The sequence below is a fragment of the Silurus meridionalis genome, chromosome 15, assembly GCF_014805685.1.
Source record: "Silurus meridionalis isolate SWU-2019-XX chromosome 15, ASM1480568v1, whole genome shotgun sequence".
NCBI lineage: Eukaryota > Metazoa > Chordata > Actinopteri > Siluriformes > Siluridae > Silurus > Silurus meridionalis.
Window position 1 is genome coordinate 19,862,636 of NC_060898.1, and position 144,179 is coordinate 20,006,814.

General features: G+C 38.2%; 2 protein-coding genes and 1 non-coding gene across 3 annotated transcripts; 2 read left to right on the forward strand and 1 right to left on the reverse strand.

Moving 5' to 3' along the window:
- The first annotated feature begins 27,817 nt into the window (after positions 1-27,817).
- gria1b (glutamate receptor, ionotropic, AMPA 1b) lies at positions 27,818-117,959 on the forward strand. The gene is given in 17 exon segments (XM_046867577.1): positions 27,818-28,285; positions 28,418-28,552; positions 47,164-47,403; positions 64,084-64,236; positions 64,239-64,267; positions 66,008-66,061; positions 70,790-70,948; positions 71,723-71,890; positions 73,156-73,260; positions 73,667-73,777; positions 78,809-79,015; positions 82,184-82,647; positions 98,840-99,038; positions 99,907-100,148; positions 102,173-102,287; positions 108,275-108,409; positions 115,884-117,959. Coding segments are annotated over 17 exon segments (2,757 nt in total). The 5' UTR covers positions 27,818-28,203; the 3' UTR covers positions 116,043-117,959.
- trnak-cuu lies at positions 106,065-106,136 on the reverse strand. The gene has a single exon. It is a non-coding gene; the product is annotated as a tRNA-Lys (tRNA).
- A 16,800-nt stretch (positions 117,960-134,759) lies between the features above and the next one.
- nipal4 (NIPA like domain containing 4) lies at positions 134,760-142,874 on the forward strand. The gene is made up of 6 exons (XM_046867081.1): positions 134,760-135,045; positions 137,639-137,896; positions 138,532-138,588; positions 138,693-138,783; positions 139,006-139,166; positions 141,258-142,874. Exons 1-6 carry the CDS (start codon positions 135,012-135,014, stop codon positions 141,869-141,871), a joined length of 1,215 nt encoding a protein of 404 aa, XP_046723037.1. The 5' UTR covers positions 134,760-135,011; the 3' UTR covers positions 141,872-142,874.
- The last annotated feature ends 1,305 nt before the right edge of the window (positions 142,875-144,179 follow it).

Here is a 144,179-nt window from a genome sequence, read left to right on the forward strand (position 1 = left end):
CCCAGAGAAACGCTAGAAATAAAGAAAACTTTTGGGAATAAATTGATACAATTTAATGAAACAAATATTAGAATTTATGTTGTAAATGTAGGTCAGTGCTTCTGATAGTGTTTAGGCCAGCAGAGAAGGCTTTGCTGGCCTTGAACGCCCACCACTGGTATATGTTTTGTACTGGAATCAATGCTAGCCTAACCTGAATTTAGCAAAAAAAAATTAGCTAGCTTACGTAAATATAGCCAGTTATTGTTCACAATTATCTAAGTTTACCTCAATGTGCTTTTTCTTAAATTAGATCAGGGAAGGCAAATGAGATGCAAAGAGAGATTTTATTTACTCCAGCATACTAAAATATATTATATTATACTGAGGTTGGTCCACGTGCAAATCCTCGCTGCACTGCCAGAGACTTATCCATACAGTATTTCAGACACACATCCACAATTTACAGGATTAACTACACTCTGTATCATGAAAATAATTAATTTTGGATTATTCTTAACATTCGTTCTGCACTGATGAACTTAATTAGATTCCTAACTTATATAACTGGATGCTAAAACCCTTTGACTGATAAATATCGTATGGTTAATGGATGAACGTGAGAAGAAAAGACCTTCAAGATTTGCACTTCGAGTTGTCTAAAGTCACTTTGATTCTTTTGAAGACTATTATTACTCGAGCGTTTTTCACCCCTAAAGTAGGTCATCACATCAGTATAAACCTCTCGCCTCTGTTAAGCTGAAGCGTGTGCTTTTGCGTGTGCAGATTTTTTTTTCTTTAGCCCTCCTTGTCTACCTTTGATTGCTCACCACCTTTCCAAACAAACATTTGCTTTGTCCGTCACCCCCGGTAATAAATAACACCTGACAGCTGACACAAAGAGACAAAATTAACAGGAAAGGAATGTAGGTCTTTTTCGTTGTCAGTCCACACAGCTTTGTGCTATAATGACAGTAATAGCCACGTTGCATCCTGTTCTGAGACCTTCTGGCTCTCTTTCAAAGGTGAACAGCTTTTAAGGTGTAATGGGAATGCAAATGGTCCATCCTTGCAGTGGAGAAAAGACATGCCTTTGGTCACCTTTAACCATCAGCTAGACCAAAGAAAAAAAAAAAAACCCCAAAGCCTGAAATGTATACAGTAAGTAAATATAATATTGTTTATATATACTGAACATTTTGATATATGTTAGGGATGTGCATTTCCATAACTGAGGCTGATGACATTCGTATCTCGAATTCATAGCCAAAGATAAGATACATTAATGAAACATATAAAACACACGCATTGCGATACATTTCACTCCTATTACGATGCAGTGCGATCCGATTTCGAGTTGATTCAACATAATGCAAATGAAAAAATATGATGCTATGCAATTCAGTATGTTACACTTAGTTCACTTTTATTTCTTTTGTCCAGACAGACAGCAAATCATCAATATACTTAAGTTCCTTCTGACTTCTAATACATGGCCCTTTCACAAACAAGCATTTGTAGTAAAAAAAAAAAAAAAAAAGCAAAAAAAAAAGAATTAAATAAAACCAGATGTTCTTTTCCTGTATTGTCTCCATGACGATGCAGCTCTACCTCTGCCATGATCATCTTTTTTCTATGTGACTCTCAGGACATGCCTTGCCTCCGTAGTGTTGTGAGATGTCATATTCACGTAGCAGCAGTGGTGCGGAGAGAACACACTTGAGAAACAGTTTAGCGAGGAGAAATCAATCTACATAAAAATATTGGTCACAAATTATTGGTCACCTTCTAAATAATAAAAGAATAGTGCATCTAATAATAATTATTAAATATGTAAATAATGTATAATATGTGTGTGTGTGTGTGTGTGTGTGTGTGTGTGTATATATATATATATATATATATTATTTTATAGTGTTACATCTATTTCATAATAAATTTTGACTTATTTGAGTTTGTGTTGTATAATGAATCTATGTAAGTTCTTTAGATCTACCTGTCTGTACTTTCACAGGTATTGACAGAAACTGCTCAAACGCCAGGATGTGCAGATGTATATGAACTTACTGTGTGTTCCTGAAGCTATTTATACTCACAATTGCTGCTTTGCTGTTTGTAGACAGACCAGGAAGCTCATCTTTGATGGCTGTGTAGCTGCTTTGCAGGTATTTGCATTAACCCAAGAGTAAACCCCAAGTTGTGGATAAATGCAAGAAGGTTGTCATTATTAATGATACACTTTGGATTCGGAGGTTATGATTTTAAATCCCTGTACCTCCAATCTGCCACTGCTGGGCCCTTGAACAAGGCCCTTAACCCATAGCTGCTCAGTTAATTGTAAGCTGCTCACCATAAGGGCGTCTGCCAAATGCCATAAATGTAAATTCAAAATGATTATCGTTAATGACGCTATGTTAAATGGGAATTACAGAGACAAACAGAGTCACACTGCATGCAATACTTTAGAAATATACAGTACATGTTGTATCTTGAGAGAAAAAATCAGAGGCTCACTTGACCAGTTTTACAACCCTAATGCTTATAGACTAGGATCCTGTTTCTGTACATAAAGACATAAAAAATAATTGAAATCATACCACTATAATGCCATCATGGGCCACTTTATAAATTTAATTAGTATGTGGCACCAGTGGAACATACACATTAATGCAGATACAGGTCAAAGGCTTCAGTTAATGTTCACATTGAACACAAGAATGAGGAAAATATGCGACCTCAGATGTTCCTGTCAAGCTCTAGTGGGTTTTTTTTCTTTTTAGAAACTATTCAGCTACAAGTCCAAGATCTATTCAGCCAGTAATTAGTCCCATTGTTGTATTCTAATAGAATTAGCCTCTGTTAGTTCTATCTAGATTAAAATTAACACATTGGTTCTTGTTTTCTTTCAAGATGTCCAGAAGTGTAACCTTATTAATATTTTAAATATTACAAACATCAGATACCTTAAATTATCATTAAACCATCAAATCTCTGGCCCCCATTAGTAAGAAAAACATTAAATAAATCTGGAAAAAGCTACATCCCTCTTTTTTTTACCTTTTACTCTATATCATAATGTAAAAGGTAAAAAAAAGAGGGATGTAGCTTTTTCCAGATTTATTTAATGTTTAATGTTTTTTCAAAAATTCTCTTAAAATCTAGGTTTAAGAAATTCTCCAGGTCAACAGGTCTAACACATCACTCCAAACATTCTACTACAAAAATATCCATTAATGTTGATTTGTCATGGTTTTTTCAAACTTTGTAATAACCATGACAAATCAACATTAATGGATATTTTTGTAGTAGAATGTTTGGAGTGATGTGTTAGACCTGTTGACCTGGAGAATTTCTTAAACCTAGATTTTAAGAGAATTTTTGTTCTGATGTTTTAGCCAAGCCTCTGAAAATAACATGGTGTTAACCTTATTTTTTAATCTGGATTCGATATTTGATACATCAGATGTTTATCCCAATCACAGTATGCTTGACATACACAGAAAAAGCTAACATCCTCAATCAGGTTTGCCAGGTTTAGCTACATTTCTGGCCAAAAAAGTAAAAAAAAAAAATAAATAAATAAATAAGACGTAAAATAAAAAAATAGTCCTTGGAAGGGGAAGGCAAATCTTTCGTTTAAGCTCAGTCTTCATGTGGGAAACATGTTCTTGGTGGCCACTGAGCATTTTTAAGACTATTTCAATTTAGACTAATTTCTCTGACAATGGCAAGATTTATATTTACTGTACAGTTAAGGTTCATAGAGCAAACATGGGGCAGTATGACTCTGGCCCCTAATGGACCTCTTAGTGCTTGTTGCTGTTTGACCAGTAGGTGCATTAATAACCTAATAACATTGGCTTATTTTATTCAAATGCCAACATTTTATAATAATTGTTGGTCATTTAAAGAAGATAATTAGTATTCAAGTAGAATTTAAAATGTATATGAAGTTGTAAAAAAAAATACTATAATACAATTAACATTTGTTAAATCTGATTTGACTCTATAGACAACTTCACCTCTAGATATATAAAGCATTGAAAAGTTAACAACATTAAATGAATCCGAAACCATGACTGAATAATCTGCTGTTTTTGCACCACACTTTCCAATGACAGCTGGATCATTTATGCAGAACTCAATTATTTAGCACTTTCATGCATTATTTATTATCTGATTTATTAATTACGTTTTATCTTACAATGCGTATATCCACTTTGCATAACATATTGTTTTGCACCGGGGAAGTAAAAGTGCCAAACAAGATTTCTTGCATCAGATACGACACAAGGGACGTCAGATGGCCATCAAAATATAACTAGCTATTGTCATGGATGTTAATTTGATGGCACTAATCGCTTACAGAGCTGTTTGTTTTCCCTTAAAATGGCTCATATAATCTAATCCCAGTGCATTATGAGCATGTTTATAGCTACGTGGTAAATGAGTCTGCAGCATTTTTTTAGGTATGTTCATTAGAGACAATTTTAGGACTGCTAGGATAATGAAGTATAAATAGTGTAGCCAGAGGTGTTAATTCATTGCATTGAACAACAAAGAAACATTCTACCAGCATGCACATTTGAAACTAGTAATAGTGTGTAACGAATTCATAATTTACAAATTGCTCAGCGTTTCATTAGGTTTCTATAAAATGTAGTGAAAATGGAAAGGCTTCAGGAATTTATTTATTTGCACAAAGTTTTTAAAACCCAATGTGTAACGATGTACTTGCTATTTACTGTGTGAAATGCCCAATAATTATGAATTGTAAATAAATGTGTATAATACAGTATGTAATAGAATCAACTGTATACATATAACCCAGAGTCCTTCTCTAACTGCACCCGAGGGACTCTCTCTTTACAAGCAAATCCAAAATACATTTAATAAAAAGATGATACTCAGAGTATATTTTGCGTAATTTATTCAGGAACCGACTGATGGTATTTAGCTTTCTGTATAGCCAAAGGTAATAGCTGTAAGTATTTCTTCACGCCCCCATTTTAAAGCAATATAAAGAAAAAAATCAATAGCTTTTATGTTGGAAAAAAAAAGCAATACGTTTTAGCATTCTTTTTCTTTGTTGACACTATAATTGGTAAAATAATACCATCAGATACACCTCATAATTTCTTCTCAGCCCAGTATAATTACCGCAACCCTCTTTGTTCCATGTATACAATACAGATCTCAGAAAAAAGAAAGAAAGAAAGTAAGAAAGAAAGAAAGAAAGAAAGAAAGAAAGAAAGAAAGAAAGAATAAAAGAAAGACAGAAATGCAATGAGCTTTCCAACAAATTTTCTTCATAACGAGTCAAACTTGGTAAAATACACACTGTGGACACCTGACCATCACACTCATATAGGGTTGCTCCCCAAACTGCTGTCACAAGCACTCTTCCAGCATGACAATGCACAAAACAAGCTCCATACGCACATGCTTTGTCAAGGCTGGAGTAGAAGAGCTTGACCCCGATCAGATCTCCTCTGAACACCTTTGGGAAGAACTGGAACTGGCACCTTCTTACCCAACATCAGTTCCTGACTTTACTAATGCTCTTGTAGGTGAATGAACACAAATTTCCATAGCCATGCTCCAAAATTTATTGCAAAGCCTTCCCAGAAGAATAGAGTTTATTATAAAGGAAAAAAAACAAAGGTCAATTTCAATCAGTGTTAATGGATCAAATAGAACCAAAATGGCAAAATATATATTTCAAATTTAAAGAAATCAATATTGTGGTTGTTCTGGCTTTCCCTGAAGCACTGCTATCAGGAACAAAAACTATATACCTCCCCAGTAGACCAGAATATATTTGACAACACCATTTTCCCAGAGTTATGTACTGCCAGGAGCGTTTACTTCACACAGGAATATTACACTCCTTATTTATTTTCACAAAGAAGAAGGAAAAGAAATTATTAGCAACTTCTCGGTTTGAGATACTTACATAAAACTGGCATGATGTGTTAAAATAACATTCAGCTACTTTAATGCTATAAGCTGTATATATATATATATATATATATATATATATATGTATTACTGGAATGTTGGATATCATTTATGGATGGAAGCCTTGGAGTTGAGGAAAATCATTAATCCTTAATTTGGCAAACTGTAATAACTCATAATTTCTAGATATCATTAGATATCATATCATTGTTTTGACAATAAATCATTGTTTTCAGAAAATAACTCATTATTTTGGCTTAAGAACTAAGTAATGCAAATGATGCATCCACATGACATAAAGGCATTCTGACCATTCTGCAGCCCTGGTGCCAATACACAGCAAACTATGATGCCCTGTGTGTTCTGGCACCTTTCTATCACAACCAGCATTAACATTTTGTGACCAGACAGACTAGCCTTAACTCCCCAATAATGTCTCTAGGTTACGTTTGTAAACCTGGGTTCCCTGAAAGAATGAGACACTGCATCAACAATGCTTTGTGAATGCTTCAGGACCACACTCTGGTCTTTTTAGGAACATGATCTGTAATTTGCATTTCCATTTCCATTTGCGGCATTTAGCAGACGCCCTTATCCTGAGCGACGTACAAAAGTGCTTTGAGTCTCTAGCAATGAATAAATCTACACTGGTACGCAAGATTACAAACTTAATATAAATATAACTCTTGAATTCTAAACTTGGAAAGTGCTAATTTAAGTATTTCAGGAAGAGGTAGGTCTTCAACCGTCGCTGGAAGATAGCTGTACGGACATCTAGGGGAAGTTCATTCCACCACCTTGGTGCCACAACAGGAAAGAGCCTTGACGTATACTTACCTTACATTCTGAGAGAAGGTGGTACCAATCGAGCAGTGCTGGAGGATCTCAGACAGCAAGGTGCAGTGTGAGATGTGATGATGGTGTCTGAGGTAAGATGGTCCTGGTCCATTTTTGGCCTTGTAGGCAAGCATCAGTGTTTTGAATCTGATACGTGCAGCTACTGGAAGCCAGTGAAGGGAGCGCAGCAGTGGGGTGGGGTGGGAGAACTTGGGCAGATTGAATGGGGATTTTGGGGTGTGCTTGTAAAGATTTGTGTTCATTCAGCCACAAAGATATAGTAAAGTCAAGCACTGATGTAGGTGAGATGAGGAGGCCTGAGGTGCAGTCAGCGTTCACATTCATCCCAAAAGGTGTTCAAAAGTGTTGAGGTCAGAGCTCTATAGCAAGAGATCTCTCTCTCCAACCCATGCAAACTATATCTTTATTGTGTTTACTTTATGCACAGGGATCTCATCATGCTGGAACAGGTTTGCATCTCCTAGTTCAACTGAAGGGAACATCAAATGCAACATACAAAGATATTCTATTCTATCTTTAAAGTGTATTTTAATCATCTATAAAATATTTGCAAAGTTTTGTAACATTCCTGTTGTGAATTGGAACTTTAGTATGAATTGCATTATTTGTTCTTATTTCTTGTGTCATACAATACAAGGACAGGTGGATGCAAATGTAGCAACAGCTTTAATAAGAGGGCAGACAAAACCAAAAACGAGTTCAGTCTAGACTTGGGCAAATGAGATCAAAACAAGAACAGAAATAGTTCAGGCTTGGTAAACGTCAAAGAACCAAGCCGAGAGTGTAGTGTGCATGCCTAGTGTGTGAGGGTGTATGTCTAACTGAGCACACCTGTGCACAATCAACAGCAGGGGAACTGAGAGTAGGAATGTGTAGTTGTGAGCTGAGAGATGGAGTCTGTGGCAGCCATGTGTGGTTACTGGTAAGTGCAGAATCTTCCTGGCTGAGATCTGACATCTTACACTTCACAAATTCAAGCAGTGCTGGGCCATGCATTTTACACCCAGGCCTTCCCCTGAATCAATCCGCCTCTTAATATCCTCATTATGACACCATGGAAATAGTATCTATATCCATATACAGTACAGACTAAAAGTTTGGACACACCTTCTCATTCAAAGAGTTTTCTTTATTTTCATGACTATGAAAATTGTAGATTCACACTGAAGGCATCAAAACTATGAATTAACACATGTGGAATTATATATGGAATTATATACATAACAAAAAAGTGTGAAACAACTGAAAAATGTCATATTCTAGGTTCTTCAAAGTAGCCACCTTTTGCTTTGATTACTGCTTTGCACACTCTTGGCATTCTCTTGATGAGCTTCAAGAGGTAGTCACCTGAAATGGTCTTCCAACAGTCTTGAAGGAGTTCCCTGAGAGATGCTTGGCACTTGTTGGCCCTTTTGCCTTCACTCTGCGGTCCAGCTCACCCCTAAACCATCTCGATTGGGTTCAGGTCCGGTGACTGTGGAGGCCAGGTCATCTGGCGCAGCACCCCATCACTCTCCTTCTTGGTCAAATAGCCCTTGATGCCTTCAGTGTGACTCTACAATTTTCATAGTCATGAAAATAAAGAAAACTCTTTGAATGAGAAGGTGTGTCCAAACTTTTGCTCTGTACTGTATATATATTTCACTGCAGTCACAGCTGTGCTACCCGCATACATCTTCTCTAACAGAAGACCCTTTAAAATGTGCAAATTCTACAGGAAAGCAAAAAAGAGTGATATTTTTTATGTCCTTGTAGGAAAACCTGTTATTAGATTCATTTCTTCTCCTCTGTCAACCAGTGGAATTGTGGAATAAAAAAGATGCTGACTGGCTCTATGACAGAATACTGCCACTGTATTTAAGTATGTTGATTTTAATTTAGTTTGTTTTAGACTGGATTGTTACAAATAAAATCAAAATTAAAACTCTGAGCCTGCAGTAAGCTGAAATACTTTGCTGTGCCTCTTGTAAAACTGACCAAGGGGTTCTTCACTAGTTGAAGATTTTTTTCTGACCAGTTTATCCTGGAGCAGTTCAATAGGATTTAGGTGCAGTTACTGGGCAGACCAATTCTATCATAGATAACACTACAATCGACTGTTTGCTCTCTACATATCACTTACAGAGCTTTAATGTACACTTTGGGTTCATTCTCTTGCTGTGTGGTGACATCGGTTCCAATGAGCTGCTGTCCAGATGGAATTGTTTAGCGGTGAAGTATGGAATGGTGGCCATGTTGATTTAGTATTCCTTTCACTCAGAATAAGTCTCCAACCTTCCCTGCTCCAAAACAACCCCAAACCATGAAGCTTCCACCTCATTGCCAGAAATGCCACAAAACTTTCTTCCAGTCATTCACTGTCCAATTCCTCTGTGTTTTTGATTTTTACCTCGTTTGATGCATATAAACAAAAGGAGCATGTATCTACCTCAAAAACCTTAAAAACCACTGACAGCCACTGTATCATTCTTAATGTTAACTTTAAGTAATGAAATCCTGATGAACAGATTGGCCTGCAAAAAAACACAAGAACCAGATATAAAATCTTATGCATGTATTTTTGCCATGCCAAGAATCCTCACATGCGTGCCAACTTTCTGTATTTTCACTATTTTTTAGTAAAACTATAATGAAATACCGCAATATTTTTCCAGCCGCATTTGCATAATTTTCATAAAGAAATTTGCATTAATCGTCATGCTACATCATGTTCTATATAAATTATGATAAAAACAGCAGGATAATGGCTGTAATAAAGCATAGTGGAGGAAATCAAATTAGGAAGTTGGTGACACTTGTTTAGAGACAGGTTTAAATTAGCATTTTCATGCAGACCTCAGTTTTTATCACACTAGCAGTTTACTAAAGATGGTGTTCCTAAATATCTTAATTACTTCCTTTTTGTCTATTGCAGTGTCCTTCACTAGCTATTAAATCAGACAGCCTGTGCTGTCCACAGAGACTCCTTAGTCTGGATGTAACCAGTTTTAGCTTTGAGAGTGACCTTTCCATGCTGCCCATTGCAATTTTTTCACCTCAAATTTAAATATTATCAGGCAAAAAACTCTATTTCTTAGAATACTAGGCACTCTTGGCAGGGAATGTATGTGCTTAGTGATTTTTTTCTGAACTCCCAGGGCAGCTGTAACATGACTTTCATAAAAACTCAAAAGAGGAAGCAGAGACATGGCAGAACCTCTCCATCTGGATGGAGCTGCTCTTAAAATTAGTTTCTCTCTCTCTCTCTCTCTCTCTCTCTCTCTCTCTCTCTCTCTCTCTCTCTCTCTCTCTCTCTCTCTCTCTCTCTCTCTCTCAAAATCCCCCATGAAGCTTTTTGGAATCTCAAAAAGGTTATGTATAGCTTCCAAAGAAGGTGACTCAGAATCTCCAGCTGCTAATGTAGGGCAGAGCAGGAACATTCCAGGAATTTTTCTTTCTTATTTATTTTCATGATTTATAAGACTTTGTATTGTAGGACCACCAAATTTCACTCTAAATAAAAGCATGATTGTTTTTTTTTAAACAACAATTTCACCATGAATATTACAAAACACACATCTAAATTAACACTTTATAGCAATCTCTGCTCTCTAGACTCATCATGGCTAATAAAAATAGCAAGGAAAATCTTGGAAAGATTATCAGGTAAAAGACACAAGGTCATCTTGAGGACAAACCCACAATGTTCTGTATCTGTTTATTGACCCAAACATCTATATATGCATCTGGGTTTAATCTAGATGTGGCTGCAGTCTGTTATATTGTGCAAGCACTGACTCTTCAAGACCTCTAAAGGTGTTCTGTGATATTCTGTGCTAAAACAGCAGCAGATACTTGAAGTCCCATAAGTGGCATATGTGTTTGTCCAGGACATCCCACGGGTGCTTGAGAGTTTTCCAATGTTCCTTATACCTTCCTGAACTATTTTTTCAATGTGGATGTGCAGGATGCATTAACTTGCTGAAAGAGGCCACTAGCATTAGAGAATATCTTTGCATTGAAGGGGTGTATTACGGCCGTAACAGTGTAGAAAGTAGTACAGTAGGTGGTAGGTAATACATGTCATTGTTATATCCACATGAAACCCTGCCAGGACCCAGGGTTTCCCAGCTGAATATTGCCCAGAGCATCACACTGCCTGCTCTGATTAGTCTTCTTCTATAGCCATCTCTTCCTCAGGTACACACACACACACACACACACACACACACACACACACACACACACACAGCCATCCACATGATTCTACCACTCTGACTGGTCTTTGGGTACTCAGCTCTGTGCATTTTAACACTTTTAACCTTTTCTACAGTTTTAGTTAAAGTAGCTTTTTTTGTGGGAATGAACCTGAATCTGTTCTTTTTTTCCCCCTGTGACTGTTACTGCACTGAACAGCTGATCATATAAAGTTAACAAATACACTACTGCAATTTCACTTTGTCTGTATTGCACTGCCTCATCCACTATGCATCTTTGCACCATCCATAACTTATGTTTATCATTGCACTTCCGTATATTTCACCCATATGTATTCTGTATATACAGTATCAAATCCAATTTATAATTTATTTGTCACATACACATACATACAGAGTACGACATGCATTGAAATGTTTTTTTAATGACTGTCCAGTATGACTGTTTTACATTTAAACATGAAAAAGAAATAGAATGTAAGGATAAAAATAAAGTAGATAAATAAAAAAGTATAAAGTATAGAAAAATATGTATATACGTGAATTCTAGAAAGGATGGGTGAAATATTGCAGATACTGACTGTACAATTTAAAGTAATTAAAGTACTTTTAGTGTGATCATACAAACCTTTATATATGTTGTAACGACGGGCCTCCACCTCTGGTGCCAAAAGGGGGCAAGCACTTCGAACTCAACCATCAGCATTGTGCAGAAGGACGGCGCTGAGGCGGCGCAGCCCAACGCAGCAATGAGAAGGCGTGGCGTCCTAACAAGGCACGGCAGGAGCTCAATTGGAGTGGCAGCTCCTTGCTGTCTTCAAGCCCAAAGAGGCTTATAAAAGGCAGCCGGGAGGACAGTGAGTTGGAGAACCTTGGGCTCTCGATTATTGGCTTCTCTCGGCCCCCTCTTTCTTTCACTACAGGCTGCAGACGGAAAATGAGGAAGAGGAATTCCCTCCGGAGCCGCACAATGCCTCGTCAGTGAGGGATGACTCCTCGGCCATGCGGCAGGAAGGCCCTGACTCCTACAAGCCGATAGTGATGGCGGCAAAGTCAGCCGCCCGACGGAACCTGAGGCATCGGAGCACTGCGAGAACGCTTTGCTTCTTCTCCGGCTTCAGCCACTCCTCACCTCCTTTCCCGGGCACTAGAACATTATTCCTTTTCCTTTTTACCCTCACTTCTGGTCCAGAATTAAGACCCTTTAACCTAAATTTAAGGATATCATGTTATTTGAGCATGTAATCTTCTTGACACATCTTATCCTCTGCACAGTATTTGAACAGTTATACTGTATATTACTATATATACCATATCTTATTATCTATTGCATTTTCTATAAATGAATCACTCTCACTCCTGTACATATAAACCCATACTCTTTTTTTAACATATTGCTATTTGTTGTGAATAGGCCACTTATGCACTTCTGGTTTGATGCTGACTGCATTTCATTGGCTCTGGACATCTAACTTTGCACAATGACAAAGTTTAATCGAATCTAAAGAGATCGCCACTACAACGCAAGACTAGGTATTTTGGAGTTGGTCTGACACAGTCGTCTATCCATCACAATCTGGCACTTGTTAAAGTCACTCAGATCCTAATGCTTTTCAATTTTTCCTGCTTCGAATACATTAACTTCGCCTGACTGCTCATTTGATGCTTTTTAAACCCCACCCTTTGACTGGTGCCACATTAACGATATAACTGATGCTAAACAACATGTATCATTAAATCAATATTAACACAGCAAATATATTACACATGTCAAGAAATGTGGCTTTTGATTTTCCTGCAAGACTCATATAATTGAATACATTGTTTTTATTTTGTCTATAAAAGAACAGTGTCCTGGACATTTTTGTTGTGTCTTTTGGGACCCTGGTCCTCAATGCTTCTGTTCATAACCATTAAAAAAAATGAAAACAAACAAAAAAGTTCTAGTCGTCTAGTTCTTTATGATCCGTGCAGGAAATATTGCAACGTTCCTCTTTTCTTACCTATATCAGCTATTCTACACTTACTTACATTCATTTAGTTAGTACTATTTCTGATTTAGAATAAATTATACAGCTAAAGCAATGCATGCTGTCATTTTATGCCCCTGAAGGAGTCTCAATTTATCACTGTTCCTAGAATGAGTAACCAATAGAAGTTGGCGCAGGACAACATTGTTGCATGTTCTGGCAATTAATAATATTTTTCTTCACATTCATGATATTCATGATATTCTGCTTCCAAACCTTTCCCTAGAATAATAAATAGCTTGTTATGGCATTTTTTAGGATGCCATTAAACATAAAGAAAAAGGCTGACCGGCTCCTGACTGCAATGATTATGAAAACCCTGCGAGATTTGCATATTGTAACGTGATAGGCTGTTCTATGTTATGATGCAATAACATGCAATAACACATGCAGTAAAAGAAAAGATTTTAACTTTAATGGCTTTAGTGTTTGATGTCTTGAATAGAAGAGTACGATAATGAAATAAATGAATGTTAAATTATTTTGCATGTTTTAAAAAGTAAAAAACAAAACAGAAAATCCCACTAGCTTTCGAATATCTTTCTTTTTCAGTCCAGCTTCCTTTGTTTTTTTTTCCTTTCAATTTCTATTTTTTTTTCTAAGCCAGTTTCCAGTTCTATGACTTATTATTTTTCTTTTGCACTCTCCACGTTTTGTTTTCTTTTTATCACCCCAATTACGCATTCATTTTAATAAGCTTGAATTATAGAAAGGCAAGTTGAATAGCTAGTCGTTTAATACCTATCATGTGAAGTGCGTTACTGATCCTAAGCATGTCATTTGATCTGTAAGTTTGTAGTCGATTAGTTTTTATGATCGAAACTTGTTCTGAACTGCACTCCCTGTCTCAGTCTGTCTCTCACCCCTTTTCTTCCACCCAGCTAGCTGCTTCCTTTGTTACCTTTTTTCTTTCTCTTCTCATTATTTTGGGCATCCTGCTGTCATACTCTTTGTCAAATTAAAATTAGAGAGTGGCTGCTATTCTGCTTTTTGTTGACTTGTTTGTGTGGAAGCATCACATCAAGCGATTTCATATTCAATAGAGAAAAAGTTGCTAGTAACAACCGCACTTTGTAAAAACTAGCAAACCTTGCTAACAACTCAATCTTGGGGTTAGGCTAGTTTCACAGAATGGGAGCATTTTATAGCAACACATTTTGGTAAGGAGTTTGTGTGTGTGTGTGTGTGTGTGTGTGTGTGTGTGTGTGTGTGTGTGTGTGTGTGTGTGTTTGTTTTTTTACTATTACTATTATTATTATTTTACCTCAGTCTACAGTATCTTTAGCATTGGTTAGTTGATAAACTAGATAAAACAGTTTTCCAATATGATAACGACTCCAAACACACTGCCAAGATGACAACTGCCTTGCTGAGGAAGCTGAAGGTGAAGGTGTGACCAAATATGTCTCCAGATCTGAACCCTATTGAGCACCTGTGGGGAATCCTCAAGCTGAAGGTGGAGTAGCGCAATGTGTCAAACATCCAGCAGCTCAGTGATGTCATTATAGAGGAGTGGAAGAGGATCCCAGCAACAACCTGTACAGCTCTGGTAAAGTCCATGCCCAGGAGGATTAATGCAGTGCTGGATAACAGTGGTGCTCACACAAAATATTTACACTTTAGACGCAGTTTTGACATGTTCACTTAGGGTGTACTCACCTTTGTTGATAGATATTTTGACAATAATGGCTGTATTTTTAGTTATTTTCAGAGGACAGTAAATATGTACTACTATACAAGCTGCACATTGACTTCTCTAAAATATATCCAAGTTTCATTTCTACAGTATTGTCCATTTAGAAAATATACTAAAATAGTTGCTGAAATTTGTGGGGTGTACTCACTTTTGTAAGATACTGTATATACAGTGGAACCTCGGAGCTCGCGAGGGTTAGGGACCAAGACCGGTCGCGAGTTCCGAATTTTCGCAACCTTTTGATACGCCCCTTCCAACCCAGTAAAAACCCAAAGAACACTATACGAAATCGATTCAAATGAGTAAATAACACTATTTCACTCCATAACACTTAATTATTAGACTATTTTAACAATACTTTATGTAAATTAACAGCAATTACAATGCTTAATTAAAAAAAATAAAGTACAGGTACAGTAAAGTATGCAGTAGAGAAGTACAGAAAATACAGTAATGGGTACTCACTTTATATAGTATGCTGAAGTGTGTTTTAATGAGATAAACCTTGATTAGAAATGTTAAAACTAGCATTTTGAGCAGCTCGCGGTTGCTAACGAGCCGATCTGAATGAGAGTCGCCGGTCGGAATGAAAGTCGCGAGCATGCAAGGTCGCGAGCGCTGAGGCCGCGAGCTCCGAGGTTCCACTGTACTATATTTGCCTTGTTGATGAGAGCGGTCAGTGGACATTGCATAGACTGCTTTCAGGTGACCGAAAGGCAGTGAGAAGATAAATTAATCACTTTTTCATCCATGGTGAGCCTGATAGCGTCTCAGGATGTGCAAGCCAAGTGTATGGGCTACAAGGCCAGGCGAGGTTCAAGGCAGGACAGGAAACAACCCAGGTTAATGAAACAAAATAAAACTAAATGAAAAACTAAACTAAACTAAAAAACTTAAACCCCAACTGTTTATGAAATACTGAAACCAACCTATCTGGCACCAACAACCAAGTCAGATTGCATTTTCCCACATTCTGATATTTAATATGAATATCTTGAAATAACTAAAACTTTTCCACTGCTGCCACTTGAATCACTGAATAATTTTGTGAATGTACAGGGCTATGTTTCCTGCCTTGCTCTTTCTGCACTACAGGAAAAAGCTTGCGGCCATTCGCCTTTTATATACACCTAATCATAGACCTACAGCAAGTCATTTCTGCTTCCCGCTTCATCTTTCCTGTCTTTCGCAATGTACAGGTGAGTTCATTTCACATGGCAATTATCTTGTTTTTTTTTCTTTCCCCGACATCAGTCCATTTTTCCAACATGACCAGTTTTCTACATTCACTAACCATGTTATATGTGCTATTGGAAGAGAAGAAATAAAAAAGCTCTGCTGTGCTCCAGACCGAAGTCGAACCATACTAGATAACTGGTCTTTCCAGGATTGTGTGAAATTATAGGCGCATCAAATACTATGTAGTTTCTCTTTCTGTTACAGATCATATACTATACCATGGTTTACAGCCTGGAGAAAGAAAATAACAGCATTCCAATCTATATTTCATATTTCTTTATATCATTTCAAAGTTGTGTTCGAGGAGGCGGTTAAAATACACATTTTTTTGTCCATATGGATGAACAGAAGTCCATTGCACATCACAACCTGAATGCACATGCCTCATTTTTCTGTCTCACACTCTGAACTCTCCATCTGACTATTCTTTCTCCTCTCTCTCTCTCTCTCTCTCTCTCTCTCTCTCGCTCTCTCTCTCTCTCTCCTGGTTCATTTGCTCTCTCTCCACCTGAATCACCCAGCTCTTTATGATTTTCTGTATGATTTTGTTTGAAAGATGTTCTCTCATTTTTTTTCTTTTTCTTTTAATACTACTATAAATCAACAATAGGACAAGTATCAAGTAACAGTCACAGTGCGTTTTTTAACGAGTTACACAATGCTATACACACATTGTTATGCAACGTTACTTTTCTATTGTCAATCATGCTTCATTTAACATGCCTCCAACGTACCTAAGTGGGAATAAATCACCTCAATCTCCTCAATCAAATGTTTTAAGAGGTCCCAGTAAAAATGTACCTTTTATTTTGCTTTTAGTGCCACTTTATTACCATACGATCATAAAATGTAGTCAAATACATCCAATATCTTTATTTTTAATAAGGCCACCCAAATACCCCCTGACCACCCCCTGACCAAACACCCCTCCCCACACCCCAACCCCCTCCTCTGCCCACAACCGCATATGTTTGAACCCATATTTGACAAAACCAGAAATGTCTCATTTGGCTTGTTTCACTCGTTTTCAACAAATGCAAAGAGCTCATGTTGAGAAAATAAAGATATTTTATATCCGCAATTCAATTTACTTTACAATTCTAGGGAGCTGAACATGGGTAAGTGTTATAAAATATGCAATATTATACTTTTTTTAAATTTTTATGAAAGGCATCAAGAAACAGGTAAAATGAAAAACACATTTTAAGATGTTGGCTCTGTAATAGTGGTGTAATGAAACAGCATTATATTGGACTCCAGAGTGAACAGTGTGTCATTAAAACACCCTTGTAAGGCTTGGGGTTTTACAGGGATTAAAATAAATAATTTTACATTTACATTAAAAAGAAATACTAACACTATCACAACATCTCAAAACCTTCACTCTTCTCCAACTTCTTTTACTCAGTCAGGAAAGAAAAGACAGAGGGGAAAAAAAGATGAAATAATAAATTTGATGACAGTTCAATGATTCAATTTATTGTTTTGCAAATCGTTTTTAACTTCTGTATCCAAGCACTCATCTTTTCAAAATGGTTAATGCTAATCAATAGCTGAAAGAGACATGCTCGTGTCATTCATAAAGCTTTTTTGTCGGAAATTTTTTTTATTCTTTTTCTAAAATGTAAAGAGTAAAGTCTTAGGTTTGTGTTGCTTCATTATGCAATTAATGCAAAGAATAGCCTGGAGTCGTCATAGACAATCAGCACCTCCATTTTAACCTCCTGCTATGCTATGATTTGTAATTAGCTACACATTAGCATTAACAAACTGTTGTTTCTGATAGTTTTCTATTACCAGATTTCCTACTAATGTTTTAGGGAGATTCTTCCTGGCAATGTAACCTCCAGATGGTGATTAGTGCTGCTATGAGACAATGATTTTGAACTATTCTCTGAGTCTGATGTTATGTCTTAGTGTGAGTCTTAAAAATATTATGTGAATTGTATTGGTTTTAGCGGAAACTGTAATGGTGCAACCCTATGGGTCTATGGTAACTGGCTGCCTTCTACCCATGTCATTATATATCTAGTAAATACCATTTTAGAATCAGCAGGACACTGGACAACATCGGTATCTACTGTGATTCCATTAGGACACCATTAAGCATCCAGATTGTACAGTTGTTTTCTTTTTTTAATGATTTACTGCTGATTGGTTTTTATACTATATTTGTAGTGAAAACCATTAGAATCTATGTGATAGTTACTGAAATGCTAGACACTAACTAAGTGACTAACATGACCTGTAGAATTTCTTCTTTCGAAATGTGTATCTAACTCAACTATCAACCAATAGAAAGATGGCATAGGGTTACGCAAAACGCACAATACAGCTACAAATATAATGCCTCAAGCTGAGCTGCTGTGTGACCCCATTTTTCCATGTTGGCCCGGATCGCCTCGAATGATGACGCAACCGGAATGTTGTTTTTCTCTCTCATCGTTTTCATTATTATTATTTTCTTCATGTTCTTCGATTGCAGTTCTATTGTTAGGGAAACATAACTGCTTGTGCAATCTGACACTGAGATCCCACGTTATCACACATTCTGTTATAGCATTCAGCCAAGATTTTATTCATCTTGTACATTGTGAAAAGTATTACTATTTAAAATCTAATTAAAGAATAAAATCTGCAGTCTAAACCTTTTTTTGTTTAATGCATGGAATTTTTTCATGATTTACTTTGGTTTTCCTCCAGGTTCATCCTAAACCGTAAGAAAATGTTTCGTGTGTGGATAATGAGAAGAGAATTGGTTAAATGTGTGAAAGTTTGTTAGAGTGTGTCTGTGAGTGTGTTCATGGTCTTTTAAGATCAACACAATGAATGAATGAATAAATGAATGAATGAAAAAAAGATTGTTCAAGACTAGTAGGGGTTAATAGATCTGCTTACCGGGGTCCAATGGTTCTACTTGAGTAAGGAAGATCCAATTAAAGACATTGACTTTTGTATATATCGTGCACAAACACTTTCACACACTCACACACAAAAACTGATTGTTTTTTTGATGATTAGTCGAAAATATTGTATAAAGGTTCCCTGGTGGTCTAGTGGTTAGGATGCGACGCTCTCACTGCTGCGGCCCGGGTTCGATCCCTGGTCAGGGGACCAACCCCAGCCACTCTTAGTGCCGGTCCCAAACCCAGAGAAATGGGGAGGGTTGCGTTAGGAAGGGCATCCAGCATAAAAACATGTGCCAAATCAAACATGCTGATGGTCCGCTGTGGTGACCCCTAATGGGAGAAGCCAAAAGAAAGTTGAAAATATTGTATATTTTTATTTTGTATAATACACATTGCACTACTGATCACTTTTGTTGTTTGTGTCTCCTTTTACACACACCCAAGATTTAGGATTGATTGTAGCCGGTGCTTCTCTGAGGTGAACATTACAAACTAGTGAATAAATATAATTTTCCCGCATGCAATCTGAGTTACTCTCAGGTCTGTACATGAGAATTTGGTGGGTGACTTTATAAGAAACAAATTGAAATTGAAATAATATGTTGCATAATGTCAATCCTGATTCTGAAATGTCAGCCATTTGCAACTCTGTGCTTTATTAGTAACATATACAAATCATTTTGGGGCTTTTTATTTTTTTAAATAAAGAACATCACATGGCTTACACTGTGTTCTAGAGTAAATGTATTAGTTCTACGTTTTTGCCGAGTGTATTTTATTATATATATCGATTTACAGTCTCTGATTTGGTCTTGCAAAAGTGTTATGAGTTACATTACAATTATATTAAATGAGTAATATTGTGGTATTATTGTAATGTGCAACTCATAACAACTCATAACACACAGTACTGGTGAAATCTGTTGGCTTGGGATAGTGATTTTGTTGGAAAAGTTATTGCTAGAAGGTTGCTATATCTCAGTCGTAATGTTCAGACGGGACGTACACTGCCATACAGTGTAGTGCAAAAACACTTTTCTTTTTTAAATGAAAAGAATAACTATTTTGCATTTCGGATGTTGAATAACTGGGAGCCAAAAATCAGGATGTGATTGCAGAGTCTCTTTACTGAGGCTTATCTCGGAAACCTGCAGAGGTGAGGTCAAAGACATCCAGGCATGGTTATCAAGGGGAGCTCCAGAGTCATAAATCTAAAAACGAAAGGCAGGATATTTTAAAATCAGAGGAGAGCAAAACATGATTGGGGAATTAGAAGTAAAAAAGAAAGAGACTTGGAAACTAGGGTTATGGGTAATGAAGAAATTGACATGAAGGAAAACACTTGGAAGCTGTAGCTCAGACTCAGACAGAGAAATAAGTGCAGGACTTCAGAGAGAGCACATCCAAGCTGAGGGCTATGCAAACACAGACTAAGAAGCAAATCCAGGCTGACTAATGAGACCAAACAAGATAAACAATGGCCTTTTGGAACACTGACCACAGGGTGTTATTGAGCACAATGTTGGAGAAGGATGAAAACAGGAAACTCTAAGTCAAACAGAAAGCAAAATACTGAAAGTAAATATGTACTGGACCAATCATGGAGGAAAAAGGTTGTAATCTAAAGTTTTCTGGATTAACATATCAAATGTATAATAATCACGTCATCTTACATGGTAACATTCGCACATTTGTTAATTAATTTGTTCATTAATTCATTCAATCGTCTTTATTATCATCCATTCATTCATGGTGGCTGTGGATTTAAATCTTATTTTGTAAAACTTGAAGAGGTACATTGCATGTACACACAATTTTTCTTTTAAACTATATGGCTAAGAATTTTTGGTCAATTCACCATCCTATTTGTGCTTGTTGAACATTGTTAAACGGATTTATTCTGACTTAGAATAAGCGTCACTCTTATGGTCGGTGTTCCAATTCATCCCAGAGATTCTGTAACAAATGCTCCAGCATTTCAACCTACATTTAGAAGGATGTACTATAACTACTAGTTCAACAGTAAAAGACCTGGGAGTTATTTTAGACACGAACTTGTCTTTTAAAAATCACATCAACCATGTTACAAAAACAGGCTTCTTTCACCTTAGAAATATTGCTAAGCTAAGAAACATGTTGTCTATATCTGATGCAGAGAAGCTCGTCCATGTGTTCATGACCTTCAGACTGGACTATTGTAATGCATTACTAGGTGGTTGTCCTGCATCATTAATAAACAAGCTACAGTTAGTCCAGAATGCAGCAGCCAGAGTTCTCACAAGATTGAGAAAATATGACCATATAACCCCAATCTTATCATCCCTACACTGGCTACCTGTTAAGTTTCGAATCGACTACAAACTACTGCTACTTACTTACAAAACACTAAATGGTTTGGCTCCCATGTATCTCTTCAGTCTTCTAACACGATACAGTCCGTTACGCTCTCTGAGATCTCAAAACTCGGGACTTCTAGTAGTTCCTAGAATAGCAAAGTCCAGTAAAGGTGGTAGAGCATTTTCACATTCAGCTCCTAAACTCTGGAATAGTCTTCCTGACAGTTCGCGTGACTCAGACACACTCTCCCAGTTTAAGTGCAGATTTAAAACTTATCTTTTTAGCAAAGCCCACACATAACATACATCAAATATCATAACCTTGTGCTCCAGAACATCTGATCAAATGCACATTAGCAAATGTTGAGCTATTTTATGAGTTGCTTAGTAGCTCCTAGTTTTATAACCACAAATGATGAGCATTCCAGTGCTCATGTTAGTTCTCACTCTCCAGTGTTCTGTATTGTTTAAAGATTTATAATCACACTCTTGATGTCACCCAAATGAGGATGGGTTCCCCTTTTGAGTCTGGTTCCTCTTAAGGTTTCTTCCTCATAACATCTAAGGGAGTTTCTCCTTGCCACGGTCGCCATGGCTTGCTCACCAGGGATTAATGCACACCATTCACCTTAACTCTTAACGTTCTGTAAAGCTGGTTTGAGACAATGTCTGTTGTGAAAAGCGCTATAGAAATAAACTTGACTTGACTTGACTTGACTTGACTTGACTTGACTTGACACTTCAGCCCTGACCAGTGATCGACAAAGTACACAAACCGTGTTGAGTTGAAGTAGAGACACAGTAGCTACAATACTGCTCCAGTAAAAGTGCTTATTTTAAGCTTTCAATTGAATAAAAGTACAAAAGTATTTGCCATCAAATATATTGAAGTATATGATTTATTATGACTTCAATGTTCCTATTATGATTACATTTTTCAGTTTATGTTTCAGTTTATGTGAAAAGACTCTAATGTTATCATAATTTTAATCTATACTATATAATGTTAATGTTAATCATGAGCCCAAAACCTTCTTTTTAACTACTTAATGCAATCAAATAAAAAAAATCATTTAAATAAGGCCAGGGATGTTGTGGCAAGTTAGAGTCAGGAGTTTCAAGGCAATAAAAACAAGTGTAAAACAGAGTGCACGCTCTGCCCTGATTGGTGGATTGCTGAGTGCTTGAACAGATTTTATCCACTCATAAATAAAAAAGGAACAACTAATTTGGCAAAATGTAATTGACTAAAAAGTAAGATATTTGACTTTGAAATGTAGTGAAGTTAAACTAAATCTCTCCCCAACTGTAAATACTTCAGTAAAGTACAGATACATGAAAATGCTACTAAAGTACAGTAACGGATTACATTTACTTCATTACTGTCCATGACTGGTCCTGGCAATCCATATCTTCCTGGTTTGGGCCTCTTAGTTCCAGTAAATGTAAACTGTGATGCTACAACATACATTCAATACACTTTTATGACTACAAATTTGTTGCAACAGCTTGGGGAAGTACCACACATTGGTGTGCTGGTCAGATCTATATTTTACTGTTGATGTTGTGTACTTATCTACCAATCCACCTACCAGCATATCTTTAGAATGTGGAAGGAAACCAGAAAACCAGAGATAGATGTCTAAGCACTCCTTAGACATTTATCCAAGTCCAGGATGCAGCTCAAGAGCCCAGAGGTGCTGGGTGGCAATGCTTCCCACTGCACCATCCATTCTATACGGTTAGTATGTTTGTTGTAAAGTTTTCTGGTAATATCATCTCGCTAATAACTCACTTTTGCTAAATGTTGCTAGAAGAAAACAGATGAAAACAAATTAATACAATTTTCTCTGTATTTGTGAACAAAACCTAAACCAGTCAATAGGAAGGTTTTCTCTACTGGTACTGTTGTTTTGAGAAACTCACTTTCAGCATGCTTGTGGAATAGTTCTTTCCCCATCAAAATAGACAAGAAGGGTCTGTGACAGAAAAAAAGACATTGAAAAGTCTGATGTGGTGCAATACTTTAAAATTCAAGTCACCTGTCTGGACTTTAACCCCAGTGGACTAGAATTCTCTATTGGAATACAGAACAAAAATGGAAGAAAAACTGCAGAATTTGTAACTTTTTTTTATTTAAAACCCAGTTATAAACCCTGCTCAGAAGATATCTCTAGTAGGTACAATGAATGGAATAAGTCTTTATATACCACAGTCAAAAATGTGAGGTTTTTGTGTTGTAAAAAAAAGGAAGAGCAAGATAAACCATATCAGAACTTTTTTCACACCTTAATGTGAAATTATTTTATAAAAACCTTGCAGAAACATACAATTTTAACAAGGTGGCTAGAATTTTATATCTGTTGTATCTAGTGTGATCCAACCATGAGTAATGAAATAACGCTTTTGGGTTTGTCTTGTTACAGACCAACCACTGACCTGAGCAATGTGACCAGTGGGAGATGGGTTACATCATACTTGTCCTCACCAATAGAAATAAATGTACTTTTTTTGGGCTTCTGCACACTTTGAACTAAACCCTACATATTTCCCATTTAGCGTATAAAAGTTGCATCTTGTTTCGAGTCAAAGCCGTGCACAATTAAACTGCAGGTTTGTCATCAACATAGGAATTATTTCGTTTTCATTAAAAGTGTCTAGAAAACTGCACAGAGTGTTTTAAAGTTATGAACTGATGACTTTTGTGCAATCCCTGAAGAGTTTGAAAAAATTAATTGCATATAATTACAGCAGAGACAATGCCACTATAGCAGGTTCCAGTTAATGACTACATCTATTAATTGGAAGTTTATGAATTGTATTCCCAGCACATCCATTGCCCTACATACAGTAGCATGAATGCAGTGGCTGATTAAGTGATTTGGTGGCCAAAGGCAAAATATATGTACAGTATATATACAATGAGGCCTTATTTCACATCGATATTTACATTTTTATAACGGATTGGTGATAATCCAGCCCCAGAACACCAATAAACTCAGCAATTAACCAGTGAGTTGAGTCATGTGCCTCACTTCCTCTGGAGCAATAGTGGAAAGAGGAATAATGGACTGTAGGGTCACAAGCTGGATGTAGCCTTTAAAGGGCATTGCTTGAAACATTTGCATTTTCAGGAGATAACAGGAAGCCTGCAGATAATGTATTTGCACAGGGCCAAAAAATGTGTGGAAAGTACTTGAGAATTAGAATTGATGACCTTGCTTTAAACCTAAGTTACAGAGTGTGTCTTAGGAAAAACTTAGAGTAGAAAAGAAACAAAAACTATAGAAAAAGGGGGCATAGTATTGGAAAGCAGCTGCCTATTTGAAATAAGCGACCCCATCTCCAACCTCAAATAAAAACCCCAAAGGTCTGTTTTTAATGTGCAATTCAGGGTAGACTTTCACAAATCATATCATACTTGGGTTGATTAAAATGATAGGGCTGTAGATATTGTCGCCAAAAACATCTTAACAAATCGAACGCGTTGCAAAATATGCTAGTGACAAAAATTATATTTCGTTTGGCTCTTTCTTGGAACTTAAATTTAGGAAGTCTTTTCTGAGGGAATTTAGGTTCCCTGGTGGTCTAGTGGTTAGGATGCGGCGCTCTCACCGCTGCGGGCCGGGTTTGATCCCTGGTCAGGGAACCAACCCCAGCCACTCTTAATGGGGAGAGTTGGGTTAGGAAGCGTAAAGACGTGCCAAATCAAACATGCGGATGATCCGCTGTAGCGACCCCTAATGGGAGAAGCCGAAAGAACGTTTTTTTCTGAGGGAATTTACTCAGCATGTGTGAGCTACTAAGTGAGACAAAACATGACAGTATATTTTTCTAGAAACAAGCTGACTGGCTAACAGTCATGAGTATAAATGTAACCAAAGAGTACAGTAGGTGTAGGATTCATTGACACGGCCTTTTTCTTTTTACATAATGTCATATACTATATTCATGTTTCTGAGGACATCTGCCCATATTTCCATATACAAGTTCCAAGCTGAGAGAGTGTTTCCTTTGTTTAGTTTTTTTCATAATTGGAGATTACAAACAATTACTTTTAGTCAAACTGAGAATAAACTACCCCACACATTCATACCCTCCATTCTTGTCACACTATCAACAAACACTTAATGCCAATGATTATATAGTGTAATTGCCATCTGATCCAAGATTTCCAGTTTGGGATTGTAAATGGTGAGAATTCACACCTAGGGTAATCTCATTCACACCTAGCACAACAGCCAATCCAGGAAGGAAACTGGAATGAAGAGGAAACTCACAAGGACACAAAAAAACATGCAAACTCCACACAGTAACCTGAGCTCAGAATCAGAAAGCTCTTTATTATAAGGCAGTCCTAATAAAAGTAATAATAAAGTACTAATGGCCCACTGGGGTCCCACAGTACATTTGCAAACCCATGCTGCCCACAGAAAACCCACATTAGGCCATTTTGGGAAATGCATGAATTATACCACAATGGCTGTAACTTGCCCTTGAAGGGCCAATGTGGGTATTTTCTTTTTAAATATTACCTAATAATCATAAATATAATGAAAATAATGACAACAACGACAACAGCAGGACCACTTACAATATTACCACCACCACTACTACTGCTATTACTACTACTGCAAATAATAATAAAAATAAGCATAAATAATTATGATAATACCATTACGATATTTGGTTTTGCTTTGTTTCATTTATTTAAGGTTTGTGGTTTATTTGCAAGAGATTTAGCTTGTTGAGTAAATTTTTTAAATGTGGATTAGCCACGTAGCCCAAAACTTTCCCCTGAAAGACCAATGTTTTCAAATTATCCCTAATAATAATAAATCAAATGAAAATAATATTGAAAATAATGACAATAGCAGCACCACCACCTACATCACTACTACTACTCCTATTATTACTTATAATGCTACTACTACTACTACTACTACTAATAATAATAATAATAATTTGATTCTAATATTTGATTTAAATTTAAATTTAGATTTATTAATGGTTTTCATTTTATTTAGATTATCATTGTTTGATTAACTAAAATGTGATTAGCCTTTCCCACAACTTAACCCTGAAGGACAAATGTGGCCATTTTTTCAAACAATCCCTAATAATAGTAAACATGATCAAAATTAATGACAACAATAATGACAACAGCACCATCATCTATAATATAACGACTACTACTACTAATAATAATAATGATAATTCCATTCCAGTATATGATTTAGATTTTTTTTTTTTTTTGCATTTTATTAATGGGTTATGTTTTATTTAAATTAACATTGATGAACTAAAATGTTTGAAGGTGGATCATACTTGTCCCACATGGTTTACAACTTACCCCTAAAGGGCCGATATGAGCATGTTTTTAAATAATATCTAATAATAATAAATACGCAAAAAATAATGATGGTGATAAGGACAACAGCAGCACCGCTCTACAATATCACCTCTACGACTACTACTTCTTCTTCTAATAATAATAATAATAATAATAATAATAATAATAATAATGTATGATGATGTGGTAATGATGGTGATAATTATAATAATGATGATGATGATGAGGACGATGATGACGATGAGGATGATAGTGCTGCTGATGATGATAACATTCATATGTTTGGTGATGGATGTGTATGATGATGATGGTGGTGCTGCTGCTGCTGCTAATAACATTAATTTGTTTGGTGATGGATGTGTATGATGATAGTGGTGATGATGGTGATAATTATGATAATGATGATGATGAGGATGATGATGAGGATGAGGATGATGGTGCTGCTGATGATGATAACATTCATATGTTTGGTGATGGATGTGTATGATGATGATGATTATGATGATGATAATGGTGCTACTGATAATAACATTAATATGTTTGGTGATGGATGTGTATGATGATAGTGGTGATGATGGTGATGATGATGATGATGGTGCTGCTGCTGATAATAACATTCATATGTTTGGTGATGGATGTGTATGATAGTGGTGATGATGGTGATAATTATGATAATGATGATGATGAAGATGATGATGATGATGATGATGATGATTAGGATGATGGTGCTGCTGATGATGGTAACATTCATATGTTTGGTGATGGATGTGTATGATGATGATGATGATGATGATGATGATGATGATAGTGCTGCTGCTGATTATAACATTCATATGTTTGGTGATGGATGTGTATGATGATGATGATGATGATGATGGTGCTGCTGCTGCTGCTGCTGATGATGATGATAACATTCATATGTTTGGTGATGGATGTGTTTGATGATAGTGGTGATGATGGTGATAATTATGATAATCAAATATTTGGTGATGGATGTGAATGATGATGATGATGATGATGATGATGATGATGATAGTGACAACATTCATATATTTTGTGTTGGCTGTAAAAGATGACGGTGATGATCATATAGTTGCTGTTGTCTGTGTTGTATTCAGTTTGTGCTTTATTTATGACATCAGTGCTTCTTTATTGAATCAAATCAAATTTATTTATACGTAGACACGCAGATGTGCACGCGCTCCGCATTCATCATCCAAACAGCGCACTAACGCCTGAGTTGTGATGTGTAGGTTTGCAGAGAGCAGTGGGGACAGAGCCGGGAGGGGAATTGTCCGCCAGAGCGCACTCATCCTGTTGGGTGAAGGAAGAAAAAAAAAACGCAATGGTGTGTGTTCATGTTGAGGTCTCTGCTGACGTGTTTAAATCTCCGTAGCCGTGCGTAGTGCTGCCATTCTCGCTCACACGTCTCGGTGTGCAGGCAGTGGACGCGGTGTGGTGCGGTGTGCGGTGTTGTGCGGTGCGGTGCGGTGCGGTGTTGTGCGGTACGGAGCGCGCGCGTTCGCGCCTGCGTTCCCAGCGTGCGTTTTGACGCGCTTACGGCCGCGTTGTTAAAGTGAAGCCGCGGATGCTCAGTGGGATATATATTCGGAATTCGGCTCGTTTTCGCAAATGCAAAAGGAAACATGGAGCCAAGCCTGGCTTTACTGCTCACCAGCTTGCTCGGCTGGTGCTCGTGCTCGAGTTTTCCAAGTAACATTAATATAGGTGAGTGGAGTCGCGCGCGTCCGTATAGCGCACTTATGCATGTGGGGTTAAAAACAATCTCCAGAACCTTATGAATTCAAGGTTTATTATTTTTCTCAACAAAATGTTAACATGTTGTTTTTTTTTTTGCAGGCGGTTTGTTCCCAACCGACTCGCATGAGTACGAGGTGTTTCGGTTCGCGCTGTCTCAGCAGCACGAGCTCCCCAAACTGGTGCCACAAGTGGACATGGTGGACGTTGGCAGCAGTTTCGCCATGACATACGCATGTAAGTTCTGGCTCTGTTATGCCTCTTAGGTTCTATCAGACATGTTTTTCCACCTGGCAGCAGACACAAAGCGAACGAATGGCACGTTTTTCTCGAGCACCTGTTCGCTCGCGCATCGTCGTGCACGCCTTCTAACTACTTGCTTTGAATGATGAGGAATGAAGCATATCCGCAATGTCTCTCTCTCTCTCTCTCTCTCTCTCTCTCTCTCTCTCTCTCTCATTCTCTTTTCTGGAAAGGGGAGCATGCAAAGAGGACAGATGAGCGCATGCAGGCAGCCAAAAAAAAAGAAAAAATGCCCATGACTTTGGAATCTGTTGCAGCACTAAAACTTGTGCAATGAGTAAAGAGTGCACCACTTCTTCATCAATTAAACTATGGCCTCATATCCATCAATACATAGTTTTTTTTCAAAGTGCATCATTTGATACATCAAATATGTATGTGCAATAATGGATTTCGTTCACGGATGGCAGAAGAACAATGCTGTTTGATTTGAAAGAACGGTTAGATCCTGGTTTCACAACACCAGATTTTATTATTATTATTTTCCCTACAATACTAGTATGCCCTTTGTAATCAGGCATGCTGTGTGCAAGTCTCTGTTGCTAAGTTATGCATCACATCACAGTCTGTGTTCATGTGCAGGATCTGTGTCACATCCGGCAGCATTACGCGTCACAATTTTTTTTGAAGCTCAGGTCTTCAAAGGCAGTCAACGTAACCATAAATGTGGATTTCAAAAGAAATCTTGGAGAAGTACAGCAGAAAGCTTGCATCGAGCATGTTGTTTCTACGAGAACAAAGTGACAGTCTTCTTCTGAAGCTTCGATATCATTCTGCATCATTAGAAGATTACTCTGTGATTTACTTTAACATCCATGAGCGAAGGTGAGATGTGAGTTCAGGATGTGGTGCGTTTCTAAATCCCGCTGATATTACGAGCTCTCGACAGCCACGACGATGAGAAAATCCTCACCTCGGCTCACTTGCTAGCAAGCGCGACTTCGTCTTGTTTGAAGTCTGAGGTTAACTCAGGGGAACTGCCATTATTTATGTCAGCTCCAGACAGAGTGCCTGAATGGTATACGATCCTCATCGTCACACCGCAGAAAGTCCCTAGGAGGATTTTTGGATGTGATATATACTATTTTATGATTTTTTGGTATTTGGTATACAGTATGAAACCTTCAGGATGAAACATCAATCTCAGGTACAAGCACCTCTGCTAAACATTAGCAGTTACAATTGCTTCTAAAAAGCTCTCTGCGCTTTTTCATTGCGTGTTGATGAGACCCTGTGAAGCTATTGGAAACGTGGCGTAATTGGCCATCAGTACTGTGAAAATATCTGTGATTGATCCCTGAGGATGATTGCATTAGTGAATGCAGAGCATCTTGGGAGAGTGCGCACTTCAAAATGGGCTTCTGCATCTACTGTATATGAGTCTACAGCATGTTATCTTCTGACATCTATGCACAATCTTTGCACAGTATATTGTATATTACTATATATACATATATTATTACCTACTGCACCTTCTGTACATTATTCACATACTGTACATATGAACCCATACCCTTATTTTCTGGTAAGATGCTAACTGCATTTCATTGGCTCTGTATCTAGCACAAAGACAATAAAGTTGAATCGAATCTAATCTAATCTAATATGTGTGGAAATTAAAAGCAATTATACCAAGCTAATTACCTACACGGCCAGAGAGTCTTCTCATCAGGGTGTGTTTTCCCACTACCTGTTTTGAGTCTCATCCGCTCTCTCTGGCCCAAATCATCATCCTGGACATGATGAAAGAGTCTGCTCCAAACACCATCAAAATGAATCCTTTGCTTCAGTAATAAGATCCCGAATAGGATGTCAATCTTGTTTACTTCATTTGGTCTTGTCTGAAAATTGGTATGAAGGCAGCATGTGTGTGTGCGTGTGTGTGTGTGTGTGTGTGTGTGTGTGTGTGTGTGTGAGAGGGACTCTTGAGGGATTTGAAGCCTGATTAGAAGGCTTGCTGGTATAATGCCATGAATTTATCAGCGATGTCCACAAATATTTCTCTGTTTGTTGTGATGAGAAACAAGTATGAGGTCTTGATAAATACAACGTTGTCATCTATGCCACTTTTCAGTGCGATCCGGCCAAAGATGTAGATTCTTCCTTGCTCTTTGCGCTTATTTGCTTTGAAGCGACTCGTTCTGTCCAAAACCAAAAGATTAAAAACAGAATATCAAACACAAAGTTCTATTAAATCGTTATTTCTTGTCTTATTAAAATTCACAGGAAGCTCCAAACAATTTTAAAATGCCATTTCATGTCCTCAAAATGTCAGCCAAGCAGAACAGAGTGTATTACGGTAATATGCATGATGTGTTCGTCATTTGCTGTCCTCCCTGAACTCTCGAGCCCCGGCAGAAAATTTAATGGACATGCAGATGCAAATGAAGGGTATTAGTCCCAGTGCCATGTAGTGCAGATAGGCATTATCATAATCTGTCATTGAAAGTGATTAAAAGAAAAGCAGCATTAGCCATAGATCATTGATGATCTGCCCAGCACATTATTTATTACAAAGGTGTTTATATTAGAGCAGCACCTGAGCAGACTGCAAGGCTCATAACGGGGATAGGACTTATTATGAAAGCATTATTTATAATGAACACACAGTGTGTTTTAAATCAGCAATCTTATCCACGAAAAATGGCCAGTCTGGGTGCAGGTTTTCTTTTTGACCAAGCAGGAACAACACATGATTCCACCTGGTTAAATCAATAGATTTTTATAATTTTTATAGACTCTCAGGTGTGGAGTGAAACCCTGCTCCCAAACTGTGCTTTTGTGAGTAAGATAGACACGAATAACAGTGGTCTATTCTTTTCAAACTTGCCATGAATGCATAAACTTGCAGAAAAAATACAATCTGTTGATTCATAATGCTTTTTTTTATATCCTTCGTCCCTGCCTGGTCAGGGTCACATTGGTTGAAATTCAGCTGCAATCCAAATACATTCATTGGAAAGTTGTATTGTCTATTATGTTCTTGGTTGATTTAGCTGAGGTTGAAAAACTTTCAGGTTTCAAATATTTAGTAAAGTCTGTTGTGAAAGTATTTAATTATTGTAGAGGTGTGTAGAAAATGTATTTTAAAGCAAGAATGAACAGATCTAATACTTCATTATCTCAGAAAAGTCAACAGGTTTTCAGTAGTAATGAGCTAATCACTTCAAATGTGCTAGCCTTACACTTCTTAGGCGCTAGCTAGCTTTTACAGTTGATACAGTCCGTGGTGATAGTTTCTTATTCTTCTAATGGTGTGTAAAAATTATTTTGAACGCAAGAAGGAAAAGATCTAATACTTCATTATCTCAGAAAAGTCAACAGGCTTCTAGTAGTAATTAGCTAACAAATTAAAATGTGCTAGCTTTACACTTCTTAGGTGCTAGCTAGCTTTTACAGTTGATACAGTCCGTGGTGATAGTTTCTAATTCTTCTAATAGTGTGTAAAAATTATTTTGAAAACAAAAAGGAAAAGATGTAATACTTCATTATCTCGGATGAGTCAACAGGCTTCTAGTAGTAATTAGCTAACAACTTAAAATGTGCTAGCTCTACACTTCTTAGGTGCTAGCTAGCTTTTAGAATCAATTCCAAGTTCTTACCAGTGCTTTAGCTTGTTTCTCTACACTATATGGCCAACAAAAATCGTTAAGGACATCCAAATATCACAGCCTTATGTGCCTTTTTAAAAAAAACACATTCCGGATTTGGTCTCCATTTTCTGTCATAATAATCTTCACTCCTCTGGAAAGGCTGTTTTCTAGATTTTCAGATTTTTCAGATGTGGCTATTGCGAATTTGTGTATCCATAAAAGCATTAAAATGAGATAAGGTGTTAATATTACGTGTTAATATTAAGTATTAAGTGTTCCAGATCATCCCAAAGGTGTTCAGTTGGGTTGAGGTCAGGGCAGTCAAGTTTTCTTGGCACATTATGTTATCATCATGGGCGTCATTTTGTGCCCATTTTGTCATATGCTGGAACAGGTTTTTCATTGGAGCAAAGACATTCTTTATAATTGTTTGGCAGCAGTTTGGGGAATAGCCAAATATGGGTTTCATGGTCAGGTATCCACAATCCTTTGGCAAAAATCTCTTCCTCTTTTGAGAAGTGGGCGCTTAGTGGTTAAGATTTCTGATCAAAAGGTTGTGAGTTTAAATCCCAGCACCATTAGGCTGCTTCTCCTGGGCTTTTCAGCAAGGCCAAATAATCCTTAACCCTTAAGATGCTCTGAATAAATGTATCTTTAATTTTGGTATAGATGTAAATCTTAAAGAAGAGATTGTAAGACAGATGTTGTTCTTGTATTAAACCTGAAGTTTTATAACCAGTTTGGACCAGCCTAATATTCTTTTTTATTTATTTATTTACAACCGGTCTTGTGTCAACTGTTAAATGCTAAACATCGCACGTTTCTCTCAGCTGGCAGTGCACTGATAAAAAAGAAAATGACTTGTACACCATCTGAAGGCCAACAGGGTGTAGGAATGTGAGAGAGACCACTTATACTAACTCTTCATAGTGCAATGCAACTTTGCTCCTACAGCAGCTTTAAAGGCTCGTCTAAGTGGCTGCGTCTCGGAGGAGCTGCGTTAATCGCTCGGCACAGCCTGTGTCTGCCACGTTCATTTAATCTATTATTCATCGCCTCATAACCAAAAGGATAATTTTTTTTCTTCCTCTTAAAGTTTATTCTCTGATTGTGCATGAGTAGCACCACCCCTATGCTCGCTGTCTTAGAACGACAGTTGTTAAAAATCGATTAATACACAAAAGGCGATATTGTGCTAGAATAGGACATTGCTCTGTGGAGAAGTGTGTAAAAATGGCGCTTCAAAAAGATTTTTGGCACTAAAAAGACAGTCGAACGTTTTAAGTAAAGAGCATTACAGGGGCTGAACTGAATTTTTACTAGTGTAAAGAGATATTTCTTCACCTTGTAGGAGGAATGACAGGGATAAGGGTGTTTACAAGCTTTCGACGAGAGTCATAGTGTGTGTACTACGCAAAAAAAGAAGTGCCTTACATAATAAGTGTATTTCAAAGTGATTATTGTCACATACCACAGTGTTCACAGTAACAGAACTCCTGGGGACCATCTGGAATTGGAAAATGGAACAGTATACAGAATGATTGGCAGGCCTGGGATGTTATTAATTTGAGCAGTACATGCTGTAATATGCAATGCAATAGTGAATATTTTCACGCTACACTTTTCATTAAATTGACTTCCATTCATGCGAACCACGGAGCCCGGAAACACAAGCTCAGCGCGAAGATCAATCTGGTGAACTCTGACCTGCGACTGATTAAAGAAGTCTTCAGAAAATACACAAAGAAAAGCACTGATTGTAAAAAATTTTCCTGGTTTGTGGCATTGCTGTTGTTAACGTAAACAGTTTGTGTATTTTAACATTGTCGCATCCAGTCACTGGCCGTCTTTGCATCAGGTATTCAAAGCAGGTATCCAAAGAAATTTGAAGAAACTACAGCCTTAGTGCAGCATGTCTGGATTTGTGCTACTTTTTACTCATTATGTAACATTAAAAGTGCGAAGGAAAAGCTGAAAGCTTTTTTTCCCCCTACCAAACACTAAAATTGTATTTCCTGTAAGCGTGTGAGCGACGCAGCTCCAGGCTTATAGCACATATAATAAGTGTGTACGTGCTGAACTGATGTGCAATCTGCATACATTCAAAATGAATATTGCTTGGATTCCAGTTTCCAGTCCAGTTCACGTCTGTATGCTTTACCCAATAATAAGCTGTCAACTGTAAGTGTTGCGTATCAGAACGTGGAGAAAATGCACGTGATTATTACTGACATAAAATAAGGAATACTATTTTAGTTGTTATTTTCCATAACACCACAGCTCTGACAATTTATGACAATAAAATAAATTTTATGTATAATATTAATGCGCTGCTACTAAGACGTAATCATTTCTATGGTAACATATCATATGTTTGAATTTGTACACCAGTTGTACATTTCAATGAATCTTATAATAATAATAATGAACTTTACAGTCCATGTTGTTGCTTATCGAATAAAAGTATGCCATTGTTATTACTGTAAGTGATGAAGTAAAGGTTTGTGTTAGTAGACATTTCTGTTATATTAATGGACGGAGTCTCAAGTGTCAGCACTTTGTGTTTTCCACCACATAAACACTCAGGATAATAAAAGGAGAGGATGATAAATGGAAACTTCTTTTATGAAGTCATTAAGCCATTCAAAACATTTACAACCATTTAAAATTGTGATGATTTCTTCTTTAATAAGTAAAACATTGTAATCAATGATGAATCAAAAGACAATTTATATATTTTGTGGAAAATGGGGCGCTAATGTTCCCCCAGGTGGACTTAAAAATAGTATTATAGTAATATTAATATTATATTACCATGGAAATATAATATATATATATATTAAATGGACTCATGGCTCATGGACATAAGGACAAAAAAGGATTAAGTATTCACAGGTCAAAATCCAGTGACTAGCAGAAATAAACATGTCTGTCATGTCCTTTGTCTTTTTGTCAGGCAGTAGAGGCTCAGAATTTGACTCAGGTAAAGCACAACTAGAGAATCAGTTAAAACCACAAACCAGAACAGTGAGCTTGAGTCAAAACCAGATGACCATGAATAGAGCGAAAGGTTTGGCATGTCACATAAGAACACACTGCGTGATAGTTCAGTTTTGGTAAATTTCCAGAATCTGTAATTATAGAGTGTGTGTGTGTGAATGGGTGGTTAATTGAATGAGTAGTTGTCTGAATGGGAATGTGACAATGAGTCTGTGTGCTGGAAATCATGTTTTTGGGTTCTGAAGACTCGAGTTTGTCTCTGATTCTGCCAATTCAAGTCAAGTCAAGTGGCTTTATTGTCCTTTCGACCAGTACACAATAAAAACTAAGCAACATTTTTCTACAACCAGGAAGCTACATAAGACAACATAAATTAACACTTAATAACACAAAACTAACTAGAACAAACAGACCTCTACCCAGGACTACATGAAATAAACATGCAAACAACATTCAGTGGATTATCACAACACGATATCAACATAACAACACAATGGTGACTGGTAACAAGGCTAAATGTGAAAAAGTTCAAATGAATTGTCCATATAATAATAAAAACATTTGGTGATGATTGAGCAACAGTTGTGTGCAAAAGAAATTGCAGTTAAAGTGTTTGTGTGTGCATGAGTGTGTGTTTGTGTGTATGAATTTAGTCTCCTAATGAGAAGTCTTTTTTTTTTTCAGGTCTTTTTTCCATTTTTTTTTTTTATTTGCTAAAATGTATTACGTTGAGTCAGACCACACATGTAGTTCAGAAAGCCAGGAAGCTTAATCATCAGGCATTTCCTGTATCGTAGTTGTATCTCTGCTGCTAAAGCATATATGTTAATATTTACAGCTTTATGCAATCAAAGCCAAACAGATTAGACCTTGGCTTTAATTGTGTTTCAGCCTCTGAGTGGAAATAGTCATTATTAATTCAGATAATAATTCAGATGCCATACTAATTAATGTGATAAATGTGAGCGCGCGTGCGTTAAAACAACGCATCTGACGTAGCATCATCTTTTTTCCCGGAACCGATTACCAACACTTTAATTATAACTCATAGACTTTCACCGCTTACCGTAATTCAGCTTTTATCTTAAGATAGATAGGGCTGCAACGGTCTGTTTTGTCTGAATTGTCTCCCCCCTCTATCTAAAGAGTCAATAAGGTTAAGAAAAGCCTAAGACTTAATTTCAATTAATCATTTAATTACAGGAAATCAGCAGTAGAATACAAAATCATATAAACGACTTTTTTCTTGATTTTACATCAACAAATAAAGAGCTTAAATATAGATGATTATATATAGATGATTTTATATATATATATATATATATATATATATATATATATATATATATATATATATATATATATATATAAAATATAATATAATATATATATAAAATATAGATTTTATATATATATATATATATATATATATATATATATATATATATATATATATATATATATATATATAAAAACATTTTAAGGAGTTTTAACGTGCACATTTTTAGGTTCATTCAATGCTTATGTCCCTACCCTGCATGTTAATTGTAGTTTATGTGGCACAAATGACAAATGATAAACGGACTGACAGAACATGGCGATAAATGATAAACGAGGCTCCGATGTGTCTCCCAGTATGCGCTAAACTCTGCGGTCTCAGTAAACAACACCACCGTCTTTCCTACTGCTCCGGAATGGAATGCTGCTAACTAGTTTAATGGAGCTTTACAGAAAATGGTTTATATATATATATATATACATACAGAGAGAGAGAAATATGTGGGAGCAATTATTTTAGTGTTCCACAAGTATGAAATCAATTGGGACACATCCACAAATATGTTTAGAAAGACAATGTATGCTGGATGTATGAAAATGCACTATATGGACAACCGTATTGGGACACCGGACTCTTTCCAGTCATATGTGGTTCTTTTCCAAACTGTGCGCACAAAGTTGGAGCCACCGTTTGTATAGGATGTCTTTGAATAAATGAGCTTTATATTTTTGCCTTCACTTGAATCAGGAGGCCCAAATTTGAATGATGATGCCTCTGTGCACAAAGCCAGTTCCAGGTAGACATGTTTTACATGGTTTGGAGTGGAAGATCTCCTGCTATAGAGTTCCGACCTCTACCCTGTTAAAGACGTATGGGATGAATTGGAACGCTGACTGCACCCCAGGCATCCTCACCTCACCTACATCAGTACCTGACTTTACTAATACCCTTGTGGCTGAATTAGCACAAATCTCCATACGCACACTCCAACACCTTGTAAAACTTCTTCCCAGGTTATTATAATAGTAAATGGTGACTGAATGTGGAATGGGACTTTTGTACATATAGTGTACTGATGTGAGCATAGCAGTAAATACGCTTTTGACATTTGTACATTGTATAGTATCACACAAAAGTGAGTGTACCTCTCACATTTGAGCAACTATTTTAGTAGATCTTTTTAAGAGCCAATACCATAGAAATGAAACTTGGATATATTTTAGAGTAGTCAATGTGCAGCTTGTATAGAATTATAGATATACCGTCCTCTAAAAAGAACTCAATATACAGCCATTGATGTCTAAATAGCTGGCAACAAAAGCAAGAACACAAGCGATAAAAGCTGTATGTTGTTTGACAATTTAAAGCCACAGGTCCTATTCATCATGTTTATGTTTTTGTTGAGTGTCTTGTATTATAGCAGTTAAAATCTGGTGCTTTGAGTACAATTTTCTAATACTGACCACCAGATTTTCAACATGTTCTCATGGCAAAGAAGTCTCTGAAGATTTGAGAATTAGTATTGTTGCTCTCCACAAAGACGGCCTAAGCTATAAGAAGATCAGTAACACCCTTAAACTGAGTTACAGTACAGTGGCCAGGGTCATACAGATGGTTTTCCGAAACGGGTTCCACTCAGAACAGGTCTCGAAAGGGTCAGTCAAAGAATGTGAGTCCTCGTACTGTGAGTCAGGTGCAGAAGTTGCTTCAATAATACAAATGCATGAGTGTTCCCAGCATTGCTCAAGAGGTTGCAGACCAAAAGCTGCACACTGCAACAAGTCGTTCCAGAAGAAAGCCTCTTCTGAAGCTCGCTCACAAAAAAGCATGCCAAGGATTTGTTAAAAACAGCCTGTCCAAGATCAGGAATTACTGAAACCATGTCCTGTGGTCTAATAAAACTAAGATAAAGTTGTTTGGCTCACATGGTGTCCAGCATGTGTGGTGACGCCCTGGTGAAGAGTACCAAGAAAATTGTGTCTTGCCTACAATCAAGCATGGTGGTGGTGGTGGTAGCATCATGGTCTGCGGCTGCATGAGTGTTGCTGGTACTACGGAGCTCCGGTTCCGGTCAGTGCTAGATAACAAGGGTTATAGTTTTGACATGTTCACTTAGTGTGTACTCACTTTTATTGCCAGCTATTTTGACTGTATGGTGAGTTAATGGCTGTATGAGTTGTTTTCAGAGGACAGTAAAGCTGTACGGCTATACAAGCTGCACATTGACTACTCTAAAGTATATTAAGTTTCATTTTTATAGTATTGTCCCTTGAGAAGATCTACTACAATGGTACTGGTTTGTGAGATACTGTATATCATTAATGGTACATTTTTCTTATTAGCTTTGCTATTTAAACTAGTGTCAAATTTCCACTATGGGCACTAGGTTTGTGCACTATAACAATTTAACAGTATAATGCTTGTACACCGCCATCCCTGGTGGTCTAGTGGTTAGGATATTTACCCAGCCATTAGGGTTGCACAAGCCAGTGCACTCTTAGTGCCGGTCCCAAGCCCGGATAAATGGGGAGGGTTGCGTTAGGAAGGGTTGCGGATTACGAATACGGATGAGCCGCTGTGGCGACCCCTAATGGGAGAAGCCGAAAGAAAGTTTAATGGTTGTACACCGCCATGGAATGAATTCAGTTTTTCTACTGACATTGCCTTTCTTTGCTATTTTTTTTGCACATAACTTTTGTTTAAATTAACATTATACACTAGTAGGATTTAAGGTTATGACTCAAAATTATATTTTTAAAAAGTATATTTTCCCTTAATAAAATGGCAGAGGAGCTAATTGCAGTATTAATCTAGCATGATTTAACATAGATATAATGATATTTTTGGCACCGTCTGGAAGCTCTGCCACTTCCATCTCACATGCTCTTCATTAGACCCCCATTGGCTTCCTTATTTTTTTTTTGCAGAAATTAAACAAAATATATTATTATATGATCAACTTAGCTAATATTACACAAGTATATTTTTAAAGTTATTTTATACAGTTCACATTAACAGTTAAACAATGTTTGAAACAGAAAATGCAGGATTTTGGATTTAGTTTTTTAAAGAACATGAATCGACCGGTAACAAATTGTGAAATTGTAACACTATAAATGTGACAATAACAAAAAAAAAGTGATAAAATACTGTTTTTCTAAATGCAACAATAAACATTCAATAAATGAAATAAACATTTAATAAACAGTCAATAAATGTACATTTAAAGGTGTATATACTGTAACTTTCTACAGCACATTATCACTTAAAATTTGACCTCATCAATGACCAACCATCATCTCTGACGTGCCTCCACAATCTTTAACATTAATGTGACCTTAAACTGTCATCTCGTATGCGTTACATTAACGCAACCAACATGATCTACTATACTGCAACCCTGAAACCTTGGACTTATTTGAAAATCTTATCATTTGTACTGCCTCACTTTACATACCTGGCACAAATTATATATTTACTGTAAGTCGTTATCTTTATTTATTTTATTATTTATATTTTTGGTAGTTTTTTATATTTTTCTAGCAGAGAGACACCACAACAAATACCTTGTACATGCAACCGATGATAGTTGCCAATAAAGATGATTCTGCTCCTGACAATTCCAACCTCCAGCTGAGATCGCCACTGCCAGCAATCAGTTCCAGACTTTAGAAGTTAATAATATTATTGCATTCCTTTACCCTGAAATGCCAGAAATGATTGTTTTTCTATCTTTTCATTACAATATTGAGATAATTTAAATTTGAAATATAAATAGTTATGAATGATATAATAAAAAATTCATTGTGTGGGCAGTACACCCAGAATTATCATTTGTTTGTTTGTTTCCATAGATGTTTTCATGCCATTTTGCTGACTGTTTGGATTTTCTTCATAGTTTAAATTTGGATCTAATATGAAAACTCAAATTTACTGTTGAAATGTTTAGAATGATCAGATATGAGGGAATAATCATATAGTGATTATACTTTTCTACTTGAAACATGAAAAGTGTTCGATTGAATAGATGTGGTGCTCATGTAATCAACCCCTTTCAGCCCTTCGTTTTTACAAACATCAGCCTTTTTATTACCCTGACCGGCAGCCAGGCCAAATGTCTGCAGCATGTCAATCAGCCAGGCTCCAAAGAGACTCTTTGAGTCAGCTTTCATCAAACCAAACCTCAGAACAAAAAGACCTTTGTGTGTCCTCTGTATGGATTGCATGGCTCTTCTGCGAGGTATTGAGTAGATGTTACCTGTGCGTTAACATGTTATCAGCAGACCTACCAAATGGAAAAATGCGCTCTTAAATAAATGTGTTTAAATCTCCAGACTTAGATCAGTTGCACAGTCTTAAGCAAGGACTTCCACTCTTCCCCGGTTTTGAAACAACCCCAGGAAGGGTTGCCTTCAGTTTGTACAGTACAGTATGGTTTGGCGAGACGACTGTGATTGTTGATTGTGTAGGACAGGGATTTCATGAGCCTGATGTGCTTGGTCACTAGGAAACTGACCGCAGGGGATGATAAAAGCAGCTGGGGATTTGCTTTGCATTTTTTATCCCATGATGTGCATCTCTGAGGGGCTGAATGACCTCTGTCCTTCACTAATAGTATGGGTTGAATGAGACACTTTAGCTCGCAGCAAACTGGTTTAGCACACACAGTAATGCTGTGTGGGACTTGTAATTACAGAAAGGGGATTTATTATAAACGAATTTTGTAGAGGTGCTTGTTACTTAGCTGCAATACATGTCCATCCAAAGCGAAGCACAGTGATGGGCGGTCTTGCCCTTTATTCAAACTAACATTTGATAAGGAATAAAGCAACAACATGATGAGCAAATTAAGAATTTCTCCGTTTGTATGCAAATTAGCTAGGATGAGGAAAAAAACGAAATGACCGAAAAACCCAGAACGATTCCTCACAGAAAAATAATGTCATAGTAAAGATTGTTGTTGAGTGTATATAAATGATGAAGCATGCTTTGCTAATCTGCCAAGGAAGCCAGTACAGTATTAAGCTTAGCATGTATCTCAAAGAAACATTCGAAATGCTGTTTAGCTAGCTAGTTAGGTAGCTAGTTCAAATAGTTAGCTTTGGCATTAGCTTTGGCCTTTAACATAAACACATGAAAGTGTTTTTTTTAAGATATTTAAATATTGAAAAACCTCTACATTTGCCATTGCGCTTTGCGGTAGATCATAACATTTTCTTCAGTTTGTGCTTTTGCTGATACATTTTAAGCCAGAGTTTCTCAGCTCGAATCACTTTCTCTCAGACAACTGCATAGATAGTCTCAACTACACGTATACAACGCGAAAAGTAAGACGTGCCAACGTTTTTATTGAGATTGTAAATCCCTTTGCCGGCAGCACAGCAGCTCCAGTAATTACACCCCGCTCCTTTATTTATATAGTTTATCAGTGTTTTGCTGATTTTGATTCTCAGCAGTGTCAGAGTGCAGTTTATATCAGCAAAAATTAAAGAAGATTCTGTACTTTCTATCAGAAGAAAGTTCATTTTATCCTGACTTGGGGCAAACCATATCTAATTTACACCTTTGCTCTTTGTAGGGTTTTAATAGATAGACATCCTGTTTAATATATTTATAAACTTCAGAATGATTTATTTATTACCAAAGTATTGTGTTTACATTTGCTGTGTTGGTCTTAACTCACAGACCATAGTGATTGGATAGACCATCTAATCCTGACAAGTGATTTCATGTCACTCCCCGAGCACTTTTGTGGCAACTCTGATAGAAAATCTGATTGCACAAAAAGAAATGGATCTCTGCTGGAAATCCGGGGTGAAGCTTATTGCAAGTAAAATGCAGGTGCCAGATTTTTTCAAACTTTCACATGATTTTCTACATTGAAAATATTAATAGGGCAAATAAGAGCAAGCTACCATTTTTCACATGATTCGTTCTTCTTCTTTTTTTTTTTTTTACATAAAAGCATTAAAGACTATTCAGAATCACAGTTAATTTATGATTTATGATTAAATTTGCCATTTCAGTGAACTCATTGTGGTGATGTTCATTTGCGAACCTTTATACTGTATTAGGCTACGATTTAATGCTCACAAAATGCTACAGTATATGATATTATGTAAATAGTAGAAAATCTCAAAAATCTTTAATCCCAGTAATGCCCAGTATGTGGATTTTTATTACCATTCTTATCAGACAGCCATTTTTCATAGTGCACAAAATATCTTGGGGTCTGTAATTACAAATGACATCTTCATTGGTCAAAATGTCACTAATATGGATGTGTGGATATTAGGGATTTGCATCTCCTTAACTGAGGCCAGTGCGATCGCATCTTGATGCATAGCCAACGATGCGATACATTAAAGACACATATGAAGCAGTTACAGATGCGATGCGATACGATTCACCTCATTACGATGCAGTGATTTCGATTTGTTTCAACACAATGCGATTCAATGCAATACGATGCAACGGTAAAAATATGATGCTCTGCAATTCAATAAGGTACAGACAGTTCTCTTTTATTTATTTTGTTCAGACAGACAGCAAATCATCAATTTACTTACTTGCCTTCTGACTTCTAACGCATGGCCCTTTCACAAACAGGCCTTTGTAGTGCAAACCAAAAAAAAAAGATGAAATAAAACCAGATGTTCTTTTCCTGTTCTGTCTGCAGGAAGATGCAGCTCTACCTCTGCCATGTTGATCTGTATTCTATGTGACTCTCAGGACACGCCTCGGTCTCCGTAGTGAGAAGAAATCAATTAACATATAATATATAGGTCACAAATTATTTGTCACTTTATAAATAATAACACTATGGTGCATCTACTAATAATTATATATGAATAAATAATTTTTTCCCAGTGCCAATATGTTACAAACGATGCATTGTGAAACAAATTGCAACTTGTATCCCAAACACATCACATCGTTAACTTTTATGCCGAATCGGGGAATCTTACCATCTCTGGTAGATATAGAATCCACCCCAAAAGCCACCTCAAATGTTTTGTAATCCATTGGTTTTGTTTTATTTAAATTTCAGCTAAGCAGGCTAGGCTCCCTGTACACACACACATTATACCCCAGGATTGGAAGGATGACCTGTCTCTCAATTAGAAAGAGGCAGTTGAGAGCATTGTACATTTATCACTACATGTGTAGTTTTAGGTCTCTAATGAGAAAGCTAGAGGCGACATGTAAAGGAAAAACTCCTTCATGACACAAGGAACAGGTTTTGTGAGGAATCAGACTCTGTGCCCTGTACCACCAGATAGCAGGTTATTTATAAATAAATTATAAATTATTTCTTAGGAACAATGGTATGTTGTATATTTTGTATGTTCACTATGAATGTCCACGGGGCATCGTTTTTGCAATTACAGCAGCCGTTTTTAAGTTACAAAGCTACAGTATTGCAGTCCATATTATCTATAAGCTACAAGACTTGGGCACGTCTACCTGGTGTTCTAAGGTGATGCATAAAAAGCAGTAGGAAAAGATACAATGGTTGGCTTGACATGTATCTCAGGAACCAGGTTTCCCATGGTAGTTGTCATGCGGTAGCTGAGTTTTAACAGGTGGGAATTAGCAACGACTGTCGGTAAAAAAAAAAAAATCATAAAAGAAGAAAGCAGATACAGAGCAAGGGTTTGCCAGAGCAGCCCTGTCCTAAAATCTCCACAAGGGATTCCAGAGATCAGAAAGGCTTGCTCGCCTCTGGAGCAGTCTGTCGCAAACATCTCAGCATCGGTGAGAATGCCTGAGGCTGAAAAGCAAGCTGTTTCTCTCCCCTCTCACTCCACTGCACTCTGGACCCCATATGCGCACAACCTTGCCAAAATCACACCTCACAATCCTTTCCTCAGCACCACTGCCTTAGAGTTTCTTTTTTTGTACATTTGACATTTATCTAGAAGTGAGAAGCTGAAAAAAAATGCCCCATCCACAGTACACGTACTTGGAAATGTATTGTTATCTCGTCAAACGATAGAAGTAATGGCTTTGTGCAGCCATGCAATCGTGTTTTATCTCCAGCAAAGAGATATCCATCTCCAAGTAATGACAGGACATTTGTTAATCCGTGCAATCAGTTAAAGAAAATGCTGCTGATTTGTGTGGAAGATGATATATGAACCAATGCGAAAAAGTGGAGGTCTACCGCTTGCAGAGGTGATCTCAGAGGAGGTACTGGTGATGTTCGAGAGTATGCTCGCCTGGAGGTACGATTTCGAAATGTTGTATGTGTGAAGGGAGTGAGGGCAAGATTAATGAACAGTGAGATGCCTAACTACATGAGAAATTAAAGCACATACTAAAGCAAAATCAGTTGTTTTTTGGCCATTTTACTCTTATGGAATCCTGTTTCCAAAAATATAAAAAGAGACTTTATTTCCTACAATTCCGACTTTATTTCTCGCAATTCCGACTTTATTTCTGCCAATTTTGACTTTGTTTTTTGCAATTCTTTTTTTGTCGCAATTGTCTTTTTTTTAGCTAAGTCACCCCTCTGTAGTGCCAGAAAGCTTTATACCTTGAAAAGAAAATAGGCTACAATTGCAATAAATAAAGTCACAGTTAGGGAAACCTTTTTTTTTTATGTGGTGGAAACAGGCTTCCATAGGACTACTGATTTCATGGATGTGAGTTCGATATGGTTGGTGATTGTAAGTGAATTGAAATAGTGTTGGCACTTCCTCAGTACAACCCTCATGCACATCACACTCATCTAAAGGCTTAAAAGATTAAAACATTATTATGTGAGAACAAAGTCTCAAAGTTTTTTTTTTTTCACTTTGTTTTAATGTTTATCCTTACAGGATGCTATTACCCATTTAACAATGATATTCCACGTGTACATTCAAGCAGTAATTAATTCAGGCAATCATGTGACAGCAGCTCTGTGCAAAAAAATATCATGCATATATAGGTCAAGTGCTTTGGATAAGGTTAGCATCAAAAAAGAAACTAAAACTGAATTTGATAGTGACAGGGATTTTCTTATCAAATGGGCTGCTTTGAGAATTTCAGACTCCTTTACACACAACGCTCAAGTGAATGGTGTAAAAAACAAAAAACATTTCTGTGTTTAAAAGAGAGGTCAGAAGGAAAAAGTATTGGTTTGAGCTGCCAGAAAGTTTATAGCAGCTTTAATAATCAGCTGTTTACAACCACGGTGAGCAGAAGCACATCTCAATATGGACAAAACAACAATCCTTGAGAAGGAGCAACAAAACAGCTACATCATCAGAAAACCACATTAGGTTTCACACTTAGGGAAGTGACGGCCCAATGTTTTAGACTCTGGGTTATTGATCAAAAGCATCGGAGTTCATGTACTAAGCTGCCACTGTTGGGCCCTTAAGCAAGGCCCTTAACCCTTTTTGCTTCTGTATCATGGCTGACACTACACTCTGACTCCAAATCCCTAACAAGCTTAGATATGTGAAGAAAGAATTTCACTGTGCTGTAATGTACATGTGGTAAGCGAAGCCTCTATCTTTCTTTCCTGTCAGCTAAGAACATTAATTTGAGACTGCAGTGGGCACAAATTCACCCAAACTAGACATTTGAAGCTCACCAGCTCTTTACCCATTCTTTCCCCCAGATTATGTGCAATACCCATACAAGTCCCTGTATATATGCTGTTGAATATAAATCTCCCAGGCAGAACTTCAGTTAGAACAGTGGTTACATAATATTAGATGTAATAATATTATAATTATGTAGAATTATATTTTAATTTGTATGAAGAGTTAGCTCTAGTGTGTCAGCATATTGAGTTTGTGCCTTTAAAACCGAGAGACATTGTGATTCATTAGAGCATTGGGACTGGGATCACCTGGGATTTCTTTGAAATATTTCAGATTTTGAAAAGTATACTTGCTGAATCTTTTGTTAGGTTTCATCACTACAGTATATGAGCATGAGTTTTCATGAAAGTTAGATATCATGTTGACATCAAATCAATGCATGTTTATATAATAAACATTAATAAAAATTCATTTTAACACCACTAATTTTGTTAATGCGTGATTAATGCAGCAAACATTCCTGTTTGACCAGTTTTATTAAAAAATATAAATAAAAAAATATAGAAAATGGCTAAATTAAAACCTGCAACCCAACACAAATTTATTTTTGAAGTCCTTTCTTTTTTATATATGTATATATGTAAAAAAACTCCACTGAAAAATATATTTGATCAACTAAACATTTGCTTTACTGATGTGCAAAGTCTCAAATCGAGCAGCAAAATCCGCCCCACACACACACACACACACACACACACACACACACACACACACACACACAAATATGTTGTCAATTAAAATAATTAGTTCCCAAATGTTCATCCAAATGTTTAATTTTAGTAACAGTTACTTTTCTTGACTTTTGTTGGCCCGTCCCTACTTTTTTTTTTAGATGTGATCAAACTCGATATAAACTTATTCTTTGCTAAAACTGGTACATTTCTTCAATTTAAAGATTTCTATGATTTATTGGGAAAAAAAATAGGTTTGAACACTACAAAAATTAATAGTAATGTTCCTTATCATGCTGTATGTTTAAATAAACCTAAGTATAGTATTGGATAAAATATAAACTATTTGATGTGCTTGTGCTCCTCTGGTTCTATCCCAAACTTTTTATTTTTCTCTTTACAGTTTGTTCCCAATTCTCTAAAGGAGTCTACGCCATCATCGGTCTCTATGACAAGAAGACCATGAACATGTTGATGTCATTCTGTGGGGCTCTGCATGTGTGCTTTGTCACACCCAGCTTCCCAATCGACACCAACAATCAGTTTGTAATCCAGCTCAGGCCTCAGCTCCAGGATGCTCTGGTTGGCCTTGTGGAACACTACAAGTGGACCAAATTTGTCTACATGTATAGCTCGGATTCAGGTAGGTCACTTCCTCCAAAAAGTCAAAACATATTCTATTGAGCAGAAACATAGCTGTGTGCTTTGTTACTGTGCAGGCACAATTATAGCCAGTGTTGAGTCACGGGTGGGTTTTAATTTTGTTAAAAGTATGCCATTTTTTTTTGTGCTCACCCAGTAGCTTTTTTCACGGCTAGGAATGAATCCACTTGTACTGATTTTGGTAGAGCAGCACAACAGGTGCAGTCCAAAAGTGCTTTATCATTACTGTCTACTGAGATGTACTCCTCGATACAGACAAAAGGCCGATAAGAATGTAAGAAAATTGTTAAAACCTTTAAATTATGTCTTAAATGCAATGGGTTGTGGAGTGACACTATTACTATGACCCATCTTCAATATATCTTACTGAAATATATCATTATTAGTAAATGTATCCAATTTAGCCAAATAATGGTTGATAAAGCAATGAGGTAGAAGGGTAAAAAGGTCAACGCAGGGAAAAAAACAGTCTTTGTTAGTCTGTATATATATAAGACTAGACAAAAAGCCAGTTCTACAATACAGCAATCTGCAAGACTACACTAGACTGCTTTCAGAGCCCCAGGTTGCACATCAATGTCCAATCGAAATTCACCTCGTTGACAGTCAGATCAACAGTCAATTCCAACTCAAAGAGACTGAATCAATTTTGGATGCTGCTGAGGCTAAAACATGGCAGAAAAACCTTCCAGACCCTTCTATCGGCACTGTGACCTTAATCCATGCATAAGCAATAAACAGCTTGCTCACAAAAGTGAGACAGAGGCAAAAAGTGAGATAGAGGCAAGATCTAGACAGAAAACTTCTCACATCCAAGTCTTTAACTAATTGGCTTCAGTTTGAGGATCATGCCTATGATTCTGCTTTGTCTTTTATAAGAAGGAATTACTTCTTGTGAAACTTACTGTGTGTATCCAAAGAATAGACAACATGAACATGATTTATAACTCTCAGTTGGGACCGTGTTCAATGGCCAAGACCTGATACGACTCCTACAGCCACAGAAATGTCCTGAACCAGTTCTGATTCTGAAAAGATGAACACAGGTAGTATACAGGGAGTATATCCCCGACTTATGATAGAAATGCATTCGGTTTACCCTTCCACAATTTAAAAGTATTAAGTCATAAGTCGAAGCATGGCCCAGCATACCCAGGAGTCTTAAAAAATGGTGCTCAGTATGGGGAAGTATTCTGTAATTTGTTGGTAACCTAACACATTACAGAACATAATTTAATAATCGCTATCGTCATCGTAAGATCAGAAACTCGTAAGCCGAACCACAGGACTGCCTGTAGTTGTCTACTGTTGTTGAATTGCACCTATTCCAACACAAATGTTTGTGAAAATACCAATGATATTTCTGCCATATTCACATGCGAACAATCCTCTACCGTATTAATGTGGTTGTATTACGATAACAAGAATACGACTGCGTATGTGTACAGCATTTCATCTTTGAAGACAAGAGCAACCCTACGCCTTCTTTAGATAGTAGAACAAAGCCTAAGGTGACTAGTGTTTCTTCGCCGCTTTTATGTTTCCCTTTGTACCACATCTGATGTGATAGAAGATGGGGTGATTTTCTGGGGTTTTCTAGTTTTTGGTTTTTTTTTGAAATATTCAAGGCTTATTGCTGGAGTAGAGGATGTACTGATTTGTAATGAGGAGCTCTTTTGGAACCCGCAGTGACAACAGTGTAATGTAGAATGTGAGGAGGAACATGATGCCGTTTGTAGCCGTTCGGCTTGGCACAGAGAGCCTGTGTTATGCTCTAGTGTAATATTGCCACTGTCTCTGGTGCAGCAGGTTCAGTTATGACTCCCCGGTTACGCCGAGATTCCACGGTAGAGGGGCTGCTAATTTGCTTTAGCCAAATGGCTTGCGTGCCTTGATTCACTTGAGCTACCTTAATTAATCTGTAACTGATGAATTTACTATAATAAGGTGCAGAAGTAAAAAAAAAATGCTGAAAATATGATAAGGCAGTTGCTCTCTGCATTGAGTGAACTGAAAGGTTTATGATGCAAGCTTCTGTAGAGGAATACTGAATGGGTTTGAAGTAAATGTGTTGGATGCATAGGTGTAACTTGCACCGTAGGTTGCTAATATATAGTGTTAATTATAATTATATACTCTAAATGCTAATATATAGTGAGGCTGATCACCCGTTCTTGGTTTACTTTCCTTTTCTGTAACCCTAGGGTGAGGGTAACTTGAACTAGGAGACCCATACCTGTTTTAGCAATGCTTTATGTGGTTTGGAATGAAAGATTTCCTGCTATAGAGCTCCGACCTCAAGCCTATAACACCTTTGGGATGAATTGGAACGCTGACTGCACCCCCAGGCCTCCTCACCTCACCTACATCAGTATCTGACTTTCCTACACAATGTTGAATGATCACAATTCTCCACAAGCACACTCCAAAATCTAGTGGAACATCTTCCCAGAAGAGTGACTAAAATGTGGAACAGGCTGTTCCAAAAGCACATACGGTTATATATGGTTAGGTGGTCAGGTGTTCACAAGCCTTTGTTATTTGAAGTATTAGCATCATATACAGTACTTCTGTTCTCTCAGCTAAATCTGCTTTGAGTCAGCTGATCACACTTATGACTAAACACATCGCGAATTCACACGTCGTCAGATTCGTTGTGACTGCCCAGTGACTGTCTCACATTACATAAACATAATTATTCTGCAAAGCCTGCACATTTCTGAAAAAAAAAAAACGCACACACCGTGGACCTTCAGACACAATACACAATACTGAAACCATATTAAATGCTTTCTGGTTTCTTGACCCAGTTAGACTGGAGCACAGTAACTCAAAAGCTACAGTTACTTAAATACTCATCATGCTATGCAAAAAAGTATCTCAAGGGATGGTAGTCCTTGTATTGTTTTGTATACCTCATACAGTCTGAAGACAGGTACAATGAATTGTGATTATTTAACTCAGCAGGAAGGTATGAAAAAAAATTCTTTTTTGAGATACTGATCTGCTCCAGCCGAATGGTGAGCTCTTTACAACAAACAACAACATAAATTAAAGACTATATTTAAATATTAATGAATAGCATACAGTGCCCAAAGTTTGGAATCACCTAGTCTTTTATAGTTTTTGAGACACATGCATTTCCCTTTTGTTTATATGCAACAAGCTAGAAAAAAACTCCAAAAACACACAAGAATTGGACAGTGAATGACTGGAAGGAGGTTCTGTGGAGTCCATAGTGACATTTCCGGCGCTAATAAAAGAACATCTAACGGAAGATGTTAGCAGACTGCCTCACCCGACAGGCAAACATGGAGGTGGAAGCATAATGGTTTGGGGTTGTTTTGGAGCAGGGAAGGTTGAAGACTTATTCAGGGTGAAAAACATGAACAAACATGGCTACCATTCCACACTTTAACACCATGCAATTCCGTCTGTACTGTGGCTTATTGTCTTGTTGTGTGATGAAGTTGGTTTCAATGAGCCACAGCCCAGATGGAATTGCACGTGTTGAAGATAGAAATGGTAGCCATGTTGGTTTAGTATCTTTTTCACTAGTAATAAGTCTTCAACCTCCCCTATTACACCTTTCCAAGCTATTTAGAGGGTCAACAGTCAGCTGGAGTGTTATCTATCATGGAATGAGCTGCCCGGTCACCACACCTAAATACTTCTCTGGGATGTACTGGATCGCAAAAAAGGAATCTCCAACTAATGAAGAACAATTCTGGCAAGTTTTACTAGAGGCATGACGAAGTATTTTAGCTGAATGTTCAGAGAAACGAACTGTTCGGATGTCTGGAGTGTGTAAAGCTGTTATCCATGCTAAGGGAGGATTTTTCACTGAAAATAAAGTTTACAATTTGTACAATTATATATTTATTTTTGACAACATGAATCTTTATACTGTCCAATGACCTAGTTTGTTGCACAGAAATAAAAGGAACATGCTCGTGTCTCTCAAAAACAATGAAAGACTTGCCGTTTCCAAACTTTTGACAGGCACGGTATATTTTTCCCATTTGCAATGACAGTTCATTATTATCTGATGTGCGTGTCTAATTTTTACCATCACTGAACCGCTCATGGTTTAAGAGTAGCTCGGTGAGATTCGGTAGAACGTTTCTCTAGAATATACCGACCCCAACCCCCACCTGCCCCTTTCCCCCAACCACTCTCTCCTGTTGCCTGGATACTGCAGTGCTCCGGTGCATGGCTATTTTCAAACTTTTAAGTGAATCCTGTATTTACACGTGTGTGTGTGTGTGTGTGTGTGTGTGTGTGTGTGCGTTAAAATGAAGCAATCCTATTTGACCATTTTTTTCTACCTCTCACAAGCAGACAGGTAGAGTGAAATGTCAGTACTTACGTAAATGCATGTGTCAATAATGGAACAGGAAAGTGAACGTTGCGTGCAGACCGAACGTAATTAAACGAGCTGCCGATGTCTACTTTGCCAAGTCTGTTTATTGAGCACGTTCGCACTAAATCGGACGGGCCATAAAAGATTCAGACGACGTACTCAAACCACAATCGGCTTTAAACACAGAGCCGGCTTTGTTTACAGGAATGAAAACGGCACCTAAATGTGCTTCAGGCAGATTCAATTTGTATTTGGCATGACGTCTTGGCAAGTCTTTGAGGAGTAGGTGAGTTTGAGTGACAGCAAGATGAGACGAACCCTGGCCCAGACCTCTTTTCTTCTCGACCAGTTCTTTAGCTCCGTCTCTTTCTGTTTCCTTTCTTATCGGCGCCACTGCAGTAACATGACGTGAAACTAACGCGAGGAAGATAGAATGTGGGTATCGTTTTTTTTTTTTTTTTTCACATGCTCTCTCGTTCTCCCTCTATCTCCGTTTTTCTGTCGCTCTCTCCCTTCCGCCTTATCTGCAGTTTAGTGCTGCTCAGTGGGTGATAAAGCCGGTCTGCTCTCCGGTGTGAAACAATTTCACAGCTGCTGAGATCTGCCCAAATGTTTATTAGACTGGAAGGTAGAAAGCACAGGCTTGGCCAAAACTGGGGAGGAATTTTGAAACGCAATCTTACATAGTCTTTTAATGAACGACGTTCGAGCACTGTTGCCATCACCATTTTTTTTTTTTTTTTACGGACAGTTTACTAGTTCGGACAGTTGTTGCATAGCATCAGTCTGTTAGTTAACTGGGAAATTGAATATGTTGCAGCGATAAATGATGGAAAAAATCACTCAATTTCTGCACATCAGGATGAAATCACATTTAAAGATTTGCAGCAGATTTTACTCAATTAATTATATGTTATAAGCTGCTGTTTGTTTTAATAATAAATGATTGAACTGGAATAAAATTGCTCCATAGACAGTAATGGGAATTGATCATTAACCACAGCTGCAGAATCAATCCATCAATAAATCACCCAACAAATAAGCAAAGCACCGACGCATGGACGCATGAAATGTTCAGCCAGAAGTCATTCATCATTTAATAATACGTAATGAACAGTAAAACTACTCTGTATAGTCAAAAATTTATTTGTTACCTGCCTATTATACCTACCGTAATTTCCGGACTATAAAGCGCACCAATATATAAGCCGCACTGAATTTGACAAAGATTTTTATTTTAAACATAAATAAGCCTGTCTACACTGAAACTAATAAACTTTACACAGGCTTTAATGAAAGACAGTGTCTGTTACACGGTGTAACGGGTGAAAAATGTTGTGGCTCCTTTAAGAGCAGAGCGGCATTTTGGGAATAGCCTGCCGCCGCTTTTTTCCGGTATTACTGCATGTGTGCAAGACCGAGGAATATGTCCTTATTATTTTCTGATGCTCATTTCTAAGTTTCTTCTCCGAACACTGTAACGCTGTTGCCAAAAATAATAAAAAAGCACGAGTTTTGGAAACCTGTCTGTGCTTATATGATTTCTGTTGCAACTGGAGTTAGCGAGCTCTCCCTTCACCCAGACTCAACGCGTTACAACGGCTTGTATCTAAACAGTAGCCGACCAAGAAAGTCATTGTTCACTGTCTTCCTCCTTACTTTCACAACTATTTGTCTCGGGAGTTTTTCTTTTGGCATCGTCGTGTGTTGAAAAAAAACGTTTTTTCTCCCGAAGCCGTGCAGCTCAGAACACAGGTGAGGTGCGTTTTTTCATTTCTGTTCCGAAATTTCATTGGTCTAATGTTATGGGGCTCACTTTTTTGGCTTGAAGTTTGTGAAACCGGGAAAAACCCAGGAAAAATTCATAAATAAGCCGCTTCGTTGTTTAAGCCACGGGGTTCAAAACGTGGGAAAAAAGTAGCGGCTTATAGTCCGAAAAATATGGTATATATTGTTCTTTTGCCAAAACGTCACCACAAACTTGTTAGCACACACTTTATAGCACTCTTCACTGGAACAACGACATGCAAACCTGTTCCACACACTAAGCAAACTCCATGAAGATATAGTGTGTTTGGAATAAAAGGACAAGAGCATCACACTCCAAAAGTGGAAAGTCTTTCCTGATAAGGGCAGGTTGTTGTAACAGCAAAGTGGGTTGAGGAAAAAAGAATGTGGAATTAGATGTTAAAAAAGCACATGTGATGGTCTGGTGTCTGCATCCATTTGGGCAGTAGTGTAGCTTAAACAAAGCTTAAATAAATCTTTCAAAATATAATAAATTAATAATAAACTTCATTCGGTACATGTTTTAGAAATTTGCCAGGTTTGATTGGAGTATATTTTGCACCCTGTAAGCATTTTTGGCATAATGTATATTTAATATGTATAATGTAAAGTCGGGCTGCAACAACTATGATAAAATTGATAATAATCGATAACGAAATTCGAAGTCAACGAATGTCGTTATAGATTAGTTGGGCTGCTCAAGTTACATGTTAGCGTGATGGTAAGATAACACAGCCTCTTGCAAAATGGCGGAGAGAACAGGGTCAACCAGCAGCAAGGGTGGGTCCCAAGTTATCCAAGGAATGGGAGTATTTTATATTAAATGCAATAAAGGAGACTGTAACCTTTAAGTAATGCAAAGCGGAGTTTGTGTGGTATGGAAGTACCATAGTGATGCGCAAGCACATTAAAAGAAAAGGGTATCAAGGATGAAAGCGAAACATCAGCACGGTAAGTAAAAACTGTAAAATCCTCATCATGTGACAATACAATAATTTGCTATTGTGAAAACTGTTTGTTTGTAACTTCGGGAAAGTCGCACCGGATCTGTTCTGTTTTGACTCGCGAGCATCAGGTTGCGCGATCGGTTCGCTCGCGACATCGTGATGGATTTAATTAAAGCGGTGCGAATAAACACTAAATCTAAAAGCAGCAAATAAAAGCAGCAATAAACAATTAAATTTTTAGTCACTGTTGTGGTTTTCATTAAATGTTATTTGTACACCAACGCAAATTTTTTCTTTTTTTTAAATCAAGCCTGTTGCGTTCCTCCGTTTTGTTCTCTTTTTATAGCATTCGTCTACTACAACAGTTCACTTATGTGTCTTCAAACGTGATTCACTGCGGCTTTACTACGTTCAAATGCTTGTTTTCAATGTTTGTATATATTTAATTCATGCATATTTAATTTCATTATTATACAAAATTATATTAATTATATACTCGAGATGCTTATATCTTCACAACTGAACAAAATGTCTCGGTATTTTTTTTAAACAAAAATTGTCAAAGCAAAGTTGTTTTATATTCTATATTGATTATTTAAAGAGTGGTTGTCAACTTACCAATTGCTTCACCTCGTGTACTCAAAATGTGGTTTTTTTTTTGTTTTTTATGAAAGAAAAAAAAACCCATGCACTTCTCAACAAACAGCTACTATAAGCTTTAAAATGTCTAAATTAAAGATGGTTAAACTCAATATGTAAAACAGTAATTCAGGGATTTTATGAATAAATTGTATAAAAAAAAATTAAAAACAATTTATAGTACATTTAATATATATATATAATAGAGTGATAATAATCAAAACATCTGATCAGATTAATCAATTATTGAAATAATCATTAGTTGCAGCCCTAATGTAAAGTATAAAATTGGTAAAAGTGAATAGAAAAAGGTTTAATAAAGTTATATGTAATTAAATAATAGGTGGAATTAATTTTAGGTACAGTATTTACACTAAAGTATTGGGACAGCTGACTGTTACAGCCATATGTAGTTCTTCCCCAAGCTGTTACCACAAAGTTGGGGGCACACAATTGTATAAGATGTGCTTGGATGCAGTAGCTAAAAATTATTTCTTCACTTAAACTAAGAGACCCAAACCTTTTCCAGCATGAAAATTCCGCTGTACATTACGCCAGCTCCTTAAAGATATGCTTTACATCGGTTGGACTGAAGGATTCTTAGTTGCCTGCTTTAGAGCTCTGACCTCAACGCTATTCAACATCTTTGGGTGAATGCGAATGCTGACTACACCCTAGGCCTCATCAACTTACTGTATACCTCCACAAATCTCCACAACCACACTCCAGTGGTTCAAAATCTAGTGAAACATCTTCCTAGTTATTACAACAGCAAATAGGGACTAAATGTGGAATGGGATTTTTATAAAAGCACAAAAATCTTTTGTCAATATAGTGTATTTTTAGTGTAATATGAAATTGTCTACTAGTTCCTCAAAGCATTTTCGAAAGTAGAGATTAGTGCTAGAATGTGCTGCGTTTGGTCAGACAGCTAGCTAAAAATGAAATAGGAATTTAATGAAGTAGAGAAATAAAAATAATATCTAACCTTAAGTTAATTAGCTATTTAAATGCATGTTAATTTACTAAGAATGTGTGTTCATTTCCAATAAATTTGTATGGGATATGTAAATGTATTTGTGTCTTGGAGAGCAGAACATAAACAATTTTAAATTAGCATTTTTCCTCATATGCTATTAGAATAGTTTTAATTAGATACTGTAAGTTGACTTGAATTTAGAATATATATCAATGTAATGTAATAATACCAGTGGCGGTTCGTGCATTTGGTACCTGGGCCTTCAGTGGGGACCTACGCCGAATAAATCCACCTCTTAATACCACCACTATCACGTCGCAATTATAGAAACCATCAATTCTATACAAAAATGCAGTATAACAACGTGTGGCATTACAGAGAGAGAGGCATTTTGTGTAGGTTAAATACCACTCCAACTCCAAACCTCTACACTACAACCGCAACTGTGCCACCTACATTATCTGGAGCGGTTCAGAATCAATATTTGTCTAATAACATGACAAAAACATAACAAATCTAAATAAAATACATCATACTCACCAGAGATGCATGCTTATAATGCATACTCATAATTTGCACCTCTCCTCAGAGGCTGTAAGCCAGTGGTACCACTCGTAGGCACTGGTCTGGATGTGGCAAACATACCATTTCCCGGGTTGAGACAAGCTAGCTAGCTTCAGGGTTGGCCGACCTCTAGCTTTTCTAAAAAAAATCTGACTTGAAAATGGATTTTTAGGTATGTCCGAGACCAAATAAATTTCTCTTACTCTGTCAGCGATTGTGGGCATAAAAAGTGTAACTCAGATGTATTAATGTGTGCAGAGCGCTACAGATGTGTTTTGCCAGTCGAACTTGGCTGTAACAGTTTCACTCTGACCAACCAATCAGAGGACGGGAAAATGCTGATGCTATTCTGGACCAGCGAACTGGCCCTGTGAGGCGAATTTGAAATCTGATTAAAGAATCTGATTTAAAGAAACAGTCCCATTGCTAATATAGTCTAAGGTACATCAGCCAGTACTACTGATTCTGAAGGCCCTGGGCAGATTAGATTGACATTGCAGCACATAGAGGCTGAAATCTGATTGAACAAAAAATCCAGCCAAGAGAAATGCTACGAAATGAAAAGAATAGACTGTCGGAATAAATTGTTACAATTTTATTTAACAACTATTAGAATTTATGTTGTAAATGTAGGTGAGTGCTTCTGATAGTGTTTAGGCCAGCATAGAAGGCTTTGCTGGCCCTGACGGCCCACCACTGAATAATATATAATAAGAGAATATACAATAATATGTAGCAGTTTAATATCATATAAATCAATTATTATTACTGTGTGGTGCCTCATTTGGAACAGGTATTAAAAGAAGTATTTTATAATATTTAGGGCTGCAACAACAAATCAATAATAATCAATAATGAAATTTGTTGTCAACAAATGCCATTATTGATTAGTTGGGCTGCTCAAGTTACGAGTTATAGTGATGACAAGATAACACAGCTGTTTGCGAAATGGCGGACAGTACAGGGTCAACCAGCAGCAGAAAAAAGTGTGTGTCCCAAGTCATCCAAGGCATGGGAGCATTTTATATTAAACGCAACAAAGGAGACTGTAACTAAGTTATGCAAAGCTGAGCTTGTGTTGCATGGAAGTACCACAGTGATGCATGAGCACATGCAAAGAAAACACACTGGTGTCACGGATGAGGGCGAAACATCAGCACGGTAAGTAAAACTGTATAATCCTCATCATGTGAATATGGTATAGTTTAAAGAAGTGCTATTGTGTAAACTGTTTGTTTAAGGCAAAACTTGCCTTAATCATTAAAAACAATACAAATGTTGATTTACATATATTGCTTTACCTTGCAAAATCAAATGCTGTTTTATATTTTTTGTTGGTTTTTTTTCCAGAAAGAAACAACCCAGCATGAGTGAATTTGTTCAAGGAGGAATCCCCCATGCAGTTCTCAACAAGCAGCTACTATAAGCTTTAAAATGTCTTAATTAAAGATAGTTAGACTCAATATGTGGCTTTTAATAGGTATATTTTTTATAGTACACTTTTATGCATAAATACCTTGAATTAGGTTTTTATATCGTTATAATAAGTGAAACGTCTAATAATAAAAAAAATAATAATAATTGTTTATTCGAATAAATCTGAGAAGTTAATTGTCCGATTAATCGATTATCGATAGTTGGTTGCAGCCCTTTTAAAATTTTATATTATAACTAATTTAAGTACAGATAAATATTATGGTTTTTTTATGGTTTGTGGTGGTGTATATTGATTTGTAATGGTTTGTAATGGTAATGATAACTGACCATTTTTAAAAATCGTTCCACATCATTAAACCTATTCACACATGATCTTTTTGTCAAATAGTTGTTATATAAGCTATTATATAAGGCAGACTGTTACTTGTAAATAATTATTGACATGCCATTTTGTGTTTTATTTCTTTACATGAAATGCAGTAGGCTGGGATTTGTAGCCAGTTTTAGTTCTTCAGTACTAATGTATCGAAAATAAAAGATTAAAATATACTAAAAAACCCCAAAAACATTTAAGTGTTTCGGTCAGCTTTATGTTTGTTAAACGATGTCTGCTCTCACCAAGCTTGCCTAAGACTCAGGCTTGATTTGCAGGCAGCAGAAGACGACAGCTGTAATTATCTACTACTAGTGCCACTATTAATTTCCACAACAGGAAGCGCCGTCTAAGCTCTGTGATAAATGCAGAATTATCTCATTGCATAAATTTGCTTATCAATTGATCCTCTTAGTCTCTCCAGTAGTCCGCGTATATGCCATGTTTATGAATTACACTCCGAGGCGGTTGATCACGGGTGCCAGACGGGGTAGATTTATGTCTAATGCTGAACTTGCATACCATCATATTTCAGCAGACACGAGGTCAGCGATCAGGGAGTCGTGTCTGATTGGCTGGCTCATTTGTATTCCTCGTCTTAGGGCTGCTCAGATGGCAGCTTTTACAAATATTGTGCTATGGATACAGCCTGTGCTGTTATTGATCAGCTGTCGGCTTCACAGGTGCACCACAATCTGCCTCAGGTAGTTTTTAGACGGCTTTTTTTTTTTTTTTTTTTTTTCAAGTTGATTTCCAGCACTTATCATTTTGACCAGTTTGTTTGTCATCAAAATGCACAAGACAAGTTCAAGAATCACTGAGTTTGTAAGCATGACAGATTAAAAAATATATATATATTAAAATACAGACTCGTTGATGCTGTTACCATATAATCAGTCAAAGAAAAAAAAAACATATCCAATTTAGTCAGAGTGAGAAGCTACAAACTGCCTAAAGCTGAAAGGAATAACATTTTGATAATGGATGTGTTCAGACATGAGGAGAATGCACAAAGCCATAACTGCTACCATGTTGAGCAGAAAAAAAGGGCATGATGAGTTGGAAAGGGAGTGTTAAATGTTTATCCTCAAACTAGCGGAAACATCTGCAGTGTGGCTGTATGTTTTGACGTTTCCTGGTGTATTCCGTTGAAAAAACGATGAAAAAAATCCACATGAATGTGTTATTTCTATAGTATGTCAGTACTTCAATAGTATGCAGTTTGTGGTTGAAGATGCTAGCTCTGCTACATTTCTCCTCAAGCTTAGCGGGTCTGTGTTTTCCGGTTACATAAATTAGATTTTGGTTGATTTTATGGCCTATAGATGTTAAATGTTTATGTAAATAACACATTGGGGGTTTTGTATGCAGTAGAATTTGTATATCCTAATATCTTCGATACTTATACTTAATATTAATATGTTAAATTAATTGATGGGGCTCTGCTTTGATTAGCATTATTTGCATAGATTCCTTTATAAGAGCTTAATGTTGTGAAGAGCTTTATTAAATATTTTGTATGATTTATTAGATGGCAAGTAACAAGTCACAAGCATGTGATTGTTTCTGAGTTTAGCTTTGACTTATAATTTTACCCATTTGTTTAAAAAACTTTCTGCTTAGTACATTTTGTCAGTATATTTGTCACATTTTGTTACTATATTTCTGTATAATTATATATTATAATATAACACACATTTTGGACACAAGTATGGGGACACATGGCTTTTCCAGCCATATTTGCTTCTTCTCCAAACTTCCCACAAAGTTGGAGACACACAATTGTATCGGATGTCTTTGCATGTGGTAGTATTATATAGTTCCTTCACTTAAACTAGGAGACCCAAACTTGCCATGACATTGCCCCAGTGCACAAAGCCAGATCCAGGAAGATATGCTTTACATGGGTTGGAGATGAAGCTCTTGAGTTGCCTGCTATATAGACATCTGATCTAAACCCTGTTAAACACCTTTGGTATAAATTGGCATTCTGACTGCACCCCAGGCCTCCTTTACCTCCCCTAAATCAGTAGTTGACTTTACAAACTTCCTTATTGAATGAACACAAATCTTTACAAGCACACTTTAAAATCTAGCAAAGAACAGCAGATAAACAGCTAAATGTGGAAATCACATACGCATCTAATGGTTGGGTGTTCGCAATTTTTTGTGTATGTAGTGCATATCATATAAAGTTGGCTTTGTAGCATCAGACAAAAACAAGGATTTAAATTTCACATGATATACAAACAAGAATGAGTCAATGTCAGTTACATGATAGTATAGCATAGCATCAGGCCAGGGGTGTAGCCATCATTTCAAAAGTGGGGGGGACGAAATGTGTAGTGTTAACTGTTTTTTTTTTTCCTCCACTAAAAAAGTGAGGGGGACGAATTCACTTTTTATAAAAAGTGTCCCCCGCGTAATCTACGCCCCTGCATCAGGCTATTAACATTGAAATAGTTTGATTGTTGGCATGTTTCCTAACATTTGCCAGAACTTTAGGTATTGTTAGCTAAATTTATTTTTACAGTTTTCCAAACCTTCTTTGGTTCACTAGCAGAAGCACAATAATTTACCAACTATAATTACAATTAGTGTGTGATTTGAAGCAGACATTTTACTTTGTGGCATTGAGTTTTTTACTTTTAACTTGTGGGAGACCATTTTAGTATATTAGCAAAAGAATAAAAAATGTATTACATGCTATTTCTAAAGCCCTTAATATAATTTACAAGAGGATGGAAATAGATGTTTCCAAAGCAGTTTTGGACCAATTATGGTTTTGGCCTTGTTTTTAAACCTGTATTTATTAACCGTTCTGTTGCTTTAGTAAAAAAGTATAGGCAATGCTGGCTCTACATTTTCATGCGGGTTTATCATTTCTGTTTTCGTTCATACCCTGACTTGCAGAGCTGCTTTAATAAACCTAATTAGACCTGTGTGCCTGTTTCACAGCAGACAAGCTGTCATGCTTGGGAAATAACTTCTGTCCAAGGAACAGTCAATTCATTTCTTATCAACCCCCACCCCCCAACCCCTTTATATGTTGCAAGCCATCAGCTGCCTAACCGGTACAGATCAAGAGCAAATAGTTCATTTAGCAGCTGAATGATAAACATTGCTGATTTAAACCAGGTTTTTTTTTCTGTAGCACCTGTTACACAGTGTGAGACAGAATCTGCAGAGCTCTGAAGTCCCAATCAAAATCACAGCGTGATGTCGACCATCGAGAATTTTTTCGAGGAAACTAGCACAACGAGGTCAAGCAGCTTCCATGTCGTTTGCCAAACACTCTTTTTTCTTTTTCTTTTCTTTTTTGTAATTACCAGTCAATTTCAGACTTTAGAACATGTCAGGTCAAGATGCTAGAACATCAGATCACAAGTAAAAGAAATTCAGTGTGAAAATAGTTTTGAGGAATTCAGAAGAAAATATTTATTAGACTCAGGGACTTTGCATTTCCGTGCTGAAATAATGTCTCCAGGTTACTTATGTAACCATGGTTCCTCAAGGGAACGAGACGCTGCATCAGAAACACCTCCGCATTGTCCACTGAATCACGTGTATAATCAGTCAAAATGGAAAGCGTGGTGTCACCGGCAGGGTGATATCATGACCAGGTAGTTCAAAAGCACATGGAGTGAAACACATGTAACCTGGAGACATTCCCCTCCCCTCTTGAGTCTAATCAAGCCAGGATGACCAATCTCTGCCTAGTGTGGATGGGCACAGCTAGGGCGAAGGACAGAGGGGCCAAAAGTGGCACTGAGTTTGATGCTATAGAACCTGACAAAGGTCAGCGGGGTGGACCAGCCCACAGCGGTGCAAATGTCCAGTAGGGAAACTGTAGAGGACGAAGTCTTAGAAGCAGCCACACATCGAGTGGAGTGCACTTTGACCCCAAAAGGAGCGGGGAGACCAGAGGACTCATAAGAGAAAGAAATAGCATCCACAATCCATCTGCTAAGCATCTGCTTATTCGCAGGGAGACCTCTCCTCGGAGGGCCATAGCAGACAAACAGCTGCTCTGACTTCCTCCACAGTTCTGTTCTGTGTACTGTGTGTCCAGTGCTCGCACTTAAAGGGAGGAGGACAGAATGCCTGGAGCAGGTTGTGGGATGATCAAGCGTACTTTAGGAACATACCCTGAAAGGCAATAGCCAAGCCTGAAGTAAACTCCAGGAAAGAAGGGGCCACCGAGAGGGCCTGAAGATCCACTACTCTCTTGAGAGAGGAGATGGCCAAGTGGAACACAGTCTAAACTTTAAGCTCAAAGGAAGGCTCTGACAAAACCTCCAAGACAATGGCCATGCCCTATGCAGGCACTTTAGGTCATACCGGCGGCTGGTGCCATGGATAAAGCATGTCACTAACGGGTTCTTACCCAGAGACCGACCCAGCGACCGCCCCGCAATGGTAGACACGTAAACATTCAGGGTCGAAGAAGCAAACCCTTGGGCGAACTGTTTTTGAAGGAATTCCAGTACTGAAACGACTGGGCAGTTAACTGGATCTAGGCGGTCTTGTTCACATAATGCAGAGAACATGCACCATCTCACGGCATGCAACATCCTCGTGGAGCGAGCTCTGGATTAATAGATGATCTCTACCACTTTGGTGGTGAGACCAAAGCTGTGTCCCCTCAGGGTTCACAGCCATAGCCTCCACAGCTCTGGGTGGGGGTGTATTATTGTGCCCTCTGCCTGGGATATAAGATCCCTTCTGAAAGGAAGCTCCCAGTGAGGGTGTTCGAGGAGGGCTACAGGTCCGCAAACCATGGCCTGTCCGACCACTGTAGGGCCACCAGGAGGAAACGGACTCCCTCCCGGCGAACTCTCTCAAGAACTCCCGAGAGCAGCATGAATGGGCGAAAGGCAAGGCCACATCTGTACCATTGCATCCAGCCCTAGAAGGGCTGGGGGTGTTAGGGATAACCAGAGGGGCCAGTGCGATATCTCTTGAGACGCAAATAGGTCCACATGAGACTTGATAAAGATCCAACTCAAAGCTCGCTGTTTTGACACCATTGCGGAGATCCAGCACGAATTGCAGAAGGTGCTTGTCGAAAAAGAAGACATTACAGGACACATTCCAGAAGTGGTAAAAACGGTGGGAGGTGATAGTGTAAATGTAGATAAAAAAATTTTTGTCTTGAAAACAGAGGTAGTCTGGAAACTTTTTGATACCACCTCGTATACTGAACATCACAAACACCTGAACCTCATTTTGAGGCCTATGGCTCTAAAACACATAGCAACAGTTAGATTGGATTTACAGAAACCAACCAGTCACATGTGTGGATGATTAAAGTTAAAGGACATATTTGTATTAAGGTGAAATAAGAAAGGTATGAAGTATGTAAAATAGTGTGAAAAATTTCCATGGAATATAAAAGTTTGATGTATAAGAAAGCAGAACGGATTTGTCACCTAATCTCGACTTTAGCAATAAAGCATAACGGTCGTACAAGGTCAAATCTTGCATTGGTCAAATATTTCACAGTGTAACACCTGGTTAAAGGCATAAATCCCGAAATATTTTTTCCTTTCCCATCTTTTTTCCTGCAGGACTGACTGTGCTACAGAAGATCCTGGATACAGCTGCAGAAAAGGGCTGGCAAGTGACATCCATCAACTTTGATACTCTTACAGAGGCAGCCTTTTTAAACTCAATCCAGGACTTGGACAGCAAAAAAGAGCACAAGATCATCCTGGACTGCGAGCTGAGAGACTTAACTCCATTCTTAACCTGGTGAATTTGTTTCAAGTCTTTTATTTTTATGAACATATGACCTTGTTTTGACTTAGGTGAAAAAAGATTACTGCAGTTGTGTGGGCTTTGCTTTGTTTCAGCGGTCAGATTGAATGTTTTTTTTTTTTCACAGGAGTCTGTTAGTGAAAGTCTGTTTAGAAGTTAAACACTGTATTCATTTGAGGCATAATCTTTTGTATAGCGCTTTTAACAAAGAACATCACCCCAAAGCAACTCTACAGAAATAAATAGATTATGAATATATATTTTCATATTATTATTTTGTCCCTATAAGTGTGTCCATTCAAGTAATTATCTAATTGGCCAATCATGTTTTGCAGCTCAATGGGTTATAAAGATACAGGTCAAGAGCTCAGTCACAATAAACATCACAAAAGGGTGGAAATTGTAATCTTTGGCTGTGGCAGAATTGTTGTTGGCAGATTTTGAATGGTGGTTTGAGTATTTCAGTGTTTTATGCATAACAGTCTCTGTACAGAATGGTGTGGGAAAGAAATAATAATGAAAAAAGCCTCCAGTGGGAAAAAAAAGCTGAGTCAGACTGCAGTAACTGTGGTGAGCAGAAATCTCATAGCAATCAGCAATTAGCTACCAATTCTTTCTTTTTGAAATTTGTAAAAAAAAATATATATATTATGTAGAATATTGAAGCATGAAGGAAGTAACAAGGTCACTGGTGCTTCTAGTGACTAGTACAGGTCTTTAAACTAGTACAGCTGTGATTGCTAGCAACGTCTATAGACCTAGTTCTTCAATAAGTCATAATTTTTTTTGTGGGAAAAATAATAGTGAAAAAAGCTTTAATTTTTCAGTCTGAATCAGTCTACAGCAACTGTGGTGAGCAGAAAAGTATCGAATGGCAACCCGAAATTTTTTTATTTTTACTGTTTAAAAAAAGTACATTAAAAGTCCTAGCTCTTCCATAAGTATTAAAATAGGCAAAAAAAACATTATTGCTTTTCTAATTATATTACCTTTTCAACACAGGGGTTTGGTACAGTATTTTTAGTCCTTGTGATCCAATATCAGGAGGTATTTCATTTAGGATGTATTTAACAGAATAAATCAATGTGATATAAATGAATTGTCACTTGCAAGTATGAACTTTATGATAAAAACGTATGATCTCTGGTTGCCTCTTGATTTATAAAACCCAATCAAACCTTTAGTGCTACGGCCCATGTAATGCCCAGAGTAAACCCTGTGAGGGTCAGTTTTAAAGCTGTTGATATTACTTTGAAGGGATTTGTCAAACCTGGTTGCCAGATTCACAGCCAGTTCCTAAACTTTGCTGGCGGGAAAGACGGTCGTCTGAAAAATCCCCAGAGATTTAGGAGCATCAAACCGTAAAGCAGTCAAACCATGATCTTTTCACTTGTCATCGTTTGGCAGCCATCTTGACGTTTGGAGACCAGAGCCTTCATTCAGTTAAGGGCTTAGAGATGCCAAAGGCTTACTATAGCTCACAGGTGTGTGAAGTCCTAGAGCGCATGTAGTCATTAAGGCCCATAATTGGGGTTCCCATGGTGACAGATGTCAAATCGCACAATCTCGCAACCACCCAGGGATGGGATGGAAGACGTGCAATTAACTGCTAAAAAAAATGGGACTAATTAGTTTCTGTCTGGGGAGCCTGCAGAGATTTAGGCGATAAACAACAGAATGTTGGTATATCCGTATGAACGGGTTTAATGGACTGTTTCATGTCTTTCTTTTCAGATTGCAGCGCAAAGAAAAAATCTGAAGAATTATCACTTTATCCTGGCAAACCTGGTAAGTGAGACGTGTTACCGGACATGAATGGTGTCCTCTGTTGCATGTACCAGCCAGATCATGAGTACATGAACAAATCAATTGCATTTTCTTAAACGCATTCCCCATCTTTTTTTCTTTTAAGTCTGGTCAGGGCACACATTCTTTTAAAAGCAGAACACAATGCAGACAGATTGCCGACTGCCTGCTGAGTTAGAGACTTATCATCCCTACTTCTGCATGAAAAGCGTCAATGTCGGATGTCTTTTCATCTGCAGCTGTGGGAGTGTTGGTGCGAGTGTGAGGGTGTAGGAGTGGTGGTCGATTGTGGATTTGTTTTAAAGCTCGTAGCATCCGATCCGCTTTTGTTCCTCGGGCGCAGGTTCAGTTTATGCAACCTTCTCTCCAAATCTGAATAGTGCTAGATAAGGTGTCACAGCTAAACAGACACTGTGTTCACTCACTTTGTTCGCACATCTGATGAAACGCCGCGTGACACAGCGAGACGGGGGATGCAGGTTTCACAGCAGGCCATGTTTCTATATCATTAGCCAAATGGTCTTTACAGAAATGCAAGTCACAGCAAGGAGCATTAAATCTTTTTATTTAGGTTCCCTCCTGTCAGCTATAAAATATTTGAATGCAGCATTTTTTTGACACAACAAGCTATGGATGTCATACCAGTGATTTATTATACATTCCGAAGCACAGTCGAACATGACTTTCATTCATTTGCATGAACAGTTGTTGATTTCTAATTCCATACCTTCCACTGTGTTCCACAAGTGAAAACTATTTCTCTGAATATGAAGCGCAGCTCTTCTGTGTCTGCCTCCAATTTTTTCCACTTTGAACATAAATTCTTGTCAGTTTCACAGGGCTGAAGACTGTCATAAAAATTTTCTTCTGCTCCAAAACCCCTACATTCTCCTACTGGGAAATCGATACAGCTGTGATCTACAGAGGCAGAAACCAAATTTGCCTCGTATTGATTTTTTTAGGTGTGGCCAATAAAATGAATATATGGTGGTCTTGAGTGTATTAGTTTATTCACTTTGAAAATCAGTTTAAGGTGACACATACTGGTTAATACCAAATTTCCCAGTGACTCCATTATATCATTATGCATCATTCCAAAATTCAAGTGTAAAATTTACATTTACGTTTACAACATTTGGTAGGCGACCTTATCCAGAGTGACTTACAATGATCTCATTCATTTAACTAAGCAGGTTGAGGGTTAAGGGCCTTGCAGAAGGACCCAGCTATGGCAGCTTGGTGGTGGTGGAAAATGTAAATACATAGCAAGAAGGGCAACAGGGATTAGCATGAAGGTTGACGCTTCCTGAAAAGAAATGCTTTGTGAACACTTGAATTTGATGTTAACAAATTGCAATAATTTGTAAATTACATTTACAATTATCATATACCCCACCCCCGAATTACTACTAAGAACCATAGAAGGATGTCACTACATTGAACACAAATTAGGCTTTGAAAGCAAATCATAGCCATAACAAATATTTATCTGCTATTTGTCGTTGCATTAGCTTCCAAAATCGCCCAATTAATTGTGATCCGCCATTGCCGAGTTTATCCGTCTGCAATAAATGCATCACCAGCATAATTGGTGAAAACTCTCTGTCAGGTATAATTCTTGGCGATGACAGTAATGGGCCTTTTCTCACAGGAAAACTCCTCAGCACAATCGGACAATTATTGTGTATATTTTACGCTTGATGAAAGAATCCAAATAAAATATTTTCGTATGAAATTTCCTAACAGTAAATTTGGACAAAGAGTCATGCAGCCACGACAATCTGTGATTACACAAGAAGCGTCGTGAAATTCATAATTGGACTCTGAGAGTAGCAGAGAAACTGTAATTCCGCATGACGCACGTAATTACACTCTGCCTTAATGAAAAAAAAAGATATAAGCCTATAAATAATGGCGATAATAATAACAGCTGCAAGAATGCAAGGCTTTTGTGTGAGAGAGAGACCCATGGGTTACATCTGACTCTGAGCCAGATACCTCTGGAATCCCACACACAAACACACACACTGAGCTTTTAACACATAAAGGCTAAAACGTAATCGACACACTTAATCAATATGGAAATCATCTCATCGTTATTGGAAAAAAAAAAAATCTCATCCCTGAAGTGGTGAAATGTGCCGCTGCATTGCATTATGATATTCACTACTACAGAGCCATATTGATTATCTTTTATATTTCATAACGTCTGTTTTCTCTGGGACGGAGTCTACCTCAAGCTCATTGCTTTCAACCTTAAGGAAGATGGATAGCAGTACATAAAAAATCCATTATGGAAGCTCAGAGTTAGGAGCTGTATGTATGTGTTTTATGCTTGAACCCCAGCAGACCCGGTGGTATTTCCTATAAAAGAATTTATCTCTAGACAAACGTACCTAATAATTAAGTAAGTAGGATTAGTCTGCATCTGCTTTACTAACAGAATGGATTACAGCTCTGTCTAAACCTGCTTTGCTTATAAGTCAGTGATTAAATCATGCTATGGGCTTAACGTTAAAACTTTAAATTCTTTCCGCATCCCTACTGGACTAAACATGATCTGATTGGTACTTTAAATCAGTGGTCCCCAACCCCCGGGCCGCGGTCAATTGGTACCGGGCCGCACAGAAAGAATACATAACTTACATTATTTTTGTTTTATTTATTATCTGATACTGAACAATGTTTTATTTCGGAAAATGACCGGATTCTCTCCCCCACATCTGTCTTACCTCCATCCGCTACCTTCTTAAAGGGGCTGCTCCGGCCGCTAACACATAATACATTACCGCTAAATGTAAACCCCCAATCGAGCAAAATGAACAAAAACCAACACAGCGGATTCACATTTATTATTATATTTAGAAAATACCATGTTTTTATAATACATTGTTTTTTATGCTGCACGTATCATTTCATTTTGTTGTATTTATCCGCCACACCTTAAAGGCCGGTCCGTGAAAATAATGTCTGACATTAAACCGGGCTGTGGCGCAAAAAGGTTGGGGACCGCTGTTTTAAATCATATAAATGTTCACACCACTTAGGCCAAGATGGTAAATATCACAGTTCATCCCGAACACTCAATCAGCCAGAACATTAAAGTCAGTGCTTAATGTCATATTGTTCCCACTTGATCTGAAGCATGGACTCTACAAGACCTCTGCTCTTGTATCTGGCACCAAAATGTTAGCAGCAGATTGTACGGTTTTTCCAGCCCATACCACACGTCATTATTTGGAATTGAAATCTGGGGGCTTCAGAGGCCTAGTCAACACCTTATACTATTTCTTATGCTCCTCAATTCATTCCTAAATGATTTTTTGCATTGTGGCAAAGTGCATTATCTTGCTAAAAGATAGGAAATAGGAAATAAAGTTACAGTACCATGAAGAAGAGGGGGTACATTTTGGAGATGCTCTGACCCAGTCGTCTGGCTAAGATCCCCATGCTTGCACTTTTTTCTGGCTTTCAGCACCTTAATTTTAAAAACTGACAGTTCACTGGAAGCATAATGTTTCCCACCCATCTAACTGATGACTGTAATGAGATAATCAATGTTAATCAGTTCAAAGGTCAGTGCGTTTAATCTTACAGCTGACTGGCGTATGTATAATATATTGTAGTATCCCTACAAAAAAAATGCATCACATGAAACCAAAGAAAGAAAAAAGAATTGTGGTAAAAAACATTGTTCTTGGATTCCCCTTATCATTATCTTTACTTGACAGACTGGGAAGTTGTTTTGCCAGAAATTTGTGCTTTTTACTGTATTTTCCTGCCACTATCACTTTGAGCTCTGAGACGTGGCACTATTCTGACAACTCTTTTTCTTAATGTTGTAGTTCCCATGGTGACCAGTTCATGTGGTCAATCAAATTCCTTTTTTCTTTTTTTCAGACCTGCTGTTTTCCCAGTCCTAGTTTGTTACCTGATTGTGTTCAAATTGTTTTGTGTTATTCTTTTTTGTGTGTTTATTAATTATAAAATTATAATGAAAGGACATTCAGTGGCACCCAGTTAAGGATGTTTCCTTTTGAATCTGGTTTATTTCAAGATTTCTTCCTTATACCATCTCAGGTAGTTTTCCATTGCCATTGTCATCACTGCTCTGCTCATTAGAGCTAAACTTAAATACAAAGTTTTTAACCTCTTTATCTCCAAAAAGCTGCTTTGGTGACAATGTCCACTGTTAAAAGGGTTTAACAAATATACAAATGAAAATAAAATAAATAAATAAATGATATTGAGCCTTTGTACTCATAATATAAAAATGCTTTCTAGCCCTGTGGTTTTCTGGCTTTGACCCTTGTTCCTGTTCCATGCAATTTAGAATATGGATTTCAATTGATTGTTTAATTTGCACCAATAAAGCTTATACCACGTTAACACATTTAAGTTCTACCTTTCACTGGTACATGATAACCTATGAACTTGGTGCTGATTGGGTTTACATAGTTACTGGTATAATTTATTTTTATTTATTAAATTAAATAATTTTTAACACCATTTTTTATATATTGTTCAAACCGAAAATCATAAACTACCAAATAGAGGCACAACTAGGCAGAGTTACAACATAGTGAATTGCTTTAAATAGTATTAAAAATATACAGAATAGAGTACTTTTTTTTTTTCTTTTTTTTTGCAGGTGAGTCATCATATTGCTGTGATTTGCCATGCTAAGGCTTTCATAACTTTTGCTTTTAGGGCTTTCTGGACCTGAATTTGACGGATTTCAGGAAAGGTGGTGCCAACATCACAGGCTTCCAACTAATGAACTACACAGACCCCATGGTTAGCCGGACCATAGATGACTGGCTGGAGTTTGACAGCAAAGACCTGAAGAGCCCTAAGAGGAGACTCAAGGTGAAGAACAGTATTATCAGTGATGAGAGGATTTGCAGCAAGCACTTACAGATATTGATTAGGAACATACAGCACTGGCTTTGTAAACACACTGCAAGTGACTTCACTGATACTTATCACAGAATTTTAGGGCTCTAATTGATCTTGGATGTAACATATAAAGTAACGGACGTAAAAGCACATTTATTAGAAATGACCATTTTTGCCAGCAACAATCAGTGTGGTTAATTTGATACCTGATTATCTGATACCTGCTTTTAAGATTTTTCGGGAGAAATAAGTGCTAAATTCACATTTTATCAGTTAAAATAGAGAGACTCAAAGAAGCACTTTATGTACATCTCACACCTGCTAGGCAGCTAGCGAACATCATATTAGAGCAAATTTCTGTTGTTTTTTTACCATTACTATTAAATATATTTCTAAAAATATGACCGTGAAACTATTTGTTCATGATTCTGGTGCTACTGTACATTATCCTGCTTTTTACTGTGAGCTAGTTTACTTTGCAGCTAGCTAGATGCCAATGCTACCGAAGGGATGATGCAATGAATTAGGAAGTCAGCAATGTTTTTCAAATACAAGGTGGTTTGACTTTAATTTGACATTTTCTCCCACTTCCATTCAAAATCTATTGAAATACTAGCATACCATGTTCAATCCGGTATCTTTTCCAGCTATTCCAACATTTTCCAGCATTTTATTTTAACAAGCTCTAGCTTGTTATATTGTTGTTGTTGTAACACTCACTGGTGTCTCTTTGCATCCACACAGTACACAGGGGCACTCACTTACGATGGCGTAAGCGTCATGGCCACTGCTTTCCAAAACCTCAGGAGGCAGCGTATCGACATTTCCCGGCGGGGGAATGCCGGCGAATGTCTGGCCAACCCTCCAGCACCGTGGGGCCAAGGCATCGACATTCAGAGAGCCCTCCAACAGGTTAAACATCTATGCGCACACGCACACACACACACACACACACACACACACACACACACACACATTTAATCAACACCCAATTTAATCAGTTCTTAGACAATGTGAGTCAGAAATCATGAGGCATAACAAAATGGTGGCTCACGATGAAATTAGTGATGAGAAAATATGGAAAATATCAGACTATTATTAAAGTGCTTCACATTCTCAAAGGGAATATTAAATTAATTGTTACATCTCCATACAAATGCTAGTTATACATATTTAATAGAACAGATTCTTCAGAGTTTTTTTAAGTGTTTGATTTTTCTATTGCCTACAGTTTTGCACTGCATAACTTTGATGATATTAATTATGTTTTTATTAAACATCAGAGCGACATTGTTGTTCTATTTCTGCCTTTTTATACAGTTGAAGTCAAAGGTTTGCGTACATGCAAGGAAAAAAATGCTTATGTATTATGTAATGCTGCTAAGAAAATTGTTATTGTGATAATGTTAGTAGTAGAAATTCTATTGTCTTTTGAGTGTAATGTAATATAAGGGAGTTAAACCTGAGAATATTCATTTATCTATTAGTGAACAACGTGTCATCATTTTTAACCATTTCTTTATGACATGTTGTGTAGTCAGACGCTCGTAAAACAACGTAATATCACCAGCGTTTCATCAGCAGCCTCTCAGACTGGCAGACTGTTACAAACTGCTGACACTGGAGACTCTTTCCATACATGTTACATGAACGTCTGATTGGAGAAAGTCTCATCCTCATAACTGCCTTTTGTTGAGCAAAACCCAGTTTTATGTTTATTGTGAGGCTCAGATTATATAGATAGTCCCTTTGAATTACAGCAGAAAAGCTAACACATTAACAAGCACATTAAATATGAATTACAGCCAGGACTACTGTCAGAGCCAAGCTGATAAAGAATATAAATCATCACCTTCTGACCAAACATCTGAGAATTTAAAGGCACTGTGGTGTGATTTCTAATAACCTGCACACCACACAATTAGGCCTGTAAAACTGCTTTCAACTGCTTTGTATTGTACGAGACGAAGAGTTTTTGGATCATTTCAGGTGTCTCTTTGTAGCCAGCAAATTATCCAGATCATGACCCACTGCTTTTATTTCAGAAAGTTGTAGAAAAGCATTTTATCGGTTGATCTTACACTTTATGTCTTGGATCTCTTTTTTGTCTTGTTCAAGGATACACCACCATTTTTCCTTAGAGGATATAAACTTTTACTCAAAATGTTATTCTCCAGGTGCAGTTTGAAGGTCTAACAGGCCACGTGCAGTTCAACGAGAAAGGACATCGGACAAACTTTACAGTAAACGTAATGGAGATCGTCCCCACTGGACCTAAGAAGGTAACTGACTGCTCCTCAAACACCACATTGTGACGGCTTTTTTTCCGCCAGTCACTCATCGTTACACAAAAATATAAATATTTGTGATTTTTTATATTTTATTCTTAGAATTTACTCTTAGCTCCCAGTTGGTATTGGTATTTTGTAGCTGTGCGAAAAAATATCTACGTACTTCCCTCAGCTGCCATTTCAAAATTTGCCATTGCAAGCGATTAGCTGTAGCTAGAGCCGCCACCTTATCGCAGGAACACAGCGAGAGTAAAGTGTTAGTCGCTGGAGGGGTGAGAAGGGTGTGCATGCATTTCCAAGCACTTTCCCTTCTTCTTAAGCCTGTAATATGAATATTTATCATTCTAAAAATAGCGGCGTCAAAAGTTCCTGCACTGTTTCTTTCTTCTGTCTGCAGGTGGGCTACTGGAACGAAAACGAGAAGTACGTGAGCACGGCAACGTACGCCCACGTGCTCAACGAGACGTTCGGCATGCACAATAGGACATACATAGTCACCACCATTCTAGTAAGTGGCTCTTGTCAGATTCATTATGTCTGATTTAGACAGATTGGTCCCTTTTTATAAACCGGGTCTTACTTTTGCAGCCAACATCAAATCACAGGTCATGTTTTGTGCTTTTAACGTGTCTCAGACGTCCTGGCAGGTCAAGAGTTTGATTTCAGCATACGAGAGCAGAGATTTGTCCTGTTACCTTTTGTTTATTGCCCTATGAGGCCAGTATATCTGAGTTTTTAGTTGTGTCTTATTAGCAAAGCAAATCTCTCAGTGTTTCTTGATTCGCTGCTCCGATTTCCAATGTTTAATTGGTGCAGATCTCCTTGTTAGTAGCAGAGAATAGACTGTGTAGAGGCAAAAGGGATGCGTGCCGAAACATTTTTCAGTGGTCTTAACGTGACTAGTGCCGAATTTGACGAGTTCCACAGCCGACGAATACCGAGATAATTGGCCACCGATCAGGCATAACATTGTGCCCACCTGCATAATATTGTGTTGGTTCCCCTTTTCCTGCCAAAACAGTCTAGACCTGTCGAGCATTAACTTCTTCAGCAATTTGAGCTACAGTTGCTCGTCTGTTGGATCGGACCACACGGGTCAACGTTCGCTTCCCACTTTAGCAAAGGAGCATTGGCCGCCCATTCACCACTGTTCCTTGTTTGGACCACCTTTGATAGATACTGACCACTGCAGACCAGGAACATCCGACAAGAGCTGCAGTTTTGGAGATGCTCTGATCCGGTCGTCTAGACACCACAATTTAGCCAAGTCAAAACTCACTCAAATCCTTACGCTTGCCAATTTTTTCCTGCTTCTAACACATCAACTTTGAGGACCAAATTTTTACTTGATGCCAAATAAATCCCACCCACTAACAGGTGCCATGATGAAGAGACAATCAGTGTTGTTCACTTCACCACTCATAATGTTATAATGTCACAATGTTATGACTGGTCAGTGTATTTATATTTAAACATTACAGACAACAAAATAAAATACTCTAAATAATATGAGCAGACTTGACCAATTTATTTGGAACACCTCTACACCTGTCTAATCACGTAATTATCTAATCAGCCGATCATGTTGCAGTAGTACAATCTATACAGTCGTGCTTATTTAAGGCAAAAACTACATTTATGCCATTTGACAAACACCCTTTTCCCTATTGAGTTAAAACTGTGCAGTTGAGGGTTAGGGGACTTGCTCAAGCCAGGGATTAGGGCAGTGCTGGGATTTGAATTTATAATTTATAAGGGATGCGACTAACGATTATTTTGATAACCGATTGATCAGGTGATTATTTTTCTTTCTTGGGTAATCGATTAATCTGATTTTTTAAAAAAAAGAAATACCGCATTTTTCTGACTATAAGCCGCTACTTTTTTCCCACGTTTTGAAACCCGTGGCTTAAACAACGAAGCAGCTAATTTATGGATTTTTCCTGGGTTTTTCCCGGTTTCACAAACTTCAAGCCAAAAAACTGAGCGACATAACATTAGACCAATGAAATTTCAGAACGGAAACGATGGTGATTTTTAAACGCACAACGATGCCAAAAGATAAACTCTCGAGAGAAATAGTTGTGAAAGGAAGGAGGAAGACAGTGAACAATGACTTTCTTGGTAGGCTACTGTTTAGATACAAGCCTTTGTAACGCGTTGAGTCTGGGTGAAGGGAGAGCTCGCTAACTCCAGTTGCAACCATATAAGCACAGACAGATTTCCAAAACTCGTGCTTTTTTTTTTTCTTGGCAACAGCGTTACGGGTTAGTCAAAGAAACTTAGAAATGAGCATCAGAAAATAATAAGGACATAATCCTCGTCTTGCACACATGCAGTAATAGCGGAAAAATGCGGCGACAGGCTATTCCCAAAATGCCGCTCTGCTCTTAAAGGAGCCACAACATATTTCACCTGTTACACCGTGTAACAGACACTGTCTTTCGTTAAAGCCTGTGTAAAGTTCATTAGTTTCAGTGTATATCGGCTTATAGACAGGTGCGGCTTATTTATGTTCAAAATAAAAATCTTTGTAAAATTCAGTGCGGCTTATATATGAGTGCGCTTTATAGTCCGGAAATTACGGTAAGCTGTTTTGGTTTTTACAACTATATAGAACCCTAATTCAGGGTATTTATGTATAAAAGTGTACTTTAAAAAATGTGATGATTATTGCAGATGGCATAGTTGACAACCATGCTTTAAAAAAATACACAGACATTTTGTTTAAGTGTAAGATATAAGGATTTAGAATATAATGAATTTAATTTGGTATAATAATTGATATTTATATGATATATGCATAAATTAAATGTACCAACATTGAAAACAAGCATTTGAAAGTAGCAAAGCCACAGTAAACCACGTTTGAAAACAGATAAGTAAACTGTTGTAGCAGACAAATGCTGTAAAAAGACAATGGAACGGAGAAACGCAGCACGCTAACGTTAAAAAATGGAAAAAAATATACATTGGTGTACCGATGAATGAGCATTCCCTGAAAACCACAACGGTGACTACAAATTGCAATCGTTTACTGCTGCTGGTATTTGCTGCTTTTAGATTTAGTGTTTGTTCGCACCGCTTTAATTGAATCCATCACAATGTCATGAGCGAACTGATCGCGCAACCTGATGCTCGCGAGTCATGACAGAACAAATTACTTCATTAAATGAATGCATTTTTCACATTATGAGGATTATACAGTTTTTACTTACCGTGCTGGTGTTTGCCTTCATCCGTGACATCAGTGTGTTTACTTTTATTTATTTTTTTCGCAAGTGGCTGTGTTATCTTGTCGTTACGCTAACCCCGTAACTTGAACAGTTTAACTAACTGATAACAGCATTCGTTGACAACGAATTTCATTATCGATTATTTGTTGCAGCCCTACTTATGACCTTCTGATCTACAGTCATATGCTTTACCCAGTGAGCTACCACCTGAACTCAACCATCAGAATGGAGAGAAATGAATGCAATCTTAGCGACTTTGACCTTGGCATGCTTAATGCATCCTGACATTTTCCTTTCTGGACTTTGCACAGAGCGGTGTCTGAGAAGAATTCTTATTACAATCCTTTCTATTATGACTTTTTTTGTTTGTTTGTTTGTTCTTTAATTGGTCATTTTCATAAGTCTAGCTACATCCAGTATTTAATGTTTTACACACACAAAAAAGTGAGTTTGGTTCTGCTGCTGACTGTGTGCTTCATGTGTTGTTTGGTTTGCTCCACATTCCTTTTTTGCGTTTGATTAATTCATCCATTCATTAAGTCACCATGAAGTTCTGTCAGTTTTTAGTGTGAATGGCTATTTTCCGTATGCTTTTCTTACTATTTGTGCCAAATGCCGTTAGAAAATTAGATGCTGACACAGGAATGTGAGTAGGCATGACTAAGAAATACATATACACTCTATGTACACTTAATTGCCAAATGTTTATAGACACCTAGTCATAAGTATAGTCCCAATTCGCTCTTATAATTCCCTCCACTCTTCTGGGATGATGTTCCACTAGATTTTGTAGGTTTATTGCAGAGATTTTGTGTGCGTGTAAAGATTTGCACTCATTCAGACACAAGGGTGTTAGTAAAGTCACATACTGATGTAGGTGATGTGAGGAGACCTGGGGTGCAGTCAGCATTCACATTCATCCCAAAGGTGATCAGTAGGGTTGAGATCAGAGCTCTATAGCAGGCTGCAAGGAATCTTCCACTTTAAACCATGCAAAACATATCTTCATGGAGCTGGCTTTGTAAACAGGGCCATAGTCATGCTGGAACAGGTTTGATCTACTAGTTCAAGTGGATGGTATAGTAATGGTACTGAAAAGACATTCTGAACCCGTTCACCAATTTCATTGGTCTAATGTTATGGGGCTCAGTTTTTGGCTTGAAGTTTGTGAAACCGGGAAAAAACCCAGGAAAAATCTATAAATTAGCCTCTTCATTGTTTAAGCCGCGGGGTTCAAAACGTGGGAAAAAAGTAGCGGCTTATAGTCTGGAAAATACGGTGAGTAAGTCAAAAATTAGGTTTAAAAAGAGTTTAAAATTGTTTCTGATTGAAAAAAAAACAGTTTGAATGTAATTTATTAGATGTTGTTATATTCAACTTAATCACATACAAGCCTAATAAATAATTTACTGTAGCCCTGAATATTTAATTTTCTCAGCAATAAGTTGCATAATGTACTTGCTACCCAGATTATTAATAATATAATCGTAAACTAATGTAATGTAATCTTTAATAATACCTGAATATGATTATATATGAAAAGTGATGCATGTAGTGAAATAAACATGTATTACACTTGAATAAAGGTTTTTTTTTAGAAGTAGCCGAGTCGTGTCGAGTGAAGTAGCTGCTTATTAACAGAAGAACACAAGTTCAGATGTATACAATACCACAAGCATGGCTCTGGGTCGATACAAAAATAATTGGCTTTTGGTTTACATCACATTTCTGAGCGTCAAGTGTTCGAGACCACATGATAAGTGCGTACAGACAGAATTGGCGAGCATGCTGAGCACGCAGGGGAGGAAAGGAAGAACCCTGCTGGGTTTTTTCTGTCTTTTTTTTTCCAACGGTAGTCCACAACTGTTATTCACAACCCCCTAAGAAGTCGGGTTCATCCCTCAAGTAGAACAACAGACCGTTTTAACTGGATGAGTGACTCAGGGGCCAACAGTTTTGCACCACACACAGCCTAGCAGCAGGATGATAGAGCAGTATCCTTTCCTAGTGGTTTTGCAGCCAATGCCTCGCAAGACTCTTATAACAAGCGGAAATCCATCCACGGCCCGCCGAGGACGCTCTCCTGCTCATTAGGAGCACAGTTTCCCAGCCTTATTCGCGTTCAGGGACATTACACATGCTCGTTTTGCAGCAGACCATCGCACAGATTTTACACAGGGAGCATTTTTGACAAATCTATGTGTCCTTAATGTGGGTTCATCACACCTTATTAGGAGCCATGTGCATGTCAAATCGTTATGGAGTCACGAACATCTTTATTCACCGCATTCCTTCACCCTCAGGAATCTCCATATGTGATGCTGAAGAAAAATCACGAGCAGCTGGTGGGGAACGATAAGTACGAGGGGTACTGCGTGGAGCTGGCCGCTGAGATCGCCAAGCATGTCGGCTACTCCTACAAGCTGGAACTTGTACACGACGGCAAGTACGGTGCCCGGGACCCTGATACCAAAATGTGGAACGGGATGGTCGGAGAGCTGGTGTATGGGGTAAGTTCTAAGATTCTGGTGAAAATTAACTTCTTGGGATAACGAGCAGTATTTTAATGAGACACTGAAACCTAGCATATCCATCTAACTATGCATTGTGTATATCACTGAATACAGGAGACTTGACACTCAAAAAAAACGTAAAAACGTGTGTAGACTTGAGTGTTTTGTCAATGAGGTGAATACGACCTTTGAATAATAGCGTCGTCAGGAACTTTAATGTGAAAAAACCTTACTTCAGCAATATCAAGGCATAATTTTAAGCAACTTTAATAAAGGAAGGCTTTAATTTTGTCTTCAAATGGCGAACAAAGCTTGTTTAAATTTTAATACCCGCCCTTGGGTTGTATTAATTTGCACACGCGATCGCCATTTCAGCACTGCGGGTGCTATATCAGTCTGTATGCATAGGCTTATATATTGTACATGCAAATTACAATGCCTCCAGCTGCACACCAAAATGGAGACGATATGACGATTTGTTAATGTAAGATAAAGGATTCTCTAGAGACCATGTTAGCAAATCATTGTCAGCAGGTATTTGGAGGTTTTGCGAATGTGTTGAATGCAAAAAGTTGTTCATTTGAATTACTGTAACGGATAATTATGATCCCGATACTGAGCAGAATGGAGTTATGGATGGAGACATTTTAAAACCTTGGGATGATTTTCAGTTAAGGCAAACTCCTGAGCAATCCCTTTAGACCAGGGCTCCCCAAACTATGGACCACCCCCACATTTGAAACGGCCCTCTAAACAATGCCAGAGACATTTTGAAAAGTCCTCTAATGGCCAATCACTGATGTCACTTGCCGTTTGTTTTTACATGTGAGACTGTGCGCTGCACGGAGAGCGCTATATAATATATTTATTGTTTATAATTTATTAATTATATAATTATATTTAGTAATTCATATATTATAATAAATCATATTTATTTTCTTTAGCACATTTTCATGATTCAGTACTGTATTGTTTTTCTTGTTTATTGACTGTTTATTAGCAGGTACGATTTAAACCAGCTACAGGTATCAGTAAAATCCACTACCGGTCGACCTCTAGTTATTAACATAACCTAATTATTTGTTAGATTCACACCAACCTTATGCCTATGCGTAGGTAAGTTACCGTATTTTCCGGACTATAAGCCGCAACTTTTTTCCCACGCTTTGAACCCCGCGGCTTAAACAACTAATATATGGATTTTTCCTGGGTTTTTCCCGGTTTCACAAGCTTTATGCCGAAAAACTGAGCCCCATAACATTAGACCAATTAAATTGCCGAACGGGTTCAGGTGAACCAATGAAACTCTTTATATTAAATCACATGCGCTCCCACTGAATTGGCTCCCACTGTTCCTCTGAAGTTTGACCTGCCGCTCACTCGGACTGTCTAGAGGAAATGCGAATCATTTGTCACACTAAAAAAACAACCGGGCATGAAAAACCGCACTTCACCTGTGTTCTGAGCTGCACGGCGTCAGGAGAAAAGCTTCACCGATGGTGATTTTTAAACGCACGACGATGCCAAAAGAAAAACTTATAGTTGTGAAAGGAAGGAGGAAGACAGTGAACAATGACTTTCTTGGTAGGCTACTGTTTAGATACAAGTCTTTCGTTAAAGCCTGTGTAAAGTTCATTAGTTTCAGTGTGCGGCTTATAGACAGGTGCGGCTTATTTATGTTCAAAATAAAAATCTTTCTCAAATTCAGTGGGTGCGGCTTATATTTGGGTGCGCCTAATAGTCCGGAAATTACGGTAATGTTTTGAATTCAATAGCAATAAATATTTAAAAAATGTCATTATGATAGTATCAATTTACTTTTAATAGGATGTATATCTTTGGATAAATTATGCTCATTTGTCTATAAGGTGCAAAACAAAATAATAAACTAATCTAGCATTAGAAGGAAAAATAAATACATTTAAAATAAAATAAAAATCTCCACAATAATACTGGTAGTCATTAATGACCCATGTCATTTACTGTTATAGACCGACCCCATTTAAAAAAAGGTAAAATTATGTGGCCCACACAGAAAAAAGTTTGGGGAACCCCTGTTTTTGACCTAAAATTGCAATGCAAAAACAACCCCGAAATATTCTCTGATTTAATCAGGGAAGATTAGGTTTTAATATGAAAAACAAGAATTTGCACGTTCTTCTTCCGCAAGTGTTTTCCTGCGTCGTTGTATGTTCATTAAATGGCCAAGCATGTCTCTTCTATACCGTCCATTCAAACGTTCCCATTCATATTGCCTGGAGGGAGAATTTCCTCGTTCCATCGTTCTCTCTCGCACTGACACAAATCCGTTTTGAAAAGGATAACAGAGTGTTATCAAAGTGGGCCACAACGAGCCTAGGAACAGATCATGCAATGTCCGAGCTTTAAAACCGACATCATGATAAAGATGTCTCTCGAACTGCTCATAATGCAATACTGCTCTGCTGCTCTGCACATTCCATTCGTCTGTTCTTAGTCCAAAGAGCGCCGCAGAAATGCAGTCCCCTTTGTTAACATGACTGGTTGATTGACAGAAACAAGAATGGGGATGATTTGAGGGTTTTTAAACAGACAGCCGTTTGCAGATGTTTCCTGATCAGAGCATTCATCCGCCTACATTTCGAGGAGAATAGAAAGCTGCCTGTAAAAAAAAGACTAAAGATTTCATATACATCTTAGTAATGACTGTGAGTGAGGCTGAGTCCCAGTCATGTATAGCTCTGTATAGATTTTTCTTTACGTAATCTAGAAGGTATTTGGTGTTATTATAAGGAGAGCACTAAGACCGGAGGGAACAGGTTTTAGCAACATTGACACACACACACACACACACACACACACACACACACACACCTGAATCATTCGTAATGCATTGTGACATTCAGTTGTTTGTAGGAAGGGAACTTAATTAAATCCCACAAATTGAGTATTTGACGATTTGGAATTCTGACATGCACAAATTCTGTTGACTGTTTAGTGTGTGTGTGTGTGTGTGTGTGTGTGTGTGTGTGTGTGTGTGTGTGTGTGTGTGTGTGTGTGTGCCAGACTTAGCAGCCAGAATGAATTTTAGTTATAAGATTGCCATAATGCCATTAAAAGGAAACCCAGGATGTCAGGTTGCTTTCTAAAAACGGACTACACATTATTTTTGCATTTGTCATACAGAAAGCCGATGTTGCCGTGGCTCCGCTCACCATCACTCTGGTCCGAGAAGAGGTCATCGACTTCTCCAAGCCCTTCATGAGCTTGGGCATCTCTATCATGATCAAGAAGCCCACCAAATCCAAACCGGGTGTCTTTTCCTTCCTGGACCCGCTTGCCTACGAAATCTGGATGTGTATAGTGTTTGCATACATCGGCGTGAGCGTGGTCCTGTTCCTGGTGAGCCGCTTCAGCCCGTACGAGTGGCACAGCGACGACTACGAGGACTGTGGCGAGCAGCAGAGCCAGAACCGGTCTCCGTCTCCAGAAGCAGGACAGTCGCAGTCACAGGGTCAGCACGGACAGAACCCCGGCCAACAGGACAAGCAGGAGAAACCACCCGAGCACAGCAACGAGTTCGGCATCTTTAACAGCCTGTGGTTCTCTCTGGGTGCCTTCATGCAGCAAGGCTGTGATATTTCACCCAGGTAACTTCTTATATTTCTATGACTAAAATGTGAACGCTAGCTATGAAAACAATGAAGGCAGTCAAAGTCAATAAGAAATTAAAGAAATAACTAAAAAAAATCACAGTTCCCAAACAGTAATCTCAAGGTAATCATTTTTAAAGTCGCAAACTATCAGTAAATCCTACTGGATTGAAAGGAAACAGGAAACATCAATAAAACGAGTGTGACAGGAATAGAAAAGCCAAATAGAGTAATAAAGGAAATCGGTACGCTGGAGCAGTTAAGAGTGAAAGTAATGAAAGATTTATGAATCATCAGCGGAGACGATTTTCCAAATTTGGAGCGTGAGAAGCACCTGGGGACAAGAGGGAGCTTTGAGGAGGGGGATTTTTTTGGATACTTTGAACATTTCTGTATATATGTATATATATATATATATATATATATATATATATATATATATATATATATATAGTATCTCACAAAAGTACACCGCTCACATTTCAGTAACCACTTTAGTATATCTTCTAAAGTGACGATACTATAGAAATGAAACTTGGATATATTTTAGAGTAGTAAATGTGCAGCTTAAATAGCAGTACAGATTTACTGTCCTCTGAAAATAACTCAACATACAGCCATTATTGTCTAAATAGCTGGCAACAGAAGTGAGTACACCCTAAGTGAAGATGTCAAAACTATGTCTAAAGTGTCAATATTTTGTGTGAGCACAATTGATATCTAGCACTGCTTTAAAACTCCTTAAAACAATGGAATTCACCAGAGCAGGTTGTTGCTGCGACCCTCCTCAACTATGGCACTTACACATGGCGCTTTTCCAACTTCTGCTTGAGAATGCCCCACAGGTGCTCAATAGGGTTCAGGTCTGGAGACATACTTGTCCACTCACTTGTCACCTTGAGCTTCCTCAGCAAGGCAGTCGTCATCTTGACGCTGTGTTTGGGGTCATTATTATGTTGGAAAACTAATATTCGGCTCAGTTTCTGCAGAGGAAGGCATAATTTTCTGTTTCAGAATGTAACAGTACATGTTGGAATCCATGTTTCCCTCAATGAATCGCAGCTTCCCAGTACCAGCAGCACTCATGCAGCCCCAGACCATCATTCTACCACCACCATGTTTGACTGTGGGCAAGATGCAATTTTCTTGGTATTTCTTACCAGGGGACACCACACATGCTGGACACCATCTGACTCAAACAGGTTTATCTTCATCTCATCAGCACACAGGACATGAGTCCAGTAATTCATGATCCTTGGAAAGGTTGTCTACAGCAGACTGTTTGCAGGTTTTCTTGTGTGCGAACTGCAGCTGACTTATTTTTGAGACGACGGTCATGCAAACCGTCTTGTTGCAGTTTGCGGCGTATTGCCTGAGCACTGACAAGCGGACCTTCCGCTTCTGCAACCTCTAAAGCAATCCTGGCAGCACTCATGCGTCTCTTTTTTGAAGCCAACTTCTGCACCTGAAGCACAGCACGAAGACTCAACTTCTTTGATCGACCCTTCCGAGGCCTTTTCTGAGTGGAAACCATTTTGTTAAACCTCTGTATGACCCTGACCACTGTACTGTAACTTTAGGGTGTTACCTCAGAGAATTCTTTGCTATGAGGTGCCATGTTAATCATCCAGTGGTCAGTATGAAAGAATTGTACTGAAACCAAGCAGTGGCATCTTGGCGGTGTTGGGATTTACATATACACTTAGAGCATTTGGCCGATGTCCTTATTCAGAGCGACTTACATATATCTCATTCATACAGCTGAGTGGCTTTGGGATTAAGGGCCTTTCTCGTGGGCCCAGGAGTGGCAGCTTGGTGTGGCTGGGATTTAAACTCATGACCTTAATCACTAATCTACCACCTCCCCTGATTTTAACTCATAAGCTTCTGGTCAGAAATACATCTTAACCACATTCATTTACACATTAGTAGTGGAACTTGAAGATAAGTTGGTCGCATGACCATATTTATTGTAGTAACTCGTCTGCAGACTCAGTGATGCACATTACTCAGCGTAAGCTTGGAGTTTATTGCATAAGTATACTATTTATTATTATATTTATTATCACGTAAAATTGTTTTTTATAAAAATACAGCACAGTGAAAATCCTTCTTTGCATACTGTATGCCAGCGATGTTTGGCGCTGGGGGTGTGAGAGCACAGGGTCAACCATGATACAGCGCCCCTGAAACACTGAGGGTTAGGGCCCTTGTTCAGGCGCCCAAGAGGGGCAGCTTGGCAAAACCGCGGCTTGAACCCAGACCTTCTGTAACTTAAAGCCCTAACCACTGTGCTACCCCCTTCTCCAAATGCAAAAAACTAATCTTAATCTCTGTGCAGTTTTAATACAATGAGGAAGGGGTGTTTTTATTTACATTGATGGCTTTTGGCGGACCCTTTTATCCAGAATGACTTACAATTACCTCATTTATGCAACTAAGCCCTTGCCCAGCAGTGTCAGCTCAGTGGTGCTGAGATTTGAACTTTTGACCTTCTGAGCAGAAGGCTAACATCTGAACCACAATGTTAATGTAATGCATGCACTGTTAATGTAATACACAAGTTTTGTACATTCAGTGCAGTAATTGCGCCATTTTACCTGAAATAAATGAACAGAATGGTGTGTTTTAAAAAATATTTTCTTTTTGTAGAAGGTTTGATCTGCTTTATGGTTTACCTGAGCTAGGAATATATGATGTAAAACCCTCTCTAGCATCACGTCTAGCAATTGGGTTTATTTCTACTAATTGTAAATCAAGATCTTTCCAGATTTGTATAGTTTACATGCAGAGTTTGTGAAATAAATTATACGACTAAAATCACACTCTTTTATTAATTGCATTACCTCAGACCGCTTGGTAAAAAAATCCAATTCGAAGCTGTAGTGTGCTTTGTGAATTATGTTCTACGACATGAATGCATGTCAAGGTCTATGGCTATGAGGTGGCAGTTCTGACCCAATTCTGTAGAACAGTGCACATCTCGCTGCAGCTACTGTATGTATTTCCTGACCTTTCATTTCCCGCTGTCTTAAACCCGAAGCTGTCTCGTCCCTACGGCTGAACTGACACTTGTCGTACTATTTTCTCTTGCCGTTAGTCATTATGGAGAGCATTAGCGTGTTGTATGGCTGCTGTATCGCTCGTATTCTCTGTTCTCTCCCCTCATTATAGCGAGATGGTCCCTGTGCCTCTGGAAGTTCCAGGCTCCTCAACTGTCGTTTGACATTTAGATACGACATATATATATCCGTGGCTTGAGGGGAGAGCTGGCACGCCTCAAATTAGATTCCGCTCTCAGTCTGGGACCCGGGCTGCCGTCGTTCTCCTCGCTGCGTGAGCTCAACAGCTGCAGATGTCCATCTCTGTCCATCTCTGACTGGCTAATTAAAGTTGGACTGAGCGCCAACCAGAAGGTCCTTATGAAAATCTTCACAGAAGCCATTGATCTGCTCTTATCGGGCAATTACACAGAGGAGCACATGGAGGAGGATGGATTGTGCTCTGGCCCCATGCGACCCCACAGAGACGGCGTGTTACATCAGGTAAATCTAAGGGAATGAGAGAATATAGAGCGAGGTAACACAAATCGTTTTCTCGATACTTTCTTCTCAGCACACATAAACTCTCTGCTGTGCTCTGAGAGGATGATTTGCAAAGCTCTTGCAGCTGGTTATGAATATACTAAATCAGGCGCTCTACGTACGTCAGCTGCGTTGGTTTTTTGGGTTTTTTTGGCAGCTTGAGCAGTATAATGTTGTATGTATGCAGTCCTTGACACTCGAGTGCACTGATTTACTAAGATTTCACCCCAAAAAATGAGCACTAATTCGAATGTCTAATCAGATGAATTATGCGAGCTGAGGGTGATTTGACAAAAATATATTTGCATAAATTGAGTCATGTGGAAAGAAGTGGAGGGAAAAGGTGGGGGCGAGTTTAGTAGTGAAAAATACAGCTCATAAAAAGTCAAAAATTGTTTTCGAAAAGAGTGAAACAAACTTTTCACATGTGTAGGCTGCACATTGAGTATAGTGCGGATTAAAGGCTATTTCAGTAACCTTTATTAGGAAAGTTCTTTATTTATACTATGTGGGCAAAAATTTGTGGACACCTGAGCATAAGATTGTGGTAATTTGAGAGGTTTCATTCAGACACAAGACCATTGGTAACATCAGGTAGTGATATTAGTGAGGTGAGGTGAGGTAAGGTGAGGTGAGGTGAGGTGAGGTGAGGTGGCCAGGAGTGAAGTCAGCGTTCCAATTCAATTTAATTCCAAAGGATTTCGATAGGTTTGAGGTCAGAGCTCTATAACAGGCCAATCAAGGTCTTCCATTTCAACCTATGTAAACCATATCCTGCATGAAGATTGCTTCAAGCAAAGAGGCATTGTCATGTAGGAACAGGTTTGTGCCACGTAGTTCAAGTGAATGGAAAATTAATTTCTACTACATCCAAAGACATGGCTGCATCAGCTGTTAATGCAGAGTGTTAATGCAGCTACTAGCATGAACATTGAACCCTTTGAAACATTATTTGTTTCAAAATAACCAAGTTGCTTTGTGAGTCAGTGTAGAAAATCACTCTAAGTGAAAATAAATCAATTTGCTAATAAAAGATGTTTAAGACCAGTGCAGTCAAATGAAATATTTCTGTGGAATAATTTGATTACACATATTCATCTGTAAGTCATTCAGAGTGGGTTATTTTTTCTCTAGACAGATTTGGGGCATAAAGAGATCTTCTGGAGGATGCTTCAAGTTTTGGGTGTTATATAAGCTAAATGCTGCCTCACCATACCTACTGTTTTTGTATTCTTCAAGAAGATCCGAGATAGATTTTGGGCCTAAGCAATTGGGCGATTTATAGACAGGTAGCAACACAGGCTTGTGCAATATCGATTTTTTTCCTGTTTGCAATTCACAGTTTAAAAAAATGTGACAGACAATTTAATCATCCAGAACCAAGCAAATACAACAAGCATTTCCATTGTTTAAGGTTTAAAGTGGGTTTCAGGATGGGCGTAATCATGGTTACCTGCTGTGCAGTCGGAAACTGCTTATAGACAGATTTTGGATTCTGCAGTAATGTGAAGTAAACTGTAAAAGATAAAAAAAACATAACAGTACATTTTGTGGTAAAATCCTTTCACAAAATCCTTTGTAATGGTACTAAATTATATATATATATATATATATATATATATATATATATATATATATATATATATATATATATATATATGTGTGTGTGTGTGTGTGTGTGTGTGTGTGTGTGTGTGTGTGTGTGTGTGTGTGGGTGTGTGTGTGTGTGTGGTGGTATTAAAAAGTTTAGAAACTAGTATTGTAAATTGCCAACAGTTAACAGCGCAAGGATGAACGCACAGTCACAGGGAGCACCGACTATCATAAGTCAGTGTTTCAAAACACATCGTCCTGCATTTGCCACATAACTAATTTGCCGGATTTTCCCGGTCTCTCACGTATAGCACCATAGACCAAAAAACGTATAGGGAATTGTTTTTATGGAGTTTTATGTTGAAATAATGAAATTTATTAATGGAAATATAATGATCAATTATAAAATGAAGTAATATTTGAATACAGTACAGAACGTAAAGAATGCGGTGACGCGTATCTTTAACTCAGCTTCTTTTTTGACGTCATTGGACAACAAATAAACAGGCAGAGAAACTACACATAGGCTACACTACTGTAGAACTGTATACAGTACAATACAGTACTGTACAGTTCTCACTATAAACGTGATACAGTGTACTGTATTTCTACCAATTTACACAAAATTCATCTCGCTGTATTCTTGCAAATGTTTTCTGTGTGTTTAAAGTGTGTGGGAGGATGAGTTACGGCTTAAACCAAAACGGAAAAAATAATTTGGGGGCTGGCGTCCGTTTATCGCGTTTTTTCTGTTTATCGCAGGCGGTTTTGAACCGTAACTACAGCGATAAACGGGGGATTACTGTACATCGGGAGCTGTGCAGCTCATGTTTTTCTGAGCACGTGCGTTACCATGTCTGCGATTTCATCACGGGCAGCAAGTTAGAACAAATTCTGCGTGAAACTGGTCAAATCTGCCACAGAGATATTTGACATGGCAAGTTTACTCCGATGCTGCAATGAGTCGTTCGAGGTGATTTGAGTGCCACTCGTGCTTCAAGAGCGAAAGAACATCACCGGAAAATGACAGATCAGACAGACACCATTGCGGAGATCCAGTGAGAATCACAGGAGGTGTTTGACACGCTTCAAAAGAAGACTTCAGGATATATTTCAGAAGTGGCAGGAATGATGGAAACTCTGTATTGCTGTGCAAGGAGATTATTTTGAAGGTGTTAGTATACACGTACATAAATAAAGTACCTTCTTGTAAACAGAGCAGTCTCGAAGAGCAGTCCCTTGATATGTATACTGTATATATATATATATCAATATATATATCAATATATATATCAATATATATATATATATATGTGTGTGTGTGTGTGTGTGTGTGTGTGTGTGTGTGTGTGTGTGTGTGTGTGTGGGTGGGTGTGTGTGTGTGTGTGGTGGTATTAAAAGTTTAGAAACTAGTATTGTAAATTGCCAACAGTTAACAGCGCAAGGATGAACGCACAGTCACAGGGAGCACCGACTATCATAAGTCAGTGTTTCAAAACACATCGTCCTGCATTTGCCACATAACTAATTTGCCGGATTTTCGGTCTCTCACGTATAGCACCATAGACCAAAAACGATAGGGAATTGTTTTATGGAGTTTTATGTTGAAATAATGAAATTTATTAATGGAAATATAATGATCAATTATAAAATGAAGTAATATTTGAATACAGTACAGAACGTAAAGAATGCGGTGACGCGTATCTTTAACTCAGCTTCTTTTTTGACGTCATTGGACAACAAATAAACAGGCAGAGAAACTACACATAGGCTACACTACTGTAGAACTGTATACAGTACAATACAGTACTGTACAGTTCTCACTATAAACGTGATACAGTGTACTGTATTTCTACCAATTTACACAAAATTCATCTCGCTGTATTCTTGCAAATGTTTTCTGTGTGTTTAAAGTGTGTGGGAGGATGAGTTACGGCTTAAACCAAAACGGAAAAAATAATTTGGGGGCTGGCGTCCGTTTATCGCGGTTTTTCTGTTTATCGCAGGCGGTTTTGAACCGTAACTACAGCGATAAACGGGGGATTACTGTACATCGGGAGCTGTGCAGCTCATGTTTTTCTGAGCACGTGCGTTACCATGTCTGCGATTTCATCACGGGCAGCAAGTTAGAACAAATTCTGCGTGAAACTGGTCAAATCTGCCACAGAGATATTTGACATGGCAAGTTTACTCCGATGCTGCAATGAGTCGTTCGAGGTGATTTGAGTGCCACTCGTGCTTCAAGAGCGAAAGAACATCACCGGAAAATGACAGATCAGACAGACACCATTGCGGAGATCCAGTGAGAATCACAGGAGGTGTTTGACACGCTTCAAAAAGAAGACTTCCAGGATATATTTCAGAAGTGGCAGGAATGATGGAAACTCTGTATTGCTGTGCAAGGAGATTATTTTGAAGGTGTTAGTATACACGTACATAAATAAAGTACCTTCTTGTAAACAGAGCAGTCTCGAAAGAGCAGTCCCTTGATATGTATACTGTATATATATATATATATATATATATATATATATATATATATATATACGTGTGTGTGTGTACAGTGTAAAGTACTACACTGAGTAAGTTGAATATTGATTGGTTTTATTCAATAAATAGGAGAAGGGGGGGTGACTTGCAGTTGATTTTAAAGCATTCACAGTATCTGTGTAAATCAGTCTAGGAAAATATGCTTATTGGCCCAACGACCATTTAATAATAGAAAAACAGACTGTTGTCTGGATGTATTTTTGATCATAAAGTGATGATGAAGTTGCTATTGCACGCACCTTCTCAACAACAAACTTGTATTCTGATAATGCGCCAAAACCCAATACGATATTATTATTATTATTATTTATATTACTATTTAAAAATATCTAATATGCACATCCAGTGTTTTATTTGAGAAACTTTGCAAATCGGAACAATCCATTTGAAGTGCAAGCGTGTTTGTCCTTGATAAATGTCAGGCCCGCCACTCAAAGCGCTCGCTGCTCACAAGGTAATTCATGTCAGCTCATGCACACATGGGCCTTATCATCTCAAAGAAAAGACACTTTCCCTCTGGCTGTGTTACTTCAGTTAGCCTGTCTGATTTTCAGAGCAGCTGTTTAATCTGATAAGGCACATGAATGGATTTCTTCTCCTTGCACTGATAAAGGTATAATGGTAAAAAGAAGACGAAAAAAACCCCAAGAATCTTTGCTCCTCCTACCCGTCCTTTTCTGAGGCAGACCAGCAAATGGCGCAGTGAAGAAAGGCAATCAGGGCCATTTTGTTTCGAAGCTGTTAGAAGGCGAGGTTGTGAGAATGTGGCAGAGTTGATTAGCTGGCGTTGCGCTAAAGGCTTTGGCAGAGATCTGTTGTAGCACAGCGGAGCGGACTGGCACAGTTCGTTTGGCTAGTACAACACTGCTGCAGACGGAGATGTATTATATCAGTCACTTCTGCTAGATTGTTCCACATCTCTTTTCCTGTTGTTGCGCATGCTTTGGGATTTTACGTGGCTTATCTGCTACATGCTGACATTGTCACATGCACTGTCGTCTATTTTCGCCAGCGCACCACACAACGCATTACTGCGACAGCAGGCGTCTCTGCGCACGGGATTGTGGAAATACGGTTCACATGGCTGGAGCCTCTGTTGGCGTGCATTCAGTTCTGCACTCTGCTCACACGGCCCGATATTAGGTTATGCAAATGGCCTGAGCTTGATGTTAATGGTTTCAGCACTAAACAAAACGGTTCCTGCAGATTTAAATGTCAGGGTTGCCCACTGACACACAAGGAACCGTATTGACGAAGAAGGTCTCGATTTATATGATTTATCGATTCCAACTAAAGACAATAGGGCGAGATTTATGGTAATGCACGCACACATTACATTATTAATCTTGATTGTTCTGACATTTTCACATGCCGAAGCATTCTGAGGACATTATCATAACAGTGCAGGGTGCAAACGTGTCTGCAGGAGCACCATCAGGACGAATTGCATCACTCAAATACATATTATATATTATATATTAGCTTGCTTTATGGCAAAACATACCCAATGCTTTACTTTTTACTTTTAGGTGCCTTAGCCTGATATAAAGCCTACTGCTCAAAATCTGGTGCTAAACCTTTTTGGCTAAACTACAGTTTATTAAAATTTTTTTATTAGCTCTTATAAAAACACACTAACAATGCCCAAATAAACTAAATACAATCACAAAACGAGATCTATTAGGTTCATAGTGCTCTTCATGGGGCCGCCAGTGCCATTATATTATACTCTATCTATCATGTTAAGTGAATTAGGAAGGCATTAGTTCTGTCTAAATCAGAATTGCACAAACTTTTTCCTCTAAGAGGCCTAAATCGAACTTGATTGATGGTCGTAGGCTGTAAGTAAATTAGCATAACACCAAATAATTTGATTTACGATATTGAAATAAAATAATTTTTTATGGTTCCCCAAAATAAATACATGAATAAATAGAAAACGTTCAATTGAATTCAAGATTTCTATAGCGCTTTTCACAATGGACACTGAACTATAGAGTCAATCCCTAATACAGCTATTCAGGATGTAAGCAGTACAGAGATATAGTATCATATTTGTGACCTTTAATGAGAGCCATGAAGCTGGTCCTTAGTTTTTTGTAAAGTTGCGCTCAAATTGAATTGAAATGAATTTATATTTTCTACACTTCATTTCAATTTACATTTTTTGCAGCTTAAAAATAAAACAAAATATGTTCTATCAAATATTAAACTACAAAGATCTGTATTAGTGCCTTTTCCCCCTCTTCTCATATATGCCACAGAAGGCTAAATGAAGTCACCATGTCAAATCAACATGGCTGCTCGAACAGCAAATGGTGTACAGTACTTCTCGAGCAGTTTTAGCTTTAAATAAGTTAATATACAGATGCAGTACTTAAATCCATAACTGAATAATAACTAATTGTTGTTTCAACTAGAATTATTTTTAATGCTGTTGCTAACTAGCGAGCTGTCTGCTAGCTAGCTGGTTGCTATGATACTTCTATTACAAAATACCACTGTATTTAATAAAAATACAAGGTCTTTAAGATTGAATTCAGTACATTACTTACATTTTACAAAATAAAACATGCTTAAGAGATGAAGGTCCCATCTCAGAACCATCCTTTTAGCAAAGCCTGTATGCCTTAACCGCATGCTTTTTGCCTTACAAGGAATAAGTGCCTGCTAAAATAAATAAATGTATGGCACTGGAAGAGAAAGGGATCCTCTCGACCTTAAGCCTTCAGATCATGAAGGGCAGCTCTGTGTAAAATAGAAAAGCCATTACCTGAATATAAATGGATTCTTAAAGATGTGCCTACCAGCTAAGGAATATCTGACCAGATTGAAAGTTGCACAGATGTTTTGTTGGTTCCAATTCTGAAATTGGAAGAAAGGAAGGAAGGAAGAAGGAAGGAAGGATGGAAGGAAGGAAGGATGGAAGGAAGGATGGATGGAAGGAAGGATGGATGGAAGGAAGGAAGGAAGAAAGGAAGGAAGGATGGAAGGAAGGAAGGATGGAAGGAAGGATGGATGGATGGATAGATGGAAGGAAGAAAGCAAGGAAGGAAGGAAGGATGGAAGGAAGGAAGGATGGAAGGAAGGCTGGATGGATGGATGGATGGATGGATGGATGGATAGATGGAAGGAAGAAAGCAAGGAAGGAAGGAAGGAAGGAGGGAAGGAAGGAAGGAAGGATGGATGGAAGGAAGGAAAGGAAGGAAGGAAGGAAGGAAGGAAGGAATTCCCTTTGACTAAGGTTAAAATTAGTTTTAGATGCAGGCATATTCTCTGTGTGTATGGGGGGTATAATCCTTTGGAAGTGTTACACACAGTGCATGTTTGTCTGTGTGTGTGTGTGTGTGTGTGTGTGTGTGTGTGTGTGTGTGTGCATGTTTGTGTAGCCTTGTTATGTTCCACCACATTTCTCATTTGTTTACATATTCACAAACATTCACACCCTGTTTACGTACCACCATTCGCACATACACTTTGGCATCACACACACACACACACACACACACACACACACACACAGCAGCCCAGGGCCTTTATCGTTGCAGAGGTGACCCTGCCACCACCAGAGTGTGGGCATGTTCAGCGCTGTTAAACACGGCCGGCTCTCCAGAGAGGACAGCTTGTCACAGCTCTTGATGTGTTTGCTTTCCTGATATCCATAATGGTAAAGACACCAGCGAGAGCTTTAACTACATGAGATGAATAGGAGCTGAAAGGGTGATGCAGCGCGTCTCCACGGAGTTTGTATATCTTATTAAAACTTGAAAAGCTTTTGGGCTTGGAGTATCAAAGTGACCTATATTTTGAGAATTAGTTACTCCATTAATTAATTTCTGTGATTCATTAGAGGGTTTTAAGCGGCGAGATATGCTGAGTTTAACCGAGCCGTGGGAGAGCTGACACGTTGTAATCTATGTGTCAGATACTGTATGTCAGGTGGCAAGAAAGCTGTCCAAATTATTAACCTAGATTTCTAAAATCAGCTACATGCAAAAGAGAGAACAATATTTGTTAGCTCTCTTATGTTTATTTCTTAGCCGCTGAGTGTTTTTTTATTTAATTTGTCCATTCATCCAACTTCTGAGATCTGGTTAGTGCAAAATGGCAGACAAATGGTTGAATGTTTGTTCGATCGATTTGCCGTTATCACTGAACCAGCAGATAAACTGGATAGATATGGCATCGAACCAAATAGAGTCAAGGTCACAGTAAGGTCAAATGTCTAAAAGTAATTTGTTTTCAGTAGATTTCTTTATATGGTGGATTTAAAAGATATTTATGGTGTAGGCAATTTGTTTCAAATTTATATATCTTTCGGGTTCTTCCGTTAGGGGTCGCCACAGCGGATCCTCCGCATGTTTTGATTTGGCACATGTTTTACGCTGGATGCCCTTCCTAACGCAACCCTCCCCAATTTATCCGGGCTTGGGACCAGCACTGAGAGTGGCTGGGGATGGTTCCCTGACCGGGAATCGAACCCGGGTCGCAGCGGTGAGAGCGCTGCATCTTAACCACTAGACCACCAGGGGACCATTTTTCAAATTCAAATTTAATTTGTGTATATATGTATATATATATATGTATATATATATATATATATATATATATATATATATATATATATATATATATATATATATATATATATATATATATATAATACACTCTAGCAAAAAGTATATAGCTGTATATACATCTATGAATTAACAGAAGGGATAGATATGTATGACAGTAGTACAGATTAAAGTGCCTAAAGTGTGATGTAATTGTCATTAAAGTGTTCATGTGCTTGTATAAAAAGTGAAAAGTGAAGTGACGCTGTGCTAGTCCAGTCCAGTTAGAGTTCCACTAGTCATGCAAATCAATGTGAATATTTGTATTCACTATTAATGTGAATACATAATGTTTGGCATATAAATTATTATGGAACAAAAACCCAGAGACTGATGGGACCATATCGTGAACATATTAACGTGGATTGTGGTTGACTTAAAGACCACCATTTTACCAAACCCAACCTTTATAAGCAGGCAGGTCTTTTGTTAATAAATTCAGATTCATTTTTCAAAGCGTTTTTACAATGGGCATTGTAACAAAGAAGCTTTAAGGAAATAAATTAAATAAATACATGAATAACTATAAAACTATACGTTTTCTGTCTAATGAGCAAAACAGTGGTGATGCTGAGGATGAAAAGACCTCCCTTATATGATATTTAAGAAGAAACATTGAAAGTAATCTTGAGGGGAACCAGACTCAAAAGGGAATCCATCCTCTTCATATCACAATTTCATTGTTGCTGAAAATAAACTGAAAATTTTTATAGCTTTTTTACATCACAGATTGACATGTCAATAAATCCTGCGATGTACGTGAATTTTGGCTACTTACGACTTTGTAAAAATAAAACTAAAGACAAATAATAGAAAAAAGGAAGGATCATTCGTTATGTGCTTGTGGGGATTGTCAGGGATTTTTTGGCAACCGAAGGCAGACGACCTTGTTTTTATTGCTTAAAGAAATAAGCAAAAGTGATGGTGCAGAACAAAATGGTTAAAAATAAAAAGGGATGTGTCATCTCTGTTTCTGAAACTTGTTGGTCTGTCGCTCTGGAAAATATGACCTTATATATGCGTTGTCAGATTTTATGGACTCTGAATGGTCACAGACGAGCAGAGCGGATCATGGAGTGGAGAGGACAGAAGACTGTAAGAAACACAGCTGCATTTTAAAGTAATTACGCAAGTCTTTCATTGGTTTTATCGACCGTGTCCACTTGCCGGATCATCTCTCAAACAGCGTTGCACATGTTGCATGTGTTTTACAGGAATGCCACGTCAGGTAACCGAAAGGTCGGTATTAGCAACATTCTCACAACAGCTCTAAAAAGCTCTACTTCACCACAAGGACAAAAATAATCAATACTAAAAAAGTCTTACTCAATCAGCCCGTTTTTTCCATCATCAGCCATGGGAAGTAAATCCAGCTCTAGTTTCTAGCATTTTACTTTTATACTTTTCTGTAACAGAGGGGGTTTCCAAAAGCTTATTTGACTACAGTTAGCATAATCAGTGTCAGATAACATTGTAGCAGTAACTGTGTCGTAATAATGTTCGTAAAAGGTCAACAAAGCCATCCGTACAATTCCTCCGAAATGAACAGCCACAGAATGTAGTCATCCAATCGTGTTATTTTTGCTAATAAAAGAGAGGGAAATGAACAGAAATGAGCAGAGATGTTGGACTACATTAATAGCTTCAGTAATATCATTTCAGTTTTAAGCAGTCATCATGGTTATATTGGTAGTTGGGTTAAAAAGTTGGCTTCTGGTTTGGTAGTCAGTGGTTTGGATATTAATATATATAGTTATAGATATAGTTCATTGTGAGTAAAATAAATTGCAATTTTCGTCTGAATCAGAACCACTTTTACATGTGCTGTGCTGTGCTATGTTTTGTTATTTACATAATTAGCATGAAAAACAATATATGGACAAGTGTTTGTGATTTCTGATCATCCCATTCTACATTTATTCCCTATTTGCTGTTATAATAACCTCCACTCTTCTGAGAAGATGTTCCACTAGATTTTGGAGTTTGCTCGTCGAGATTTGTCAGGTAAAAGTCAGGAATTGATGTAGGTGAGGTGAGAAAACCTGGGGTGAAGTCAGCATTCATATTCATCCCAAAGATGTTAAATAGGTATGGGGTGCTGTATAGCAGGAGGTCTTCCACTCTAACTCATGTAAAGGTAAAAAGAAAAAACTAATACTACAGCATTCTAAGACATTCTATACAATTGTGGGCCTCTATCTATCTATCTATCTATCTATCTATCTATCTATCTATCTATCTATCTATCTATCTATCTATCTATCTATCTATCTATCTATCTATCTATCTATCTATCTATCTATCTATCTATCTATCTATCTATCTATCTATGTCCGTCCGTCCGTCCGTCCGTCCGTCTGTTCCTGTGCCTGTCTGTCTGTCCGTCTGTTCCTCTGTCAGTCTGTCTGTTCACCCGTCCTTCTGTCTGTCCATCTATTTATTTATTTAATTAATTAATTTTCTACTTTTTTTTTGCTAGCTTTCTTTGCTTCATTTTTTCCCCCTTTACTAATCATTATTCATTTATTCATCGTTAGTAGAAGCGGCACCATATTTTTTTCACACTTCAGAACAGCAGAGAAGTTAGAAGGCCACTGCAACCTCGCTCGGAAAGAGCCGAAAGATTTCAGATCTCCTGTAATTTGTGCAAACCTGCTGTTCGACAACACAACCCCTTTTTGTTCCCGTCAGCGGGGTGACGCTGCATGACTGACAGATTGGTTTCCTTGGATGGAGACACAAGTGCACTTGTTGTGCTCTCACAGTAGCTGAGCTGAAAAAAAGAGGAAGAAGCAGACAAACAGACTGAGAATGAAGGCCAGGAGACAGAGAGAGAGAGAGAGAGAGAGAGAGAGAGAGAGAGAGAGAGAGAGAGAGGTGTGAGGAGTGGATGGAGGCTGTTAGCTGTCAGCAGCAGAATGGAGAAAAAGGCTATGGCTCATTGTTTTTCGTCTCTTTTTGCCTGGCGTTATCAGTGCTGCTTGGGCATGCTCCCTTTCTCTCTCACTCTGTCTCTCTATCGCTCTTTTTCTCTTTTTTTATTCTCTCTCATGTCTGGCCTTGTTTTGCTTTTTCGCTGCATTGTGTTGGAGGGGTTGGAGCCCTGAAGTGAAGAGTGATAAAGGCAAATCTTTCCAGAATAATGATTGCCATAAGGCGTTGGAATTAGGTCTGTGAGTAAGGATTTACTCTTTGGCAAATTTCAGCTTTGTGTGTGTGTGTGTGTGTGTGTGTGTGTGTGTGTGTGTGTGTGTGTGTGTGTGTCCAGGCAAATCCTAAATAGGAGCCGTCTTATCTTTGCTACTTAGAATAAAACAATGTACTCATCTATTTTTACACTTGTGTGTTGTCTTTTTGTCCCTCAAATCCTCTCTTGCTGTCTTCCTCTCTGTGGGTTTTCTCTCTCTCTCTCTCTCTCTCTCTCTCTCTCTCTCTCTCTCTCTCTCTCTCTCTCTCTCTCTCCCTCTCACTCTCGCTCTCATTAAGAGACGCGAGTTGCCTTTGAAAAAGAGAAACAGGCCTCATGTGTTTTGACACCATTTCTTCTGGTTCCCTGAACATTTCAGCATCTATTGTTCGACCTGCCCAAGTGTTTTACGATTTACACCTTTAGATGAAGTGTGAGAAGCATGTGAGCTCTAATGCATATGGCCGTGAATAAATAACTGAACTAAGACTGATGAGTTGTCTAACATCTAACCAGGGGGTACAACTGACTTCCTTTTCGTAAACCTTAATCCCTGGAGCAGTACTTTATTAATATGTCAGAAATGTGTTTTCAGGCATAATTAATGTATCTGATCCTTTTTTTGGTCTTACTCTAGTTTGCTGTTCTTATGGTTTCAGATCCCTCTCAGGTCGTATAGTTGGAGGTGTCTGGTGGTTCTTCACCCTCATCATCATCTCCTCCTACACAGCCAACCTGGCTGCCTTTCTTACTGTAGAGAGAATGGTGTCACCCATTGAGAGCGCAGAAGACCTGGCCAAGCAGACTGACATTGCGTACGGCACCTTGGATGGAGGATCCACCAAAGAGTTCTTCATGGTGAGAAAGAAATCAACTTTAACACAGTGATGTGTGTTTTAAATCCATGTAAATGCAGTAATGAATTTGGGGAGCACTATTTTTGTTGAATGTTAAGCATAAGGCTGAGACTAGACCATTGGATTACTCATCCTTAGAACCTGCCTGGTCTGAGTATCTAAGAGTTAAATTTGGCTTCTAGTGTGGGTATATTTAGGGAAACAGCAACAGCTTAATTATTTGAAGACCCTTCACACCTTATGTATGTACCGTATTTTCCCACGCTTTGAACCTCATGGCTTAAACAATGAAGCGGCTAATTTATGGGTTTTTCCCGGTTTCACAAGCTTTCTGCCGTCAAAAAACTGAGCCCCGTAACATTAGACCAATTAAATTGCCAAACGGATTCAGGTGAACCAATGAAACTTTTGTATTAAATCGAGCGCGATAACAGTGAATCGGGCCGCACCACATCATAAATATGGATGATGTTCCTCTGACGTTTGACCTGCCGCTCACTCGGACTGTCAACAGGAAATGCGAATCATTCATCACGCTGAAAACAACCGGGCATGAAAAAACACACTTCACCTGTGTTCTGAGCTGCACGGCATTGGTAGAAAAGCTTCACCGATGGTGATTTTTAAACGCACGACGATGCCAAAAGAAAAACTCTCGAGAGAAATAGTTGTGAAAGGAAGGAGGAAGACAGTGAACAATGACTTTCTTGGTAGGCTACTGTTTAGATACAAGCCGTGTAACAGACACTGTCTTTCATTAAAGCCTGTGTAAAGTTCATTAGTTTCAATGTAGCGGCTTATAGACAGGTGCGGTGAGTATATATATAGAAGGAAATTTTTTTTCCCAATTATAATTTTTTCTCCCTTAGAGATCAAAGATAGCCGTGTTTGAGAAGATGTGGTCCTACATGAAGTTTGCAGATCCCTCAGTGTTTGTAAAGACCACCGATGAGGGTGTGGTGAGAGTGCGCAAATCCAAATACGCTTATTTGCTCGAATCCACCATGAATGAATACATCGAACAGCGCAAACCCTGCGACACCATGAAGGTGGGCGGAAACCTGGACTCCAAGGGGTATGGGGTCGCCACTCCTAAAGGATCTGACCTCAGGTAAAAACACCACATGTTTACTAACTGAAATTGTGATATTTATTACTGTATAATGTTGTATAATCTTGAAATCTGGAGAGATTACCCTGGAAACTGTGCAGTTTGAAGTATTTCCAAATGACACAAAATGAGAGAAACTTGGATTCTCGTGTAAGGATAACAGCTGCTGAGTTCCTCAGTAATCTCTCTGATCTTTGATCATTTGGAATATTGCTGACTGTTTGCATCTCCGCTCCTGTAAACAACCACTACTCATGATGCCTACTGTATTTCTATCCCTTGTGTGTCACATTTTCAAATGTTAACATGCCACATTGACACTCTTCTGTTGATTGATTCTTTCAGGATTCACCCCATGATGTCATCCATCCCATTCCATCAATTCCACCTCAATACGCTCACTGAACCGTCACTGACGTTCAGCTGAACATCAATTTCATGCAGATGCTAAAGAAACTAAATTGATAACCCAGCTAACACATTTATGTTAGTATAGATTTATGTTGACTATTGCTATCATTCATGTCTCCTCATCAAGTCTTTTTCTTTGTATTTATTTTCCCATCATATACTGTACTTTCTGGACAATACGTCTCTACCATGTTATTGAGCATGGCTTTGAAGACAAAATAACATATCAGGCGTTTTGTTTTTGTCACACTGGGATGTCAGAATCCTATCAGTGTCCAACTAGTCTTGGTTAGTTAATATTTCTCTAGTTCTTCAGGGCTGCTTCCAAAAAATGAAGCTTTTGCTTGAATACTTTTTTAGGGGTGTATATCGGGACAAAAAAAATCCAGAAGGAGCTGCCAAATAGCTACGACAAAAAGGGCTGTTTTAATTAGAGTCTCAGTACCTAGCTTATCCATTCACTCATCTTCAATAACTTTTTTTTTAATGATATTTTCGTGAAGATATGGCAGGGAGGTACAAAAAGAAGGAAAGAAAGAATGGGATTGGTAAGCATTCCTTTGAGAACATTTATATTTCTAAACATAAAATTTAAGTAAACATTAATATATAGCACCTAAACTATAAAAATAGCACATAAACAGGTTCTGTAATACAGGGCGGAGCCGGACTCGCCCTGTTTCAGTGTCCGGCAACGTCGATAAAAAGGGATAGAGACAAAAGGCTTATAGATTTATTTAAATTCTTGTTTATAAGTCATTAAATATGAAATGACCAAGTAATGTTTTGCTAGTGAAAAAATGTCCTTTATCACAACCTTTTTTGCGTGCAAGTGAAAACAATAATAGTTCTATGAGGCAAAAGACACGTCTTATAGTCCAGAAAATGCAGTAGTTTCTCCTCTTCTTCTCTCTGCCTGTTATTCTTTCTGCCAAAGCAGTGAACCCTCATGAATGAAGTCGGGCTTTCTGTTCGTCACCCATAAACCGACCTCTTTCTAACCCCCCCGTCACACAGAGGGAGGGCTCAGAAAGAGAGGTTTTACTGAGAAAGACACTGTTGCCCGGGAGCAGAGCAGACCCACGGTCTGTTCTCTTTCCTTCCCAGCGGCACTCTCTGCCACGCAGTGGAAGGGCTTCCCTGTAACAGCGCCGGAGCAGGAGCACATGAAGACTGGGTGAGGGTTGAGCCGGCGTATTAGGAATGCTCTGGTGCAATTCACAGATCGGAAAGAAGTTCCGAAGCAGTTCACTTTTGACCTGGATTGACGAGAGCAATGAAAATAGATGACAAACGACAAGCTCAACTAGCTTGACTCCAGAGCATTGCTAATGGCTAATCTTCCCTTATCTAAGCATCCATGTCTTGCTTGGTAAAATCTGTTCACACCACATTTTATTTTTTCCTTCTCTGAACATCACACAGCACAAGACAACAAAACGGTCTTGTAGAAACAGGCACACGATCAGATCAGTTTGACTTTTTGTTCGATTATTTTAATTTTTTTATGATTATTTTTAAGATTGACTCACGTTTCATTTCCTACAACCTCTGCCTCGCTGTCCCATTCTCACCACTGACGCTGACCCCGATTATCTTATTATCATTTCAAGAAACCGAGTAAACCTGGCAGTGTTAAAACTGAACGAGCAGGGCCTGTTGGACAAATTGAAAAACAAATGGTGGTACGACAAGGGCGAGTGCGGCAGCGGGGGAGGTGATTCCAAGGTCAGCCCCAGTATGAGCTATCCAGCGGGTAACCACCACGGTGGAGGGGTAACCGGCAACTTTGTGCACCAAGCACTCTGGCTACACCTGGAGATAGACCCATACACATGCAGTATGGGGCTGTATGCTAGAACCTATTGGGTCTGCAATGCATTAGCATTAGCAATACATACATGTACAATTAGAATTATAAATTGAATATTTCAAAGAAAAAAAAAACAGCAACATGTCCCTATCTGAGTGTTTCCACCTTTTGCCGGTTACCCAAAGTGATATAGTAATACACATCTTGCACTAGGGAGAAAGACAACAAAGCTAGATGGAGTATTAATGCATATCACTTTGGCACTGACACATTTATTCAGACTTGTTACTAAGCAAATTGTTTCCTCTTTTTTTGTTTCAAATCTAGCTGTAGACATTTAGAGCTTTAGTACTTATTTTATAGGTGTGTGTGTGTGTGTGTACTTAAATGCTGAATAACATAAGATAACATGGGTAATGTTATTTATGTTATTTCCCTGGTTGAAGAATCCCTGTAAACCTAGCGGTGTTGAAGCTCAATGAGCAGGCCGTCTTAGACAAACTGAAAAACAAATGGTGGTACGATAAAGGCGAGTGTGGAAGCAAGGACTCCGGAAGAAAGGTTAGTTCCCACATTGGTGCTTTGCCTCACTTTAGTGAACAAGCCTCAGAGCTTAATCAGAAAAAAAAAGCCCACTCATCCCCCAACCCTAGTACACAGCAACTGCCTGCGCTCTTGTCTCCAATCTGCCCTTTACACAAACGCAACCAGCACACACACGCACACACACACACACACACACACACACACAGGGCTTTAGGTGATGTCGTCACTTACGGTAATGACATTTTGAAATACAGTAGGTAGGTGCGTGGGAGATCAGCACCTCAGCAAATGCTATTTGAAGCTGTTTTCACACCATGGAATGTTTAACCCTTATGTGCTATGCTGTCAAAATAACCCAATGGCCATCATTTATATTTTGTCCGAAAGGAAGTCCAAACATGGAAGGGGAATGTTTTAGCTAACGCATTATTTATACAACGGGAAAAATATCTACCGTTAAGTCATAGCATTTCCGACGTACTTATTTTTTTCTCGCTACCGTCATACAAAGGATTAGTGGATTAGTCTGCTGTTTGGCTGAATGGGAATGGCAGAAAAAAACAGTTCACTAAAGGGGAAAAGATGTAGAAGGTGAAAAACGTTCTTTTGTTTGCCTTTCTTAATCTTAATCTGAACTGTAAATTCACAAGCCACTTTTGGTAAGACAGAAGAAAAGGAACACATGATTGTGGCCTGAATGTTCTGTAAAAAAACAAAAAAAGTATAAAGTAGTAATTGCTTCAGACTTTTTAATTTAAGTTTTAATTTTTTTGTGAATTTTTGTATCAAATTCTTCGTTTCTCTTTATTTGCTAAGATTCTCTTGTTAGCATTGTTATTGTCTTTCATTTTTATTGGTTTTGTAGAAGCATTAGAGCTCCAGGTCTGATGTTAAGTCACTGTATGTAAGGGTTAAATGTTCTATCTATTGCCAAATCTGTCACCATTCATTTCATATTAAGACCAGACCCTTTAAATATTAAGTTTTTTGGTAAAGTGACACTGTATAGTTGATATCCTTTGACCACGCCCAGGCTTATTGCTGAGAGCTCTAAGAACCTGCAGAGTTTTGTTCAAACACATAATTATTTAGGGCTACTGAAGTCAGTGAAATAATGTTAATTAATTCAAGCGAAGATGATGTATACATATCGATTTACTTATCGTGATCGTTCCAACCATGTTACTTTGACCTCTTTGGAAGGTTGATCGGAATAAATCGATTTCGGTGTTGATCAGAAATGTCATATCCATCAAATACACACATTGACCACTGTATTAGGAAAACTGTTGGACAGTTGTAAGTTGGAAAAGGACCAGGTGATGTTTTTTCCAATCTTGAGGTGGTTTTTAGCTATTGTAGCAGAAACCTATGTCAAGGTTCAAACCACTGGAAATGCTTTTCTGCTCACCACAGCTGTAAAGAGCGCTTATTTCAACTACCACAGACGTTCCATCTGCTTGAAACAATCTTGCGACAGTCCCTCTGATCTCTTTCCTCGAATCCTCAACAGTATAATTCCGCAGCTCACGGGATGGTTTTAGTTTCTTTTTTTTTTACTCCGTTCCAAGTAAACCCTAGAGACTGCCGTGTGCCCAAAAAAGATCAGCAGTTTTTGGCTTGTATATACCTGCACGATTTTAATGCATTGTGCTCCTGCCATCTGATTATCAGGAACATCTGTACACATGCTCACAAATATCTAAAGTGGTCAGTAAATGCATATTGAGAGATAAATTTATTAGTAAATTAATAATGGCTAATCTGAATGCTAGAACTCAAATTGCATGATATTTCAACAATTCCGCTATGGCCGTGGTTTCTGGACAAGTGCCTGCTCAATTCCCACAACTGACATCATACATAAGCAGTTCTCAGGCACAGAACAACGTGAACAACATTGTCACAAAGAGTGAAATACCAAATCTAGCTTATGGAATCTTCACAATCCTTACATTCATTGTGCTTTCGATCCACAACTGTACTTTCTCAAAGGAATATATTTGAGCCCATATTATGGTTAAAGTGTCCTCTCTGAAGACAACATACACATGGTTTTAAATAGGTGTAGGTGCAGTCTCGTCTAGAGAAAGTACCGGAATAAAGAACCTCTTACAATAATACCACAGCAGGTGATGGCAGAATGTCTTCATTAGGACTTCATAACACATTCCAATGCCAAAGTACACTTTAATTAAAAATCTCTATTCATAGCAGAGACTGATGGTGATTCTATCTATTTACACTGAGCTGTAGCCTGCATATTAAATTTTATCCTTAATATCACATGCTTTTTTTTTTTTTTTTTAAGAGAGAGCAGATGAACCAAAATATGGCCAAAATTTTGAGAATTACAGAGGATTTGTGCTCAGGCATTACGATTCTTCAAGCTTGACCTACTCTCTCATAGAGTCATTTCATTATAAACATTATGAATTATTATAAACATTCACACATACTGTAAACTGATGTGTGTCAGGGGTTTTTCTTGTTGTGTCATAACAATGATGCTTTGAATGTAGATTACAGCACACACATTACAGACAACACAACACAGTTGCCATCCTACTATCCAAATATTGCAAAGCAGATTCAGGCAGCAATGTTGTGGACTGTTCTCCGACGACCATCATGCACCAGTTGCTGAAGGGTTTTGACATTTTCGCAGGTTCAGCTTTTTGAAGGTCTTCCTGATCTCTTGTCATGTTCCAGTGATGCATTTCTGCTCTTGAAGCGTGTTATTCAAAAAAATACAAATAAAAAAATCCAAAAAATCGTAAACTCTTTGTTCTAACTTGCTGTTCGTGATGAATAGCACCAGTTGCACAGTTCCCAATGTACACAGGCCGATGTCTTTTCTCACACTGATTTATGAAGATCGGTGCTCCTTGTGACTGTGTGTACAGCCTTGTGCTGCCATCTGTTGGCATGCTAAAAAACTAGTCTCTAAACTTTTTGATACCACCACATAACATATAATATAAAACTTTCTTTCGGCTTCTCCCGTTAGGGGTCGCCACAGCGGATCATCCGCATGTTTGATTTGACATGTTTTTACGCTGGATGCCCTTCCTAACGCAACCCTCCCCATTTATCCGGCTTGGGACCGGCACTAAGGCTTGTGCAACCCTAATGGCTGGGGTCGGTTCCCTGACCAGGGATCGAACCCGGCCCGCAGCGGTAAGAGCGCCGCATCCTAACCACTAGACCACCAGGGAACCCCACATAACATATAATATAACATGATATAATATATACCATAATCGGGGCAATTGTTTGCGTGATATTACATTTGGTTTGGTTTTATACCCTTCATACCATTTGGATTCTTTTTCTTTCTGAAACAGTCTGAATGCAGCTGCAAACCTCAGGGTTGTCAGGGTTTATGTTCTCTTTTTGTTTGTCAATCTAAATAGCCACAAAGCACAATAAAAGCACATTAACACTGCAATCTGATCTTGCCTCTGCAATAAGGACGCCTGCGCTCACACAGGTTTGAACTTTTCGACTCCTTGTTCTGGCAACAGCTTCAAGGAAAAAAGAAAAGAAAAATCCAGGATCATGTCAAACCATTAAGAATCCAATGTGGCCAACTCAGTAATCCGTGTACAAAGAAACAGGGCCAGGATCTGTTAGATTCAGGCTTGAATAAAACTCTGCAGGGTGCTGGAGCTCCAGGGGCAGGTTTGGGCAGCCGGGTTTAAATTATTCAGTGGGTTCTAATGTCAAAGCCTATGAAGCTTAATAGGTGCACTGTTATTAATAATCATGGAACTGTAGTCTGTCCGATCATCGTTTAGCATCCGATCCATCCACATAGGAGTAAATGACAGTTTGGAGAGTAATGCGTCGCTGTGAAATCCCTGTTACTTGATTGCTTTTCCTTTAGAGAGTGCGTTTATGCTACCTACAGTTTACTTGTCCATGTTTTATAGTGCCTCGCGTAAGTGTTCACCCCTCGTCAACTTTTCCACATTTTTTCCCCTCTTGATTGGACTTCACTGGAATTCTATATCATGAGTCTAGACAAAATGGAAAATTATAATCATAACCCTTTATAGGATTAATCAAAATCATTTCAAGAATATTTACAAAGTGAAAATGTAAAACCCCTATTTTATTTAAAAAGTGACACAATTACTTTATAAAATATTTTACACAACCTTAGCGTTTAAGGCATCGGACTTTGGATCCAAAGGTTCAAATCCCAGCCACAACAAGTGGCCACACTTGGGCCCCTGAGCAAGGCCCTTAATACCAGCACTGCTCAGTTGTATAAATGAGATCAGTGTAAATCTTTCCAGATAGGGCTTCTGCTAAATAAATGTCAAAAAATACAAATAAAAAAAGAGTCATTTTTGTGTATGCATTTACAGTGTCATGTAATCTCAGTGGCACATATTCTGTTCCTGAACATACCAATAAACAGCATGTGGACACGCAACAATTTTGCCAATCCCAGCAAACATGAGACAAACAGTGAGGTACAAGTTATGTACGGTGCAATGCATGTAATTCTAAATACAAGTAAATACATGTTGAAGTATTAAATACATTCCATATAGTCATGATATATAATTCCAGCTGTATCCATTTCAGTTCCTTGCATATTGTTCGAAAGTTCAAGGGCGGTGATGCCTACTTACGCCAGCCACTGTAACAGCAATGTGCATGCTGTTGGATGAGACCACAATATGGTCTTATGCATGCCACTGATTTCTGCTGCCCCAATGTAATGCCATGGCCACCCTCCTGGGGACAGAGAAGGTGCTCACAGCCAATAGCTTATGTATGAGACATTATACAGTATGCTCCCATAAGTCCCAATTCCCAAAGTCCTACAAAACGATTCCTCTCACCTATTGTATGCACTTCAAACTTAGAGGCTGCTTACATTGTAAATAAAAAATGAGAGAGTTTTATTTGTTTCTGTGATAGACATTTTTTTGATGCAGAAAGAATAAATAGACTGAACTGTCATGTTCTGGAGAGTGATATGTGTTATTCCGGCTTGTGATTTGTGCATGAGTCTGTCTGCATGCTTTAGAAAGTGTTGCTCAGATCATTCTATTGCTAGTTATTTATTACAAATAGATAAATATTAGAGTGTATGGATTTCAAGACAGTATGTATTATAGTAGAGTGTATTACTACTGTATATACTATATTGTGTATCAATACAATAGATTTCCTGTAATGTGTTTAGGGATTATGTGGTAGTCTCAGTGAGATAAGTGTGACGCATGGGTGTATCTGTGTGTATGCGTTTGTGTGTGTGTGTGCATGTGCGTGTGTGCATGTGCGTGTCTGCGCTGTTTATGTATTTGTTTCTGATTGTATTCTCTGTGCTGTTTAGGATAAGACCAGTGCCCTGAGCCTCAGTAATGTGGCAGGGGTTTTCTACATCCTGATCGGAGGCCTGGGGCTGGCCATGCTGGTGGCATTGGTCGAGTTCTGTTACAAGTCCAGAATCCAGTCCCGGAGAATGAAGGTGTGTAAAGAATACAACATGGCACATGCATTTATTTATTTATTTATTTATTTAAGAGTGGGCCCTAAATGCCTTTTATTTTAGATTTGATTTTTTTTCCTAACACGGGAATAATTTAAAACATATTCATGGTGAAAAATATATTAAAACGCAAGTCAGTGATTCTGATAGAGTTTAGGCCAACAGAGAAGACCAGCCCAGAGGGCCTGCCAATGCTGATAGCACAATGTTGTCAATTCTGTATTCTGTTCAATGTAAACATTACATGTGAAGGGTTGTTCACATTTAAAAGTACATACACTATATATTTATTTATTTATTATGATTATTATTATTTCTTTAAGAATGGTCCCTCAATCACTTTTATTTCAGATTAGATTTTATAGCAGTACTACAGATATTATCCAATATATTATATACTGAGCATTTTAATAGTAACACCCGGTCAGTCATGCTAATCGTGTGGTTAATCAGGCTCATCAAAACTGGGAAAGATTGGAGGAACAAGCAGGGGAATTAAAGAACAGGAGAAGAGCAGGAGATAAGGAGTTGTTACCAGGTGAAATATATTTCCAGCTGTCCGGTTTCAGTGAGTCAGTGCCCACTGTTGACTCATATTCCTATTCTTGCCTGAAACAGTGGAACATGATGTGGTCCTATTCTTGCCTGACAGGATGGAACCCGGTGTGGGTTGTTGTAGTCCTGCCACCGTGAGGTTTGTAGCATCGTTCGTTCTAAAATGCTGTTAAAAAATTACAATTCCTAATTTTCTCTGTAACCTACACAACCATACACAGTAGGAAATGATGAAAATAAAATCAACGAATACAAATAAAATCGAGGAATATAATGGGATTTAAAATATTATAAAATAGGATATATTGCAATCAAAAAAAGGCAAAATTACAAAAAAATTAAATAAATAGAAATGGAATTATAAAAGAATCCTCAGAACTGACACTCAACTGGATATTTTTCCCCATTTTTACCATTCTGACTAAACTCTACACTGTTGTGAATGAAAATCCCAGGAAATCAGTAGTTTCCAAAATACACAAACTAAACCATATGGCAATAACAACCATTGGCCACAACCAAAATCACTGACATCCAGTGGCAGGTCGTGCATTTCACACCCAGTCCTTCAGTGGTGTCCTACCTGAATCAATCCACCTCTTAATACCATCATTATGACACAATTATAACTATAGAATTCATCAATATTTTACTGAAACCCAGTATAACAAAGCAATAAATCCAATGAACACAATTTAACAAGTCTCCTTTCACTGTAGCCACACCTGCACCACCCTTCTCTAGCAGAAGCATCAGTATTGACCTCATATAATGACAGTTCCCTGACCACAAATTGTGTGTTTTTGTGCAAATTTAAGGGGAAAGAAAACACAAAAGTATGAATGGTTTTTGAAAACAGTTTTGAACTGTTTTCTGAAAAACCCGAATTGTAAATGTCCTTGTAAGTGTTTTTGTGACCAGATCAATTTCTTCTCCTCTGTCAGTCACGGTGGGAAAAAAGAGATATTAAATCCACATATTTGAATTTGAGAAGCACATATTGCTGGAAAAGACAGGTGTCCCAATACTTTTGGTTATACAGTGTTTTATCACAATTATTAGCCATACAATCAGTATTTCTGGAAATCCTATTATCAGCTTGGGGACGCTTCAAATGGCAGGTGTCTGTGTGTGTGTGTGTGTGTGTGTGTGTGTGTGTGTGTGTGTGTGTGTGTGTACACAACTAGACCTGTTAATTTAACTGTTCTAATGTGACAGGGAATATAATCACCTTGTTCATATTTACAAAGAGAACTCATTTTAATATTAATATTTACCTTGTTAATTACAGGTTGAAATGATCTTTGTGTCGTGATGTTTCATTTATATATTTTTCTAAAGTAAACCCGAATATTGTCTGGAAAAATGTTATACTAAACTTCTTTGCACTTCTGTACCTAGCCATATGCCTATCCAATTAATGACTGTCATATTTGTTAAAAACAGTTGCTAACATTGCTAACGAATTTGTTCACAATATGTTAACTAGCTGTTGCAGTTTGAAAAACATTAGCCAAGGTTTCTAGCAACGTTGCTTTTCGGCGTTATGCTAGGTGTTTCGTCGGCTAAATGATCAGCTAAAGATACTAGAAAGCATGCAGATCATATTAAAATAGATTTGCTATTTAAGATATATGGGTATTATGACCTAGCTACTATAAACCAGTAGCTAGCAACCTTTTTCAACCGCTAGCAAGTCTTTTGTTGAATCTACAAATTACAGAGTAGCAATGACTGAGGTGGATCCAAATATTATAGATGTTTCACATGAATGAAAATATTTTTTTAATTTTTATTATTAATATTATTTTATTATTTAAAGTAAAAAGAATCTTTTCATCCGTTTATTATGATACATTTTCACAAGGAGATGGAAATATAAACTCTGACACTGAGCTTCAGCCAATGTAATCTCAAGTCACAGGCAATTCCTCCCTTTTTTCTGTTTGGTTTTTTTTTTTGGATGATATTCTTGCGAGAACATTCAGAATAAGGATCCCCTCCAACATCCATATCTTGGATGTAGTTCATCGGTGTGAAATACGCAACGTGATTATGAGAGCGTGACCGCCTTCCTTCTCAAGACAGGGTGTTAGTAGGAAAGAGGTAACAGTGGGCGAGTGTGATATAGAAAGCGTCCTGCTGTGATCTTTTTTTTTAATCGTGGTCCATACTTCCTTCAAATGGTTCTGTATTCTGAACGTTCTCAGCCATGGGCAAAAAAAAATAATTCACAGAGACAAATTTAGATTCAATTACCAGTGGAACCATGTGGTGAATCATAAATTTATTTTCGGTCATAAAAATGCCATTTTCTGTGCATGCAGTAGTGTCCAATTATGAAAATAGTTACTGGTTCCTTAATATACAAGAACAGCAATTAGTGGTGTGCTTAATAAATCATTTTAATAATATGTTTTCATTTGGCGAGTTTAATAATAATGCTCTACTATTAACTAGCATGTTATCAGTCATTTTTATAGAACCCAACATTCATGTAAAAAAAAAACAAATGCATGAGTGTACTGTTATAGAAAATAATCTAAGCTGACTATTTGAAGTTGTTTTTTTTTTTTTTTTGCTATAATATCTTGTCTTTGTCCCTTTTTATAATATAAGCAAAATATCAGTGGCAAAATATCAGTGGCTATTCCAAAAAATTTGGGACACTGTGTAAAATGTACATAAATATACAGTTGTCCAACGGAAGGACGTGCCGGAAACCGAAGTGCAATTCACAAAGGTTTTTTTTAATGAAGAACAAAAGGGCAAGGCAGAAAACGGAAACCAGAACGAAACTCCAGGTTTACTAAACCTGGTGAAAGCTATGACCAGAAAGTTCTGAGAACTAACAGAGTCCCGCAAACAAAGAGTAACCAAACCCGAAACGTAGTGTCGTAGCTTGGGTAGTCCAGCAAGGTTCATCAGCCTAAGCTGTAGAACGAACAATGAGCTGGTGGGGGAACGGAGGTTATGTAGCATGGAGCCTGATGAGTGCCAGGTGTAGGTAATTAGTAGGTAGGAGAGCGGCTTGAAGTGACATGTGGTTTAGATGAAGGTGTGGCTGTTGGATCCCTGACAACATTATACAGGATTCTAGCCGCTCAAAAGTTCTGGGTATCCTTTTTTGTGTTTGTTTGTTTCATGATGCGCCAATTGTTTTCAAATGTTCTAGATGCGGTATGCAGTTAGCATCGTCTTGTTTAAATATGCAAGCCAAAGTATTTGTTGCTTCAAATCCTGTATATAGCATATTCAGCATTGATGACGCCTTTCCAAGCTGTCCATTTCACAGGCACTAATGCACTCCTATACCACCATTGTTTTTTTTTTGACTGTATGCTGAAAACATGCTAGATGATTCGTCTCCTCTTAAGTCCGAAGGACATAGCGTTCATGGTTTCCAAAAAGATGATTAGTCTGGCCACAGAGCAGTTTTTCACTTTGCCTCAGTACATTTCAAATGAGCTTTGGCTCAGAGAGGCTGGCAGCATTTCTAGATCATGTTCACGCATGTGTTCTTCTTTGCATGATAAATATTTAACCTGCATTTGTGGATGACATGGCGAACTGTGTTCTGGAGGTGTTAACGAGCTGATGCAGCGATTTTCATTACAGAATCATGACTTAAGGGCCTGAATATCACAGGCATCAATTATTGATTTTCGCCCTTGTCCCTCAGATTTCTTCAGGTTCTTCGCAACTACTAATGATATTATGTACTGTAAATAAGGTATTTAACAGTGTCCCAACTTGTGCATGCTTTATGCAAATGCATGTTTATTATTAGTCAAATCAAACTCAATATGTTTTACTGTCATACACACAATATTCTTGTTAAGGTTTTAAAGTAATTATGGTGTTTTAAATGACGTAAATCATCAAGACACCATACACAACTTTTGCTATGTTTCCACACGGACAGTTAGAGTCCATGAGGCGATTCCAGAAAAACTGTACCTCTTCTAACTGTCATACGGATTACATGATAAGAGAATATTTGTTTTAGATGTGAAAAAAAGTATTAATTTCAACGTCTGTGAGGTAATTATTCACTGAAATACAGGTTGTTTTATTTCTGTGACTGTGGAGAGAGATGACAGAGATAGTAGAGAGTGCCCCTTGTCTGTTTTTTCTTTTTTACAAAAGCGCAGAGATTTTGTTTATTTCAGCATTTTAAGAAAAAAATGCGACAAAACATACCTACGTGTTTGTTCCTTTGACCCTTGTTCCTGAATCATGCGTGCAGTCACTCCAATGGAAAGCACAGTGTCACCAGAGGGTTGATGTCATGACCAGGAAGCCATAAAATGCACATGGTGCTAGCTTCTGTTTGTTTAGGAAGCGCTCTGTGTGTCGGCTCTCGATGAAGCCAACTGCGGAAATTGTTCTCGCATGTCATTGCGAACGCTCCGCTCTCGGAGAGCACTATTCGAGTAGGGTTTGTTAACCCTGCCACATTCAGTGCTCCAGGGCACGGCTGGCTTCAGCGAACACCCTCCTCGGTTTCCACCCGGCATTGTAGTGGACTTGGAGGTTCGCCGCCTCTCAGGAGGCCCCTAAAGCTGAACCAGGGTGTTGCTCCGTCTCTAGGCTTGCAAGAGGTATATCCCTTAAGAGACGATTGAGCAGTCTGGCATGCTCTCTCAAGGGGTCCTGTGCACTGTAGACAGAGGCTATATGATTCAGTTTGACCTGGTTTAACGAAGTCTGTCTCCTCCTGGTGGCCCTGCGGTGTCCAGGCAGGCCACCGGGGTGGTAGAGACCATCCTTCAATCCAGAGCTCCCTCCACAAGGAGGTTGAACGCTGCGAGGTGGTGCCTGTTCACGACATGGTATGAACAACACCACTTAGATCCAGTTAACTGCCCAGTCAGCCCAGTGCTGGAATTCCTTCAAGAGCAGTTTGCCAAAGGTTTGTCTCCTTACACCATTAACGTTTACATGTCTGCAATTGCGGCCATGTCATGCCCCCTTTGTGAGACATTTGCTGGGTAAGAACCCGTTAGTGACACGTTTTGAGGCCTCTGGTTTAATCTGGAGTGCCTGTGTGGGCACTTGGCTATTGTCTTGGAGGCCCTCTTGAAGCCTCCCTTTAAGCGTTTGACCAAGGTGCCTTTGAGGGTCCTCACAGTCAAGACTGTGTTCCTCTTAGCCATCTCCTCTCTTAAGAGAGTAGAAGATCTTCAGGAAATTTACTTTAGGCATGGCCAGTGCTTCCCGAGGTACCCTTGGTCATCCTTAGTCCTGGTTTTACCCATGAATGTTAAACAGCATTGAAAATGTTTTTAATAAATGCTACATATTGTATCTTGACACAGAAAACTTCACCATTATCAAACACATTATTTAATCCCATGGCCTGTTATGATCCAGGCATTCCTTTATCCTCCTTTTTTAGGCCCCAGACCAGGAGAAACTTAACCAACTGTGTCCAGTGCGAGCATTGGGCATATACGTCTACAGAACAGAACTGTGGAGAAAATCAGAGCAGCAGATGGATTGTGGATGCTATTTCCTCCTCTGGTCTCCCCACTGTTCTTCAACCTAGCTGTGCCCATCCACACTAGGCAGGGATTGGTCAGTCCGGCGTGATCAGACTCTCATTCCCAATTATTGACGCAGCTCGAGTTCCTGAGGGGGAGTGTCTCCAGGTTATCTATGTAACCATGGTTCCCAGAGAGAATGAGACGCTGCGCCTCTAGGCCACACTGCCTGCATTCCTGCTGCGCTTCGTTCCCTTTTCAGAAGCTAGCGCCGGTTTCAATTAATGTGCGTATTATAGCTTTCTGGTCGTGACGTCACCCCGCCAGTGATGCCGCACTTTTCATTGGACTGATTGCACACATGATTTAGAGCATAGACAAAGCGGAAGCATTCCCGAAGCGTTGTTGACGCAGTGTCTCGTTCCCTCGGGGAACCATGGTTACATATGTAACCTGGAGACATTTTGGTGGAGTTTTTTTTTTTTTATATATATATCTGAGTAAAGAAAGAAAGTCGTGCATAAATGTGTGTTGCATAACAGGTTTTAATTTCTCCTCTTTTTTATTTTTATTCTCTCTATATATATTTGTTACTTACATTTTAACATGTTCAAGCAGTCATCTTCCCCATGTTACCAAGAATCCACAATGTCCTTAGTTCTGGCTTTACCCATAAATGTTAAACAGCATTGAAAATATCCCTTAAAAATGCTACATATTGTATCTTGACACAAAAAACTAAACTTCACCATTATTCAACACATTATTTAATCTTTTAATGTGTATCATACAAATCCCTGGGGAAGTTGTTACCATAGAAACAATAAGGTATTAGAACAAGCACTTTAATATAAGCCCTGTGATTTGCCTCACAGCTGGAATTATCGTCGGAGCCGTGCTCTTGCAGAAAATTGATCAACACATTTTTGATGAATCAAAATTGAGACTTCAACGGCACTGTTTAGAAGTTTCCTATATCACAGTTAGAAATCGGTGCTCCTAGAAGGCCAATCGGACTGCATCAGCTGGGGAAACATTATCCTCTCTGATGCAATGAAGTGTGCTGGATTTGAATTTGAAGCCCGACAGCCACATCATTAGCTCTTGTTTGAAGCCTACAGGGTTTCATTATGTGAAAGTAATGCATGAGCGAGTGGCTTCCCAGCTATCGTCATTTCTTTTATTGTTCTAATTATTTCCTAACTGCTGAATTATTGTGCAAGGCTGCCATATTGACAGACATATACGGCTCAAGTGAGGCATAAGTTTCTCATAGATATACAGCTCGGAGTGACAATTGACTCTGGTTTGGACCTTGTTTTCTCCTGTAGATGTGGCGCATTCCCTTTTTTTAATCGAAAGATAAATCTGGATTTGGTGTAAGAACCGTGCTTGTTGTCTGTCTCTTGTAGCAAATTATCGACGCGGCGATGTTGGGTTCCAGCCTGAGCCACATGGGCAGCGGAGGGGAGAACGGCCGGGTGGTGGCACACGATTTTCCCAAAGCGGCACAGACTCTGCCCTGCATGGGCCAAGCGTCGGGCATGGGCATCAACACCAGCGGTATGTAAACAGGCCTGTCGTACTAATGGACGGAACCAAAAAATAAATAAAAAACAAGATATGAGGAAGACGCATACAAATAGATATGAACTTCAGCCAAAAGGACTTACTCATTTCACACTCTGGACTCAAATTGAGAAAACAGAAGAGGCAGAAATCCTTTTTCTAACAGACGTTCGCTGAGTTTTTTTTGCTTAACTGGTGCAATAAGGAGCCTGAATGGGAGTTTTTGTACGGATCGGTGTTTTTCGAAACTATAAAGCCGAGGCTCGAAAAAATAGTGACACTTGCACTATGAATATGACTGTGTACTTCGTTTGGTCTTGTTTGACTCGTCTGTGTCTTCATGACGACGAACCTGTTATTTTGTTTCTTGTTTACCTGCTTGTGTATATCCCCCCAACACACACACACAGACACACACACACAAACCTGGTCCACATGCTGTCATTCAAGCGCTAATGAAATATGATGCATTTGTTTTTCTCATCACACTCATTAAAGTCACCGGCCGAGCCTCCTCCTCCTCCGAAAGCGTCCCAATAAGCTTCCTCCTGAAGAACCCTGGAGCTGATGGTTTGCACTTGTCATATCCTGCGCGCTTGTCTCCTTCTGCCCTAGTGTACATGATGAATCACCTGCTCGCAGTCTCTGAGTTGTGATTAGATCTCAGAGAAAGAGCAATCTAGCGAGTGTGTGAAAGAGAGTGGGAGAGACAGAGCCCGACAAAAGTTAAGACAAAAGGAAGGAGGAAAAAAAAAAACAAGAATATACACACAATATATTAAAAAGAAAGCATTTGATTTTGCGTTCTTTTCATCCTGTGCAGTCTTCCACGTGCTGTTTACATTTGTTCATGCGTGAGCGAAGACCCGGGGTGCGTGGTAAGCTTTCGGAACGAAACTTACTGAGAACGATAAAGGTAATAAGTTGTACACTGTTGATGCAATACTTCGAAAACCCGCATTAGGAAATACCACCTCGAGCAACACTGGTAATCGTGATTGATGTGCGGAAAGCAAGAAAGAAGCTCCATCCCACAAGTTGTGCTCAGAAATGTTCGAAATATAACCGGACACCAGGACCATTAGTAGCGTTCCCAGTCCTGTATTGTTCAAAAACCAAGCCGAATGCATGACAACGAATGGTTTTTAGGAAGAGCTATCCATTTCAGTAATATTTCTCCGAACTGAGAATGTTCCATGGTTCTCTGGAGTTTAAGAATTTTGACCCTGATGAATTAAAACCTTGGTGTTTTTTCAGACCAAACCATGCTAGTCAGAGAAGCGCTCCCCAATGCATTGTACCCCTGAACACAAGAAGAGCAGACCGCCATTGTAAAGCACAAGAGAACATTTTGCACAGCAGCAAGGTCACATCACCTCTTCAGCTAAGCGTATTTGTTCGGGGCTTGCGCATCGGCAACCTTCTGTCTTTTTCCTCAATAAACTCTACAGCACACTGTATCCACACCGCAGTGGAAGCGGAGTGACTTCAATACGTGTAGAATAGATCTTTTTATTTTATAAGCTGATTTTTTTGAAAAAAAAAAAGAAAAAGAAAGAAACATATAAATATACACATTTCCACTACCAAGATAAAAAAAAAAGAATATGATGTCGTACATTTGTGGTGGTTCGATAGACTTGTTTGAATTTTTTTTCTTTTGCTCCTGTGTTTATGGTGCGATTTCCCCCCCCCTTCCCCCCTCCCCTGTGTATATCGTTTCATGACTTTTGTTTCGTTTTGTTTTTTGACTCTGTAATTTTTCTTTCGGAAACTCTTTTTCAGGGCTGTCTTGTAACTTTTTACACACGTCAGTGTTACAGAAAAAAAAAACCTTTCGCAAACCACGCAGGTGAGTCTGAAAACATGGGAAAATATGTTGACACGTGTTGCTGAGAAATAAACTTTTCTAAGCACAACGTAGCTTTTGGGTCTTTCTTTCTTCATAGTCAAGTCAAGTCAAGTCAAGTTTATTTGTATAGCGCTTTTCACAACAGACATTGTCTCAAAGCAGCTTTACAGAAATCAACAGTTAAGGTGAATGGTGTGAATTTGTCCCTGATGAGCAAGCCATGGCGACTGTGGCAAGGAAAAACTCCCCTTAGATGTTATGAGGAAGAAACCTTTAGAGGAACCAGACTCAAAAGGGGAACCCATCCTCATTTGGGTGACATCAAGAGTTTGATCATAAATCTTTCAACAATACAGAACACTGGAGAGTGAGAACTAACATGAGTACTGGAGTATAAGATTATAAGTAAATGTTCTTTCAACAGTCTTTGGTATAAAAGTAGGAGCTACTGAGCTCAACATTTGTGATCATCACAGATCCAGCATCAGCTTCTCCATGCCAGAGCCTTTAAACACTTCAGGAAGTCCAATGTCAAACTCCACACATGCAGTGGGATCCAATTGGTACTGGTACGTCTCTAGATGGTTCAGGATGTTTGCGAGTTTGGCATCTACTTCTTTAAAGTCCATAATCTTCATGAGGTGGGACGTGGCATTCATAATGCCCCTGAAACAACCGCCATACCCCCAAAAAACAAACTCTCTCACTTTCTCACTGGTATATTTTCACAAGTGAGGTGATTTGAATTTAAAGTGGTAATTCTTCTACAATTGCTTTTCCAAATCCTCATTTGAGATTGGATTGTGCTTGGGTGCTCAGGGTTATGCGCTTTACTCAGGCTCATTTACTTCCTATTGTGGCGTTCTGGTTTACCTCCTCCTCTCCAACAGCTCAGTCGAACAGCAAAACAGACGAATTCATCCCCCACCGCCGAGATGCATTCATATAAAATAACTATTTACGGGACCTTTGCGCTGTGGAGTTCTTTCTGATGCCTCGTGCAATGCGCTATCGATCTCAACAAATGCCACATTTGTTCTCTCCCTTTCATTTCCCCCACAGACCTGCCCTTTCCAGACAAGCCGCTCAGCAAAAGTAGCCCGTTTATTTAATTATTTATTTATTTTTGTCTTCCCCCCCCTCAGTCAATCACCAGAAAGCACCTGTGGCTTTCATACTGTATGTTTCAATGTTCAATAACAGAGCACCGTGTGCTGGGACTGGAGTTATGCCTGTGGATGTGCATTTAACACACAGTACAAGAATGTACTTGGTTTTGATACACCTAGAATATTACCTTCCCTGGAGCTAACAAGTGAATACATCTTTTTTGTTTTTTTTTGTTTTTTCTTTCTCCCACGAGCGCACTGGTGCGGGGTTCACCAAGGCGAGGAATTCGATCGTGACGACGATTTTTCATCAATGAAGCTACACGGACCTCACGTTCTATTAGATTTAAGAGAAATGTGTCAGAGCAGCCCGGAGAAAAAAAAAACAAAACTCTTTTTATTGGTCTTGATGGACTGGAAGAAAAGAAAACTCAACAGGACGTGCTGTTCCAAGCAAATAATTGATGGCGTGTTGTTATTTTCCAATAACAGGAAGTGTTTTGTTTTTATTTCTTTTAAACCACAACGATTTATAGGTCTGTGCCGAAGTTTGTCTTCCCCACAGCAGAGTGACTGATGGATTTTTGAAGTTATTATTGTATTTTAGATACTTAAAAAAAAAAAAAAAAAAAATAGAAAAATAATAATTTTTTTTGTAATACAAAAGTTTGTACCCCCTTCTGGTTTCCACTCGTTTACTAAAGTATTGAAATGTTTTGAAATGTAAATAAATGTGGTTATGTCTTAATTGGTGCATTAGGACTTGTTAAGCAGGGCAAGAATTGCCATTAGGAATCAGGATGTGATAAATTATCAGGTTCAAACCTTGTGCTAACACTCTTTAACCTTTAACTCTTTAAGTCTAATCTAACAAACAGCTGGAACCAAATTCCTTGTGTGGCCAATAAATTCTGATTCTGATTCTGATCTAAGTAGATAGTAGAAGTAGAAGTAAGATTTTAGAACTTAAAATGGAGTCAATTGAGCCCTATGAAGGAGTGAAATGATAGAAAAAACCCTCACTTTTCCACCTGGAAGACTGAGAAAACGTGTGGAGAGAACCATCTGGATGTTGGCTCTTACGATCTGCATGGAATTATCATCAGAACGGAACCTTAATTGCAAGTAAAATGTGAAGATTTCTTATATGCCAAAAAAGATCTATTTAAACAAGAGACCATTGGGAAACAAGTACTACAGTATGAACTGCAGGTACTATTGAACATTTTAACTAAAATCACACAAAAAAGAACAGCATTTAAGGAAAAATAACTGATTCCTGGAAGGCTGCAAATCTCTCATATCTGCCAAAGGCTATTAAGTAATTACTATGGCCTCATTTATTCAGAATACATTTTTCTCGAAACTAAGCTTTTTAAAAATTCTTGCTTGGTTGTATAATGCTTTTGTGTTGAAGAGTAGTTGTAGCATCGTCAGGCCTTTCAGTGTGAACAAAGCATTAGTAGTTTGTCTCAACAAATTCTGTTTTATTATTTATTAATTTTTTTTATTCAGCAAATAAGAAGTAATTGTGCATAATCATTGCTGGAAAAAAAAAACGGGTTGGCGTGGAAGCTCTCCTGCTAAAGACCTCAACCCTATTGAACACCTTTGGGATGAATTGGAACACTGATTGCACGCCAGACCTCCTCCTCTACATCAGTTCCTGACTTTCCTGTGGGTGAATAAGCACAAATCTCCACAAGTCCACTCCAAAATCTAGTGTAACATCTTCCCAGAAGAATGGATGACATTATAAAAGAGCAAATGGAGCCTTAACATAAAAACCTTTTCAGACTGTAATTCAGTTGACCTCTTTTGACTTTTTTTTGGAGAAAACCCATTGCAAAAAGGTGCCATAATGTCGGCATCATTTTATCGATACGCTCTAGTTAGACACTTTATTTGATAAAAAAAAAAACACCTCACTTGGATTCAGTAGGAGATTCCTACCGTTCTGAAGTCTACATGTCCTAACTTCAGTGTCACACACACACCATCTGGCAGCAGCATGTTCTCAGCTTCAAGAGCCACAGAACCACAAGAGCCCTCCTTCATATCAACCAGGGTCAAGTTGAATCAGTCATAATGTGTGGTGTAATTGGGAGCTCTAATCCGTAGAGACGTGCTGCACCGGGGCTACAGCCATAAAGTAATTAAGCTCCATCCTTTCATTACACACCCAGTTCTTTCATTAAAAAACTTTGCAAACTGCTTGCGTTGTGCGACTCGTACCACGTAGAAGAGGAGGGAGAACAATGAATAATGTAGTGCACCCCTCTTTACAAGATAGAAGAGGCAAAAGCAGTGTTAGGAGAAACATTCGGCATGTTATAGGGTGATAAAGAAGAGACATCAGTTTTTTTTTTCTTTTTTAAAAGGGAGCCAAGATAGAATGTATGATCACAGTGACTACAAAACCTTTAGTATATATATCATTAAAACAAAAATAAAGAGAGGGAGGTTGTAACTAGCATGCTCTTGCATTTCTCTGCAATCAGCTGACCAACGGTCTCCATAGTTACTGTAAAAGGAGCTCTGGAAATAAAACCGCTCGACCGTTGTGAAGTGCTTTTCGAGCTCCGTTTGGCTGTTTTTCCGCCCTGTTGCATACACAATGGGCCATGGTGAGGAACATCCAGCCTTCCTGAATCATTTCCAATGCAGACAGAAGTTAAAACCGTTCAGACGTACCACCACCACTACCGTTATCTGAATCTATAAAGGTCGCTAGGCAAGTCCTTCTTTCCAACTAGATAAATTGTGGCAGCAGGGTGTTGGATTAAGTCTATCAGCAAGCAAGAGGAAACGCTTGATGTGAAGCCTGAGGAGATATTGAACCCAGCAAATGGTTGCCCCCCTCATGCTGGGGCTGATGAAAACACTTACAGAGCAGCATGTTCCCCCATATGCCCGTCATCTCATCTTCAGCGAGCGTTCGGCATCACCAAACGCCACTCTGTGATTTATATTCACCGTGGGTCCCCGAGACGATGTGAGATGGGCTTGATGTTTTGTTTCGAAGTCATCTCTGTTGCCATTTTAACGCTTTATTGCAGCGCAGCGAGTGAGGAGCAGAGCGATTAGAACATTGCTGTGAAAGTTTCGCCTGAAAGGTTGTACGTTTGCGAGACAAATAAAATATCTGCACGAGGTTTCTCTTACGATTGCTTGCTTCATCCTTGCAAAAGTGGGGACATTATTAGAATGGTAAAAATTTTATTCAATTTGATTTGTATTGCAATTTTAACAATGGAAAAGCAATGAAAGCAGCTTTACAAAAATAAATAGATTACAAATATACATTTTACATTTGTAAATTAATCTCTAAGTTTATCCTTAAGTATAGAAAAGATAAGAAAAAAGAAAAGGACCCCTCATCCTTCTGACATCCACCACTATCCTTATTGAGCACACCATCTGTGGCATCTGTGGCATGGAAAAACTCCCCAAGATGGTATGAAGAAACCTTTGAAGAGACTCAAAAGGGAAACCATTTTCATCTGTGTGGCACCGAATGTCCATTCATAGAGTTCCATCATCAGCTGTTCACTGATGGAAACTCGAATGTAAAACTGTTCATTATGGTTGTAGTCCTAAGACATTGTAGCAGACTGTTTATATTAATTACAGTCCAAATGCATCCTCATAGAGTTTAACCCTCTACAGTAACCTCATGCAGGGGTGAGACATGTGGAATCATCATCATCAGCAGGAAGGAGTCTCCAACTTCCTCCAAAAGAAAAGAGAGGGAGAGAGGAAGAGAGAGAGAGAGAGAGAGAGAGAGAGAGATGTATTTTTACATGACCAATTTTGGCATTTCACACTGAATGCCTTCTGAGATGCTTTTCTGCTCACCATAGTTGTAAAAAAAAGTGGTTATATCAGTTCATTTTCCTGTCATCTTTTCTTTCTCTGGCTTCTGACATTTTTATGGTCAAATGCAAACACAGATCTAGTAAAAAAAAAAAATAGATCAGTATCCCCTATCGAATTCTCTTCTCTCTTTTTTCCAGTCCTACTCAAGGAGAGATTTATCAACGACAACAACAACAACAACAACAACTACAAAAAAATCGATTCACTGAAAGTAGTCAACTCTCCCGTTCCCTTGCTTCAGTGGGCAGATCATTGGACATCTGTGTGTGCAAAGCTTATTCCTTTTCTACCCTTACAGAGACATGAGCCAATTGCAACATCATCATCTTTCTGCTCCTCTCCTTCTGTCACCATTGAGTCACCGCACAATATTGCGAAGGCTTCTCCTAATACGTTTTACTCGTACTGTGTGCTGCAGAATGCCATGCTTCCAGCAGTGTGAAGCTCTCTATGCTCTCTATACAGCCCCTGAGCTCAAAAGAGACACTGCTCTTTAGCTGCCCTCCCAATTTCCCGGCAACTTCGCTCTTCCCGAAAGCAGAATGCCCGTCCTCTCATTTGCGCTTGCTTTTTTTTTCTTTCCCTTTTCAGTTCTACCAAAACGGTTGCCATGCCAACCCCAGCCATTACACTGCTTTGCCTTCAACTTTGGAGTGCTGCAGTGGCGCATCTCGAGCTTCCTGTTAGCTAAAACAGGGCAGCTGTACTGCAGTCCATTCATGCTGGTAGGGAAACAGCTGCGCTTTTAAGGCATCTGTTTACCCAAGATCACTCGGTGTATCCACAGTCCGACTATTTGATTCGAAGTCTTCATGTTAAACTCAGTTGATGAAAGACTTAATCATGAACTAATGAGCTTATACATTCCGGGTATGTGTGCAGCTTATTTGGGTTTTAAATCTGACTTTTCAATCCAATCGTAATTACATTTAATAGGAAATCCTTGAGATCCTTTTCTCGTTCAGTCAGTCAAATCAAAAATACAGCTTCATTTACGGCATATGGCAGATGCCCTTATTCAGATCAACTTAAAAGTAAACAGTTGAAAGGGCCCAGGAATGGCATCTTGGTGGTGTTGGGATTTGAAGTCAAAACCTTCCAAAAAGAAGTCCAACATCTTAACCACTGCGCTACCACTTCCTTATATCTACAATCAAGGAACAACCTTGAGACAAGTTAGCTCTTGTTATCGCACAGTTGTTCGAATACCAGCCTCGTTTAAATCCTTCGTTCTTGAAGATTAAGGAAAAGAAAATGCATGTGAGAAACAAACCTTGAAAAGATTTGGCTTGAAAAAACTGATTGTTACAAAGCTCTAACACTGGAGCCCTGATTCCTTCCACGGTCCATGCTATATGTTAAATATGTCTCAGTAACAGTGAGTGCATGAATGCTCAAGCCACACTAGTCTTTGTTAAATAAGTACACATTTTTTTATCGAAACTTTTTGTTTAAATCATGTGTAGTGCCACGATACGAGGTGGTGTCAAAGTCTTACCACGTGTCCGATTTCATCATGGACGGCGAGTTAGAACAAAGAGAGCAAACATGAAATTCTGTATGAAACTGGCCACATCTGCCACATAGATGTTTGACATGACGTTAGACATACGGCGATGCTGCAATCATTTGTTCGAGATGTTTTGAGTGGCAAACGCGCTTCAAGTGAGGAAGAACATCACTGGAAGACGATGAGAGATCAGGAAGAACGAGCTCAACCCTCATTCGTCAACTTGTGCATGATCACTCGCCAGAATTGGCTCCTGTTGACTTGAAGATGAAGATCCAACTCAAAGATCGCTGTGTTGACACTATTGCTAAGATCCAGCGAGAATCGCAGAAGGTGCATGACGCTTCGAAAAGGAGACCTCCTCGATATCATCCAAATAATGAAGGGTTCCCCTTTTAAATCTGGTTCCTCTCAATGTTTCTTCCTTATAACATCTAAGGGAGGTTTTTTTCTTCTTGTAAATAGAGCTAGTTTCTAAACCTTTTGATAACACCCTGTAAAGGTCCCTGTGAATAAGTTGTTACTGTGGAAACAATCACCCAAAGATTTATAAAAAAAATATGAAAAACCTTCTAGGAAACTGGGGTGTATAAAGAACTGCAGCTGCTGAAGATGGCGCATTTATAGTAATGCACATTTCTGCTGCAAAGGGCCTAGGACTAGAAAATTGCCTCAAACAATTTGCTAAAATCTCCATCATTAAACGGTTGATAACCTTTTAACGCTATATTAAATATCCAGATGTCACAAGATAATGATGGGTTCTATGATGGAGTCTGGTTTCCCTCAGGTTTTCTCATTTCACGTCGTTTAAGGGTGTTGTCTCTTTAGCATTGTGGCCTCTTGGTCACATATTAAGGACAAATTTCTTCATAATGCTGTTCTTTGACAGTCAATTGTTAAAAAAAGGTGTACAAATAAAATAGAATTGAATTGAGCTGAATTGAATTGAGTAAACGTGACCGAGGAGTATCCAGATTCCAGCAATCGAGAGTGGAGCATTTAATAGCGGCGATAATTAAACCAGCTTTCATCTGGGTGTCATCCGAGTCATTGAAGACAATGATGAAGATTGATTGGCGTAGCCATTTAGGCTGCGTTCAAAAAACTTGGGGCAATTATGACACTGTTTGGATGCTTAGCGTTTCTCGATCATTAGATCAAGTGGAAAGCGACTGAGGAATAATACCAGCACACAGGCTGCCCTTGTGGATGTGTGTGGATTGTTTTCCTAGTGTGTGTCTGCGTGTGTGTGTGGGAGGTGATGAGCATGAGCGCGACTTGGCTCTGAATGATCACTGTAATTAGTGCAGCACACACTCCGAACAAAAGGCATCTCTGAAATAGTGCATGAGCAGGCATACTGTATGAGAGCAACACATTTCTATTCATTTTCTCTGGTTCAACTCTTTTCTTTTTCTGGTGAACAAAACAAAAAAAAAAACGGAAAATCAGAGGAGGCACGTTGAGGCCTTTAAGTTGTTGTCGAGGACTTGACAGGAAATTGGCAGAATAACAAACGAAGATGGCAAAATGCTAGGAAACTGTTGGAGAAGATCGATTTGGCCGACCTCTCATACATTTTTGTCAGGCTTTAATACTAAATATTTCAATCAAATCAGGTTCTTAAGGTGGTGCTTCCAATTTATTAATGTAAGATGCTCTTATTATGTAGCTAGAGATGGCCATGTGATGGTTAGATGGAACAACTTTAACTTAGAGAGACAGAGGTATTATTTTCTAATAAACTCCGGGATGATCAGAGAACACAAATTTTGTGTTGGTGCTCAGATCCACAGTACCTGTTGTCAGATGTTCTTTTATATAGTGGTATGTGCTGCCATCTTCAGGATATTTATGGAAATGCGTTTACTATATAATGACTTACCGTTATATTGCATTGTGAATTTACGTTTTCAAATACATATTTTTATAATGATGTTTTAGATGTTTTATAATAAATAAAAGGACATTTGTAATGCGAATCAGCCTAATTTTATTTTATTTTATTTTATACAATTTTTATTTTAGATTAATTTTATGTTTCATTTGAATGTTTAGGGTCTATGTAGCTAGCTAGCTAGCTAGATAGATAGATAGATAGATAAAAAAACAATAGTCAATTAAAATGATAAAGTAAATTATAAAATAATTATAAAATATCAATGTACAAATTCAACGAGAAATAAAATAACTAACACATAACTAATAAATAATTAGCAAGGTTTTACAATTAGAAACAAAAGTGTGCATGTTATTTGTGCACATCACAAACAAATTATATACCCAGTAATCAGATTTTCAGTCATTTGCATTTAGGGCATTTGGCAGGGTGCCGTTATCCAGTCCGATATTTATCTTCTTCATACAACTGAGCTTGGTGTGTCTGGGATTTGAGCTCATGACCTTCAGATCCTAAGCCCAATGCCTTAACCATAAAGCAACCACCTCCTAAAACATGAAATATTCCTTTTGGAAACTAAAAATCGGATGCCAAACTACCATTTCCTCCCCTGTGGCACCTTTTCATTGGTTGTGAATCATTTACTTACAGTGTCTATTAAATGTCTGCAAAACACCATTAAATTGTTTTGTTGAGAAAAAAAAGCAAAAGTAAAAAAAATTAAACATAATATACTTGGTTGCAAACATGTGCTCACTGTTAAAACAGCATGTAATACACAGTCTGCTTGTCTTGATTTGGCAGTTTTATTCCACTCTTTCTATGGCATGCATCATTTTTGCCTCATGTGTCATGATACAACTGTGCTGGAAAAGTCCTCAGAAAAATATTTGTCGATATCTTTTGGTAATGAGATTCTGTACTTGGGAATCTCAAGTACAGAACGGGGAGGCGGTAGCTCAGCAGTTAGATTTCTGCTCAGAAGGTCGTGAGTTCAAAACCCAACACCACCAAGCCTCCACTGCTGGGCCCTTGAGCAAGGCCCTTAATCCTCAACTGTTTGGTTGTATAAATGAGGCGATTGTATGGATAAGAGAGTCTGCTAGCTACCATAATTGTACTTGCTCTGTAAGCATTATTGTGGACCATGGCTTCAGTATTTAGATGAACCTATGAAGATGTCAAGAAAATCCTTAAGAAACAACTGTTTTAAGTTCATCAGAAATAATTGATAACAGGTGAATAATAATTTCTTTAGAACATGAGTTTAAATTTAAATGGTAAAAGCAGTTATTGCAAGTGTTTCCATTTCCTTCTTTTCTTCTAAAATATTTTAGTTTGTTTCTTTTTCTTTTTTATTGTAAATCACATTCAAGATGGAACAAAGAGCTAGCATGATTCGATTGTGTTTTAACAGGCATGTGATAGACACTATCACAGAAGGACGTTCAGGAAGTAATTTAATTCATCATTACAGTGTATTGTTCCAGGACATGGTTTTATGATTGAGTAAATATTGCACCTTGTCAAGCAAGTGCTCCTTCGGCAGTCCGTCTCAGAGGAATCTGGAAAGCAACACCATGAGACAGTGGGTCTTTGGGATACTTGATACTCCCTCAGCCTGCTCATGCACTTGGTTACAGGTCTCAAGGCTCGGTTTCTGCTGCCTCCGTCACTGAACACAGATCTGCAGTGATAAGCAGCCGGTGTAATTAGTCTGCAACACCTCTGTGAAAGATCGAAACGCAGACACCTGACACCTGCTTTTGTTTACATTGCCAAAGCCTGGGCTCCTTCCTGGAATGCTGGAAAACCTTATAAATAATGGGCCCAAAGATAGATAGATAGATAGATAGATAGATAGATAGATAGATAGATAGATAGATAGATAGATAGATAGATAGATAGATAGATAGATAGATAGATAGATAGATAGATAGATAGATAGATCTTTAAAGTAATTGCATAATACAGATACACAACAACGAAATGCACTTTATCATCTACTAAAAGTGCAAAAAGTAATTGAAGAAGCTGTTGTGTGAGTACAACAAATAAGTATAAAGGCTCTCGTCAGTGTGAAAATGTGCATATACAGTCAGACCCCGAAATATGACCACTCGACTTACAACATTCCGGAGATAGGATAGGAATAAGATAAATATCTTATTTTTTAATTCGTAGCTGAAATAGTGGTGCATGAAACCACAAAGAAAGTGGGCAGGAGTAAAGCATGGCCTTAAGAGAGTCATTCTGTCTATTTCCATATTATAGCTTAAAACCTAGAAATGTAAAGTGCTAATATGAAGGTGTCTTCTGGGGCTTTTTACATTCTCTGTTCAAGCTGTCTAACAATTACCCTTAAAGAAATACAGCAGGACTTTAGGTCTATAGACTTGATTCCAGTAGATGTTAATAAAAAGGTGTATTTTTGCAGGTATTAATTAATTCGTTATTGTTTAAAATCTATTGCCCTGTCAGTAACAATCATGTAATTAACATCGGTTCAACGACCTCACTTAAACCTTCCTACATGTCTAAGTTCCAAACCAATATAATATTCAACAGACTCAGAAATAAGGTTAGCTTCAAAAAAGGTTTCTTTAACTAAGCTGACCTTTTAATGCACATAGGGGGAGTGGTAGCTCAGTGGTTAAGGTGCTGGGTTACTGATCGAAAGCTCGGGGGTTCAAGCCCTGATATCGCCAAGCTACCACCTCTGGGCACTTGAGCACGGCCCTTAACCCTCTGTCCTCCGGGGGTGCTGATTCATGGCCGACCCAATAATATAATAATTATAATAAAAATAATAATAAAGAAAAAAATTTTTGACTTAAAGTACCATTGTTTGACATTCTCCTCTCTTGAACTTACAACCAGGAAGTAATTTTGATTTTTTTTTATCTGTCCATAGACTTTCAGGTTTCTTCTCCTTTCAACAGGTCTTTGTTCTCTCTCGTGATATGACCTATCACTTAAAACATGTTAGACCTTAAACGCTTGTCTAGTCTTGATTGAGCAGATAGACAAACTTGTTCTACCTTTTACATTTTTTCAGCTGCTTTATTTCTAGTGCAAAAGTCTTCAAGATGTTCCCCAAATGCTATTTCAGAGACTACATATTTTATAATACAAGACACTGTATTATCAAGGTGATTATAGGTTGGCAGACACCTATAAAACCACCCTGAGCATTTTAGAGAAGTCAACAGACATTTATCTTATTTCATACAGCTGCTAAGTTGAGTGATAAAGTGTCAAGCAGTAGCAGTTTGGCAATGCCAGGGTTTGAACTCATGACCTACTGATTAGTAGTTTAATATGGACCTAAAACCAGCATGTAGGCGACATATAACGTGTCACGCCTAGAGCTTTCATCGATACAATTCCATTTGCCAATTTGGATCTGTTTCCCAAAATGCTTGGGACAGTATCCTACTGCTTTTGTCTCAAAAGACGTCATTGGCAATACTGCAATCCACTGCAACACAGAAAGGACGAATTACACAGAACTCTGTAAAGCAGTCACAGAGGAAATAAACTGCTGGGAGAACATCAGCAAGAATTACTATGCCTCTGATCAACTATAGGCTTCTCCAGCAGTGCACTGTAGCTACTCCACCTGCTCTGATGGCTCAACAACAACTTTCCTTTCTCTACTCCTGCCACCAGCTCTCATGTTGAGATGAGAATTCACTGCCATCATCACAAATCTTTTTCTCGAGCTCTCCTAGACTCTCACAGAGTAATGGCATATCAACTAGGAACACAATATATAATCTTTTGGCCCTCACTGTGTGTCAACCTGGTCCTAGTTGACCATACTGACATACTTAAACTAAATAGAAATTTCTCCGTTGGATCTGAAAAATGCCTATAATCAGAGTACAGAAGTGCAAGATATAGAATTCTCTCCACCACTAGGGGGTACTATAAAAACCTGGTCATGTCAAACAGCTTATTAAACAGTAGTCAGACATTTCAGCCTTTTGTGAGTAATGCCTTCTGTGACAATCAGATACTCTTACACAGTATGCGGTATACAGTATCTGCAAGAATCACACATAGACACATGTAGCTACAAACTTAAAGAAATATTTACCTCAGTAACCCTGCTGAGAGAAGGTGGTAGCTCAGTGATTAAAACTCTGGGTTAGTAATGAGAAGGTCGGGGGTTCATCTTGGTATCGCCAAGCTGCCCCTCTTGAGCAAGGCCCTTAACCCTCTGTGCCTCAAAATTGCTGCAACATCTCTGTAACATCTCTGTGACAAGTGTAAAGTACCTTTCTTTTCTTTCTTCCTTGTTAACTGGGTATAGGGCAGTGGTGGTTCAGAGGTGAAGGCTCTAATGACTGCTCATTAGGTTGGGGGTTCAAGCCCCAGTATTGCCAAGCTGCCTCCTTCCCATGCTGTCGTTTGCTCTAAACCCTGGTTCCTCAAATCACTAGGATATGAAAAATATCACTGTGCTGTAAAGTACATTTGACAAGTAAAAAGCGCCCCCAAAACATCCAGACATTTCCATTCCATTATGGAGTAAAAAGAATGGGATGTAATGGTGGAAGGAGCTGTCCTAACACAGTGCTAAAGTGATCCATCAAAATCTTTTTCTTGTGCTTATTTTTTTTACAAAAGTGTCTGTTACTACAAGAAATTACAAAGCAGGAATCACAAGCTCCTGGCAATCATACCGTTGCTGGAAGAGTGGAAACATTGGCTGGATGGTGCACCACATATACTTGTTCTAACTGCCAAAAGACATAATCCAAGAAAAGGCACATGGGCCTTCTTTTGTTGATTTAATTTGGCGTTGATCATTTCTTTTTGTCCAGGTTTTTGTCCTTTGTTTTGGATTGATAAAATACTGTTTGTACTGTCTGAACTTTGGGACTTTGGTGCAGCCAGTATACCACTGTGGCTTCAGGACACCTAATAATTACAGGCACCTTTAAAACATTAATGGTGACTTAGTTGAGGATATTCCCCAGTATCTACAATGTTAAAAGTATGTGAACACCTGACAATGACATGTGTCCCCAAACAGTTGTCTAGATAATATTTGTACACAGTAAATGTACAAGTTCTCTTCACTGGAAGTAAGGGGCCCAAAATGATTCCTATGTACAGTATAAACAAAATGCTTTATTTACAAAGAGAATGCCAATAATGGAGTGCAAGATCTTGAGCTCAACGCCACTGAACACTGAATCGCTATACTAAAGCTCTTATGGTTAAACAGGCAAAAATGATCACAGCCACATTCCAAACTCTAGTGGAAAGCCTTTTCAGAAAAGTGAAGCCTGTTGAAGTCTGTTAAACTTTGGGATGAGATGTTCAACAAGCAAATATGGTCATGATGCTCATGGCCACATATGTTTGGTCAAATAGCGAATATCCAATTAGCACCTAGACCAACCTGAGATTTACCCCTCTAGAATAACCGAAGCTGGTCCCATCACCAATACGTCCTAACCTGTGATCCCATTTATCTAAAAAGTGCTTCTTCTAATAATTTTATAACAGTTATGGCTTGTCAGTAGGTGTCCTTCTGTACTGTTTGACCTAGTTTATTGTCATAATGGCATCCTTGAGGTCATTGTCATCCACAGTGTCTTCATAGTATGTCTTCAAACTGGGTGTAGTTGTAAGTTAGAAGGTATCAATTAAAATTGTTACTGTGACCACGTCACTCAAGGTGCACTTTAACTGTGGTTGTGAATTCTTTGTTAACAATTGAAGTATAAGCATGTAGTTTTCTTGCTAGTAGATTGTTTATTATTTAACCCTTAAATCAGTTAGGGTCAAATTTGACAGGTTTTCAAGTTATGATATATAAAAAACACTATTTACTTTTTTTTGGAGATTGACAAAACACACCTGGATGCTTACGGGAATATGGTTTATGGGATGGTGAGTCACCCCGGAGTATTTTTCAAGCTACCATGTAATTTCAGACCTTTCATGTGTAAGAGTTATTCGCTTTAACAATCGAAAAGCAGACAAGCTTGCTCTCACTATGGATGTCTGGGACAAATGAGTGGAGCACTTGCCACACATGTGAAAAAAATATATATGTAAGGAGCACACTGAAACAATCTCGTGATTTGTGCATATGAACAGACACATAACCTTGTCAATGTTCAGTATTCAAGTCAAAAATTTTGTTTTTAACACACATGCACAAACAGACATAAATGATGTTGTCTTTGTTGAATGTTCAATTTGAGAAAGAGAAAAAAAATGCTGTTGTTACATTAATTCTGAGCAAAATTAAGTAAGTTGAAAAACTATGACTTTTTACCTCTTTCCTGGCATAAAACTGTGCCGGTCAATTTTGTTTCCCCGTAACACAACAGATGTTACTATGGTTAATAATATTAAGAAAAACAAAAACAAGCAATTTATTTTGGAGGAATGTTCTCATATTAATCTATTAGCCATTTTCTTCATTATAACATACTGTATATAAGAAGTGAATTTAAACAAGTGAAAACGAACGGTATATACTACTATACATACCAGTGTTTACAGTGGTTATCATTGCATAATAAGTCCGCTTTGAGGTGAAAAACAATATCGGATGATAATCGACGTTCTTTAAATTAAGTCATGGGTCAAAATATGTGGGCAGCTTTCTAACACAATGCAATGGTTAAGACATTAAGGATTTCTGTCATTACTGAACTGCTAACAATATTTATCTTCAGTTTCTTATTATTTAATGTCAAAATATGGCTGATCCGATACTAAAGCTTTGGACACACCCGGTGAGTAGCATTTCCACCCCACTGGGTTTCCTCCTGGTTCTCACTTTTCCTCTAGCTGTCCAAAAACATGCAGGTAGAAAAATTGGCCATGTTAGATTGCCCCTTTGTGTGTATCAGGGTAAACAAACCCTCATTTACCAAAAAAGTGTGTGTGTGTGTGTGTGTGTGTGTGTGTGTGTGTGTGTGTGTGTGTGTGTGTGTGTGTGTGAATGGATTGGTTCCCTATTTGCATTGGATCCTTCCTCCCTGTGCCCAATATTCTGAATCCAAGAAGTTCTGGATCCACCAAGAACCCTGTTCAAGATAAAGCAGTTACAAGTTTATGTATAATAAATAAAATTGCCTGTTGTTGTTGTTGTTGTTTTACAATGTATGTGTTGAGGCACACGTTAAGGAAACAGTTTGTGTTACAGGAAAAAAAAAATTCTCGTACACATCAGAAAATAAAACTATAATCCGCAAATTAAAGGGTACCTTTTCATGTCTTAGTGGGAAAGGTGTGCAGTTTCAATTCAATACAATTCCGTTTTATTTGTATAGCACTTTTAACAATAGACATTGTCCCAAAGCAGATTTACACAGCTGAACAGGTTTTAAATTTTTTTATTATATGTTTAAGTTTATTCCCTATACATTTATTCCTAATGAGCACGCCAGTATCGACAGTGGCAAAACAGAAAAAACTCCCTGATATGTAGGACGAAACCTTGGGAGGAACCAGACACAAAAAAAAGGAACACCGTCCTCATCTGGGTGGCACCGAATCAGGATCAGGTGGATACGAGAAGAAGAAAAAGGACAGGACAGAGCAAGAGAGAGAGAGAGAGAGAGAGAGCAAGAGAGAGAGAGAGAGCGAGAGAGAGAGAGAGAGAGAGAGAGAGAGAGAGAGAGAGAGAAGGAGAAATACAGAGTAGAAGGGCAACAGGAAAAGAGTAATAATAATTACTTATCCTCATTTTGACATAAATTTATGATCAGGGTGCATTAGAGACCCTGGTAAGACCAGGTATGGAAGCACAACTAAAAGGGAGAGCCAGAAGTTATCCCAGATATGACAGATCTCTGGGATTAGAGATGGCCCTCCACACCACCATCCCCAAACCTGAGACCCCAAAAGTGGGAAAATACACTATATCCATGATACGTCCAGATCTGCTCATTACCTACAAATAACCTACATTGAAAAGGCTTTTTATAGTCTGAAACTGACTTGTTCAGTGCCTGATTCATCCTCACACTGAATTTCCGTGGCGTCAGGCTTTGGGTTAACGGAGCATGACGCCATGACTTATGCATAGGCTCAGCGCCGCACCCAGGCGTGTCACATTCTTCTCTCCTCTTGAGTTTAAATAGTTATAAGCACTACGAAAGGCAAGGAAATAGCAATAATGCCATCTATTCATTGCCTCCAGACATGTCGAATACAGCCAGGGCCTCTGTCCCAACCCGACACTCTGGTTACAGAACAGTTTCCTGTAACATCATGCATGCTAATATGCATATGCAGGTGTTAGTTTGGACAGTATTGGGTGTTTACTAAACTATTATACACGTGAAAATGTGATTTTTTTGAGGAACTTAAAAGTTAAACCAATGAAATGTTTTGTTTTTGAATTCACTTGTTATATTAGAGGGGGTTGACGGTGTTGTGTGGTTTCTGCCTCACGGAGGGAAGGTTCATCCTGTTAGGTGAGCTCGGGCGGTGCCCGTAGCCTCACCTCTCACACACACACACACACACACACACGCACTTGTTGCGCCCGACACTGACTCATCAGTGTGGATATAATGTCGCCCTGCCGACTTTAAACACGATACAAACAGCAACACGACCAGACTGAAGTGAGCATTTATTGACGGGGGATGTTAGTGGAAGCACCGGTGAGCGGATGAACTTGCGGATGAACTCGGGTTTATTACTCTAGAACACCGGGGAGGGAAGCAGGACATCATGCTGGTGATCCGACTCACTTCCGACTCGAATGGTAAGTGAATTTATTTATAATGAATTTAAATATATTTATTTATTTTCACTGCATTTTATCAGTGTAAAGCAAACCGGAAATGGCCAGTGTGTGTGTAAGTGAGTAAGAGAGTGTGTGTGTGTTTGTGTGTGTGTGTGACAGAGTGAATGTGCGGCTTTCGGTGTTGATGTTTACTCGCGCGTGTGAGTGCGCGCACACGCACGCACGCACGCGCTTATCACGGCTGCGCGCGCTCGAAATGGGGAAAAAAATTAGTTGGTTAGTTAATTGTTAGTATTATTTAGTCAGCTATGTATAAGCTTGATTGGTTGGTTATTTGGGTATTTGGTTAGTTATTAAGTTACTTGGTGCTACTTTACGAAATATATTAAATTTATTTTTTTATTTTTTTTGAAGTACAATGTTTGCATTTGGTTGTAGGGAAGTGTTGTGGGTGGTAAAGGTAAAGTGGTGACGTCTTGGGTCCTTGGACGTTTCCGGTTCGATTACACAGTGATACTGCCAGTTTTCGAATTGAGGGGATCCGGGACCCCCATTAGGCATTAGGGACAACCAATGACAAGTAGAAATAGATTTAGGGGGGTCCCCAAGATTATTTTAGTAAAAAAATACATGAATTACACAACAACTGGGGACCCTCATAAGACTTTGACTCAAGCACTGGATATTGCGTTTTATTTATTTCTGCGATTAGAAATATCACACTTAAAACTAGGATAATGTGGTTGCATGCGCTCTCAGACCAGGATCTATATTGCTAGCAGAAATTAGTGTTTAGATTTCTGAAAAACCAAACGACCCCTCATAAAACCTGACGGATTTGCAGATCGCAGTATTGAAGACAGAAGACTGGAGCAACTCGCGGTTATCTACTTTTATCTACAACCAACAAGTGATGAATTCAAATTTAATATGAATTAGATTACAAAAAATATACTTTACCCAGCATTAAATTGCATGCACCTTTTTTGTTTATTGGTGTCAACATTTGGGACTCTGGATGGACCATTCACACCCTCTCACACACTGTTCCACCATAACAAGGATCACGTGAAATTAATGTGTTCAGTGGTTTATCACTGCTGCAGTTCGAAAACTGGCAAGGAACTCAGAAGATCACTTGGACCAGACATGCACAGTATCATCACAACGCCATGGGGGAGGGGGGAGGATGGGGTATTTATTCTGCTGACAGAATAAATATACACTTTGCATGACCAGAAACCTTACACTCCTAATACCATAGCCAGTATTTAGCAAGCAGTACATAGTATAATAAACATATACATGTTTGTTCATGTTTCATATCAAAATATATATATTTTTGAATAAATGTAGAAAAACATTATTTACTCAGTTATATTTATGTCCCATTGTTCACCATATATGTCAGTAAAAGCACAAATGTTAATTGGTTAGTTGGTTAGTTAGTTAGTGGAATACTGTGAAATATTGTAACCCTATATTTAACATATTTAATGTCAGCTTTTGTCTGCTTTAAAAGATGTTTGAATTTAGTTTTTGTGCTGAGATTCATGTAAAGAATTTTATTATTTGTTTTTATTGATTTCGTTAATTAGCAGCATGAATCATTAAGTCAGTGGTCCACACAGTTATAGTAAGAGAAGTTTTGTGTGTGTGTGTGTGTGTGTGTGTGTGTGTGTGTGTGTGTGTGTGTGTGTGTGATTGGGGTGGGACCAATGTTTACAGAATAAATACACACTTTGCAAGAGCAGTGTGTCCGAAGTCCTAACACTATCCAGTATATAGCAAGCAGTAAATATTATATTAAAATATATAAAATATAAAATATATGTTTGTTCAAGTTTCTTCTCAAAATCCATTACCCCTTTTCTTATGAAATAAGTATATAAAAAGATTATTTACACAGTTATATTTCTGTCACGTCCTATTTATATGTTAGCTCAAGGCCATATGTTTACATATTTGTATATTTGATCATCAAACCTATTGTGTTGAACATTCCTAACCGCAATATACCGCAATAAACACTGGAACAATCTTATCTTTAAACATATGCACAGTTTCGGTTGTTTTTTTTTTTTTTTTTTTTGCTCCAACCCTCGAAAAACAAATTTGTGTTCACGGTTTCAGTCAGTCCCCTTAAACCTGTTACACGAGTTTTACCAATAAAGAAGCCACAGCATTCGTAGGGAAGTACAAACTTTTGCAAAGAGTTGTGTTACCACTGTGTTTTCATTCTCCCCAACAAGAGTATATGCAACAACAAAAAAAACACTGTATATCACAAGCAATTTATTAATAATGATTAATTTCCATTCTGAAGGAACTTCTTGTAATAAGGAACTTATCATAATAAATTCTCTCTCAAATACAGGAAGCAAACTTACTCTTAAAGTTGTATTTTTAATAAATGGCATCTGTAAAGGTTGGGGAAAATACATGAAATCATGCTATGTTAACTCGGAAGCTAATAGTACCAGGATGTTGAGTGCTGTTATACTCTCCAGGGAAGGCTAAAATCACGGGTCCAATCATGTTAACCAGTAATGTTAGAGTTGACTGTGTTCAAATGTAAGCAATAACCAAGCATATCTTTTTGAACATGTAGGGACTGCAATCAAGCTGGTTTGTCCATCGTTCAGCTCTGGGTGCACGATTGACTCGGAGAAAGCCAGCAACTGGACTTTGAGCAGCGAGTACAACTCCACCGGTGCTGTGTCGCAGCTTTCTTCAGACAAATGGAGCAAATGCGACTTTTGGATTGGCCTGAGTTTAGCCGTACTCTCGGCTTTTCTCATCGGAGGAAGCGTGATCCTGAAAAAGAAGGCTTTGCTGCGTTTGGCTGCAAATGGCCAAACCAGGGCAGGTCAGTGCAGTACATTGGTCTGTTTCTGACTGCAAACTACAAATACTACTACTACGTCTTTTTTCACCTATGCTGAGGACATTCTAAGCAAAACAATGTTCCCAGTGAAGCACAAATTAAGCACAGTAAACTTTGTTTGGTGTTATCATTGATTTGTTTATTTATTTTCTAGAAATCTTCTTAGTTGTAGGTTTCGAATACATTGCTATCCGGCTAAATTTGATTAGAGAGAGTTCGACCACAGAGCTGTTCAGGTCTCAAATCTGATTGGTCACATTGTGTATTCGAAAATCTAATCATAAACAGCTTCATTTTAAACAATGGGTAGCTGTTAGGATAGTGAAGCTTTCTATAAGAACCGCTTCGACTTAACATTTATGGAAGGAGTCTCCAGTGTTAGCGCACAATAAAGCTCTTATTGTAGGTTTAGGTTGGGTTATGTTGAGAAACACTATGATGTCATTGATTGATAAATGAATACATAAATGAGTGGTGAAGTTTTTGTAAGAAAGTAGCTTAATGAATACATTTGCATATGGAGCAGAATTTATTCTGAAGAATAGATGACGCACTGATGAACAGTCCAAAAGATGATCTCACTTATGCCAAAAATCTAATATCATTATCTTCTGTAGGTGAAGGAGGACATGGCTACCTGAAGGACTGGCTGTGGTGGGGTGGACTGTTGACTAGTACGTTTGTTTTATCATAACTCTATACCCAACCAGTATAACCATACAGGATCTAATATTCTATATTTGTTTTGGTGTGTGTGTGTGTGTGTGTGTGTTTACAGTGGGAGGAGGTGAAGCAGCCAACTTTGCAGCCTACATGTTTGCTCCAGCCACTGTAGTCACCCCACTCGGAGCTCTGAGTGTTCTTTTCAGGTGAAATGCCCTTTAGACAAAACTTGATATTTATCCTCACAGCTCAATATCAAATAACAGCAGTGACACCGTGGCTGTGTTACACATCCAAAGATTTCTTTTTCAATATTTCAGAAGGTGCCAAATAAACTGATAAGTGTATAAGATAAGCAGAGTTTTCCGTAATAATGACCTCTTTATTACATTATATTTACATTTCGCTGTCTTTCCTTCTCTTTTCAGCGCTGTGTTGTCTTCTCACCTGTTCGGGGAAACGATGAACCTGCTAGGGAAGCTCGGCTGCATGCTAAGCCTTTTGGGAAGCACCATAATGGTCATCCATGCACCAGAAGAGGAAGCTGTAACGACTCTGAGCGAGATGACCAATAAATTGTTGGACCCAGGTAGGTGTTTCTAATTCACTTCAAATGACACTTTGTTACTGTTCTCTTTCACAGGATTATTATTATTATTATTATATTATTATTATTCAGCATAATGAAGTATCATGTATTATAAATTCCCTTTCTGTTTTATTTATTTATTAATTTATTTTTCATTGACCTTTATTGTTTCGAAAAAAGGACGCGTATCTTCAACTTTATAAGCAATCGTTTGCAATGTAACTGAAACCCTGACTGGCATCAGGCATGTGTGTATTTATCTAAAGTGAGAATTTGACAGACAATAAAACACAATATAAAGAAGAAGCAAGCTGACACACGAACAATGATGAAGTGACCCACTAATGTGGAAGTGGAAAAAAAACAACAGTACACTAAACACACAAATAATAATTAGGAATAAAATAAATAATCGACGACATGAAGCGCAGTGATTACCATCTCGAAGTGGATTCTTTTCATTAAACAGCTTCATAGATTTACATTTATTGCATTTGGCAGACGCCCTTTATCCAGAACTAATTACAGTTACCTCAGTATACAGTTAAGGGTTAAGGGCCCGAGCAGTGACAGCTTGCTGGTGGTGGGTTTTGAAACCATGACCTTCTGATCAGAAGTCCAACATTTTATACACTGATTTCCACTTCACCTCAAGGAGAAAATGTGTTTCATTGCATTTAAACAATTACATTGAAAGATTATTTGTTATCTCTTTATAGCTTTATAGCTACATCGAAGTTTACTCCAGTTATCACTATAAAAACAGCCATTAGGTCACTTTCACCTAAAGACCACTATAGATTACTGATACCACAAAGTGTAACGACTACCATCCTTGGATGCCTTCAAAGGAACAGCTTTTACCTTTGATCGTTAAAAATCCTCACACTGAAGATGTGTATAGTTTATAAATAAAGATCACCATATCGAAATAACAGCACTTTTATTTAATTAAACTCAATTAATTGTTAGACTTGCATTATCAATCAAACCTTTTGATCAATCAGAATCTTGACTTTAACACTGCTGAGGTATAACAATAGAGATTATATTTTCTTTTCTGTGAACTAATGCTAGATTGTAAAAAGTAACAAGCACATGGGCAGATGCAGTGCTTTTTATAGGATGAAGGTTGTAGTAATCAGATCAGTGATTAAAACGTCTATGGTTATGCTCTTATAATCATGTCATGAATTCAGATGCTGGGTCCTTGAGCATGGCCCCAACCCTCATCAGCTCAACTGTATAATTGTAAGTTAAATTGTCCATAATGCCATAAATGTCATACATTTTAGTGCAGTCTAAGGCTTTCAGATCAGCCTCTGATTTTCTGAAATTCAACACTGTATCTATATCAGCATATCTGTAAAGAGTCTTTTTGGCAGAGAATGATCATTGTTAAAGGTGTCCAAAAAGCACCATTCTCTGTTGAAACTGTAAATATTTATGCTTCCTGTTCAGGCTCGGACAGGGCTCATATCTGAGCTGGGAAACGTGCAAACAGAATCCTGAAATTAGATGGAATAAACACACTTTCTGTTTACTCAGAGTAGAAAAAGTATATACTTCATATAGTATATATAATGCTTTAGAATTTTACTTAACAGTGGTATAAAGTAAAAAAAAAAAAAATGCATTAGATATTATTAATAAAAATGTTTTTCAACAAGTAAAATACAAATTCATGCCATGGTTTTAACTACAAAAACTTTAATTATTTTTCTAAAGAAGCCCTCAACACCCCCCAACCCCAAAAACATGAACATATTTTATTAATCATAATTAAAGGAAAGGGAGTGAATTTGCGTCTACAAAATGTAATTGAATGAATAAAAGTAGTTAAAACAATTATGTAAAAACTTTTAATAGATCAACATTTTGTAGGGATGTACAATTAGACACATTTTTTTAGCTCTTTTGTTATTAATGGTAAATAGTGGAATAAGAATCATATTGAACAAATATAACCTGGTTATAATGATGGCATTGTAGATCCATTACCTGTTTTCATTATTGTCTATTCAAATAATTGCACATGCTGGTCATAGGGTTAGAAAAAAAGCCATAATTCCCATCTTTTGTCTCCTCAAGGCTTCCTTGTGTTTGCCAGCATCCTCTTGATTGCCTGTTTGGTGATGATCTTCTACTTCTCACCTCGTATCGGTCATACCAACATATTAATCTACATAAGCATCTGCTCGCTGCTGGGAGCCTTTACCGTGTCTTCAGTGAAGGGGCTGGGCATCTTCCTCCGTACCGTCTTCGACGAGCCGTCGGTCCTGCGTCATCCTCTTACCTGGATCCTCCTGCTGACCTTAGTGGGTTCCGTCATCATCCAGATCAACTACCTTAACAAGTCTCTGGACACCTTCAACACGCTGCTCGTCTACCCGATCTACTACGTCTTCTTCACCACCGTGGTGCTCACCACCTCAATCATCCTGTTCAAAGAGTGGGGCTCCATGTCAGCCGTGGATGTGGTGGGCACCATCGGAGGCTTCCTGGTCATCGTGCTCGGTGTGAGCATGCTTCATCTCTTCAAAGATCTGCGTGTGACTTTGGATGAGTTGAGGAGCAATCTGTGCAATCAGCCTCAGGCACTGGACAGCCCTGGAAAAAGGGAGGACAAGCACATACTTATTGAGAATGTGGACAGCCTGCCGCCAATGAGAGAGGAAGGCCCTAGAGTCTTCATCATCAGCTGAGCAGGACATGCATTTAAACTAGACTTCTTTTGGATCCTAAAGTAGTAGCTAGGCACAAAAAAAAGGAAAGGAAGTGGTGAGCCATCACTAACCAGCATTTATCCTTAGTAATCTCTTTATCCCGGACAGGGTTATAGTGGATCCAGAACTTATCCCAGGAATACTGAACCTAAAGCAAGAATTTACACACATTCACAGACACCTTTATACATACAGGCAACTTAGAGTAGTTGATGTTTTTTGGAGGTGGGAGGAAACCAACCAACCCAGAAGAAACCCATGTGGACAGAAAATCATGCTTCAGCAGCTACAATACAGTGAGGTTTTGTTCATGTTTATAAATGACACACTGCATGCTGTTTTGGCATTATTTAAAAACTGTATGTGGTTCAAGTACAATATTTACTGAAAACTTGTATCCTCTTAGCTCTGGTACAAAACCACAGCAGCAAACGTCGGACACGCGACATATTTTGTGTGATCGTTGCAATGATACAGTATTTGAGTTAACAGAAAAATACTGTACATTTGATTTTTCTTTTATTACTAAACCTTTCTTAGAATGGTAGGAATTTCAGAGGTGTGTTCTCTGATAGAGGCGATCTGTGATGCATTTCATGCTGAGGATCCGCCTTGATGAGGCAGTACACTTGGATTGCTGGAATATTATTTCATTTCGGATACCTTTTTACAGGATTTTTTACATCTTTAAATCTTTAATGGTGTCATCTGTATTGTAATATTGCATCTATGGAATTCTTTTAATGCTGATGTTTGGACATCTTGCTTTATTTAGAGATTAGACGGCTTAGGTGGACGCCGAAAAACCAAAAAGCACATTTGTCAAAGCAATTTGATGCAAATCTGTGCATTCAGCTGCTGCTCGCTGCTCTTCACTTGCATGTAAGGAAATTTCCCAGGAAGCAAAGTACACGCTTTAGGTCAAAATCATTTCAGAGGCTTCAAGCTGAAACCTTGGGTGCAATTATATATATATATATATATATATATATATATATATATATATATATATATATATATATATATATATATATATATATATATACACACACACACACACACACACACACACACACACACACACATATATATATAATTACTAAAATTTGTGGACATCAGTTTATATTTTAAATAAAATGCCTGCTAATATAGAAAATAATATTTTATCAAAATAAAATTAATGCACAATAAATACATTGGCACAAACCAAATTGATTAAATAAATGCCAAAATTAATTTGTTAGACCCCATTTGGGTAATACAAATGTGTGACGTGTGTGTGTGTGTGTGTTTTACCTTTAATATTTTCCAAATACTTTAACAGAGGTCTTTATTCCTTCTATGATTCATTCATTCACTTCCTCGATGTGCAGAATCGTCAGGATTTTCTTCTTTTAAAAGAAATTCTAGAAACTGGACATACAATGATAATCCACTTCCTGGTTAGCGGCTAACGCTAGCACTATGGATTTCTTTTAATACCCCTGCCATTGTTGTGTATGTTTAATAAGTTGAATAATAATTGTAAAAAGTGCAAGGCAGAGACTAAACAAACTTGCAGTCCGTCACTTAATACTTAAACACTTGAGATATATATAATATAATATACGAGTATTTCGGGGTACCTTTTCTTCCAACTGCTGAATGTTTTATGTTTACTGCTATGCTGTATTGATTGGTTGGTTTGCAAGCCTGGAACCCTTGCGTGAACCATTCAGCGGTTCAGGCAGGCGCAGCGCAATGCACAACGCGTCTGATTTTAAAATGTGAAGTTTATTTCAGAAACTGTGAAAAATGTAAAGTAGCCGAAAGACACGACGCGTCGGCTGTTAAACACAGCTGAGGCTAATGACTGTCAATGACTCGTGCAAATACACATCTATTAAACAAAATTCAATCAATGACCATTTTCTATTTTTTTGTTAATATTTTCTTTTTTCAGCATTGCACAGGACACAAAACAGGACACAACATCTGCACACACATGTAGCAGCTACACAAAAAAAAAATTGCAGACAAGAAATATTTGTAGCACCCTGAACAAATATGTATTACAACCAAATCTCTGAACCTTCTTCTTCTTTTTTTGGCTGCTCCCATTAGGGGGCGCCACAGCGGATCATCCGTCTCCATACCACCCTGTCTTCTACATCTGCCTCTTTCACACCAACTACCTGCATGTCTTCCCTCACCACATCCATGAACCTCCTCCCTGATCTTCCTCTTTTACCCCTTCCTGATGCCTCCATCCTCAGCATTCTCCTACTGATATACCCCATGTCCCTCC

Bases quoted from the DNA above. Each gene is read 5' to 3' on its own strand.
- nipal4 (XM_046867081.1), top strand. From the start codon at position 135,012: ATGCTGGTGATCCGACTCACTTCCGACTCGAATG. The intron at 137,897-138,531 runs GTCAGTGCAGTA...TATCTTCTGTAG, and splicing joins AAATGGCCAAACCAGGGCAG to GTGAAGGAGGACATGGCTAC. The intron at 138,784-139,005 runs GTGAAATGCCCT...TTCTCTTTTCAG, and splicing joins GCTCTGAGTGTTCTTTTCAG to CGCTGTGTTGTCTTCTCACC.